At 42.2% G+C, this 144,179-nt stretch overlaps 2 protein-coding genes across 4 annotated transcripts; one reads left to right on the plus strand and one right to left on the minus strand.

Annotated features, from left to right (window-relative positions):
* Positions 1–1,817: 1,817 nt before the first annotated feature.
* Positions 1,818–56,720, plus strand: STK26 (serine/threonine kinase 26). Of its 3 annotated transcripts, XR_004380938.1 has the most exons (13): positions 1,923–1,957; positions 2,058–2,208; positions 33,402–33,632; positions 41,631–41,687; positions 46,313–46,421; positions 46,505–46,662; positions 47,857–48,042; positions 49,361–49,509; positions 50,560–50,653; positions 51,091–51,153; positions 51,236–51,372; positions 52,508–52,685; positions 56,632–56,720. XR_004380938.1 is itself a non-coding variant. In XM_032843381.1 (12 exons), the coding sequence occupies exons 2-12, from the start codon at positions 2,167–2,169 to the stop codon at positions 52,530–52,532; spliced, it is 1,251 nt and encodes a 416-aa protein (XP_032699272.1). In that variant the 5' UTR covers positions 1,818–1,957; positions 2,058–2,166; the 3' UTR covers positions 52,533–54,300. The 3 variants fall into 3 exon arrangements, 2 of the variants coding, with proteins under 2 accessions (XP_032699272.1, XP_032699271.1); XM_032843381.1 differs by lacking the exon at positions 56,632–56,720 and having other exon boundaries at positions 1,818–1,957; positions 52,508–54,300; XM_032843380.1 differs by lacking the exon at positions 56,632–56,720 and having other exon boundaries at positions 51,236–51,343; positions 52,508–54,300.
* Positions 56,441–103,362, minus strand: FRMD7 (FERM domain containing 7). Its single transcript, XM_032843379.1, has 12 exons — positions 103,197–103,362; positions 78,497–78,601; positions 77,652–77,694; positions 75,069–75,147; positions 72,483–72,580; positions 64,887–65,001; positions 64,549–64,696; positions 61,901–61,996; positions 60,363–60,526; positions 58,921–58,989; positions 58,734–58,809; positions 56,441–57,664 (listed from the first exon to the last, which is right to left on the minus strand). The coding sequence occupies exons 1-12, from the start codon at positions 103,251–103,253 to the stop codon at positions 56,582–56,584; spliced, it is 2,133 nt and encodes a 710-aa protein (XP_032699270.1). The 5' UTR covers positions 103,254–103,362; the 3' UTR covers positions 56,441–56,581.
* Between the last annotated feature and the right edge of the window lie 40,817 nt (positions 103,363–144,179).

A 144,179-nucleotide genomic window follows, 5' to 3' on the forward strand; every position in this document is an offset into this window, starting at 1 on the left:
GAAAATGGAGAGTGGATTGGGGCCTATCATCAGGTTAGAAGTTGTGAGGGCCTGGACATGGGGAACTAGGAGTAAGGAGAATTCAATTATATCCTTTATCATCTGAATGGATAATGAAATGTGATGGCTCTACATGCAATGGAATATTATTCAACCTTGAAAAGGAAGGAAATCCTGCCATTTGTGACAATATGGATGGACTTCGAGGGCATTATGCTAAGGGAAAGAAGTCAGAGAGAGAGAGAGAGAGAGAGCCTAAATACTGAATGATCTAAAAAATACCAAACGTATAAAGAGTAGACTGGTGGTTGGCAGGGGCAGGTGAGAGGGGACATAAGTGAAGGTGGTCAAAGGGTACAAACTTCCAGTTAGAAGATGAGTAAGTTCTTGGGATGTCATGTACAGCATGGTGGCTATAGTTTACAACAATCTATTGTATCCTTGACAGTTGCTAAGAAAGTAAATCTTAAAAGTTAGAGGGACTTGTGTTTGGATTCTCAGCTCTACCACTTCTTAACTGTGTGATATTTGGATCAAATTATTTAACCCACCGAGGTCTTTTCATCACCTGTAAAATGGTGGGGGAGGCAATATGACCTCAGAGGGCCCTTGTAACCATTCAATCCGGTAACGCATATCTAACACTTGGCAGTCCAGGCACAAAGAAAATGACACCTACTAATAATAATTATATTGATAACAATAAGATGCTATCTTTTGAGAAAGATTCAAAAGCACCAAAACCACAACAACAACAACAAAACAAAAGAAACTTTTAGCGAGTGTCTACTAGAGCCCCAACACTGTGTTGGGTATAGACCTATAACAACCCGCAATGTAAGGAACTTCATCCTTGTCTTAAATCGGCACTTGGATATGACATTTTAAAATTTAATTAACCCCTGTTGGTCCGCAAAGGTTCCTTCATGATGAGATTTCTGTAATTGTTACTATTATCATTGCTACTGTTATTATCATTAGGGTAGTCTCAAAAGGACTCCTCTCCCTGCTGGAGTGGAATTTAAGAGCAAGCAGAGGCAAGGAATTGCTGAAACCACGGCCGCGTATATGTCGAGTTCAGTAAGGCGCACTGCTAATGATCCAGTCTCGTTTTCCATGCCTCTATCATCCTCATTAATTTCCTGTTGATGTACTATCTGTTTTCCAATTTCCCCCTCTCTCTCTGTTCCACGTGCAAACTTGAGAAGAGAAGCCCCAGGCTGGCCGCCTTCCACGAACTGACAGCCCAAGAGGCACGGGTAGCCTCAGGTTCAAGTCACCTGAAGCATGTCTAGGGGCGGGGAACCCAGAACGCGAGCGAGCGGCTACGAATCCGTCCAGAGGCGCCGCCCCACCCGGAGGGGTGGGGGGCAGGGACCCGACTGCGGGAATGAGTCGGGGTCCACCGACTCGGTGGTTTTCCGTGCCTCCACCCTCGACTAGATCGGGGAACCTAGAAGGACTTCCAACACTCCCCAACTTTCAACTCGTCTCCGAAGCTGCGTGTGCCCCAGCTTCGAACGCTTGCCTGCAACGTGGCCGCGTCTGGGACGCCCTCCTACCCCCAGGGTCACCCAGACTCCTCCATTCCCTTCCCAGGCCGAGCCGGGTGCCGAGTCCCCCAGCCCCCGGCTTCTCCTCTCCGTGTGCGCGGGGGGAGCCCGCCCCTCCGCCGGCGAGCCCAGCCACAGCCCTGCACCGCGAGGAGCCCCGGCCCTCCTGACACCGCCCGGCCGCAGGGCGGGGGCAGGGCCAACAGCGGAACCGCCCCCAACCGCCTCCCGGCCCGGCGGGCGGGCGGCTTGCTGGGGCTCCTCCACCTCCTCTTCCTAAAGCGGCGAGGCGCAGACGGGCGGCATCACTCGAGCCCAGGTCCCGGCCACCGCCACAAGCTGCGCCCCGCGTTCGGGAGGAGGAGCGGAGGCGGCGGCAACAGCGGCGGGCGGGCGCCAGAAAGGTAGACTGAGTCCCGGGCAGCCGCACCGCCAACCGCCCACCCCCCAGCCCGGGGCTAGGCGCCACCAGCCCCGTCACCCCACTTCTGTGTGTCCTTCCAGGCCCCGGTCGAAAAGCCTGGGAGGGCCGCCGAGCTACCCCCGGAGGAGGAGCCAGTCCGAGCCCCAGGCGCCGCCGCCGCAGGAGCAGTGCGGAGCAGCCGTCGCCTTCATGGCCCACTCACCGGTGGCGGTCCAAGTTCCCGGGATGCAGGTGAGGAAGCCCAGGCCGCCGCTGCCGACCACGTGACTGCCCCGGAGCCCAGTGCGCGGTCCCCGGCCACCGGAGGCGGCCCCGGGACTCTCCTGAAGGCAGGGCCGAGCGCAGGGGCCAGGTGACCCTGGAGTAGGGCTCGAAGCGTTTCCCGGCGTTTCGGCTAGCTGGTGCACTGCGCGGGGAGGGCGGGGAAGGACCAGGCGCGCGGCGAGGTGCGGGGGGAGGGGGCGGGGGAGCATAAAAATAGGCCAGATCCAGACACCTGCGCCTGCAGAGCTTGGTCCGGCTGGGGAGTGGAGGTGGGAGGTCTTAACCTGGGAGAGATGGAGGTGTTTCGGAATTTGTGGGTTAAAACGCAAGTCGTGCCCCCCCCGCACATACACAAGTTGGGGCGGAGCAAGACAAGGGGGTGTCGGTGGCGGCGGCATTGAATTGGGCTCTTCCTGTGTTCGTAGAGTGAAGAGCGAGGTGGCTTCTTTTCCCCTTTTGCTGTTGCTTCTTAAGGGCGAAGTTCTGTCTTGCTCCCCCCACCTGGCCTAGCCCATAGTGTGGCGTGAGAAATGCAGGGTCCTGTGTCAGAGTGGCCAAGGTGATGACTCCCCAGCGCCCCCCCCCCGCCTTTCCTACAAGAGACTGTTGCATGTGGTTAAAGGAAGCTTTTTGTCCTGGACAAGGGACTAATGATTGGGACCCATCTCCTTACTCCAGATTTACCCAGACCCCTCCCCTCCGTTATGTTTTTATTTTTATTCAAGAAGAAATAAGCGATGTGTCCCTACACTTTTTACGCGGTTAGGTTTTTAAATTGGTTCATTTCAAGCTATCTACTAAATGTTACTCAGATCTACTAACTTTTAAGCATTCACTTTTTTTCCCTTTGCTAAAAATCTAAACAACCCATTTGTGAACAGATCAGAGACTAGAAACCCTAAAGCCTCAGTCCCTCATTACCTTTTAAAAATGTGAAAGCAGACTTTTTCAAGTTCAGAAAACACGCTTAGAAAAAAAAAACCAAAAAAGAAAAAAAAGAAAACACGCTTAGAGTAGTAAATAGACACCTTATGTTTCTAGTAAAAATCAAGCGCTGTGGATTGGGGACTCAATTTACTAATCGATGCATGGAATTCATCTTTTTTTTTTTTTTAGCAATAGGTCATATTTTATGCATGGTCACAAAAAAGTAATTTTAAAAATACTTAATCACAAAAGGACCATTTCTGTGGGACATACATCAATCCTAGGACTCCCGTGTGTACTAAGCACCAGGCCTTTTAGCTGAGTATAGAGCATGTCTGTGTTGAGTCCCAGGAAGTCGGTGTGTATTTAATAAAGAGAGAGAGAGGGAGGGAGGAAGAAAAAGGGAAATGAGAAATATTGGGGCTTTTTAAAAGGTTAATCCATTCAGGCTTTACAGAATGCTTCAAACTTTTTTCTGAGGCCACCCCCCCTCCCTGCCTCGCTCATTCCCTTATCCACCCTGCCCCACACCCCATTCATTCAGTCTGACATTGGTTGTAGCCAGAGATTAGTCGTTTGCAATACTAACTCCCAATTTTGCCCCATCTGATGTGGAAGAAGTGTGAAAAACTTCTCACCCTGCTCTGCTTTCCTTTATGTGGAGAGTAGAGCGGTACAGATGGAAAGTTTGTCTCTGGGGGTCTCCATGCTTGTCTCCATTGTGTGCGCCTGCGTCAGCACAGAGAGTGCCTCGCGTTCATCGAGTTTGTGATTCTGGGGAACTCTGTGTGCTAAGGAGAAAATGGTTTCTGGTCCTTACTTGATTTGTGTTTATTTGATTTATATGGTTCAGGACCTGCGTGCTGTTCAGTATTTCTTAATGTTCCCTGCTTTGTTTAATTATCGGAGTTCCCTATCTCTTGAACTTCAAAATCTTAATTAAGGTAGTTTAGAATGTGAATCACATCTTTTAATTTACAAGTTCTGCTGTTCACTGTATGCCTTCTCAGGGTTGTGGTTACTTTGTCCCACATTATTTGGGGAGGGCAGTCATCTCCATATTAGCAAAGGAGAGAGGGATATTTGTCACTTTCTCCATTGTAATGAAATGGTAAATTCTTAGCCGCTTATTTCTTCTACTTTATTTGTAGATGTAGTTCTTAAGCATTTGAGCAACACAAAAGTTTTCCACTGTTAAAACTGTACGGTACCCTAAAAATAAATTTGATGGCATTCAGTGTGACTCTTGAGCCTAGACTACTTTGACTATTCTTTTGTTCCCAAATACTGCAGATGAGATGCAGAAATACATCGTGAGCTTGTAAAATTCTTCTGGACTTTGGTTCAAGACTTAGGAGCAACTTTTAAACCCTTAGAGTAGTAAGAAAACTTGAGTAAGCCATGTGTTCTTGAAATTAATGTATAGTATTTCCACAAGTCAGGGTGAAGTGGTTGACCGGCCTACAACTTTTTAACAGTTTATTTTAGAGAATTATGAAGATTGATGGAAAAAATGATTTTTCCAGAAATAAAAACAAAATTACTTTATCCGCAGTGTTTTTCTCCCCCTGAGGAGAGACATGAAGTAGAAGCCGAGCTACCTGTTCTATCACTTAAGACTTCCAGCATTCCTGACTTTCGAACAAAGAAATTTCTGTTGCCACTAGTTTAAAATAGAAAAGAAACTTGGAGTGACGAAAGAAAATCCAGGATTTGGTCCAGTTCAAACTCTTCCTTATGAATTAGTTATTCAAACTCATATTGTTGATGTTTCTTAATATTGTGGGAATGAACATTTTTGCCCTATTACACCAAAGGTTGAGGGTATGAATTTGTTTTGTACTTAATTTGTGCTTGCTTTGTTAGTGTATACCTAAAGGAATTTTCCATACCAGGAGCTAAACTCTTGAAAAATATTTAAAGCACAACTTTAAAAAAAATAATAAACCAATAAACCTGTTTCTTTCCACTCAAATATTTACTCTTAAATGATTTAAAACATATTTTTCTTTGAAGTTTTCAGTTATAAGTTACACTTAAGTTTAAGATATTTTCCCTTAGAACCTGCATTAGTATTTATTAGGCAAGTATTCTAAATTGGTTGTTAAATCTTCCATAAAATGTAGGTGGGAGAATAAAGTTAAATGTTGACTTGGAGTACTCAGTGGTATTATGTTATGCTTTATGTTAGGTCTCTTGTGAAAGCTTTTTAAAGTTTCTATTAAAGAATTTTAAAAGTAGCCTTCATCTATCCTTAAGTATGATAAAGGTGGTATGGTTTTGGTTTTGGTTTTGGGGTTTTTTGCTTTGTTTTTAAGTCCTCTCCACACCCAGCGTGGAGCCCAGTGTAGGGCTTGAAGTCAATGACCCTGAGATCAACAGTCAGATTCTTAACTGCCTGAGCTACCCAGGCACCCCTAGGTGAGACAGTTTTTAAGTGGTTATTAATTGAGATGTGAAATGGAAATGAAGTTTAAGAATTAATGAACACTTTATTAAAGACTTTTATCAAAGAGATGGAAAACACTGTCTTGCATTGCTGAACTTCATTATTGGGTTCTGGGAAGGACACAGAATTATACTACATGATCTCTAGCCCTTGAAGGTCCTACGATGTTGAGGAGTTAAATCTAGTACATGAAATATAAAATAATAAAAATTATTCTAGAATAGAACTTACTGACTGGAGGAGTTGAAGGCTTACAGAAGGTAAACTAACCGCTAAGGATTATTGGGGTCCATATTGGGGAGGGTGTTTCCAGGCAGGAATGTACCCTGAGCAAAGGCATGTAGACAGGGAAAAGCGCACCCCCCACAAGTGCGCATGCACACAGAATCTTTGAGAGCAAGATAAAATCATTTGGATTATGATGAATTCCTCTAGAATAATAAGAGTTGAGATTGGAAAACATGATTGGGTCTAGGTCATGGTGGTTCTTGAATGCTAAGGAAGGACTCTGGCCTTTAGACTGGCTGTGAAACTTGTCTAAGTAAAGGAGGCTCAGTAAACAGTTATATAGAGAAAGAGAAATCCCAAGATGGGGTGAACTGATGACATGGAGCTTTGAAGGTCTTGAGGCAGTTGGATCTGCTGAGGCTGTTTCAGGGGGATGATCATAACCTGTACAGAGGCAGTGGACCTTGCATTGACTGATCATGCTTTCCATATGCCCAGTACTATGAAGAAAAAAAATAGGATTTTTAGACTTAATAATTAGCTAATTACAGAAGGAGGCATCAAAGGTGTTGTGGTGTTGAATATGGGAAGCTGGGAGTTACAGTACATATATGAAAGAAATTGGAAAATCAAGAGGAAGAGCCAGGTCTGGTAGGAAGTTAATGATTTCTGTTCTACAGTTGGGAAGCTTGAGGTAACAATGAGATGATGAAGTGGAAAATGTGGAACAGTAGTCTATTACCTTGATTGTGGTGATGGTTTCACAGGTGTATATGTATGTCCAAACTCATCAAATTGTATGCATGAAGTATGTACAATTTTTTTGTACCACAATATACCTTAATAAGGCTGTTTTTAAAAAAATGTCCCAGGGCACCTGGGTGGCTCAATTGGTTAAGCAGTCGACTCTTGATTTCTGCTCAGGTCATGATCTTGGGGTTCTGGGACTGAACCCCACATCTGGCTCCACACTCAGCGGGGAGTCTGCTTGAAACGTTCTCTCCTCTCCCTATGCCCCTTCCCCCAATAAAATAAATAATTTTTTTTAAATGTCCAAAAAATATTTGAAGATACAGATCTGGAGCTTTAGTCATTCATCAGGCATTTACTGAGCATTTATTATATGCCAGTCTCTTTACTTGAAACTGAAGAGGAGCCACCAAGAAGGGAGAAGTTGCTAAGGCCAGAGAGAGTATGTGGTGGTTGTGGGCCCTCACGAGACAGGAAGCGTAAGTGGGGGACTAGCTTGTAAGAAAAGGAGGGGTGACTTCAAGATGCATGGGAGGAAAAAAAAAAAAAGATGCATGGGAGGATGAGAAAATGTGTCAGCACCAAGAAGGGGTTAACTGGGGGCAGTCCTTTAACCAACTCTGATCTTGGAGAAAGTTGGAGAGGAATTCAGCTTGGTGCCACAGTCTAGTATATGTAGTTCTTACTTCCCTCATACCTTCCGAAGGTGTAATTTGAGCTTTGCAGTTTGAGGTGGAAAGAGTTTTGAAAGCATTGGCTTGGATTGATAAAGCCATACCATTGTCCTTATTGATGAGTGGTTGATACAGAAAAGTTGAATGTGCTAATGATACTGGCTAAGACCAACTGGAACAGAATAATCAGAAACAACTATTAGCTGGGAGAGTTGGAGGTGGATGAAAGGTGTGGAGTTAGAGGGCCAGGGGCTAGAGGGAGAGTACCAGGAATGGGGATGGTAGGATACGTGTCTTGAACACTAATGAGGGTCTGGAAATGGCACTTGAGGACAGAGGTCCATCATGTACGTCCCTTGCTTGAGTGGTAGAAAATAAGAGAACATAATTTAACTGGTACTTAGGAACCTATGGACATCATGGTACTGTGTTTTTTATTCTGCCTTTTATTTATTCAGTGACCTTGAGCAAATCATCTCCAAAATGGGGAATAATAAAAGCTGCATTTCCTTTGCTTCAATGAGCTGTTATTAGGATGAATTAACTGTCATCTGTGGGGTATATTTTGAGGCCCTTTATAAAAGGTGTTATGATGTATATGGGCTGTTCATCCTGCAAAACAATGCTAGACTAATCACATGAAAACACTCTCATTATCTTATCTCTCTCCTACTTGATAACCCACATTTTTCTGTTGAAATCCTGTCTTCCTCTTCTCTTCCCCCCACGACCAGTACCATACCCAAAGTCTTCTGCTCAGCTTTCCAGACTTTTCTGTTATCTGGCTCTGATCTACGGATGCAAACTTTGCATTATCACTATTTCCCCAGCAAGAAATCCCTTTTGTTCCACCATGCCACTTACCTTTTAGCAATTACTGGCTGACCAGATGCTACCTGATTCTCAAGGTCCGCAAACTTACTATCTACGTGAACTTTGCCTGAGTGGTCCAGGCTACAGAAATCTCTGGTATTTCCAGGCACCCATTGTATCTCTTGTCAGTAGTATGCAGTCCAGTCCTTGCTTCATACACTGCCTTAGATTTTCTCTAACATACTTGTCTTCCAAACGGGGTTATAAATTTCTTGAATTTTACTTTTTCATACTTTATTTATATTATACTTTACTATATTTATATTTTACTTTTATTTATGCCACTAGGCATGAATTGTATGTAAAATTGTTGGCTAATGAGTCCCATATAGACTAAACTTTTCTAACTTTTTTTCCATTCTTTGAGTATATTGTGTAATGCTTGAATTCTTAACAGATCATGGAGGCTGATTTATGTGTATACGATGTAGACTTTTTGTACTTACTAAAATGATTTTAATACATTATATGTAACATGTCTGACAACCTATACTTCTAACTAATCAGCTGTCCACACAAGGAAATTCTCATTTCTCTTTCCAGGGTCTTTGAGTGAAAAAGGAAACTCGTTGCTTTTCTTGTAACTCGGGCTGATTGCAGACAAATTTGTGTCTTTATGAGAAATTAACCATTTGTCTCCTCTCTATTCCTCTCCCCACCCCACATCCTCAAAAGGCAAACAAATAAATAAAAGCAATTGTTTTGCTTCTCTGTCCCAGCTGTCACATTAGAAAGAATCTAATAAATTACATATTAAGGTATTTTTGATTAATGGCTCAGTGAATGACCTCTCCTGTGGATGTTCTCATTTTACAGGGAATAATGTCTAAAAAATAAAAAAAGGAAATCCAATAGTAGCACCTTAGATAGCTTGATGGTTGTTTTTGACTGAACCGTGTCTTCTGAATGAGTGATGGTTTTATTCATCTTATTTGTTGCTAGAAAATGGAATTAGGAGAACAAATTTAACAGCGGCAAACTGCTTTTCATTTCTTGTCATTAAGACCCAAACAATTTTCACCACAGGTACATGTAAAGAAATGTCTCTGGAAGAAAGCCATGAAGTAATTTCGCTTTTAAGAGAACAAAAATCAATAAAATAGGCACTACTAAAATTTGGACTCCCATCTTACATATGTTTCTCATTTTGTCATCTGCCATTTTAGACTACAGTGTTACATGGTCATCTTTGAATTAATGCTTGTGAAATCAAACATTTAAAAAAATATATTGACTAATCTGGGGCTCCTGGGTGGCTCAGTCAGTTAAGTGTCTGCCTTCAGCTCCAGATCATTATCTTGGGGTCCTGGGATCGAGCACCGTGTCAGGCTCCCTGCTCATTGGGGTGTCTGCTGCTCCCTCTCCCTCTGCTTCTCCTTGTACTCTGTCTCTCTCTCAAATAAATAAATAAAATCTTTTAAAAATATATATTGACTAATTCCTCTCAGTAGTCCTGTGAGGTAGGAAGAGCTATCCACTCGGAAAATGCCTTTACATTTGGATTTTAAAGCAAAACACATTGCTAGCCAGCTCTACCCATCATCCTCTTTGATGTCACTCCCCCAGATCCCATGTAATTCAGGCGGTTTACTTGACATGCCCATTCAGAGAAGCCAGGAAACCTAGTGCAGCCTGATCCCGTCCTTCTCCTCTATTCCTGCCTCTGTCTCCGCACCACCTGTCACCAGCATTTACCTAACTGGGGATGGAGCTACACACCCCCCTCAGCCTGTTCTGGACTTGTTCCAGCATTTCCCTGACTGTACCCTGCTGGCCTTTCTTTTCCTTCATTTATCATACATACCATCATGGATTAAAATGATCCGTGTCCTGAAATATCAGATTAGTCATTGGTATGGCATAGCTTCAGCTCTTCTAGCAAAATGAGAACAGAATTGTGGTTCATACGTCCTGAGATACTAACGCAAGCAAAATTGCAGACAGCTTTAGGTGAAAGAGTTGAAAATACTCTCTTTCTTTAAAGATTTTATTTATTCATTTGAGAGGGAAAGAGATGGAAAGAACACAGGCACGGGGAGAGGTGGAGGGAGAAGGAGAAGCGGACTCCTATCTGAGCTGGGAGCTGAGTGCGCAGGGACTTGATCCCTGGACCTGGAGCTCATGACCCGAGCTGAAGGCAGATGCTCAACCATCTGAGCCACCCAGGCGCCCAGAAATACTCTTTTTTTTTTTTTAAGTGGCTACTTTCTTCCTCTTCGGTCAAGTCACTTCGAAAATGTGCTGCTGAGGAAATGGAAGACATTATATTTTTGTCTTTTTCTCACGAAAAATGTTTACAGAAAAACTTTTCAGTCTTTCTTTGTGATCCTGGTAGCAGATTGTGTGTTCTTTGTGGTGTTTTTCTGCCCTCTCCTCCTTTCACCTGTTTAAAAAGTACGTAGGGAAAAGAAACATGTGTAAAACCCTATCAATTTTAAATGCAAAGGAAAGAGAAAAGTAGTGTTCAAATCAGCCACCATTGGAATTTTCAGTTTGTTCATTACAGAACAATAGGGTGTCTAGCTGAAGAGTAACAGTTGCTTTGAATTACAGAAACAGCTCACCAGTACCAACTTAATGAAGTTTTACTGGATTTGAAATCCATACCACACTAGATATGTTAGGGAATTTCAAAGCATACTAGTGAATTACTCTACCAGGTTTCAATAGTGCCTGGTAACACAATCCTAGGAGTGAATTTTTGGCAGGTGGAGGAAATACTTCAAGGACATCTAGACGCATCCAGATTTTTTTCTTTGAAAATGCATTTTTGAGTTGCTCTGTTAGTGCCCGTTTCATCCCCCTCCCCCCAGCTTTCCATTAAACCTTTGGCTTTGCAACATATCGCTTTACAGTATGTTATATTAAGCTAGGACTTCACTGCTTGATGCAGTGTCGTATAAATAACACAGCAGTGGGTGACGGGAAGGGATAGACAACACAGATCATCAGGTGGGGCATAAGTTGTTCTTATAAATGCAAGAAAATTTGGGGAAGCCAAGCCAGTAGAAACCATAAAGTCATCATTTCTTCCCAGAGCCTCTACCTCCTCGTTGTCACTGCCTACTAGACCTGGGAAAGTTTCTGGACTCCCTGGTCTCAATTTCCTGCTGCCTGCCTTCACTCTGAGCAGAAACACAAAAGAAACCAATCAGCAAAGCATGCACACATGCTACTAAGTGTGGTGACAGAAAAAAGAACTTTGACCTCTTGTGGTTAAGGAGACTACAGTCAGTGTGTCTGGCGGCTTCAGTGTGTCTGGCGGCCTCAGGGAAAGAAGCATTTTTCAAATATATGCTTTTAAAGTGCTACTGACCCCATGGGAAGAACAGTTAGCAAGCTCATTAATTAGGGTCCTGTTTGTTTCTGTAGTTTTAGTTTAAATCCTTTGTTCGCACTTTTTAGCTCTGAGCTTTCCTGTGTGTTAATGGTAACATATTAGATTTTCCCAAGTTGGACACTGGTGATCCAGGTTTAATGTTTTCCTGCCCTCAGTTGTCATGAAACAACTGGGTGTGATTTAAGTTCGAAAATTATCAGCAACAAGGTTTGGAAGGCCTACTTTGCGTAGGACATGGTACTTGAAGCCTATCTTTGAGGTACAGAAAGTATAAAAAAGAATCCCAGACCTGGAGAAGTTTTTGCCGTACCTGGAGAGACTAGACACCTACACGTTTAGAAAGCTGGCAATGTGGAACAGTGGCGATGAATCGCAAATGGGATAGAAACTGATTCAGGAGCATTCCAGGGTAGAGCAGACTAAGGAAGGGAAGGGTCATTTATAGGATGCCATTAAAGGAGAACAGGAGATAACGCAAGGAAAAAGATACAAAGGGAGAACGCACCAGGTTCCCTCCATCACAGATTTGAGGTAGGTGCCGCTGGCATGAACTCTTAGGGCCAAACTGTGATAGGCCTTGAATGCCAGACTGAGACAGTTTTGTTTTGTTTTGTTTTGTTTTAAACTCAGTCTACAACAAGAACGTTTTCAGCAAGAAAGTGAAGTGATGAAAGCGGTGGTTATTTCCTTTGTTCTTTGTTTTTGGAAAGTTGCGTTAAGCTTCCAACCCAACAGGATGGTTTGGAGAGGGGGAAGGCTGGATATAATCAGCAGATGTTGAAATAGGCCAGGCTTTCGTTAGCAAGGGTTTGATTTAGGGCAGTGATGGTCCCACTTGAGCATGCAGCAGAACCACCTGGAGGGTTCGCTAGACTGCCGGGCCCCATGGCCAGAATTTCTGATTCTGTAGGTCTGCACTGGGGCCTGTGTGTTTGCATATCTAACGCATTCCTCGTTGCTCCGTTTATCTGGCGACCACTCTGAGCACCACTCAAGACGAACAGACCTTGATGAGTAATTTGGTATGGAAAGGACAGAAACATGATGGGAGGAGCTGAAAGCAACTTTGTGTTGGAAGTGCTACAACTTGGCACAATCTCAGTGTCACCCATCGCTTCTGTTTTCCTTGATCTAGGTAGATTTGAAAACTCAGTCAGTACTCTTATCTTCAAATGCAAATACGTTTATCAAGAACATGAAACCTATTTATGCTTGTAGTTGTGAAAATGCAACTTGTCTGAAGTGAAATAAAATGCCAGTTTCCCAAATGCTAGCAAATGGCGATATTTCCCCCCCAAAGATTTATATTCTTAAGAATATTGATGCAGGGGCGCCTGGGTGGCTCAGTGGGTTAAAAGCCTCTGCCTTTGGCTCAGGTCATGGTCCCAGGGTCCTGGGATGGAGCCCCCCATCAGGCTCTCTGCTCAGCGGGGAGCCTGCTTCCTCCTCTCGCTCTCTGCCTGCCTCTCTGCCTACTTGTGATCTCTCTCTCTGTCAAATGAATAAATAAAATCTTAAAAAAAAGAATATTGATGCATCATATCAATTTTTATTGTTCAGAATCCCCCCCTTTTTTTTCCCGCCCTGCTATTGCCCCCTCCCCTCCCCAAAAATACTCTGCTGGATGTAATAACTCTGAGCGGTTATTATGTCAAAAAAGGCCCATTCGTGGTCCTGACAGTCCAAAGCCAACTTGTGCTTACATATGTAAATTCCTGGGGTGGGGAGAGGAAGTTACTTCTGAATCCTTAAGGAAATACCAATTCCTAAATGGCCTTTCTGGGTCCAGCTATTGCTCTCTAAATTGTTCTCTGTACCTGTCAGATTAATATATTCCCATTTGCCAACAGGTACCATGTGGAGAAGCTCAGAGCTTAGTTTAAACAAAGGATTAGGAATGAAAATAAAAGAAGCAAATAGGGCCTGCTTAATGAGTTTGCCAACACCAAACAATGTGAGCAAACTTGATTGAGCACCTCATTCCGTGGCCTTGGATCTAAATCACTTTTCAATTTCTAAAATGAACACAAAACAAACAGAAACAAAATTATCCTTCAGAATCAAAGATTTGCCCCCAATGCCCATGTTCAAAAGCATGTACAGAAGACGTATTACCTCTGAACACATTTAAAGCCATGATTATCATGAAGATCAATTCCTTGGGTCCCTAGGTAACTTGCTCCCCCTTGAGGGAATTCAGTTTCTTTGGGTGTAAAAATTCCGGTCCTTTTATCTTATACTTCTTACCTCTTATGTGCTAACTGTCTCTTTTCCAGGATACTTAGTTATTCTTGTGACCCACTTTTTTCATGGTTCTGGGTAATAGATTAACTTTTTGTTGAAGAAAATTGATAGGGGTTATATATATGCACTCACAATTTGTATTGTGCACAAAGTGTATTCTTCAAGAAGATGAGGCTCAGTGTTTGCCATGGAATTTTTAATTTTTAATTAATTAACTTTTAATTTTTAATCAAAAAATTTTTTAATTTTTTATCAATTCTAGACATAACTGTTTTAGAAGGTAGAAAAGTGGGGTACCCGGGTGGCTCAGTTGGTTAAGCATCTGACTTCAGACTCAGGTCACAATCTCAGGGCCCTGGAATGGAGCCCCGCCTCAGACTCCCCACTCAGCAGGGAATCTGCTTGTCCTTCTCCCTCTGCCCCTTGTCTGCCCCACTCTTCCATGTAAATAAATAAAATCTTTTTAGAGGGTATGTGCTATGGTGAGTGCTGTGAAGTGTGTAAGTCTGATGATTCACAGATCTGTACCCCTGAGGTTAATAATACATTATATGTTAATTTAAAAAAAGGAAAAATAAGGCAATAAATTTTAAAACGTAAAAAGTAGAAAAGTGCATTGTTGAAATAAAAAATGAATAAATTTTAGGATGGTCACTAAAGTCAAAAAGCAGGAAATTACTATTTAGCAGTATCATTTAAGAGGGTCTGTGTATAGGGCACCTGGCTGGCTCGTTGGTAGAATGTGCGACTCTTGATCTGAGGGTTGTGAGTTTGAGCCCCATGTTGGGTATAGAGATTACTTAAAAACAATTTCTTTAAAGAATTAAAAAATTTCTGTGTAGGGGCGCCTGGGTAGCTCATTGGGTTAAAGCCTCTGCCTTCGGCTCCGGTCAAGATCTCAGGGTCCTGGGATTGAGCCCCGCATCGGACTCTCTGCTCAGCAGGGAGCCTGCTTCCTCTCTCTCTCTCTCTCTGCCTCTCTGACTACTTGTGATCTCTATCTGTCAAATAAATAAATAAAATCTTAAAAAAAATTGTTTAAAAAAAAAGTTCTGTGTATAAGGGGAATTTAGGGGGCGCCTGGGTGGCTCAGTGGGTTAAAGCCTCTGCCTTCAGCTCAGGTCATGATCCCAGAGTCCTGGGATCTAGCCCCTATCGGGCTCTCTGCTCAGCAGGAAGCCTGCTTTCTCCTCTCTTATCTGCCTGCATCTCTGCCTACTTGTGATCTCTGTCAAATAAATAAATAAAATATTAAAAAAAAATAAGGGGAATTCAGTACATGTAAAAATTATGTGCTCGGTAACATGATATCCGTGGATTTGCTAAATATTTTTATTAGATAGAAAATATGTAGAATTCTTTACCATCTTTCAAAATATTTACTCTAAATACGTATGTATATGTGTGCCTTTGTCTAAATATGTAACAGGGTTATCGGGATGCAACACATGCTACATTTTTATCATGGCTAGTTCCTTCTGCTTTTACTGCTTAAACTATTATTATTCCTGAAGAAATTGGGCTCACAGCAGTCTGTTCCATATAGGATACAGATCATGGGAAGTGACTTCTAATGAAATCCAATACCAGTGTTAAGCTGTTTTAGTGAATTAGGATTGAGTTGAGCATTACAAAGGATTATATTTATCAAGATTCTCAGTTCTCTGCTTAATTTCTCCCATAGAATAGTTTTACAGAGCTTCACTGCATCAAAGGAATTGCTTAGGATAAATAAATACCAATCGGTTTACCTGTGAGTAAAATCAGAGTCATGTGGGTAGTATGCAAATGACTTCTGGTTAACAGAAACTTGTGATCATTGTGTTAAGCTCTTATTTTGAAGCTAAAATTGCTGTAAGTACTTTACACTATAGATTCTGAGGTGATAGGGAACGGAGGAGATGGGACATTAGATTCTGTTTCAGGGACCAATAAAATCTTGTACCCAGAGAGCTGCTTTTTTTAAAAAAAAAAAAACTATTTATCTCTTCATGAAAAATGTGGCTGTCACTGAGAGATCTTTTTTCCTCTGTCACAGCTTTCCAAAGGGCACATAAAATGAAAACGTGGGATTTAACTAGTTAAATAATGAATCAGTTTTGAGGATTTAGCATAAGTGACACTCCATGGTTGTCCTTTTGGACTGTGATTTCTGGTAATGGCAAGTGGAAAAAAAAAAACAAAACTATTAACCGCTGTTGCTATGGCTCTATCTGCTGAGTTTCAGGCATCGTTTTGGAGGCTGCAGTGCAAACTCTGCTTGAGGAAGGTAGAATTTCATAATACCAGAGGCTTCCTGCTGCCTCACGAGCAGACAGAAAATGTAGGTGAGGGGAAAGGTGTGGACTCTGGAAGAAGAGAAAGACAGTATTTCCAAGGAAGGGGAAAAAAGTAGCCTCTCACTTTAAAGATTTTGAATTTTCTCTCTGTTTTTGAGAATGGGAAATTTCTCTACTTTCTGCAGAGAGGAGAAAAAGCTAACAGAAAAGGAAATTGGGGAGGTAATAGTCATTCATTTCTTTCTTGTTGCTTATGACTTCTGTGATAAAAGTTACATTTACATAATTGATTTGCTGTGGCAAGGGACCATATGTAAAGAGTCTTTTGGGTGGGGAGAAACCTTGTGAAAGATCTGGGGGGGAAGAGCTGACATCGTAGGGATGGGGAGTTCAGCTGCTTTTCTGTTTAAGATGTGCAATTTTGGTGGCATGTGTACTGGGCCAATAAATTGTTTCTAGACACTTGGAGTCGTTTTGCGTGGCCTTTTACTTTTTTCCTTCTGTAGGCAAAATGAATACCTTTCATTAACAAGGAAAAGCGCTAGATTATCACTGGGTGATATTTGGCTCATTTTGGACTGTTATTTGGGTGGGGCGGGGAGCAAGGCTAAAGAGAAGGAAGCTTTCTTTCAAATGACTGGGTTTAATATTATTGTTACTTTTCCAGTAGGTGCTGGCCTTAAAAGTCTCCTTCAGGGAGGGAATGATTAAAACAGTTCTTTGGAGCATTGCAAGGCTGAGTGGCATCTCAGATTTACTTTAAAATAAGTTTGCTTAATGACTTTTTAGCACTACATGGTTTATGTCTTGGCTAAGAGAAGAGTTCTAAGTGGTATGTAGTCCAGTTGGTTTTTTTCTAAGAACACTTACTGGTACTGAATACCATGTGTTTCTATTGTTGGCTTTTAACTTCTCAGAAGTTTAAAAGGTATAAATGTTCTCATACCTAAAAACCCAATGAAAATTGTTTTCTGCTCAGGGATTACAACCTCCCCCCACCCCAGGTTCCCTGGTTCACCCACATGCCAAGGTGCTTTGGGAGAGTCCCATCCATGTAACTAGGAGCGTTTTCATTTCTCTTGTGTGTCTTTTTTGAGCGCAGTGTGTCACACAGCAATGGTATAAGTACGATCCTGATTGAAAGATGAAGCACAGTTTTAGACGATTTTTGAAAAACTCCTCTAACTGGAAAGATGATCTGTATATTGTGAAAGAATATTTTTATTTAATATGGGCAGGTGGTTCCAGAGCTTGAGAATTTAATGATTTTTTTTTTCCTGGTAAGACACTAAGTCATTTCCTCCTAGGTACTAGAATGAGGAATGTAGTGTATTCTGTTCCTCTGTACTATGAAACCATGCCTGCATGGCTGTCCTTGAATGTAAAGTGAGATCTGAAACTGTGAATGTGGGGGATTCTGCTCGGGAGGCTGGACTAGGTTATTGTTTACAAAGATAAAGCATGTGTGACTGTGTATATATGGAAGGGATCAGGTACCTGTTCCAAACACATTTTGAATTAGATGTAATTAATTGTCTACTGAGGCAATTAATGTATAATTACTTTGCTTCTGTGTGTAATTATAGTGAGGCTGTAGTGTTTGGCTTATGCTTTGGACAAAAGTTTCTAGAAACACTTGGATTTTAACTTCCCTGCGTTAAATATTTTTGAATGCCTGTGTCTTTTGAAAATAATAGCGATCATCTTCTTCCAGTAGTGTTTTTGGACCTTTGTTAATCCAGTGCAGCCTTTCTCAACCAGGGTTGTCATCTGAACCACAAAGCCGAGAAAAGGATTTAAGTTAATGTTTTCTCAAGCTAAGACCATTCTAGATGTATTAGAGCAGAGTTTATGTATTACATACATCCAGTGGATTCCTTAAAGCAGCTGTCGGAGAACTGTAGCCAAGGGCCAAGCCCCACCTCCAACCTGTTTGTGTGTAGCTTCCAACCTAAAAAATATTTTTTCATGTTTTTAAAGAGTCATTGAACGAGAAGAGGCATATGTGACAGGGGCCACAAAATGTACCTCGCCCACAAAGCTTGAGACATTTACTGTTTGGCCCTTTACAGAATAGTACGCTGACCGCTGTCTTGGGTTATGGGACCACACTGAAATTGCTGATCTAAATAAAGGAAACATTTTATAGCATTTGCTGGGAGATTAAGGATACAGTAAGATCATAGGAAAGTTGATCTTTATGAAAGTAACTGACTTATGTATTGGTCCCATTACTGTGATGCTAAATAGATAGACATTTTTGTTTGTTTTCTAGGCAGAAATTTTTGTGGTTGAATTATATGGAAAGTTGTATTGGTAATGATAATACAAATTATATGTACGTGTGTATGTATACAGATAGATTTTAATATTGTTCTTAGTTTCTAAAGCAAGAAAATAAAAGTGGGAGGATTTCGTATAGGAATATCGTAGAAGGCACTGATTGCTTTCCTCACTATTTTAAATTAAAGGGTGGTATCTGTTAGAGAAAAATGAATAGAGTGCTGAGTGTCAGACATAATCACGTTTGTTTCCTCCTTGAACTGAATGAGTGCCTTCACCCTACAATTAACGTCTCAGGTTTGTCAGCAGTAAGGAGAATAGTACTTAATCAAAAATGCATTAAAATTATTAGATCATAGCATATGAAATAATCAGGCTCTACCAAATGCCGCTTAACTACTTGATTTAGTGGGGAAGGTGCTATCGGCCATAAAACATATATTGGTAAATCACAGAATTATCAAGGGAGAAAAAGACTAGCAGGCATTACTTGTAATTTGCTGCTGATTTCTTTTATCTCCATATTCAGTTAATCATGAAGATCTATGAGGGCTTCCCCCCTCCCCCCGGAAAGTGTCAGACATCATCTCTTCTTTTATCATGGCACTCTAGCCTTTGTCACAAAGTAGGCTCAGGGCTAGGTGCAGACATGAGGGAGCTACCTGGAACATAGACTTGATTTTTCCACTTGTCTGCTGACAGCTTTCAGTGACTCCGTCCTAGCCTGTCCAGAAATTCCTAGGAATGATGTGTCAAGCCAACCTGCTGGGATGGTCAGGAAAGGCATCACTGGGTAGCTGAGCTGGCTTTAAGACTGGGTGGGAAGAAGGGAAAGGAAGGGAAAGAAATTCGCCAAGGCAAGAAAGGACAAAGGGATTTCTAAGGTTGTGTTTTTCAGAACGTTTTATGGGTCCTTTCGGGGTGGGCAGTGAGGATTTGTTTGGTGAGTGGTACTTTCTCTCTGGTTAGGGCTGTAAAATGATAGGGTACAAGTCAGCTCAAGTTGTAGATCACAGATCTTTTTGGGTAGCACACTGTTCAAAGCATTTTAATTACCTTGAATTGCTCATCAAGCTTATTTTGGCTGTGGCAGTTCAAGAACTAATTAAGGAACTTTGTCATTTGTCTCCATCTTGAGGTTATATGTTTGTTTATTGTCCCTCCCCACCCTGCCCCCAGCTGGAAATCATTCGTTATAAAATCAAAAAACCTAAATATTTTATAAGGGTTCCTCCCAGTTCTCAAATAAAATGACACTTTAACATTCCTAAAGAGACCATATAGCATTTTTTTTTTGGAGGAAAAACGTTCAGATTTTGTACATGTGTTGAAATTTGGTACTGGATATTGATTCTCCTTCTTGGAGAATCGCAGTGTTGATTGGTAAATGAACAAAGGCTGTAGATTTTAACTAATAAAATATCCCAAACACAGCTGTGTCAAGAACATGTAAATAGCCTTATGTTTATAATGGTATTCGTTAAAAATTAAAAGATTCAACTCATGTTCGTAGTATCTCATTATGTCAGTAGCATGTCCCGCCTCTCTTCGAATATTGAATTTGTTAAATGTTTTGCTTTGGTAACATGAACAGGTGTCAGCAGTGTCAGCACAAATCAGTGGGGGGTTCAAACTGGTAAATCTGTACCTTTAGGAATAGGGATTAGTATATTCACGCAGGCTTTTGACAGTGTGGAGTGTAGGGTAGGATGGAGATGGGTTGAGAAATTTCAGTTTCGGAAGAGTTGGTAAACTTCAAGAGGAGATTAATTTACAACAAAAAGCAGAAGAGGTCTCCAAGCTGGAATTCTTTGGAGAAATGGAAATACTGTGATAATCAGGGCCTTTTTTTTCTTTTTGCAAATGAACTGGTATTCCCTATGCAACGGGGAAGAAGGAGTAATGGTAATAAAAGCCCCTGTTTTGTTATTGTAACAGATTTCTTCCCATAAGCTAATTTCTCATATTTGTTGGGTGCACCACAGTGCTGAGCTCAGAGCTAACTTTTATGTTCATTTGTAGTAGCTCTTCTTGCCTTAGGTTTTCAGGTACAACTATGACCCACAAAGACACCCCACTTTACTTGATTCCTGAATGTATTGTTTATGAATGCACTGCTTCAAATTCTTTAAGGATGTAGATAGGACATAAAAATAACAAAGCATTATTCTTGTAGCCCTGCTCCCGTACACACACATAAACAGATGCTCTGATGATATTTTTCACTTTGAGGAACTACAGAGTAGATTATTGAAAATATTACAGACCATTCTTTTAGAGTATTCTAGAATCTCTTCTCTCGTCTTTGTATTTGCCAGGCTTAAAATTCTTTCCTGTTGACACCCATCATGCCATCCGTATCATTTTCTTGGGATCATAGAATGTTAAAACCAGTAGGACCTAAGAGGTAATTTTCCTTAGTCCTAAGATTCCATTGGGTAACTCCTTGCAAATACAATTTGATTAAATCCCGTTCAAAGTATAGATTTGATTAAAGAGAAAAATGTTGGAGGGAAATGATACTGCAGCCACTTTCTCATTAAGAATGAAAAGGTAGGTCTATGTAAAATTCCACTTTTTCAATCAGTGTTAATTTTCTAAAAGAACTCGTGGTGTTAATAATTTAGTACTGTGCTTACAAGCTTCAAACCTATTGATTTTAATTGGAGTTCCCCATCTAGAAGGAAGATAGGCAGCGAACAAATCAATTTTGTTTTAATCTGATGCATTTTAATAAGTGTGCTAAAGATTCACAGTAACATTATCTGCAATAGCTCGATATTTGCTATAAGGTGTCTCTGCTTTAGATTCTATCCAAAGATGTGTATTTCTGAAAGTACTTGAATGGCATCCTTTTATTTCACCTCCAGGATGGATAGCATAAAATGAGGCTCTCAGCGTCCATCATGTTAAAAGTGCCCTGTGTGTGGGTTTGATTAAATAATGGCCTGAATAAATTAGGATACCTGTTTTATCATTTCTGTATTAGCAGAATCTTTGTCTTCCTTTCACTGTATGGCCTCATGCCCCTTTCCAAATGAATATTTTATAGTAAGAGCTTTTTATCAATCCCAGGCCATATTTATGTAACATCCTGTTTAGTAAGTAATAATCCCTTTATTTTAACATTCATGCTTAAGGTTAAACCTGATCCCTGATGGAACTGTGTATTTCTATATGTGTTTAGCCCAGGTAAATTAAAAGAAATATACAGCAGAATGATATACCGACTGCCACTCTTCGAGACCTTTAATCTTTGCCTTGGAGTATGAAATTGTCATATGGCTCTTGTTAATAGTAATTGCGGATGTGCTTCAGAATCGTATTTGCATAGATTAGTGATATGCATCCTTGTGGGTATGGCTACTACCTACTCTCCTTTGGGTATGGCTCCATATTAATTAAGAAATGCTATTTTGCAACCTAAAGAGCTCTCCAAGTAGAAAAAATAAACTCTCAAAGTTGTCACTTTGGAAAGTTTCTTTTATGTTAATCACATGCAACAATAGGGATTGACTTAGAGAATTTCATACCTATTTTAACATCCTTCAAGTGTACCGAATGCACTCTCCCTTGCATCAAAAGTCTGAAATCAAACTACAGATGAAAGGATGGCTTCATGCCAAAGATGGCAGGTAAGTTGTAAACACCTTGCAAATAACCAAGGACTACAGCGAGTATGCAAGGCGCTGCCCTGGGTGCTGTGAGGGTACCTGGTGCTTACTGAGACAGAACCGCATCCTTAGCTTATTCATTTGAAAAAAAAAATGATCATGGGAGTGAAAGAGAACGCAGAGATAATAAAATGTGTGCTGAGTCTGAGGCTCCAGCAAAGAGCTATGGGAGGGCAGTGGATGAAGCAGTTGATTGTTAGGTGATCAGGTTACCCTGGGGAGTTGGGAAGGTGTTTTGTATGTTTGTTTGTTTTTAAGAGTTGTGGTATTTCCAGAAATGGGGGGAGAGCAAGGGTAGTATTGTTGGCAGAGAAGATGGCATGACTCAAAAGCTCAATAATAAGAAAGCAAGGGGCGCCTGGGTGGCTCAGTGGGTTAAAGCGTCTGCCTTCGGCTCAGGTCATGGTCCCAGGGTCCTGGGATCGAGCCCTGCATCAGGCTCTCTGCTCAGCGGGAAGCCTGCTTCCCTTCCTCTCTGCCTACTTGTGATCTCTGTCTGTCAAATAAATAAATAAAAATCTTAAATAATAAGAAAGTAAAATTGTGCTCCAATGGAGCATTGCCTTCAGATTTTTATGTCCAAGCTACTACTCACTGAAGCATTGTGTTTGATATATGAGAAGCTATCCCTGACGTTTTCCCCTTGGGCACTTAGTTTTGTTGGGTGTTCTAGTTCTGTATCTGGGCAAGTACAATTATGTTACTTTTCTGAATATTACTTTGGGAACAAATTTACAATGAAAGGAGAAGGCGACGAATATAACCTTAGGTCGTCCTGTGTTCGCTGAACTTCTGGCTCCCCTGACTTCCTTAGAGCAGTCACTCATACGCAATGGGACCTGGTCAGCGTGAGGGGCGAGAGGGCAGTCTGGACAGTAACTCCCCCTGTTGCACTTCGTCCACCCTCGGCTTCTGAGCCTGCTTCGTTACAGTATCAGAGAGTTGGGACTCGAATGCAGTCTGCGAGTGAGATTCTGAATTGCTGGCTGCAGCAATGGGGTAGCGTAAACGTCCCATTTGAGCCTTCGTACACCACTACAGAATTGCCAGTTCACCCCCTGCCTTCGTGATCGCTTCAAAACTAGAGTTGGCAATTGCCAGTGATACAAGGAGGGGAACAAAGCGACTTGGCTTTAACACCTCACAAATTCGCAGTGTCAAAACAGGAAGCGATTTAGAGATCACCGAGCCCACCTCTTTCCCTCATTGTACAGATGGCGAAGCCAACGTCTAATCGCTGAGTTCTCGTGATTTCCAGGATAAGCAAAATGAGGGCAGTTTTGCCTGACCTCTCTGCTTTCTTTACCTCTGCAATACTTGGAAGAAACCAGACCTCCTTTTTCCTCTGGATAACTGTAAGGTCAGAGAGAAATGAGCTAAATGATGCAATGGCATTTTGCATCCAGCATTTATTGTGATGATAGCCTTAGACTTTTTGGTTTATTGAGAAAAGAATGTGATTGTTTGCAGGATGTCTCCTTCCCCTTACCCGTGGTTATGATTAAAGGCTTAAGGGAACTGCAAATCCCAGAAAGTTAGTCAAAAAGACAAAATTAGTTATTTCCTTCCATCTGAGTGGCCTTAGACCCAAAGATGATTTACCTGGCTGAACAGAATAATCTGATATTTCTACTTTCAGTTAAGATGGCAGGAATTTCAAGATCTATCTAGGAAATAGAGCTAATAAAAGCACCTCCGGCTAGGAGTCTGTTTCTTACGGATTTCGAAGAGGGGAGAGGCTACAGTGAAATTTCTTCCCATGCTTTTCTGCATTGAATTTTTTTTCTTTAGAAAAAACGTGGTACGTGGGAAAGTGACAGTGGAATCAAAGAGATGTTTTATTCTTCTTTACCCGATTGTAAATTGAACTGTCTTACCGACATGTGTAAAGAACTTCATTCTTCACATCCCAGAATGTGTCCCGCTTACTCCTTTGTTCTTTCCCTCTGCTCTGAGCTTAAGTACAAAGAAGAAAGCACGTTAGGAGGGCAGAGGAAGCTCTTCCCTTATCCTCTCTTGAGTAGGAGGAATTCAGATAGAGTATTTTCAATTATTCTTTTGTTCTTAGAGGTGAAGTAGACTCAAAATTAATAAGGAGAAACTCCTCAAACTGCTGTGTTATTCATGCCGCCGTGTCAAAACCTTTTGTAATAATTTCAACGAATTTATCCTTTGCTACAATATTTTCCAAGTATTTTTGCTAATGAGGTACATTTAAAAATAGGAATAATAAAATAAAGGAAGGATGAAAAAGTACTTATAAACTTAATTTTATTTCTGCCTTATGAACACATTTTTCTTCTTGTTGTGCACAAAATTGCTGGAAGTTTAAATTGTTGCTTAAGAGTACAAAATAATACCGTATGAGACCTTCGACTTCTTGCTTTTTGCCAGTAAGACCAGGGCTGCCTCAGCTGTCTCAAAACTTCCTTTTAAGTGGTAAGAAAAGAAGGAGACGCCACTGTGAGTTGATAAAATGCCGTGTGATGACCACAAGGAAGACCAGGGTTGTCGTAACAACCTTTTTTTTTTTTTTTAACTACAGTTCATTTATTTTATCGCGTATACGTAAAACTGGGCAGTTTGACATGTGCAGTATGTTGCAAAAGCAAATCATAATGACCTTTGAGAGAGAGAAAAAAAATGTGAGTGTGGCATAAAAATAGGCAAACTAGGAACATTTTCTGTATGCACTTAGATAAATATTTTGAGCTCTCAGACATGGAAATAAAAATTCAGACGACTGACCACCTCGAGCCCAACTCTCCATGTTTAATTCGAAACACATACAGACATACCAGTTATTACCTTGGTTCTTATTCTGTCACATACAAAATACAGTGAAGCTAAATATTTTACTCCAGAAATCTAAATCACAGAGGTCTCTTAAGAATTCCATCAACTTTGTTATCAGATACTTGTAATATGAACCTGAGGTTGTACAAAGGAAGAAAACACTCTGCTAACATCACATCCTTCTAAAGTCTAGAAAAAATTATGAGTTTCTTTTATTCTCATTATTAAATTAATCTGAGTGTTCACATGGTCATGTGAACAGTCTCTGCCCTGTATAAAACCTAGCACAAAATAGTATTTTTATTCTTGGACCATTTCATCAACCTCGGGGTCTTCTTAAAGGAACAGAACTGAAAGCCTTAGTGTTAAGGGTTATGAAAGTGTTAGGGTTACAGTAAATCACTGATAAAGCTGGAATTGGAGCTCTTGGTTTCCGGACATTGGATCCTGTGGGACTCATGGTATGGAACACCATCATTACCTTGCCTCCCACACTCCAGAGGCTAGCCCATTCCAGATTAGTTACTGACATGGGAAAAAATGGGCCAAATATAGTACCCTTGCCTGAAAGTCAAGATTACATACAGGTTACTTCTCTGTGGAATTGTAGTATAAAATATTCGGTAATCATGCATATCTGCAGGGATCAGTCAGTTGCAGAGTAATTCCAAAATTGTAAGAAATCGTATCATTTGGAGGAGAGGAAAATTCTACCTTTTTTTTTTTTTTTTTTTTTTCAAAATCTTCTAGGTTTAAAAGCTTTCAGACTTTTTAAATGTAGGGATATTCCTAAGTAGACATTCAACAGTTACGTGCTCTGTGTGTGATGGAAAATAATTTTGGTTTTATAGCAGAAGAGTATAATTTAAGTTACAAATTGGTCCAAGCTGTAGTGAAGGAACTTACACTTAGGAGTCAGGGGACCTGGGTTCAAGTTGGGGCTTTGCCATTAGTTATGTACCTTACATCCTTGAACAGTTTCTAACCTCCATAAGCTACAGAGTTTTTTCCCCTGTAAGAATAGATTTTGGGTCAGATGTTTGCTAAGTTCCTGTTCATCTCAAAGATCCCGTCATTCTTTTAGTTTCAGGATTTGTGTTTCCCTTCTTAACCTTTCCCTACCTGTGCCATCATTTTGACTTAAGTGGCCTTAAATTTCATAGCTTCCATTTGGTGGCATTAGCCTGGGACACAATGGGCATACAGTAAATGCTTGTTACTAATGTTGGTGATAAGGAGTTGGTGTGCATGACCTACACACTTCCTTCCAGCTGTGAAAGCCTGTGACTGTTCTAGTTCTATCAAGGGAGAAGTCAGTTGTGCCTGGATAATATATAGCACTTTAAAAAGATAGGTAGTGTCCTGTGGTCTTGAACACAAGCAGTGCTAAGAGATGTGTGGCTGTTGATTTTAAATCTTTATATACTTTTTTTCTCGCAGTATCTTGATTAGGAAGCACTCAGTATAACTTTTGAGGCAATATTGATAGGGTAGTTGACAAATCTTAACATAGGCAGGCATCATAGAACTAATAGCATTTGAGGCTCATGGAGCCCCTAGAAAATGATTTCTATGCATTCTACTTGTTAGATGACAAGTAATAGTGTAGACATGGAAGTATTCCCTCTCTAGCTTGGGAGAACTAACCTGAGCAATTTCAATAGGTAGACTCGAGTCTTTAGTATATTGTTAGGCTACAGTTTTTAGTTACCCTCTGTGACTGTCCAGGCATCCTGAGTTCACTGCAGGTCACTCCTGGTGTTACACTTGAGACTTTGAAGAGGGTAAGAGGTCTTCTTTTCTAAGTGGATATCATTAGCACATTCTTTGCTCATTATTTCCTGTATACCCGTCTTCATCCGTGAGTCCTGGTAGGCCTCTACACAGTCTTTGTAAAGTGCAGAAAGTATCATATAACCAAGAGCATCCATAGTATGGCTTTTATTAAGGTAGGGAGCCAAGTGCAAAACCTATGTCGAGGTCAGCTTTGCTCAGCTGGGTTCTTAGTTCTTGAAGGCTCTTTCACTTGAGCTCTACCCTTCCTGGTCAGATTCTCCGAGAAATCTACCTTCTCTTCCCTAAATCTGTTAGTTTTTACTCTCAGCTGCAGACTGGAGGTTTTACTTTGACTACCTCAGATTCAAAGAAACCAGATTTGGTACCTTTGGGTTTTTTACCACACCTTTGGGTTTTTTTTGTTTTTTTTGTTTTTTTTGTTTTTTACTGCACCTTTGGCTTTCCAGGTGTCCATTCTGTTAAAACCTCAAGGTTAATTCTAATTCTGTCCACAGTTTTCTTGTTTCTCCAGATTCAGTTATTCTCAATGCCCCTGGTGGGGTTCAGGATATGCTACCCCAAAATACAGCACCTTGGCATATTGACTATTTTAAGCTGAAGGAGTTTGAGGAAATAGAAGCAGGAAGGTTACTCTGACTGACCCTCCTTCCATTCCTCCCTGCCCCTCTCCCCTGAAGTGGGTCTTAAGACCCTTACGTGGGGGTGTTCTCATAGTACTTGGAAGAAAGGCGCTTCCTTTTCTCCAAGACAAAGGGATGCCAAGAAGAATCTGAGCAAACAAGCCTTGCTATGTTTCCCCCAGTTTGCTACACTTAGTTCATGCTCTTTGCCCTTTTCCACATTTTTTTGCTCTTTTGTCAAACCTAGCATTAAAACACACCAGTTTAGGGGCGCCTGGGTGCCTCATTCCGTTCAGCATCCAACTCTAGGTTTTGGCTCAGGTCATAATCTTAGGGTCATGGGATCGAGCCCCGTGTTGGGCTCCGCATTCAGCTTGGGGTCTGGTTGTCCCTCTCCCCTCTGCTCCTCTCCTGCTCATGCCCTCTTGCTCTCTCTTTCTCTCTCTCCCAAATAAATAAATTATTTAGTCTTTTTAAAAAGACCCACCAGTTTAACCATTTCTTTGAGTCTTCATTTCCTTAGGGAGGATCCAGTATCTTGTAAAACTTATATTAAATCAGTGTATATGCTTTTCTTCTGTGAATCCATCTTTGTGAGTTTAATTTTCAGACCCATCCAGGGACCTTAAGAGGGTCAAGGAAATAGTTTTCCTTCCCTCCACCCCCCTCCACAATGTGTACCCATTTTCTACTAGCTAAACTTTTACTCTTTGCCAGAGTTGACTATTAACTCAAAACGGTCATCAATTAGATCTGAACCTGTTACGTATCCTATTATTACATAGACCATACTGTGTGTGTTTTTTTTGTAAAGTGTTCGAAGATATATACACCAAGAGTATGGGAGATTGCACTCTGGGCTCTCCTGCCTCAGTTTTGTGGCACTTCCCGGGGCCTTGGCCTCCAGGTAGTAAAGGAATAAACTGAAGTAATTACCAAAAAAAAAAAAAAAAAAACCCCAAAAAAAGTACGGGATACATTTTGTGTGTTTTGGTAAATATTACTTTTCTGGTCTTATTTGAGGTTAGACATTAATTTTAGAGACGTGTCCTTAGAAGTATTACAGACTAAATTTTTAAAATACAGCTATGTATATATAAATACCAAAGTCCCTTTGGTTTACTTTTAATCTCTAAGTTGTCCACTTTTAGTGTGCACAGTTAGAAGAGAGCCAGAGTTTGCCTGGGAAAAATAGGGGTGATGAGTTCCCTATAATCAAGGATAGAAATTTCAGATGTCTGCTCGGTAGTTCCCAATGCCGATGTCAAGTCTGGTGCCAGAATGACTGCATAGGAAGCAGTTCGGAGTACTTTAAAACAAGAACTTATTGCTGGGCTCTAAGTTCAGAGATCCCAAATCAGTACTTTGGGAATGAGGCCTAGGTATCTGCATTTTAAAAGTTAACTGCCAGCTCTACTGTGTAGCCAGGACTGGAGAGCCCTTAGAGAACCCTTAAGAATCTTTCCAGCCCTCTGATTCTGCGATTAAAGTGTGCAAGAAGCCTTCTTCCATCTGCCCCTGACTTTCCACGGTTACGACGCCCCTTTTGGACATGCTGTCTTTATCTGCCCCTGACTTTCCACGGTTAAGATGTCCCTTTTGGACATACTAAGAGTATTTCCATACTAAAAGCTTGTTGCTGCCCTTAGTTACTGTTTTAGTAGTAATGACAACTTCTAAGACTTAAATATGTAACACTGTACTTAGAGCCGAAGAGTTCAGATCCAAGCACGGTTCACTGAAAATCCTGAGGAGGACCTGTGAGGTTCCCATGTGCCCAGACCGGTTTCTGTGGGGCCATATACGAATTGTCTACCATTAGTTGTAAAAACCATGTGGAGTTAACGTAGCCGGTCCTCCTGTTCGCTGCTACTGACCTGAGAGCTCCGTCCTGTGCCATGGCTTTGAGAAGGCAATGCAAATACGGATCTAGTAGTAAACTGGGATTTTGCAGTAGAGGTAGGAAGATTAGGAGATTTTAATATTCTTTGGAAATTCTTAATATTCTCTAATATTTTAATATTCTTAAAATTTTATTGGGATGCAGAGGGAGCCGACTTGGTTTTCTTAGATACTCTGAAGAAGAATGTGAACAAGTGGGCAAGTCCATTTCTTCATATAGGTTTTTTCCCTACTGCATTGCTTGAGATGCTTACCATGTATTTGCTCGATTTTGCCCTTGCACCAAAACAAAACAAAAACAAAAAACACACCCAGGAAGAATACCTGTCCTAATAAAGATTTGGTATACTTTGGCTTAAGAAGCTAGTGAGATAGAAGAGGAAAAGGTGGGAACTTTGGTATTATCTATCCAAGATTCAGGACTTGATAAGCAGGGCGGGGACCTCTATCCTTCTGAAGTCAAAGAGGTGAGGTTCTACTTGGGAAAAGTTGTTTTCATGATCTCCCCCACTCTAGATATTGGGGTTCTACGTGACAAGTTTTCATCCCAAAATAAAGGAGTAGAAAGTGCAAGCTTTGTGTAAAAGCTTTCTCTTTTCCTTTCTCCAGTTTGGTATTCCTTGATTTAAAATCAGAAACTATCCCTGAGTGAGGATTCACTTCAGAGCTTGTTTAAAATGCAAAATGTGACTTGATGTTTAAATCTTTGTTTACATACTTTCTGGAACCCATTTTATTATAGAACAGCTGTGTTCTCCCAGGGGTTGATTGTTTCAGTGAAATCCTTTTAAAACTTGAATTAAGGAGATTAGGATTTAATCTTTGTTGCTTACAACAACAAAGAATCTTGTTACAAAGTAAACGAATACACTTCCTAGTCCAGAATGTGTTATCAGAGAGTGCATACTATGTAGTTTTTAATCAGTGGTATGCTTACAACTTCCAAATTTGTTTTGTGATTATATCAGAAAAATGGAAAGATTTGTTCCTTTTATTTTTCCAAATCCACTGTATTTAGCAACTTACAGAGAGGTGAATCTGTCACCGACCTTGGCGAGTATTTTTGCCACAAGATACTGGAAAGACAAGAACCATCACCAAAAGTATGAAGAGGTAACTGGTGGTTTTGCTACTATGTGATATTAATCACAGCAAAGTATAGTGTCTTGCTAAGGGAACACCAAGGAAATCAGTAATGATGGTACTAAAGTGTTAGAGAAGGTATATAATAAAATATAAGTAGTAAAGACACATTTGCAGCCTACTGGAAATCTAAATTATTTTTTAAAAGATTTTATTTATTTATTTGACAGACAGAGATCACAAGCAGGCAGAGAGAGGAGGAAGCAGACTCTATGCTGAGCAGAGAACCCGATGCGGGGCTCAATCCCAGAGTCTGGGATCATGACCTGAGCCGAAGGCAGAGGCTTTAACCCACCGAGCGACCCAGGCGCCCCCTAAATTATTTTTAAAAGCCCGTATGGGAAGCTCAACGTACATTGGTTCTGTGTGGGTACTGGAGATGGGCGGGGATAACAAGTAGCTCGCAGTATCAAAGCAACTACTGCATGATGGTGCCAAGGCTACAAGCAACTTGATGAGAGACAAAAATAAACTTTGATGATCTTGTTGTCTAGTAACAGAAAATCTAAGGGACCATGCTAACTCTATAATTGTCTCCTGAAATTGTTGATCCGGTGAAATTGTAGTAAATGAACAGATAATGTCAGTCCAATTGACAGATCGGATATACAGCTTACCACACCTAGATAGAATCCTTCTATGTTTTGAAGCATTTAAGTACAAATTAATAATGTGCCTTTTAGGGGAGGTTTGGAAATCCTGTGTTTCTTCTTGATCAGCAGTACGTATTCAGCTATAGGAGTTTTAAGGAAGGGTATAAATATTGTGAGTCTTAAGTTCACCTGTATGAGTTTTAGGTAAGGATATAAATACCGTCTCGTGAGAGGAAAGTTTGAATTCTGAATTGTGTAAGACACGGGATATTTCTGAATCAGGAAGGAACAGTGAATTTTTGAATATCCAAAGCATTGGTTAACCTAAAAACCTATGCTTCATTCCAGATTTCATTGTAGCAAAATGTTGACTTATTCTGGATTTCTGCTGCAAGATGATTTGTGGGAGCTCAGCGAGTTACCATTTCCAAGTGAGCACTTAGCACTTCAGCCATTGATGACAGTGTCATACAGATAGGATCCCAAGCTAAGAAAAAAAAGACTCCTAGATTCTTGAGTCTTTTGCATTCCATGATTACATGGTGGTTCAGGAGTACAGGTGGGGTGACTAGGATGTCAGAGCTGGAAAGAAGAGAGTGAAACGGTAATGTTCTGCTGGCAGAATGTTAGAATTTTAAGCAATTCACGTACTTCCCGCTCAAGTTAGCCGTTGTGTCACCATCACTACCCTTGCATTAATGTACAAACTCTGTCTAGTCAGCTGCTTTATTCTAAAAAGTACCTGCCCCCCCTTTTTTTGAGTATATAATTCACATACAATGGTATAGTAGTTTCAGGCTTACAACATAATGATTCATTCATCACTTAGTGCTCACCACAGTAAATGTAGTCGCCATCTGTCACCAAACACTGTAGTATTGTTGACTCTCTTCCCTATGCTGGATTTTTCATCTCTGTGACTTAACTTCTTTTATAACTGGAACTTTGTACTTCTTAATCCCATTTATCTCTTTCCCCTGCTCCCCCAAACCCCTTCTTCCCTGGCAACCATCCCGTTTGTTCTCTGTATTTACAAGTCGGTTTTTTGTTTTGTTTTATTTAGGTTCCACATATAAAGGAAATCATACGGTGTTTGTCTTTCTCTGTCTGGCTTATATCACCTAGCAGTATACCCTCTAGTTTCATCCTTGTCATCACAAATGGCAAGATCTGGCTGTTTCTTTATGGCTGAGTAATATTCTATCGTATATAACATCTTCTTTGTCTGTTCATCTATCAGTGAACACTTGGGCTGCTTCCGTATTTTGGCAATTGTAAGTAATTCTGCAATAAACAGAGGGATGCATATATCTGTTAGAATTACTGTTTTCATTTTCTTTGGTAATTAACCAGTAGTGGAATTACTAAATCATATGATACTTCTATTTTTTTTTAACTTTTTGAGGAACCTCCATACTGTTTTCCACAGTAGCTACACCAATTTACATTCCCACCAACAGTGCACAAGAGTTCCTTTTTCTCCACATCCTCGCCAACACTTGTTATTTTTGGGGTCAGCCATTTTGACAGGTGTGAGTTGATACCTCATCGCAGTTGTGATTTGCATTTCCCTGATGATGAGTGATGTTGAGCATGTTTTCACAGGTCTGTTGGCCATCGGGATGCCTTTAGAAAAATGTCCCGCATCGGGCTCTCTGCTCAGTGGGGAGCCTGCTTCCTCCTCTCTCTCTGCCTGCCTTTCTGCCTGTTTGTGATCTCTCTGTCAAATAAATAAATTAATTAAATCTTTGGGGGGAAAAAAAAGAAAAATGTCTATTCAGGGGTCACCTGGGTAGCTCAGTGGGTTAAGCATATCAGACTCTTGATTTCAGCTCAGGTCAACATCTCAGGGTCCTGGGATCAGAGCCGACATTGGGCCCCCGAGCTCAGTGGGGAGTCTGCTTGAAATTCTCTACCTCTCCCTCTCTCCTCCTACCTGCTTGCATGTGTGTGTATCCATGGGCACTCTCTCTCTCTCATGAATAAATCTTAGAAAAAGGTCTACTCAGGTCCATTGCCCATTTTCAATCAGATTATTTGTTCTTTTTTGGTGTTGGCTTGTATACGTTTTTTAATGCTAATTTCGGTATTAACCGCTTATCTTAGGCATATCACTGACAGATCTCTTCTCCTGTTAATAGGTTCCCTTGTCCCTTGGTTGATGGTTTCTTTCCACGTGGGAAAGCTTTTTTATGTTGCAGTCCCAATAGTTTATTTTTGTTTCTATTTCCCTTGCCTAAGGACGTGTATTTAGAAAAAAATGTTGCTAAGGCCATTGTCAAAGTAAAAAGCACCTGGCCCTTTGCAGACAGCAGAGACAGCATTTGTTACAAGGGACTGTTTGTGGTAACAGGATCAGCTAAGCCCAGTTAGCCTGGGTGACCCTGTAGAATATGGACTAGCTGGCTGTTTGGGATTGTAATTGCTCTAACAAAGCACATGCAGAGAGTCAGGGGAGTTTGTATGCTTTTAAAAATGTGTTATTGTCTTATGTGATTTATTTTCCTTTCATATAAAAAAAACGTGATGCGAAACATTTGTGTTCTTTTCTTTCTTTCTCTCCCCGCCCCCCCCCCCCCCACCCTTAGAATAACATAGCTGATCCAGAGGAACTCTTCACAAAATTAGAACGCATTGGGAAAGGCTCCTTTGGAGAAGTTTTCAAAGGAATTGATAACCGTACCCAGCAAGTGGTTGCTATTAAAATCATAGACCTCGAGGAAGCCGAAGATGAAATTGAAGACATTCAGCAAGAAATAACTGTTTTGAGTCAGTGTGACAGCTCATATGTAACCAAATACTACGGATCATATTTAAAGGTAATGTGTGTGTTGTATTATTTAAGTCATAAGGTATTTTCATTAGAAGTTTTTCTTTCTTTTTTTAATTCTGTTTTTTGAAAGGCAATGTCTTAAATTAGGATTTGGCAGTCTTTGGCCTCCAGGCAGAATCCAGCTCCATTTATAGTGCCAAATAGACTGTTTTTAGATTTAGCAGCTGTATCCTGAATGCATCCCAGCACTCGGCTGCACCGTTACTCCACACCTGAACTCCGGGTTGACGGGGGAGCAGAAATGCAGCTGGTCCTTGAGACATATCCTTTGTCAGGAAAGAGCTTTCCCCCTGGGCTTTCACACATAATTCTCAGTGGTCCAGTCTGTCTCAACCTAGAATTGATGGAATATGTAAGTATGTCACTTACTCCGTTGAGCTATGGTGGTTATATACACATCTTTCTCTCCCTCTGGATTATGAGCTCCTTGATGGCAGGGAATTTAGCTCAACGAGGCTTGGTTTTTATATCATTTAGCACAGGACATGGCACATCTTAAGTCAATGATAAATATCTGTTGAAGTAGAGTCAAATGGAATACTATCTGTTCTCCCTCCCTCCCTCAACAGAAGTTGGGATTTTAGTTTCCGGATCATGGAATTAGCAGACACCTGAGGTCACAGCAGGTGGAATTGTGATTGCATAACACAATACTCTGGTTAGTAAAACCCAAGAATTCTTGGGTTCCAGAGTTAGAGGTCAGGATCTGGGGGCGCCTGGGTGGCTCAGTCGGTTAAGCATCTGCCTTCGGCTTGGGTCATGATCCCACAGTCCTGGGATCGAGTACCATGTCAGGCTCCCTGCTCAGTAGGGAGTCTGCTTCTCCCTCTCCCTCTGCTACGCCCCCTGCTTGTCTTCTCTCTCTCTGTCTCAAATAAATAAATAAAATCTAAAAAAAAAAAAGGTCAGGATCTGTGTCTATTGAAATGTGAAGAATAAATAGAAAAATCTAGCTTTGGGTAGAGATACAATTACTTTAAAATTAAAAATTTGTATCCCCATATTGTAATTTTTCAGAGGAAGGCAGTATTAGTTAGTTCTTTGCTTTTCAGGGTTTACGGGGCAAGGCGGAGGAGTCTGGTTGGTTGGTTGGTTGGTTTTTTGTTCACCTATCTCTGGGTCAAAAAGGGTGTATTTATAATTCATCAGGCTACTGACCTGAATAAGAATTAATGCTATCTTTTTATATTCTGCTGAATGAATAAACCCTAGAATAATCTAGCTATATTAGTTATTACTTATTTAGAAATCAAAAATTTCACTGCCTTTTTACGAAGCCAGTTTGTTCTAGTATTACATGAATTAGATGAATGTGGAATGCATGCATAGTAGAATAAATCCTTAAACAGGCTGTCACTGTGTGTCATACACGGCATTAGGTGCTGGAGATAGAAAAATGAAGAACCTGGGTGGCTCAGTCGGTTGAGCCTTGGGCTCCTGGTTTCAATCTATCAAGCCCTGCGTCTGGCTCCACGCCCAGCAGGAGTCTGCTTGCTGATTGTCTCTCCACCCCTTCCTTCCCTCCTTCTCATAGATAAAAAATCTTTTTAAAAAATGAATAACTCAACCCTGCCTTTAAAGAGTACCTGATCCCACGTTGCACTAACAGGGTGCAGATTTTGTGATTAAGTATGTACAACATACAGACAGCACAAATAAGCATGTAGTCATTTTTCTCATTTGTAGGGGAGGGTGGTGGCGGTTCCAAGAGGAGATGGTACCATTCAACTCATTTCTCAGTGTTAGCCATTACTCTCTCTAATTGTATACACAATTATTTGATTCTTTGTGGCATATTTTGCTTGTGAATTCTTAACCTACAAAACTTACTTAGCAGGTCAGATTCTTTTTAAGGAATCCTGAAAGGTCACTCAGTCTCAATATATTCAGGTCTCCCTCCTGATTCCCATAGCACACTTGGTTTGAGGCAGCCTCAGGAATCTGTTGTTGTTGTGTGTTCTTTACAGATTCTGGTTTACTCTTTCTGGATTGAATCCTGGTGATTCCAGATCTACTCTAGAGCATGTCTGGTTTACTCTTTCTGGATTGGATTCTGGTAATTCCAGACCTACTCTAGAGCAGACCTAAACATTTGCTATTCTTAGGCACTTGTAATAACAGATAAGCTCCCTTTGGTGACTGACTTAAAATATTAAATAAGCCCTATTCCAAATGGGTTATTCTATATTATATTGAAAATGGGTACCAACGTGGCATTGACTGTTTTCATTGGTTGTTTATAGCCTTTGTTGAATCAGACTCAGTACTCTTGTGGAAAATGAATTATAGCTCTGTTTGTATTATTTATTCCTAAAACTTTAAAAAGTTCTTAAAAAATTCCCTTCACAGTGTACATGTACCAGTCACCCAATAACTACTTAATATTTAAAGAAACAAAACAGATTGTCATGCCCAAATCTTGATTATAGAATGTTCTCAGACTAGTGAATGAATCAGGGCCATTATCCATGATGTCTTCTTAAAGGATTAAACTGAATAATTTTTATCCCCTTTATCATCATTAATTAAAGTCTACAATATGAAAGACTACTTTGAAAAAATGTGTCACTTCTTGATAGAATTGTAGAAATCCACAGCCGGCTGATACTGATTATTTGTATCCTGAATTTATTCACATTAGAGTAAATAAATGCATGTGTATTGTCTCTCTCTGTATGTGCATATATACATACAGAAATAGCCTATGATTTTATAACCTTGTAATATTTATTTAAATGACCAACTTAAATTGACCGACTTCTTTATTTTCCATTTATTTTAAAACCTAGTGAGAGTCTGTAGGCCTGCTTTTCTTTAAACTAAAATCACTTCAGATGGAACAGAGTTCTGTTTAATCCAGTCAATATAACTCAAGGCTACATCCTCTAAGTACCATCAGGGGCCTGCATTATCAATCGACTTAGGGTTTATTGTGGCGCATCCTTCCATTTCAGAAGACATGGGGGATTTTGTGAGTCAGGTTAATTGAGTACAGTAGGATAAGGGTTTTTCTCAAGTTGTCTTTACACAGGATATTATACATAACCAAGACCTCACTGTAAGCTGGAGGAAAAGTTACTGCATTTGAGAGAAAATTATATGCTCTCTGAAACTGTATGCAGTTGTAGTGATTTCCTTGAAACATGCAGAAATGTACAAGGTATTCATTTTGCCTGAGCTCACTGTATAACTTCATTTTTAAAAACAAGAGTAAAAACCAGACAAACATCAGTATGACCACAGTATTTTCCTTTAATTTTAGTTCACTGCAGATTTTCTTGAGAGACAAAGTTGGTCTTTATGAAGAGTGCTAAAATAAGCAAACCCTTCCTTTCTGATCTCATAATATTGGAAAAATCTTTTATAATCTTTAAATATTTTTCTAGTTCGATGTAAATCTTAAAACGAAGCTCACTCAGGCATTGAATAGAATTTGAATCATGCCTTTATTTGCTGCTGAAAATCGCCTTCAGATTTCTGTTTGTGTTAAGGAAATATGCCCCCCACACCACCACCTTGATACCAAAAAAAAAAAAATGATAGAAGTAAAATATTCCAGAACAGAGTCCAGTTTTGTGGCCTTCTCACTATTTTTCCTAAGACTTGTGTGTGTGTTTATTCCCAGCCTATGGTGAATGTTTCTGGAATGTTCCTTAGTTAAAAATTGTGTTTTGGAGTTTTCTTATAAAACTTGAAGGAAATTGAAGAGGGAAAAATGTTCTCCTTCTTACAATGTTTTTTTTTGCTCAAAACAAATACAGCTTTAAACTTGAGATAACACAGCTCTAAGGAGCCCCATATTAGATTCAGTTTAGCAGACATTTGCTTTTCACATGCCCTACTATGTATATTCCTTTCAATCTGTATATTTGTCACGGTCCATCTCATCCACTCTGTTGTGACAGCTTCTTTCTTTTTTTAAGATTGATTGATTGATTTGGAAGGGGGCAGGGGCAGAGGGAGAGAATCTCTTGCAGACTCCATGCTGAGTGCAAGCCCCACGTGGGACTCAGTCCCACAACCCTGAGTTCATGACCTGAGCTGAAATCATGAGTTGGATGCCTGACCCACTGAGCCACCCAGGCGCCCCTAGGGTGACAACTTCTGAATTCATGTCTCTGGTTCCAGCCTCTCTCCTTAACCCCAGATAGATACATCTCACTTGCTTCATATTACCCACTTATCTGTGGGTACATGAAGTACAGTAACCCTGACAAGGAGGAGTAGCATTTGAACAAGAACTTGAGCATAATTTTGGTGAGGGTGGAGCATAGAGAAGGTCTTCCAGTTTGGAAAAAAAGAACTCAAGGGTGGTAAGGCATGTGGCCAGATGATCTCTCCTGTCCCTTGTGGTTCTATAAAATTTTATGTGCTGTGTCTTCTTTATTATGGTAAAATATACATCATAAAATTCACCATTTTGACCATTTTAAGTGTACATTTCTGTGGCAGGAAATACATTCATGTTGTGCAGCCATCACCACCATCCATCTCCAGAACTTTTTCGTTTTCTTCAACTGAAACTCTGTACCCATTAAACTGTAATTGCCCATTGTCTCCTCTCAACAGTCCTTGGTAACTCCCATTCTACTTTCTGTCCCTATGAATTTGACGACTCTGGGTTCCTTATATAAGTGGAATCAGACAACATTTGTCCTTTGATAACTGGCTGACTTTAGTTGTCCATGTTGGATTATGTGGTCAATGTCATGATTGGCTAGGAGATTCATAGACCAGCCCATTTAATTCAGCATGTATTTAATACATAGTACAATAAGCATCTCTCAAATACATATAATGGGTATTCAAAAAATTTTTTTCTATGAACAAATGAATCCCAAATTTCACAGTAGCCTTTCTCCCTGCTTTGGCCAAATGTCTGTTTAGCAGCAAACGGTGGGGTTCGGTGACCTTCTTGTGGGGTGGCAGAGATAACTTGTTAACACTAGGCTCCAAGTTCTCCCCAGTAAATAGTACGACTCTGGAGTCCTTACACTTTAGGCATTCTGAATTTTGGAACGGAGAGCCATTTCCTAACCCCTGACCACCCATGTTGATGCAGGACTTTAAACTTACTCCTCCAACCCGTTGTGAAACTGTGTGGGTCACTTTATAAGTGGAGAAGTGGAGTTTTTCCTTCAGGGACTTCCTCTGCTTCAATGTGCCGGATGTACGGGCATGGTTTACAGTCCCTGGCTCTTTTGGAATTTTCAGCTGGTATGTAGATATCATCTCAGCCTTTTAAATTATTTAAAAGCAAGCCAAACATACTTATTTGCATTCTCCAACACAAACATCTTTTCACAGAAATCAAAGGTAGAAGTTGTAGTCCTCCAAAAGAACACAAACATAGAGTCTAGGCCTTTGTTTGGTTTGCAATTGGTGTTTTCCCTGAGGCCTGCTGTGGACAAGGAACCTGTCAGAAAAGGCTCTGTGGACGAAGCTTCCTTGAGCAGAGAAGAGCTCCACGAGCCTCACTTCAGTCCCCACACCTGCAGAGCAATTTTCTGAAGGGCCAGACCTGTGGCCATCTTCTAGTGAGGCTTGTCTCCAGAAGTGGCAATCAGAAGGAAGCAGGCAGAAAATTCTGTCTGGCAGCTCCGGTTCCTTCCCTGCTGTTTCCAGAGAGTCCTGGTCCCACCCAGTGGCTTGCTTGCGAGAAGGAAGCCGCCTTTTTTCAGATCTGGAAGTTGCTTACTCGCAACTTTAATAACATTTTGAGCTCTCTGTGAATATGCTTTAGTGGAGGACAGACGGTAAGTTTCTGTTTTGAGTCAGTACCCACCCCCCCCAAAAAGGACACACATTGTTTCAGACTCAGAAAACAGATGCTTTCATTCATGAAGAACTGTGTTTAATAAGACCTTTTCGTTTGCCTTGTAAGTATCAGGTGAATGGGAAGCATTCTGAGCTCATGAGGTAGAATGCAGGGCTGATTAGAAACAAACTGGCAAAAGAAAAAATTCTCAGGCTCTGCGGCCTTGTGAGAACCATTTCTTTCTTCTCTCCAAAATCAACTATAAAGACACATGAGGTTGACAATTTTCAGGTTCTGAGGGCCTGATTCTAGACATAAAAACAAGTTACCTGAAGCACTCCTAGAGCTCTTTCCCCTTCCCCACTGTTAAGAGAACATATTTCCTCTCTTTCCTACCCTAGACACCGCCACCAGCAAAGACTCTTGGTTCCTTCTTACTTCAGGTTGTGATAGGGGAGTGGCTGGTGGCTGTCAAGGGGTGGGGGGGGTACATTGTTGCCGCCCACCCCCGCCCCTTGCCGTGCATCCTACATGGTGTCCGCATCCAGAAAGAAAGGAGGAATCCTTGCATATTAATTTAACTGGAGCCCTTCTTCCCTGGGCCCCAATACTAAGCCTCTTCCCAGTCCCTTCACTGTAGTGTCACCCATCATTATATTAATGGGGTCCATTCTTTTGCCATGCTAAAGCCCCAGCCTCGTGCGGATGTGTAGACATTTTGATTGGAGCTCCTGAGTACTTCCTGGGGAGTTTAGAGTTTGATGGCTCCTGGCAGTAGCTCGAGAATCTTTATGCCACAGCTGAGGTTGTAAGGGTAAAAAATGTTGGGCATCCCAAGTTGAAGCACAACACTGAATGTGTTTTTCCCCTGGAAACATTATGAGGGTGTAAACAGTCATTACTCTGGCATTCTTTCTGCTACACTGTGGAGACCTTCGTGTTCAACTCTGTTTTGTGGGGGACTACCCTAGGAAACTCGACATTATTTTTTATGGGAAAAGTGCTTGCTTTTCAAATTTGAAACACCTTACTTAGAATGGACTTTTAGAACACCAGCCATTCACAACTTGGCCCCTTGCCAGTATAGTAAAATCAACCATTCCACTTATAGTCAAATCTGGGGTCCCACAAAAATGGAGAGAATAACACTCATGAAATGATTTGGGGAGAGAAGTGTCCCTCGTATTTCAGGCTATCGCTGAAAGAAAAGGTTTAATGGTTGATTCCAATTTTTATCTGACAGAGCTGAGTCGTGCCTGTGTGCACATGTGTGTGCACCTGATTGAAATTTACATACTTCAGGTAACTTGCCCCATTCCTTCTGTACAACTTAGAATGAAGTTAATTCTGGAATAATCAAGTAATCCTATGCTTTTCAAGCTACACACTCCCTTTCTCTTAGCCATGTACCTCGGCAGTAGGAGTTGGAGGCCAGGAGGGACAATATCCTTTCTAGGTTCCACGTGTGTCCCAAAAATGCCCATTAATCATGGCTGATAGAAGTGGTACAGTACATGAGAACAAAAGCCAAAAACTGTAATAAGGCCAAGCTAACCAGTGTACTCAAACTCTAAAATCACATGGGAGGTACCCAGAAGCTCCATTTAAAACTTATACAAGTCTCCATACACCTCCTTGTTCCTTAATGTGACTATCTTTTCCTTTCAAAATCATCCAAAATAATAATTTAAGGCTATGGTTTCTTTATTCTGGGTTTTATAAAAATTGCTAATAGTTCAACAGTTAAAAAAATAATAATTTCTCTGTCGAATAAATAAAATCTTTAAAAAAAAAGGGGGGGGTGCCTGGGTGGCTCAGTGGGTTAAGCCTCTGCCTTTGGCTCAGGTCATGATTCCAGGGTCCTGGGATGGAGCCCCACATCAGGCTCTCTGCTCAGCAGGGAGCCTGCTTCCTCCTCTCTCTCTGCCTGCCTCTCTGTCTGCTTGTGAGCTCTGTCAAATAAATAAAGTTTTTTTTAAATTTTTTAAAAATAATAATTTGTTCTTCATTTAGCCGTATCACAGGCTGAAAAGGTTGAGAGGAAGGTCAAGACTCAGAACTTTACTTTTATTTGTAATGTTCTATGGAAAAATCTATGCTGGGCTTCAAACAACTAATTTTAAACTTGTGTTTTAAGACCAGTACATTAGTATGTCAGATTTAACATTTTATGCTAGTTATTTGGCTCAGGTTTACAATGATTAAATTGTTTCATGGATTTTACAGGGTTCAAAATTATGGATAATAATGGAATACCTGGGTGGTGGTTCAGCACTGGATCTTGTAAGTATTTTTAAATAATTACACATTTACATATCTATACTTTAACTTTTTTCTTTTAACTGGCATAAGTAGTGGCTTTTGGGTGAGCTGAATGGTTGCTCTGGTAATATGTTCAAGTTAAGCTCTTACTTCGGGACCCCTGCCCTTACGTAGATTGAGCTAGATTGCAGGATTGAGCCTATTGCTGATATTCTTAGCATGTGAATGAAGCATGAATATCTTCATGACATAAAGCTCTGCAAATGAGCAGTGTATGTGGCCATTGCTATCAGTTTAGAGTTTTACTTCGCAAGGATTTCCCTGAAAAGACAGAGTGTTCTTGGATTTTTAAAAATGTGATTAAACTGGTTCTTGGGTTCTCACCAAAGAGGCCTATGGACCCAGTTCCCTACAGAATTCTCTCTGCCCCTCTATAGGCCATTTGGAAATGTGATGGTATTTTTGGTTGTCATAATGACTTGGAAGTGCTAGGGCCATTTTAGGGGGCAAAGATCAGGGTGCTGAAATCCTCCGACGGGCAGTAGAAGTTTCACCCAATGAAGCTGTGATCACACACATAATCCCTTTGAGAAACACAGGTGGTTTTCCCTAAACTGGTGTGATTCTGTCATTGCTATCTCCCCCTTTTAAACCTTTATTAATATGACATTGTATTTAAAATTCAGTATGCATTACTAAAGGCAACTTTGTGTAGTCAGATGACCACTGAGCTGGCCTATAGGAGTTTGATCTTATGGGGCTGTCTTCATAACTAAATCTGTGCCTGTGAACCAGACACATAAATTCCTTAGACTTGGATATCCTATAAAACAAAGAAGTTGTTTTTAAGTTCCCTTCTGTCTTTAATATTATATGACTTATATTTTCTTAACATGCTTGTGCTTTTGAAATTATAGAGTGTGCTGTTTCTAAAAATAAAGTGTTTTGATGATTAAGATCATCAAGTAATATTTTAACTCTTATTTTCAAGTGGAGATGAGTTTTCCCAACTGTGAGTGATTAAGTATTTCTAAAAGGGTTTAATCCTCCCTGCCAGTGACTCCAAAGTTTCAAATAATCCTATGAACAGAAATGGCTGTAAGAGATTTTCTGTCCTTTAAACAGAACCAAATTTAAAGCATTCTAAAGAAATGGTAATTAAACTTGATGGAGAATCTCATCTCCTTCTAGGAATTCATCTCATTTTAATCAGTTGCTGAGTCAGGTAATCCCTCCTTGTGTCTAATCTAATTCTTACACCCTAAAGCTTGAGTTCTTTTTTCTTTCTCTCCTCTCTAGTGATAGAACACAACTGGTGTTTCTTTATATAATAATCCTTCATGCTTATGGAGTTAGATCTCATTCTTCTCTTGAAGTTAAATGACCCCATTTCCATTTGTCTTGTCACAGTTTTATTCCACAATAGTGTTTTCATTAGCTCTACAAGAAGCCTGCCAGTTGCTCCACGATCCTCCTCCTTCTACTTTTCACATAGTTAAGAGCCCTTTCCAAATTGATCACAGTTACCTTATCTGGTCCCCCAAGGTGCTCACCATATCCCTTCCCTATTCTGTAAAAAATCAAGAGACCTGGGTCCTCGTCCTCATTGTACCATTGACTAGCTGGCTAATACTGGACAAGCCATCATTGAACCTCTATGCCTTGATTTCCTCAAATACTCAAAGAAGAAATTCAATTAATAATTGCTCGAGGTTTGTTTCTCAATTTCAAGAACACTGTGATTGAATGATAAAGTTCATGTAACTGGCCTTTGTAAGGAGGGCGCATGATGAGAAAATGTGCTGTACAAACGAATGCTAGCATTTGGGGAATGGAAGAAAGGATTAGGTGGGAGGGAGGGCACTGCTATTAGGGACAAGAGGAAATAAGAGAGATGCTGGGCAGAGAGTATTTCTCACTTTAAGCTGGTGCCCAACTAAAGGAGCATGATTACGACTTGTAGCTGACATCAACATTTTAGAGTGTATACCTCAAGATTCTCTCCCATTGAAAAAAAACTGAGTTGTGTATGAACAGACTTTGTGCCTGTTGTAGGTTATTTTATGGAATCGATCGTACCTGACTTCTTTCCAAGACGAATTGTGGTGGCTTACAACAAAAACTCATACGATAAGGCTAATAGAATAAAACAGGAGCACCAAAGAAAAAAGTTGGAAACAATATGCCAGCCTTAAGAGAAGACATAATACAATGTACTGCCTTAGGACTGGCTGATTAGGACCGGCTGGAAGTCTAAAGGAGTGGGGAGAGCCCCAGGCCCACAAGTATATAGTCTGTGGAAGAGCAGATGTCCCTCTCTTGCACGCTCTCAGCGGACAATAGAGGCAAATTACCCAAGGCCAGTATGCGGCCCGGAAGGCATGGGTATTAGCTGTGAGAGACATTGTCACCGTCTTCAGTCATTGAGGAGAAGTTCAATTATGCACTCCAAGGCCAGTGAACCAAGATTTCATCATTATCTCTCCCAAGGTCATACGGCCAAAAGAAAAAAAAAAAGTCTCTGTTGCATAGACTTTACCTTCGGTTTCTTTCCCGACTCCCTTTTTTTTTTCTTCTTTTCTCATTGTTGTCAACATGGCTAAGGAAACATTTTAACCACAAGCCTTGAAATAGTTTTATGTCTGATAATGAACCAGAAAAACCCAGCTGCAGCACCCCATTCCCATTTCCCTGCCATGGAGTCTCCCCCTTTCAGCCTCCCCCAGTAGCCCGTTCGAGAGTCTATGTTTCCTGTATTTTTTTTTTATAAACATATATTTATTTTTTCCCCAGGGGTACAGGTCTGTGAATCTCCAGGTTTACACACTTCACAGCACTCACCATAGCACATACCCTCCCCAATGTCCATAACCCCACCCCCCCTCTCCCAACTGTTTCCTGTATTTTAAACCGGTCCTAAATATACCCAATAAGGTAGTGGGTCTGTAGGACCCCTTTTTTGTTTGGTTTTTTTTTTATGGAAATATATATTTTTTAATTTCTTACTTAATACACTGGCTTATCCAGGCCACTTTTGGAAGTCCTTCAGAATGACAAGTAATATCCCTTACAGATCTTGCCTGATTTCTTTCACTGAGGGTATACCTCTTCTGCCCCCATCAACATGTTAACAATCAGTGATACTAACTACGAATCCTTAGTATGACCTTGGTCTCTCACTTCCTTGATAGTCCCTCAGAATTTCATCGCTAGCGATCAGTAAAATGCCATTTTCACCTTTGAGAACAACTTTAATCACTCCTATTTAAATAGAAACTTCTGGGGTGGAAGTTGATAGATTTATAAGTAAATAGATAATGTTACCTAGGAAAGGCACCTACTGAACTGTGGACATCCCCGGAGTATACTGTATATCCAGACCACGGTTCCTATTCAGTGGTGAGACTGAAGTACAGAGTCTATTTTAAGCTGTTAAATTTCAACATGAAAGTGCCCTTTATTCAGAATAAATATGGTATTCATGAAAGATGAAATACACAAGGTGCCAAAGAGCTGTGAATCCCTCCCAGTGTGAGGCAGAGTGGGCGATGTTTGATTTTCACCACCTCTTCCCTCCTTCCAGCAAACAGAACTCTACCTCAGCTCTGACTTTAGATTCCCACCCTTTCCTGTAATAATATTGTACAGTCCACTGTTTGTGCTTTATGAGGTACCAGAACTTTAAAATAACCATTTATTTTAAAGAGAGATTTTCAGATATTCCATTACAAGTTCTCCTGAAACCTAATCATTGCTTTCCTTGTATTCCAGTTGGAACTATTGGCTTTGGTACAGGGATGGGGAAAGAAAGGCAAATGTGTTACATTTATTTGAAAAACCGTATCCCTTCACAATTTGATCTTTTTTTTTATAGTGAAAGTCTGAATAGATTAATTATCATATTCCTGGCTAACTTTTAAATTTCAGTCTCAAAAATTCTCTCTGCTTTCCAAAGTGATTGAGATCCACAAAAGTTAAGAACTGTACTCTGGGCCAACCTAACCTCAAAATCAGTTCAGTGTAAATAGTTAATCATTTAAATAGCCAACACCAAAATTTAAGTAGCTGATTTCTTTTTTTGTAGCCTAAAAAGAAAAGAAACCTAGTTCTGTCATTGTTTAAGCATATTTCTTAAATCTTGGAGGTAAATATTTAGGAACCCTGGGACTTGGAGCTCGTACAGAGGTCACACTGCTTATATTATCTTTCAAGATTAAATCTAATCATTTAAAAACCTTTTCAGGGGGTGCCTGGGTGGCTCAGTGGGTTAAGCCTCTGCCTTCAGCTCAGGTCATGATCTCAGGGTCCTGGGATCGAGCCCTGCATTGGGCTCTCTGCTCAGCAGGGAGCCTGCTTCCCCGCCTCTCTCTGCCTGCCTCTCTGCCTACTTGTGATCTCTCTCTCTCTCTCTCTCTCTGTCAAGTAAATAAATAAAATCTTGGGGAAAAAAATAAAAACGCTTTCCCTTCGACTTGACTTATTTACTCTCTTCCCTCACCTTTTAAATTATTTCCCCATTTGTTTCAGTGTTGGCTTAAGAAGAATTGCTTCGTATATCTAAGTGATTCCCTGATTTCACAGATAATACCAAGTTTGAACTAGATTGTTCAGTTGTGTGTAAAAGTGTGTGTGTTTTCCCTCCTCAGCTTCGAGCTGGTCCATTTGATGAGTTCCAGATCGCTACCATGCTAAAGGAAATTTTGAAAGGTCTGGACTATCTGCATTCAGAAAAGAAAATTCACCGAGACATAAAAGGTACACAGAAATCTTATATGACCCTGAGAAACATAGCTATATTCTAAGGAAGCTGAGGGGTTTTTGTTTCTTTTTCCCCCCAGCTGCCAACGTCTTGCTGTCAGAACAAGGAGATGTTAAACTGGCTGACTTTGGAGTTGCCGGCCAGCTGACAGATACACAAATCAAAAGAAATACCTTTGTGGGAACACCATTTTGGATGGCTCCTGAAGTTATTCAACAGTCAGCTTATGACTCAAAAGTAAAGTGTTACCTGTATAAAACTGTTTTGTTTTTAATAATAGCTTTTATATCACATGTTATTCTATGTAAAAAAAAAAGCTGCCCTAATTTTTCTTCTTTTAAAAGTATTTCAAAAGCTAGTGTTTTATCAAGTCTTCTGCTAAATCATAAGTTCCTGTATTTGGACTCTATTCCTTCCCTTCAGTAGCCTTCCATCCCACTTAGAATAAAATCCAAGGTCCTTACTATCACATGCATAGTGGTCTATGATCTGGCCCTTGTCTGCTTCTCCCGCCTCATCTCCTTTCACTCTCCTCTATATTCTGTCTCCTTCAACCACAGGGGCCTCACTGCTATTCCTGACATATCAAGTACCACTCCGGCCTCAGGACCTTTGCACTCACCCTTCCCTCTCTCTGGAATAACCTTTCTTCCAATCAGGTCTCTGCTTAAACCTTACCTCACAGTAGGGGCACCTGAGTGGCACAGTCAGTTGGGTTTCCAGCTCTTGGTTTTGGCTCAAGTCATGATCTCTGGGTTGGGGGATCAGCCCCATGTTGGGCTTGGCACTTAGCATGGAGTGTGCTTGAGATACTCTTCCTTTCCCTCTGACCCTCCCTTCTAAAATAAATAAATAAATCTTTTTAAAAAATTACTTCACAGAGTAGTCTTCCCTAGCCATCCTGTGTAAAATTTCCAGCCCCTTGACCCCATCATTCATTATTCCCTTACCCTAATTTTACTCTCCTTCACAGAACCTAGCACCATCTGACATCATACTATTTATTTACTCCTCGGTCTCTTCTGTTGGAACACAAGCCCCTTGAGAGCAGGGATTTTTTTGTCTGCTTTATTCACCACCTGAATTCTCAGTGCTTAGAATGTGGTATCTGGCAAACCATAAGGAAATTTGGTCATTTTTTAAAAAATAAATTAATTCAATTAATAAAAATTTATTACATTTACATTATATTTCTTGAGACACCTTGGTTTTTGTTTGTTTGTTTGTTTAAGATTGATTGATTGATTTCCTCTCTGTCCCCAATGTGGGGCTCGAATTCACGAGCCCAAGACCCAAGAGTCACACTCTTCCAACTGACCCAGCCACGTGCCCCTCTTAAGACACTTAAAGTCTTGTGACCCATAGGCTATTTCATGGCAGTCTGTTGGAATGGAAAGTCAAGCTAATTTTTTTTTTTCTCTCTTATATCAGGCTGACATTTGGTCACTGGGAATCACTGCTATTGAGCTAGCCAAAGGAGAGCCACCTAACTCTGACATGCATCCGATGAGAGTTCTGTTCCTTATTCCAAAAAACAATCCTCCAACTCTCGTTGGAGACTTTACTAAGTCCTTTAAGGAGTTTATTGATGCTTGCCTGAACAAAGATCCGTCATTTGTGAGTATATATTGCTATTACTACTGTTTGGTTTTGATTATTAAATCTGCATAAGCAAATGGGGTTTTTCTGCAGTAAGGAATACAGTGACTGTGAAAATTGCCTAAGATCCTTCTAGGAATCTGATTCTTCCTTCTCTCTTGCTAGTTCTGTTCTTCCTTTTCTCCTTCCCCTGTGTCTTTTGCTCTTTCTCTTGGTCCCTAGCTCCTTTATTCTGTTTCAAAGGGAAAGAAATTTGAGAAATAAAGTTCCTGTTATAGGAAGTCATTATTAAAGTACACATGTAACTATCCACAGTGATTTTTACTCAACTGTGTTTTCATTTTTCTTGAAAAGTGATGTGTGCATTTCACTTTTTAAAGAATTTAATGTTGAGAAATTCCAGCATATGAAGTCATATGCTTTTACTGAAGTCTAGCGAACTCTACTCATTTACCTGGCAGAATTGATCACAGTCACTTTACTGTTTCTAAAATAAAGCTGCCTGGTGACTTCTAGAAGCTAGAACTGTACAAGAACTAAGTTCTTGATGTAACTGTTTTTATTTTTTTTAAGATTTTATTTATTTATTGGACAGACAGAGATCACAAGTAGGCAGAGAGGCAGGCAGAGAGAGAGGAGGAAGCAGGCTCCCCGCGGAGCAGAGAGCCCAATGCGGGGCTCGATCCCGGGACCCTGGGATCATGACCTGAGCCGAAGGCAGAGGCTTAACCCGCTGAGCCACCCAGGCTCCCCGATGTAACTGTTTTTAAATTGAGAATGAATATTCTGATATTAACAAAGCCCTAGGGGAGAAATAGCCCCTACAGCCCCTGGTGCTTGCATTTAGATGCTCTGTGAATTAACAGGTGATGGAGAAAGGATTAATCTGGGGATCATATGTGTGTAGTTGATGATAAAATTACAGCCTTGCTAGTTGTCATCCATTTTTTCAACTTACAGTAAATATAATAAGAGTATTTGAAAGCACTATTTGGAAACGTTTTTCAATTTTTAACTTCTCTTCAAAATCCTGCCATGTGTTTCTCTGCTTTTGAGAGATTCCTGCCTGCCAGTTTGCTGGTAGGTAGGCTACCGCTTTGCCCACTGGGCTTGAACAAATAGGTACCAAGGTAGTAAATTTAATTTGGTTGCCTTGAACCACTTCAAAAAGTAGAATTAGCTGTTTATTGCCCTATAGCATTTTAGTTGTCCTCATGTTTGTAGATCTACTTTCCAGGTGTACATTTTCTGCTTAATAATTGAAATAATTTTTTACCACCCCTTGTAATCATAAAGAGCCTGGAAGTATTCATGCATCCTTATTATTTTTCCCTAGCGTCCTACAGCAAAAGAACTTCTGAAACACAAATTCATTGTAAAAAATTCAAAGAAGACTTCTTACCTGACTGAACTGATAGATCGATTTAAGAGATGGAAGGCAGAAGGCCACAGTGATGATGAATCTGATTCCGAGGGCTCTGATTCGTATGTACAAATCATTTAATTTTTTATGTAGGTAGCTCATTCTATTATTGCCTGTCTTTTAACTAGTATCCACTGTGCTTTCTCTAGCATAAAATACAAACCTTATTTTAGAGTTTTACTCTAGAAACTGGAAATCTTTCAAAATCACAGTCTGTGGAGTACAATGAATTTGGAAACTTTATTTCTTAGAAGTGAATTGCTCTTGTTTTAAATGGTCTCAGTCTAACCCCTAGTGGATACTTGAGTATATTGCAAAATTTTGGGAAAAAATCGATCAAAAGTGTTACATTAGTTTGCCTCAAGTGATAAGGTGCTATGTCTTCTCATACTTAGCGGGGGGGAACCTGCAGAATCCTTCTGGAGAGCTGACCTCTGGGCCTTTCCCACCCCTTGGCCACATACTAAACTGTGATCAGACTGATACATTTAAATATTCATCTATATATGATTTCTACCCCCCTAAGAAAGTTCCACTGTTTTTCTAACTGCAGCATTGACATTGACATCTGAGATTCTAAGTCCATACTTAATGTAGAGCAGGGAAGTCTGTAGGTCACACCAGAATTTACTCTTCCACTGGCTGAATTGGCACAAAGGCAACACGAAATTTCTTCCAATAATATTCTCAGAGTCCTGCATTTATGAGAAATTGCCCTACTTTTGGAAAGAATAAAAAATACCAGGCTGATTCTTGTGCCCCTGTTGGTTTGTTGGCCATGGCTGTCCATGAAAGTGGCCCATGGAACTTTAAAAAAGAAGCAAAAGCCACACTCCAAGAGATCCTGATCTGGTCAGTGGGGAGGGGTGGGTGCAGGCCTTTCTATGTGGTGAGAGGTGTCCACATGCCATTCTGATGCACGCTTAGGATTTGAGGACCACTGCCCTTCTTCAGTAGATAGTCTCCACCCAAAACTGAGAGCAGATGCTTTTAAATACTGTGATTTTTTATATATTGGAACAACTCTTCAGAGTCTGGCTGCATTGATTTGTTATCTTCACCAAGCTGAATAATTTAGGAACTTATATTAGTATTTTGGGCCATCTCTTTAGGGAATCCACCAGCAGAGAAAGTAATACTCATCCCGAATGGAGCTTTACCACCGTGCGAAAGAAGCCTGATCCAAAGAAACTCCAGAATGGGGCAGTATGTGCATGGCGGTGATCACTTTCTCTTGATAGGACTCTTGTGGACTAATGTAGTGAGATTGTGATGGCCAAAAATTACTAGAATTTAATACCACTAAGCGCCCGTTTACCTCACTGTGTCCATAGAATGCTTCATGTGCCGTTAGTTTTGAGCTCATTAAGTAAAGGTCATGGGAGTCATTTAAGTGGCCATCGGTATGTTTTTAAATGCAACCTAGACATGCATAAACCCAGTGGAATCGTGGGTATCTGTTGTAATCCTGGAGGTTAGAGGTCTTCTGGATGATGGATGGGTGGGAAGGAAGCATGGAAACATGCCTTATATTGGGTCTTTTGAGAGAGAGGTTTCCAGTTAGTCCTCACTTGTTAAAGAGTAAGAAAACCATGACTACTTATGTCAATTTCATCTGCATAATCTATATTGTTTGTTCCAAGGAGCAAGATCTCGTGCAAACGCTGAGCTGTTTGTCTATGATAATCACACCTGCGTTTGCTGAAGTAAGTACGGATTCATTAGCTTTGGATATCTATGTTAAGAAGTCTGGCGATTTCAAATGTTATTACTATTGATCTTCCACAGCTTAAACAGCAGGATGAGAATAACGCTAGCAGGAATCAGGCAATTGAAGAACTTGAGAAAAGTATTGCTGTGGCCGAAGCCGCCTGTCCTGGCATCACAGATAAAATGGTGAAGAAATTAATTGAAAAATTTCAAAAGTAAGCTTCAAATGTCATTTAAGAAATTATTTTTACATTTTCTCTGGGATGTTTATGTTACAATATGATTACCTTGATTCAGTCATTTCGGCCATTCTTAATTATTAAGTCCCTTCTTAATAGTCGTATGCTTAAAACTATTTTATTTCTTGCTCATCTTAAACACGAGCTTTTGGAATTGTTTGGGTATTACAAGGTACTTTTCCCCCTGAAAGAAATGGCCTGTTTTGTTTTTTTCTCCTTTGCCCGCTAGTTTGCCCGCTAGTAGGGGTACAGACAAAAGGTCACGGAGCGTATTTTTATTTGGGCCCTTATAAATACCATTTAGGAATGCTTTCATTCTTGCCAGTACCCTCATCACACTACTATTCACGTAGTTTCCAGTGCTGAAGTTCTTACGTTTAGCCCCCGGAAGAAAAGGGAAGGATTGTAAGTAGAGGAAGTCAGTACAGCCTACAAAAGGTTCTTATGATTGACTTTAATTTTCCACACGGTCTCAAATTGTTGGTTTAACTTTGTTCCCATTCAGTAAAGTTCCTACATTTAATTTTTAAGTTCTCTTTTGAAACCAGACTTTTGTTTGCAAGCACAAACATACATACACCTCCTTAGCTCCAACGGAATCAAGCAACCCTAATTCTAGTCTCAGTCCCATTATATATTGCTTCTCAGTGCATCTTTCTACTTGCTTGTATTTGTGATGCCACAGGGATCAAGTTGGAACAAACTATACGGCCTATAAAATCACACATTCTGATAGAGCTTCTATCTGATGAAGCCCATGTGTCCTCATACACTAGAGCTCCTCTTCAAAATCCCTTAGATAAGTCAGTTGGAATTTGTCAAATCAGAAATGAAGGGATTTTGTTTTTAAGTGGGCCCCACACGGAGCCTGAACTCACAACCATGAGATCAAGACCTGAGCTAGGATCAGGAGTCAGACACTTAACCACCTGAGCCACCCAGGTGCTCCACAGAAGAGATTTTTGAACTTCTTTATATTTTAACATCTACCTGATAAGATTCAGTAAAAGAATTTAGTTTGCTGAATCAGTACCTTTATTGCAGAGTTCATACAGATGAGAAATACAAATGTGTATTTGTATATAGGTTTAAGTTTTTCTTCATTTTATAGGTGTTCAGCAGATGAATCCCCCTAAGGAACTTCTTACTGGCTTCTATTTCATACGGACCCAGAGAAACCCACCAAAGCTACTTCAAGGTTAACAGTGCTTAACTCATGAGCTCCATGTGCCTTTTGGATCTTTGCAACATTGAAGATTTGGAAGAAGCTCTTCAACTATTTTGTGATGGTGTTTATCATTTTATATTTTAAAGAGATTATTTTGTAAGGAATAACTTTTAATACTATAGTTTCACCTGTATTCTACTTAATGTTGAGATACAGTTTTGCTTTTAGGTATCATTATTACTTAAGTTACTGGGATGAATACCTTTCATGTTTTGATCTTTAGTTAACTGTACACTCATGAAACGTACAGGTCTTTCAAAGTCATCCTAAATACCGAATGTTTGCAAGTCATAAGCATCAAAACTCTTAAAAAAAACACAAGCATATTTTAAAAAGGACTATTGGTGGGGAGGTAGAAACAAGTCATATTTTCTTAAAACTGAAGTTTTTAATAAGCTCTTGGAAATGAAACCTGAAAAGTATTGACTCCCTCTACCAACTTGGGTTGATTTTCCAGGCAGCTCAGTGATGATCGCATTTGAGAGCCCTGTGTTTGAAGCATGTCTAGGCAACATGTAGCAGCGGAGGTACCTCTTGGTGTGTAGTATTGACCTTCTCTTGCAGAAGAGGCAGTTAACCCTTATTTAACATGGTTGGAAATTTCAAGCAATACTAATTAACCAAGGATGGGTTTTTGGCAATCCTGGAGGAATTTGTCAGGCTTCATTTTTCAAGTCTTTAACTCATATCACATACTATATGCTTGGATTTGGGGAGCTTAAGTAAGAGCTGTTATTCATGTGATTAAGTACCTGATCAACAGGTATGAATATACCTTAGACACCAGCATATTTTCGTCATGGTAGTGAAGTGTCCTAATAACTATTTATACATTTTTGTTCTTCGTAATTATCCAGTACAAAAAGCATCATTTGTTCATTTTTGAAAGGGTATTTAAATAAGCATTTTCTAGTTCATATGAAAATAACCATAGTACAGGATGACCTATGTCCATAGAGAAGTTGTTAGACTGTACAATTAATTTTCAGTTATATTTATGGTACTGTTACATGGGTAATACCTTTTTTCTTTAAAGCCCAGTATATATATTACGCCTGCCTAAGTTCCAAACTGGGGCTATATTTCAGTAGTTGTAGAATTATTGATATTAATTAGTTTTGGTAGTTAACGTTTTGTTGTTTGGATCTGCACAGTTTGGTTTTTGCACCGAAGTCATTTCTAAAAATCTGAATAATTGCCAAATATTAGAAGAAAAGTGTTCTTCAAGTAGAGAATACCGTTTTTACTCAAAGTGGCCATTACCTCTTCTCTTTCTGTAATAATTCAGACACTTGAGTAAGTCATGGTCATGTCATATGCCAAGAAATTTCTTTTCATTGGTGCCGATACTGTAACAATTACTTTAATGCATTGTATTTTGAAGTAATGGTTCAGTTGAAATTTTCACCTTCTATGTGACTGAAGCGCAGTTTCAGTTTGTAATCTATTAGAGGTCTAGAAATAATTTTGCAACTCATATCATGGGTTAAATGAATATTTTTGTAAAAACAAAAGCAGTGAATTTATAAATGGATTATTTGAAACTTTACAACACAGCTGCATCATGGATAGGAATCATATTGCTTATTCATTAGAGTTGTTAGTCCTATAAACTGTGTCTAGGTGAAGCATACTCCAGTGTTGTGGGGGATTTTAAAATAAATATTTAAATTTCATGGTCCTTAGCGTCTGTTTTCTCAAGGTGGGGATATGAGGCGGAATTTTTATTGTTTGAAATTTTGTCTCCTCTGCCTTTTAATTTGTTGTTGGAACTTGAACACCAACATCTCCATTGAAAACTAGAAGGTATTCTTCTCACTGAAGCACTGATGGTAGTTACAGTGCGTATCTGTCCCCCTGTCCTGGCACAATTATTGGTAGAGTCGTCTTTCGCTCAGAAATGCCCTAGGTTGGACAATACATTGTGTGGTCACCCCAACTATAGTTTTACTAGGAAGTCATACACAGATTTGAACCCTATAGTTCTCTGGGGAAAAGAAATTTCACAAAGACTTCCAGAAATTGAGAGCTTCTAGGGAAAAAGTCAAGGATGAACTTAACTGTAGCTCTGAGAATCAATAGGATTGGGGCGCCTGGGCAACTCAGTCGTTAAGCATCTGCATTCGGCTCAGGTCATGGTCCCAGGGTCCTGGGATCAAGCCCCACATTGGGCTCCCTGCTTGGGCGGGAAGCCTGCTCCTCCCTCTCCTACTCCCCCTGCTTGTGTTCCCTTTCTTGCTGTGTCTCTCTTTGTCAAATAAATAAAATCTTTCTTAAAAAAAGAATCTATAGGATTAACATATAGGTGACTAGGCTTCAATATATTCTTATGTTTAAATCACTTTTTTATATTCATGTTACTGGGTAGGAGCAGGGAAGAAAGTGCTAGAGTGTGGGAAAGGGTTAGAGAAAGGTGTATTAAAAGGAATTTTTCTGATACAAGGACTAGGAAAGTAATACCATGATGCAAGCTATATATACATTTATATATTGCTACATATAATATATATTTATATTTCTAAATATTTATTTATATATTACATAAATGTATATTGAGCTTGCATTTTGGCACCTGGGTGGCTCAGTTGGTTAAGTGTCTGCCTTCAGCTCAAGTCATGATCCCAGAATGCTGGGATCAAGCCCCACATCACTGGGCTCCCGGCTCAATGGGGCATCTGCTTTTCCCTCTCCCTCTGCCCTCCCCCCTCCACTCCTGCTCCCTCACTCATTCTCTCCCTCTCAAATAAATAAATAAAATGTTCTAAAAAATAGCTTGCTTATATAATTGCATCGTTTCTTTGAAGTTAGTACCTACCATTATCTTGTAAATATGTTGTACTTAACATTAAAATCAATGAACAAAAGTGCTCAAATGGAATATTGGACCTTCCAGGGGGAATAGTAGGGAAATTTTGAATGGGTCAAGAATAGAATCTTTGTTCATGAACTCAGTCTGGTTTTAGCACTATCCTTTTCCTCATCAACTACCCCAATTCTACAACTTCGCCTTCCCCAACTCTACATTTTCACCTGTCTCCTTCCTTTTTCTTGTTCTCTAACTGTCCCTTCCCTTGATAAGACCAGAACCAGTCATTTCTGAAATTGACTAAAACAAAATGAAGATCATACTTGCAATTTATTTTTTTAGTAAATGGATTTCCATCACTCTTTATTAAAATGCCATTCATCTCATTTCCTTGCCTACATACATGCAGCAAGAGATAACAAAACAAAGTCTTACAGGAGAAAGTAGAGAAACCAACATATAAACTTCTATCTGTCACGACATATAATAGTTAAGAGTAGAGAAGTAGTAAGTCAAACGTCATAATATCTTCATTGGGCATCTATCTGGCTTTAGAAATTAACCAATTCATGAATTTCCAGGGTTTAGAATGCTTCCAAGTCCTAGATGCATCTAATGGGAGGTTCTATGCCACCATCTTGTTCTTGAGGTATAGGATGGCCATGTTCCCCCTTACATATGTTACAAAAATGGAAGTCTTTAACATACAACAGGACCATTTTTATGGGAACCTTTAGTCACAGTATGGCTTAAAAACAAAATGACCAAAACAGTCACAATCTACCAAATCACTAAAGGACATCAGAGGCCAGTGCTATGCCAACCCATACTGTCAACATCCTACAGTGTTGACAGTCACCGATGTCTCTGTGGGGAAATGTATATTGCAGATGAAAAGTAGCCACCTCGCCCCACCACAGTGCTGGTGAGGAGAGGGTGTGTTCTGGAGCCCCTTCAGAGGAAACTGAAGAGGGAAGCTTGAGGAACGAGGCAGCATCTGGGTCTTTCCTGAGCTAGGTGCCCAAACATAGCCAATCCCCTCATTACCAATGAAGGGTAACTAAGAAAATGGTTTGTGCAGAAGGTTCCTTATTTTTTACCTAAGTTGGCAACGTGGAACTGGCCCAGAAACGTTCACTGAGTTCACACTTTCAAGCTAAAAAGTAATTACATGGTTTTAACAAAGTCCTGTCTTCAGCAGTTGGCATATTGAAAGAAACACCTTCATTCTCTTCATCAAGCTGTAGACTACCAGAAGACAAGCGGATTCTGGCCATGGGCGACCTGATTCCTTTGCCATACAAAGAGTAGTAGTCTGGCTTAAGAATTTCTGATTCTGAATCACTGGATTCACTAGCTACGTACCTTTCTGCTGCTCCCTGATCCATTAAAACTGTTGGAAACTCCTGCTCTGCAAACATATATGTAAAAAGGTCAGCTTTTCGACTCAGAGTAGGACAAGGCCCTAAAGGTCTAAATTCGGACCCAAAAGGAAAACGGATCGTTTTCATGTCTGACTGGCTCTGGGATCGCTTGGGGTTTTGGTCTTGAATGCTGTATGCAAACGCATCTTCTAAATTTGGGTCTTCGGCTTCCAGATCTACGTTGATGTTGCTCCTCCCACTAGTCCTCGCCATAGCTTCTTGGAGTTCTTGAAAGTCTTGCTGAAAGCTCTTCATTCTGACATTCCTTGGGCTTCTTTTGGCTGGCTTCATTGCAGTGGGCTCTAGACAGCTGTCTGGTCTTTCTCTTTCCTCTGCCATGACTGGAGACTGTTTGGGCACCTGGGGTGGTCTGTCCACATAAAAAAAGACTTGGGGAGGCATAATATCAACCTTCTGACCAGTACAAGGAATATAGGGCACATCTGTGTAAGTTAGCTGCCTTGCTGGACTCACTTTGCTTGCAAGGCCAGAAGATGTGCTCATGTGCTTGTCAGCAAACTTACAGCTTGGTTGGAAGGAGCTCAGAGGACTCCTTTCCTCAAAGTAGTCTCTGGGATCCGGGTCAGTACTAAAGACAGGGTCTGTATAAATAAAAGGGAAAGAGGAACTGCTTTGGGACTGGTGTAACAGTGTGGGATCCGCCTCTGGTTTGGAACGCTCCAGCTCTGCTGCAAACGTCACCTCCACTGCGGAGTTCCTCCTCCTACCGTCGAGCACAGGCTCCGACGCGTGCCCTCCATTCACATTTCTGTAATACCCACCGCCGTACACTAGTCTCAGATCTTCCACCTTGAGAGAAAGGACACGTTGGTGAAAGAAGAGAAAAGCCATTTGCTTGGGGGTGGGGCAGGGATCTAAACTTGCCTTGAATTTCACGAAGGTATTTTCACAAGGTCATCTCAACTCCATGTTCTAGTCCAAGTTGGTGAAGGTATACAGAAAGGGAAATACCTTGTACCATATCCCAATCCTTGTGCTAAAGAATACCCACGACAGTCTCCTTTCTCACTGCCATCCCACTCCTTGCCTCTTGAGTTCTCCATGTACTTCCGCTGGCATGGTACTTCAGGCAGAATGGTTTAGTAGCTCATTTATAAAAGAGCCAGGGGTTCTGCTTTCGAGTTCTGGCTCTGCCTTGGGACTTCAGGTAGATCTCCTGATCTCCCTGCTCTAGCATCCTCCCTATTCTCTGTAAAATGGTGGGAAGGAGGGCTACAAATGGCACCAGAGGGTCACATAGTTAGATGGCATTATACCTCCGTGAGGCCTTTGAGATAAAAACTGCCTATGATTTGAATGAAGACATGAGAGGTTGTGAGACCTATAATTTTTTCTTTTTAGGGAGAGCAAAAGAAAAATAATTAACATGGTTAATGCTTATAAAACTCAAATGAAGCCATCATCTCACGGTTCCAGGAGAATAGCACTTTGTACTTAAATTAAGTGACAAAATTACACGACAAGAGTACTTTAAAACGTTAACCCAAGACCTTAAAGCTTCCTCTAAGCCTTAAAATTTTTCATTAGGTAAAAAAAAAAAAAAGAGCTTTTAGTTTAAAAAATTCAAAGCCATAGAAATTCACTTGGATCCGCATTTTACATGACATTAGCAATATAAGTTGCAATTTAGAGATGTGCCAGATCCTTTCAGTCCATAAGGTGCACACCAGTGGTAATTTATTAAATGGTCTTCTATTGGCTGGAAAGATTGAGCTAACAGACCTCCTGAGGAGGCTAGCCTACTCAGAGTCACCTTTTCACACACCAGGAGGTTCCTGGCAGAATCAATTCTTAAAAGCATTTGACATGTAGATGCAGTACATTTATCTAAAGAAGAAGGGATTCTCAGAAACCTTACTTGTTTTGACACATCAGAGAGGAGGTCTGGTGAGGACCGGCACTGTCGCTCATGGTACTGAGATGGGTAATGTTTCCTGTAATCCAGAAAAGGAAGGAATTGAAATGGTCTACAGGCACATAGAGAATACATAGAAATCTCTACATTCGGCTTCAAATCAACATGAGGGAGAGAGAAAATCCCGTACCTCTCAAATGGCAAGCTCGTCAACCTCCCTTTCTTTCCATATTCCAAAAGCTGCCGTTGGGTCCTTCCACTGTGATTAAGAATGAGATAGATATTTTATTAACACCACTCATAAGCCAGTAGACTACTAAAACTCCAAAGCTTCAATTACTATTGAAGTCAAGCGTCCCCATGAATGACATATGCCATGAATGGCTGACCATCACAGTAATGATAACTACCCGCTTTTTCAACTATCAGGCCTAGAGCAACCTCAACTACTCAGAACCCAGAAGATTATTAAAAGCTTAGGAACAGGACTATATCACAGTTAAAAATTCTGGCCTTGAAAACAAACCGACTTTCCTATAAAGGCCTTTTCCCTACCTGCAAATTTACATACAATTTCTAATAAAGCTATTTAGCTGCTTTTCCAATTCCTGACAGAAGAAAAACAGCTAACTAAATAGTAAAAGACGTTTGCTCCAGCCAGACATACACCAGCAAAGAAAGCCAGCTGACAGCTGGGAGAAACACAAGAGCCAAAAAAAAATCAGGAAAAATAATAAAATAATAATAAAAATATTATTAAAAATAATAAAACCCAACAAGTCTGAGCCATTTATCACTGAGGTACAGGGACTGACATGCCTCCCCCGCCCTGACCCGGGGGCCATCACTGGACCACAGCTGCCTGCAGAGGATCATAAGTGACGTTTATAATAAATCTGGTCGTTAAGAAAAGGGCAAAATATGCCCAGTACCATCTGTTTAAGAAGGTGGGGATTTGTAAAACACATCTTGGAAAGATTCTATCAAAAAATACCTATGTTTTTGAGATCTCAATTCCATTGTTTGAAAATCCCATTCCTTTGAATGGGAAACATTCAATTAGGAGGGTTTTCTTTCGTTTCGTTTTGTTTTGTTTTGTTTTGTTTTAAATCTTAGCTAAGAGTTTTGAAGGCTTCTTCCAAAGAATTCCTAGCTGGTGCATTCACGTAAAAATCAGATCTTATTTTGACCTTGCTTCCATTCCTCCAAAGTGTCACCTGCACCGAGGAGCCTCTACCACCATATAGCTCGGAGTTTGGCCTCCCTGAGCTCCTCCAAGACTGTCTCCCCACCTCTCTTGCCCAACCATCACCAAACAGATGGTGTTGAGCTTTCCTTCCCATACCTTGCATGTAAGTTGCAATATAAGGAAAACTATAGGTTCATTAAATATATCTTCTCAAACAGCATAAGTTCCCGCCGATCCTTGCCAATATTCTGATCTAGCCCCTAAACTAGGGTGCTTCCCTCCTCTGGCCTCCACCTTAGGAAATATGGACCTCAGGTGTCACACACAGAAGGAGCAGTAAAGGGGATTCTTTATTGCTTCTAGAATTTAATGCCTCCCACTGCCTTCCACACTACTGAAAAGAAGTTGTGTGTCCCATTTGCTTATGTGCAATATTTCATTACCTATAGCGGAAACTGGAACCCTTGCTGCACAGTAGGGTTTTGGGCTTGGATTTGGGCTCTTCAGAAAGTCTGAAGAAAGCATGGTACTCCACACAGGTCTTCCAGAAAGCCTTGCAGGCATCTCGGCTGGCCATGGTGAACTCCAAGGTGTCCTTGCACAACACCTGTGTAAACCAATTTCCATCAAGCCAAACATCCTTCAAGACTATCAAAGAACTTTGATTCCTAATGTTTTCCAAACGATTGGTTCAGGGGCCCATGCAGCTTCTGATTTTCCACTTGGCTCCCTACAGTCTTCACACCTACTAAAACCAAACGATTGGCAACCTTCCGAGGAACAGACATGGCCAATGCTCAAAAACAGAGCCTTCTCTGAGAAGCCAATCTTGCTCTGGAGCCCCCACACCTCAAATGCGTTTTTACCCCCTCTTCTCTGCCAGGAACATTTTTATGAAGTTGTAAATTAGGTTAAAATGAACATCAAAGGACATCGTTTCAAGGTGACAAGAAGTTATAAATGACCAACAGGAAACAGGGGGAGGAGGCGATTTCCTTATAGATGGTAGGCTTTATAGGATGATTACATGTATAGCAGTCTTTCCAACATACCAGCTAGAAACACTTCGCCTTCCCTATGCTGCTTTGTTCTGTGATGCTCTGTGTTGCTCATTAAGCATGTGTTCATCTGCTCCAGGGGAGCTTAGCCTTTCAGACCTAAAGGTTAAGTTTTCCCCATACCCCAACCCACTTTATGACCCCCATTTGGTCATGTGTGCATGCAGCCCTGTTTTCTGCTGATTCCCCCCTTCCCTCATTCCTTTCCAGGTTCCCACATGCAGCCCTGGGACACTCCCTGAGTTTTACACTGGAGACAGTCTCCTGAACTGCTCAAATGAACACTGTTGTGTGAGGCTAAGATCCAGAGAATGAAGGCCATACTACAGCATCTTCTGAAAGTCAAAAAATTAGCTGATACACATTTTCATTTCCTTTAGAGTCACAAAGCATCCTTTCTAGCACCTTTGTCATACCCCGTACAATCCAGCCTTGATCCATAAGAGCTGCTTTTGCCTAATCTATACCCCACCCCACCCCATACCGCATCCTGCTTTGGCAAATAATAGGTGTTCAATTATTTGGCACGTACTCAGTGTTCAGTTGTTTTTGTTTAAGGAAAGGAGACAAAAATATAAAATGGGGCAGATAACAGCAATGAAACATGTCCGTAGTCCTAGATCTGGTCACTTGAATTTGACTTATCAAATCCCTGGGGGAAAAACATGGTTTTTAAGGAGACTTGGCTTTCATTTCCACCACCCCATTTTCCGATATAGTTTATTCATTCTGAACTGCCGATAGGATTTCTTGGTGTTTTGCCTTGAGTAAAAATATGACTAATGCTCCGGTTTATTTATGTAGAGGCAAAAAGGGAGTACCTCACCCCTCAGCTTTCACCACTCACATTTAGACCATTTGCTGAAACAACCAAGAAATCCCAAGTGAACAGAAAGTAAAAGAATTTATTAGAAACTACTTACCAAGATGTTGGCATGAAGTTTGATGAGAAAATGCTTTCTTTTAAAACTCAACTTGCGAATTTTAGCCCAGTTGAAAGTATTGATCTTTGTATTGCCCTGTAATGACATGCATGGCAGATTTCAAGGTGAATGTCAGCACAAGCTGGTTTGGAAGACAATGAGAACCTGGTAGAAAACTCACTTCATGCATGGGACCATCCCACCTCTTGCACAGGATGATCCTGTTGTACTAAGTAGGAGCTGTGGGCAAAGAAGTTATTCCAGGGGGACATAAGACTGTTCTGAAATGCAAGCAAGAAGGGGTTCACATGGGAAAGTTCTCCAGCCAGGATAGGGAGACCACGGGAGGAGGGGATGACTAGAGTCAGTTCTCTAACTGCACCCCCTTCCTATGTTTCCAGATTCAACTGCCACCGCATTTACTCGAAAACGTTCCAGAACTCCTCACTGCGGGCATCATCAAGTCTAAACACGTTTGGCTGGGGTGTCCTGCCTCAGCTGTATTGAACATCCAGCCTTCCATCCCGCTAATCCTAGAAAACACCCTTCCATCCAACTCTGTACCTTCCCTCCCAGAGGGCTCGTCATTCTCCTTACCCAGAATTGCCTTCCCTGTAGTCAAGCTGTCTCGCCAGTCGGCTAGCACCCCCTTCTAAAATATTCTGTATAACTATCCATTTCTAACTGCTCTGAACGCCTTGGGCTCTTCTGGACTGCTCAAACCATTTAGCTCTTTTGGGTGGGTGGTTGGTTGGTTGGCTGGTTGGTCAGTTGCTTGATGTTTGTTTGTTTAAATGGTCCAAAAATCAAAGGTATACAAAAAATATACACATCGAGAAGTCTCGCTCCCACCACCATCATTCCTATATCTGTCCCTCTGTACCCATCTATCCATTCTCTATGGATAACCACATTTATTAGTTTGTTATGTATGCTTGTTGTGCAGCTTCATGTGTGTAGGATAGATTAGCTTTGGATTACTTATTACTGATTACTGATATTGATCACTATTTCTCTGGTCTCTCTAAATTGTGAGAATCTTAATGACCTGAGCCACAGGTCATGCTTAATGTTAGTTTGTTGACCATGCCATCCTTTACCCTTCTCTGGGCCTTTGTCTTTGTGCCCTTTGTCTGGAATCCGCGCCCCGCCCCCAGCCCCTGCCAACCCTATCTCTTTGATCTGGACAACTTCCTCGTGTCTTGTCTTAAATTTTTTTAAGTTTATTTATTTACTTATTTTTAGTCATCTCTCCACCCAACATGAGGCTTGAACTCATGACCCCAAGATCAAGAGTCACAAGCTCTTCCAACTGAACCAGGCAGGTGCCCCCTTAGCTCAAATGTTAAACCCTTTTCACATGCGTTACCTTAGCACCCCATACTTCTTCGAAAACAAATACATGGCATTTGCTTAAAATTACTTGTTTCATTGTCCGTCTTCCCCCTATTAGAATGCAAGGTCCGTGGGGCGCCTGCGTGGCTCAGCCAGCTGAGCATCCGACTCTTGATTTTGGCTCAGGTCACGATCACAGGGTGCTGGGATTGAGCCCCATGTCGGGTTCTGCACTCAGCAGGGAGTCTGCTTGAGGATTCTCTCTTCTGCCCCTCCCCCTGCTTACATTTTCTCTCTCTCTCTCTCTCAAATAAATACAGCAATACATCTTTTAAGAAAAGAAAGACTTTGTCAGCATCCCTCCTGTTTACCTCTGCAGCTCTAGTATCCGGCACTGGCTAGCTATACAGTAACTATACCGACGGAAGGATGAATGAATCAAGGAATAGTTGCCGCCAGACTCTGTAAATATACTCAAGCCCATTGAATTGAAAAATTAAACCAGATGAATTATAGATTATGCAAATTAATCTCAATAAAGCTGGTTTTGAGTTGTTGTTTTTTTTAAAGAATAACACAATACCGAACACATACAAAGTACTCGGTACACAAGTATTCTTAGACTGCATTTGGGGTAGGACAAAATAGACTGGCTACTTTATTCCACACTGTCCACAGAAATGCTCGGGCTGGAAGAGCTCCCGACTAACATGACAGCCTTGCTCCCCTCCCCTTCCCCATTTTCTCCCACGCCATAGGAAACAAGGACTGATGGGGGGCAGTTAGAGTAGAATGGGTCAAATTCCTTCCTGGGGGAACACTTATTCCTGTGACCCCCTGGGTCTTTTGCCCACCTGGTGACTCTCATGCTGCAAAGTTTACAACCCGAAACATGAGAAGGCCAAGATAGTTCTAGCCGAGTCTGCACCTGACCTGTTTGTGACTTTCTTCGGAGCTCTCATTTGGTCTCTTTGTGTTGTTTCTGGTGGATCTGGACAAGGTGGGTGCACTTAGTGTCACAGCCAAAGCTTTTAGGATGCCAAAATCCATATTCATATTTAGGGTCTAAGAGTTCCAAAAGGCCTCTTGACTTTCTCCACCACGCCGGCCTGATCCAATGATCCTCAGAGTCAAATCAGTCCGTCAAAGACCACAAATGGAGGCAAAGCCCAGGCAGGCAAGAATTTGGACACGGGACACTCATAAGCATCCCCTCCCTTTCTGGCTGGTGGTAGGACTGAGGGGCAAGGTCACCCAAGTTTGAGCCAAGATAACCCCCAAAGCCGCAGGACTTGGAAGGAAATGGTTGTTACCCGTAACACCAGTACTCCCATGTGAGCGACAGCCAGGTGGATCTGCGTGCCTTCGCCGTCGCTGGCAGGGTGAGGCCTGATGCCGTACATATCCAGCTTCCTCGCTACATCCAGTAGCAGGATGTCAGATTCCGCAGGGCTCCTGCCACTGCAAAGGGAAAGAATTTATGAGCTTAATAAATGCAGCAAGAATGCCACCTCCTCCCTAAGGGATCCGGGAGGAGCTCAGTGTTTTCTTGAGCCCGGAGCTTCTCTGACTTAAGGACTTGCTTTTAAGAGCCTGACCCCAGCTGTCCCATTCCCTGCTGGTAGAAGCGGGTACTGGTTGAAGGACTCACACGTGCTTCTGATGAAAGTGCACAATCTTGCTCTCTAAACAGTCCTGGTTCGGTAAGTAGCGGGTTTGAGCCAGGTGTTTCTTGTCTGTTTCTTCATGAAAGTCTCCCAGTTCTGCTGCATGACGGAGAAGTGACATTTTTCACATTAGCATTGGGGGGTTTAGCAACGGAGCACTCAGCAGACCCTCCAACCTCCCCAAACAGCCTTTTCTTTGCAGCCAGTGCAGCCCTAGGCCCCCTACTCCGTGCTTTATATGTATTTATGTTTTAGGATAGGGGGGGAATTAACTTTTTTTCTTTTTTTCTTTTTCCTTTTTTTAAAGATTGTATTTACTTATTTACTTATTTACTTATTTATTTGACAGAGAGAGAGAGACAGACAGACAGATAAGCAGGGGTAATGGAAGAGGAAGAAGCAGGCTTCCCTCTGAGCTGGGAGCCCGACGCAGGGCTTGAGTCCCAGGACCCCGGGATCACAACCTGAGCTGAAGGCAGACACTTAACGACTGAGCCACCCAGGTGCCCCATAACTGGGTCTTTTTCAAATCAGAAGCAGTGGGTTGCCATGAAGTCTCAGTATAGTAAATCATAGGCACAGTGTATGTCTTAAAGGCTCCAGGATCACAGATGAATATTTCTTTGGTTCCTTCTTCCACACTCTGTTTCTGGTCTTTTTCTTCTCACCAGTGCCTATTATGGGTTGAACTGGGTGCCCCCACCCCCTGCCCACCAGGGAAGTGGAAGTCCTAAACCCCATAGCTCAGAACGTGACTATATTCAGAGATAGGATTTTAAAGAATAAAGAAAGGATTAAGTTAAAATGAGTCAGTAGGGTGGGCCCTAAGTGAGTTGGACCTGGTGTCCTTAGAAGAAGAGGAAATTTGACCCTGCAGAGAGACACCAGGAGCCCGGTACCTGGAGGAAAGGGCAGGTGAGGATGCGTCCAGACATTTCTGCCGTTTAAGCCACCTGGTTCCTGGTGTTTTATTATAGCAACCCTAGCAAACTCACATGGGTCCCTAATCTCACTCTACCCTGATTGTGCATTATCAGAAAAGGAGACTATGAATGCCAAGTACAAATGCATTACTGTGGGCGAAACGAGCAAAACCCCAGCTATCCAGAATGCCCAGTAAATGAATCATTCTGGAAATCATTCTGGCTTTCCCAAATCACTGGCAGCTTATCCCTGATCATAATTTACTCATCTCTAGATGTCTCTAGCTTATTGTTATAAACACCTGTCACAGCACAATGCCTACAAAGGTGATTGAGGTATACAAGATTATCTGCTCCTATAGTTAATGGCTTCAAAATCTTTCAATTTTTGAATTACTGGGTCTTCCTTATAATTTTTATGCCTTTTCCCTCTCTGTCAGATTGGTATGAATCACTTCTTGGTTACTGACTTCTCCCGAAAAGGTCTCCACACTTGGTCATAATTAGGATTCCTAACCAAGAACATAGATATCCAAAACAATTGGCATTTTATGAATTGTAAGAGTAAATACATTCTCCATGGAATCCTGTGACTAGAATAGATGGATATGGGACACTGATTTTGAGGGATGGAAACTTACTACCTCTTTTTTTTTTCTATTACATTTCTATAAAAGATTTTAATTTATTTATTTGACAGAGAGAAACACACAGCAAGAGAAGGAACACAAGCGGGGGGAGTGGGAGAGGGAGAGGCAGGCTTCCCACTGAGCAGGGAGCCTGATGCAGGGCTCCATCCCAGGACCCTGGGATCATGACCTGAGCCGAAAGCGGACGCTTAACAACTGAGCCACCCAGGCGCCCCTCTATTACATTTTAGACAGATGACATGTTCACCAACATGCTCATGACAGATGAGGTATGTATGTATATAAGTCGCATTATATAAAAATTCTCATAAACAAGTTCTTTTTAAAAAGGCCAAATCAATGGCTTTTTAATTTATTTTTTTTTGCCAAAATTGATAAATGTACAAATCTCACTAAAACACAATCAGGCCCATATGATTTCACTGATTCATTCTATCAAATATTCAAAAAAGATATGAAGACCAATTCTTCACAAACTCTCCCAAAAAATAGAAAAAATACTTACTAATTCATTCTATGAGGGCTGTATTACTCAGATACCCAAACCAGACAAAGTCATCATAAGAAAACTATGGATCAATATACCTCATGAATACAGAGGCAAAGATCCTCAACAAAATCCTAGTAAACATCTGATTCTTGATTTCAGCTCAGGTCATGATTTCAGGGTCATGGGATCAAGCCCAGTATCCAGCTCCATACTGGACACGGAGCCTGTTTAAGATTCTGTCTTTCCCTCTCCCTCTCTCTTCCTTCACCCACCCTCCTGCTCTCTTTCTTTCTCTTGCTCTTTCAAGAAAAATATAATAATAATAAATTTTTAAAAATCCAAGAAATACAGAGTAGAAAGGAACTTCTTCAAACTGATAAATGTTATCTATGAAAAACCTACAGCTAACATCATAATCATACTAAATGGTGAGAAACCGAATGCTTTCTCTTATGACCAGAAATAAGACAAAGACGTCTGTTCTTGCCACTTCTATCCACCATTGTACTGGTGGTTCTAGTCAATCCAATTAATAAGCAAGAGAAAATATCAATAATTTTCACTGAAAAGGAAGAGATAAAACTGTCTTTACTTGTAGTCAACATGGTCATGTGTGTGGAAAATTCTGGGGAATCCACAAAAAAATCCTAGAATATAGGAGTTCATCAAGTTAGCAAAATAGATCAATATACAAAAAGGACTTGCATGTGCATACACTAGCAATGAACAATCCAAAAATGAAACTAAAAAAGTTCCATTTCTGATAGCATCTAAAAAGTAAAGTGCTCAGGAATAAATTTAGTGAAAAGATGTATAAGGCTTGTATGCTGATGATTACAAAACATTTTTAAATTTTTAACAGATTGTATAGATGAAGAGACATTTCGGGTTCATGCATTATAAGACTCAATATAATTAAGGTGGTAATTCTACCAAAATTGATCTATAAATTCAATACAATCCCCACCATATTTTTAAATAGAAATTGATAGATGATATTAATTGATAGATTAATTGATAGAAATTGATAGATAATCTTAACATGGAAACACATAGGATGCAAAATAACCAGAATGATTTTGAAAAAGAAGAACAAAGTTGGAAGATATACACTTCCCTATTTCAAAACTCAATACAAAGCTACAATAAATAAGTGTAATAATGGCATAAGGACATATAGATCAATGGAATATTGTTAGGAATCCAGAAATAAATCCTTATATTAATGGTCAATTGGTTTTTTATAAAGACACCAAGACAATTTAATGGGGGAAATGATAGTCTTTTCAACAAATGGGGGAAAATGGACAACCACACACACACACAAAAAAAGAAGTTGGATCCCTACTTCACAACATACACCATACAAGCAGACCAAAAAAATAAAATAACTCAAAACATCATATAACTAGACCTAAGAGGTAAACCTGCAAAGGCTCTAGAAGAAAACAGAGGAAAATCTTTGTGACCTTAGGTTAGGCAAAGAGTTCTTAGGTACACTAAAAGCACGATCCACTAAAACATATTGAGAAAGGGGAATTCTGGCAAAATTAAAAACTGTTCCACTCCAAAAGCCAGGATTAAGGAACGGAAAGTCAGGCCACCAAGCTGGGGGGAAAATTTTTCAAATTACATATTTCACAAATGATTTTTAATCAGAATATATAAAAATCTGGGGCCCCTGGCTGGCTCAGTTGGAAGAGCATGCAACTCTTGATCTCAGGGTGATGAGTCTGGGCCCCACATAGAGATTATTTACAAAAATAAGTAAATAAACTTAAAAAAGAGTATATAAAAATCTCTCAAAATTCAATAAGAAGACAACAATCCATTTTAAAATGGGCAGAAGATCTGAAAGGCACTTTGCCAACAAAAAGGGACTGTTAATAAACAGATGAGAAGGTGCTCCACATTGTTACTCACTAGGAAAACGCAAAGTATAATTGCAGTGAGATAGCTCTTCATACCCACTAGAATGGCCACAACCAAATAAACACCACACACATACACACACACACACACACACACACACACACACACCAAAACCCAGATAATACCAACTATTGGTGAAGATGTGGGATGTTAGAAATGTGATACGTTTCTGGTTTTACTGTTAGAATTTGGAAAACAGTTTGGTAGTTTCTTACCATTTTTAACATTAATTTACCTTAAGATGAGGCAATTACCCTCCTGGGAATCTATTCAAAAGATATGAGAATGTGCCCAAACAAAGACTTGCACATGAATGTCCATAACATTATTCATATTAGCTAAGCTGGAAACAATCCAAATGTCCACAGCCAAGTACAGAGATGAACAATATGTGGTATGTCCATAAAATGGAATATTACTCAGCAAAAGAAAGGAAGAAAATAGCTGTGATTCATGGTAGAACATGCATGAATTTCAAAAATATTATGCTGAGTGAAAGAAAGCCACATAGATGCAGAAGACCACATATTCTATCATTCTGAGTGAAATGTCTAGAAAGGGCAAATCTATAGAAACAGAAAGTAAATTAGTGGTTACTGGGGCTGAGTGTGGGAACAAGGAGTCACTGCAGATGGGCAGGAAAGGGTCTCTCAGCGTGATGGGAGAGTTCTAAAACTGGACTGTGGCCATGGTTGCACAACTTTGTAAATTTATTAAAAACTGTTTAGTTGTAGCCTTTAAAAGGGTGAATTTTATGATAAGTAAATTATACTTCAATAGAGCTGTTTTTAAAAGTAAATTAGAGGGGGCGCCCAAGTGGCACAGTCAGTTGAGTGTCCAACTTTTGATTTTGGCCTAGGTCATGAACTCAGGGTCCTGAAATCAAGCTCCCCACTGAGTGGGGAGTCTGCTTCTCCTTCTTCCTCTGCCCCTCCCCCCGCTCATGCTCTCCTGCTCTCTAAATTATACACATACACACACACACACACACACACACACACACACCCCTACTGTTTATTAAGCACAAGACCCTGACCCTATGTTGACCCTTGGAAAACACAAGAACACATAAGACTGCTAGTTTTTCACTCCATGCAAGACTATGACAATCTAGGAAGGGACCTATGAAACTCACATGAGTAAACATCAGCAGTACAAGAAGGTAGCAAATGTTATGAGCATATTTACTGTTACCACGCTGGCCCAAAGTACCATCATCTCTCTCTACTGCTACAACCTCTTCTCTGGTCTCCCCACTTCCACCATTCCAGAATAAGGTTTTCATCCTGGCAGCCAACAAGTTCCTGTTAAAACCTAATTCCAATAATCTCATTCCTCTGCTTAACATGCATCAGTGGTTTCCCATCTCACGTAACGTTCTAGGTCTTTAGTAGGTTTCTAAGGCCCTCCATGATTACTTCCCCCCCTGCTCCAGCCAGCCACAAAGCCTGCTTAAATGTTTCTGAACACTCCTGGCACATTTTCACCTCAGGCCCTTTGCACAGGATGTTATCCCTGCCTGGAACAACCTTCCAGCAGATTTCTGTAAAGCTTGCCCTCTCACCTCCTCCAAATCTTTGTTCACCTGTCATGTTCACAGTGAAGCCTACCCTGACTACTTTGTTGAAAAATTGAGTACCCACTCCCTGGATTCCCCATCTTCCTCCCATATGTGATTTTTCCCTGATGTACTTATAACTTTCTAACATACATGCTATATTTCCTCATTTAGGTTGTCTGATTGTCCTCCACTGCCAAAAGGTGAGCTCCATGAGAGCAAGGCTTTGTGTTTGGCCAGCTCACTGCCCAGTTCCCTGTGCCTATAACAGCACCTGCCATGTGGTAGGCACTCTATAGGTTTTTGTTGAATGAATGACAAAGAAGTTACTAAGAGCATTCGTAGAAGGGATGTGTAAGAGAGACTTAGGCAGATGAGGTCAAGCATGTGGAGATTCTGGAGTGCCTAGGATGTAAATATCGGATGAATGACTAAATGAGCAAAAGAATGAGCCACCTGATGATGTTCTGCACACTGCCCTGGCGTCCAGTGACTTGCCCTGGGAGGAGTGGGACTCACTGAAACTTCAGATTTTTCCCTATGGAAAGAACTCGTATTGACAAAGTATTCTCTAGAAAAGCAAAAGTCCTCAGTGCTATGCCTCAGATGGCCACTAGGGAATGCCCAAATCCATTACGCTCAGCTATTAAAATTGAAATTGGGCTCCCCCGCAGCCATGAGAGGCTGTGGGGGAGCCCCAGTCATTAACAGGCTGATAATGAAAAAGGATAAGTCTTCCAACATTGTTTTGTCTATGCGCCTTACCCCGCACCCCACCCCACCAGCCGAGCATTCAAAGCCCATCCATATGACTTGTAGTTCCCTGTTACTTCCCCTAAACAGACCCTGTGCTTGAGCTGTACCTGAGCTGTGTCTCTGCCTATCACTACCTATGGGCTCCTTTAAGGTCCGGCACAAAAGCCACCTCCTCCAGAAGCCTTTCCTGATTACTATTGTTCTCAGGGCCCACTGCATTCCTGATACCCTGGGGCTGTGGTCACCTATCCCAGGCAGGCATCCCTGAGATAAACACTGAATTAGACAATGTCTCTCTCCAAGCACTTCATCCTGGTGCTCCCAGTGAAATCAGAAATCTACCAGCTCTGGCCTGTCAGAATGGTCAGGGACAGAGGTCAACACCGAACTTGTAAAACAAGCCAAAAAATGATGTTATGATCCCGCAAAAGTGGTAAAGAACAGCCTGTTCTTGGAAGGCCTCTCTAGAAAAGGGAGAGAGTCCACTGGCCATAGGAGATGAAACACTGTCTCCAGCTGCCTCGACCCCACTGTTAGGGGTGCAGGAGAAGACTGGCTTGCCCTGCTTCACCCCCTCCCAAGCACCACCCCTCCCCGCGGTTCCCCGGGTCTCCTCCCTGCCTTCATTATTCAGCCTAGTCCAGCTACTTGGCTGCCAGCAAATGGGGGACCCTAGTAGACCCCTGGGGCCTTTTTCCCTTTTAGCCTCTTTTACCTGCTGTACTCTGTGCTTGGTTCCCCAGACTCAGGATAAAGAGCAATGCAGAAATCCCATCAAACATGACGGTGTGCTACAGAAGCACGTACCAGAAATGTATCCCGGGGCAAGCAGAGGGAGTGGAGCTTGCCTGGCAAAATCCATGCCTGGACAGATGAGTCCAACCCAGCTCCTGGACAGCAAGCCCCAGGTGGGGGGGTGGTGAGGGGGGAGGTTACACCATGATGGAAGAAAACCTGCATTTACTTTTAATCTACATAACCACTCTATGAGAAGATCCTCTTGTCACTATTGTAAAGACTAGGAAACTGAGGCACAGACAGGTGAGGGGACTTCACCCAAGCCTACAACAGCTAGAACATAGCAGGGACCGGATCTGGAATCCAAAGCTGAGTGGCTATAATGACCAGCCTCTTTGTACTGGCCCATGCGGATTCCGGACACCTTATGCAGGCTTTCTCTGCTCTCTAAGTCCTAACACAGGATGGGCACAGGGAGGGGTGCTCCGCTCCCTTGCTCGGCTCTCGCCCCGAAGCCGCCGTTTGCTACTTACACTGTAGAATGTGAGATACCATCAACGCAGTACAGTTCTCACTGCACGGAAGCCTTCCTAGAGCCAAATCCTTCTTTATTTGAAGCGTAAAAAGATACCTGAAAAGAAGTTGGGGGAAAAATCTCTTGAGAAAGAAACAGGAACAAGAGAGAATCATTTCCTTTCTCCCCGATCCAAGATGTTTCAAGAAAGAAACGGCGCCCCCAAGACAGTGAGATGCCTTTTTGGGAGGGTGACTAAGGCAGAGGTCTGGTGCAGCATTTGGGCAGGCCTCCCTCGAAGCCGTTAGGAATGACCCCGGCTAAATCCTCCCGCCAGCTTGGGGGAGTTGGCCAATCATCCTCTCGTGGTTCCTGCCACAGAGCAAAGCCACAGACCCAGGCCGAGAGAAAGGGAGACTCAGCAATACAAAGCTGGCTCGGGCCACTCTGTTGAGCAAATGCTATCAAGCCCTATCTATCAAACAACTTGGTTGGTGGGGCAGGATTGATCAGACCCATTTTACAATTATAGAAGGGCAGAGGTTAAGGGATTTTAAGCGAGGTGATTTTGCCCAAAGATCGCAAAACTGCGGCCAGATGTCAGGTCACCCACTGAATTGAGGCCTCCTCCTATCCAAAAGATTGTGTTGCGGAAATCAAGGACGTGAGGCCGGGCTTCACCTGCACCACCTTCTCTGTATCCTCAGAGCCGGGCCCAGCACTTGCCACGGGGCAGGTAGGAAATGCCAGTGTTCTGAATGGAATGAAGTCACACTGCCCTTTCGCCCACCAAAGGCTCGTCAGGGACCCAGCAAGTGCGGGTAGGTATCCAGCATTCATGAGTATCTACTGTGGGCATTTCCCAATATAAGATGAGCCTTTCTAAATAACATTTTTATCTGGACTTTTTAATTTAAATCAATTAAGTCTTGAAGACAACGTGGTAAATCAAAATTAATTGCAGGTGATAGAAAAAACAGGCAAAATTAGTAGGTGATTATTCAATTTATAAATGCACCCATCATTATAATCCTTCAAATTATGAGCTCCCCTAATGGGCTAGAAATGACTCAATTAGAAAATTTATATTTGCAGACCACTCTCAGAAACTCACAGATTGGCCCCAAACAAGGCATCCTTGTGAAGTCAGCCATGGTTAAGTGTCTTCAACGGACCACCGAGGAAAAAATAAAGGAAGTCTAACCTTTGCCATTGCCTGCTTTCAAATATAGATGTGAATGAGAATAATAAGCCTCAATTGCTAAAGGGAAAGAGAATCTCATTTTGCTCCTAGCAAGCAAGAAAGGAAACTTCTTGTCATTTGACACGTTCCTCGCTATTAAGGGGCAGCTGCCTGCTACAAATACCAAATCCTCACTCTGAACAGCTGATGAATCATTTATCATCGCATTGATTTTCTCATTCTTTTTTTTTTTTGGCGGCGGGGGGAGAAAGTTTATCTCCATTAAAATTGGTCATAATTTGAGACTCAAATGGGTTAGCTAGTGCAAACCGATACAGATACCAAGATATCGGGTTATCTGGGAAAGTGGCCTACAAGTCACAAATGTGGGGCGAGGGGGCGAGCCAGTGACAGACTTGTGAAAGGTGACGTATGCAGAGACCCCTAAGAAAACAAGGGCCCCTGTGCAGAAGGGGCGATCTGTGTGGTGGGCGGGGGTGAGGGGAGTGGGTGCTGCGGAAGGCCCGGCCAAGTCGTTCTAGCTCCCAGAACTGTCTCCTCCTCTATAAACCAGGAGGGTTGGGCTAGATGATAACATGCATTCCTTGGAGGGGAAGATTCTAGAGTCTAGCAAGCACATTCAGGTTTGGAAGAGTGTTAGGCTGACAGTGCATTTTTGGAGAAGCAGGGTTACGTTGTAATAATGAAGGGCATTGTATGTAAGTATAAATATACTTTTAAAAAATGTTTTATACTGGTGACTTTTTAACTTTTTTATTTTTATGAGTATAAAATATTTTACCTATCTAAAATTATGAATAATGTATAATTATAAATGGTCATTAAAATTATATAAAACAATGAATAATTTATAATTATTAAAGAATTATAATAAAATTATCAATGATTCATATTATATATGATAAATAATTTATTTAAATCATTTTTTAGACTTTATTTTTTTACTTTTTCAATTTTTTATAAGTACACGTCATCATCACTCTCTACCTATGGGATACACGTGCATGTGCACGCGCGCACACACACCCACGCGGTTTTCAACATCTACGGAAATTAGCTGGTATCACACTTGTGCCATCAAGCTGCCCTCTGACCGGAACACAGATGCACTGAAGGTGAGTGCTCTTATTGTTGTAGCAATTAATGGCAGAACCCCTAAGTGGGCACCCAGGCCGTCTACCCTGCTAGAATGCCACCCTTCCTTCTCCCTGAAGACCCCACTCTTTGCAAGATTAACGCTTTGGTGACCAGCCAGGCCCACCTTCTCTCCAGCTCCTCACGATCTCCCAGAGAGTGAGAGCCAAGCTTTCCAAAGAAGGCTGGAAGCCCGTTCTCTGATAAATGGAGAATGATGATTCTTAAGTAACATCATGCAGCAGACACACAGGGAATTTACTCTACCTTGTAAGCTCTTCTCGAAGATGTCCGGGGTCCACTGGGAAAAATTTCACCATAAATTTGAAAACAACCTCCTTAGGATCTTAAAACACAATATCTCCATAAGTTTTATTTAAATGTCCATCACAAGTTACAGGTTTTTACACACACACACACACACACACACACACACACACACACGCTTCCCCCTGTCCTCTCTGCACCCCCGCCCCATCACTCCCTCCCTCAGACTTTTCTTTTAAATTTCAATCTTCCACTTTTCTAATATGGTGCTATCTCTGGATTGTGTCTTCATGTGGCTAGCAATCGGGAAAGTTCTCCTGCCCCTCTTTCTACCCTCTTTCCCTCTGAGTTTCTTTCTGTAAAGCTGGCGCCTCTTTCGGAGCCCTACTGGGTCCTCTAAGAAGTGGCCCATTTAAAAAGATATATACCACTTGCCACTTGGGCTTCTGCATTCCCGGCTGAGAGAAGAGCTCAGCTTTAGAAGCAGGTGATTATCATCTGGCATCAAGCATCTTATAAGGGCAACTAGAAGTGGACGGACTGCTGCTTCTTTGTTGCTTAAAATCTGCTTTAAGAAAACACATCAACTTGCCTTCACTCCTGCTCGGGTTTGAAAAGAAAAAAAAGAAACTCTTTGCATCAAAAGCAAACACATCCATACACCATTAGCACCATTCGTTCAGCAAATATTTGTCAAGTGCCTATTACAGGTCAGGCATTGTACTAAGCGGGCACAGGCACGGGGGATAGAAAGACAATTAAGCCCTCAGAAGAGGCAGCCTGGCGAACGGCAGACGGCAGACGGTTGAGAGCACTGAGCACCCAGCAAGCACGAGAGGGAGGACAGAGGGCTCCGGTTAGATCGAAATTGGAGATAAACAATCATAACACAAGGACATACTTACACCGAGAAATTCTTTCTTTCTTAATTTGAAATTCCAGTTTAGGTGGACATGTTTTCTTTTCTCCGAGAGCCCTACACCTGAAGTTAGTTTTGCCACAGACAGGAGAGTTAGGAATTCGAAGGGGTCAGTGGCAGAGGGAAAACTAGACCGGCAGGAGCGCTTCGTGGCTCATGCGAACAAGTTCGGACTCCATTCTAAGGGCAATAAGGAGCCACGGAAACCTGTTGAGCCAGAGCGTGATGTGGTCACCTTTGTATTTTCAGTAGTTCCCTTCAGAAGTAGGGTAGGTGACGGATCGGGAGAGTCAGTTAGGAAGCGGTTGGAGTAACGTGACAGATGATTACAATGCGGTGGGAGTAGACAGAACCAACACGGAGAGGGCAGGTGAGCCAGGGGACACCATACGACAGCGTTTCTCAAAAGTGTTCACTGAAACCCCCCTGCATCAGAAACACCTGTGGAATTTAACACGCAGGTTGCTGGCCCCCCCAACCCGGGAAAGGGGCCCGGGAATCTACTCCCCACTGGAATCTCAGAACCGCTGCACTAGGTGATGAAAAAAGGGGCGGGGTTGGGGGGGAGGTTTCGTACATTGCGGGCACTCGAATGTGAACTGAAACAAATGGACAATGTCTGTAACATGATAAAACTAAAACATCTTCAGGCCGAGGGTGAATGGCATTATAAGTAACAAGGTCAGATTGCCTAAAATGGGCCAGTTGGGAATTAAGATTATGTTGCATTAAGGAGCGCCTGGGTGGCTCAGTCAGTGAAGGGTCTGTCTTTGGCTCAGGTCATGATCTTGGGATCCTGGGATCGAGCCCCGTGTCAGTCCTCTTGTCCCTTTCCCTCTGCTTCTCCCCCTGCTCATTCTCTCTCTCTCTCTCAAATAAATAAAATCTATTCTAAAAAGAATATTCTGAATTAAAAGCAATCAAAACCCAGTCAATTCAGGAAACGCTCTTCTTACCGCCCAACCCCAACAGGCTAAACCTACATTGCAAAGGAGAGTCTGTACCAGGAAGAGAGCTATCACCTTAGATAACTACATTATAATATGAACTAGGTGTGGTAGACAGGGAGGGACCTCCCAAGGCCTGTTTGATCAAAGTCCTTCTGTCCCATTGTTTCTGAGTGGCCCAGCAAACATTTGTCTACCAAACATTTACTTTTCCTTTTTTCCTGCGAATTGCTTTCTTTGGCTTTGAAGTCCCAGACCCCTACTCCCTTCTTTGCTCAGGATGTCTGACTGTCTTGTAATTTCCACGTCTGTGTGGCCTCCCCCTATGTATAAGATTAAATTTGAATTTCCCCTGTTTATCTGTCTTGTGTCAATTTGATTCTTAGTCTGGCTAGAAGGACCTTGAAGGACAGAGGAAATTCTTCCTTCCCTGGGAACGTCAAGGATGCTCCAAGATCTGAGTCAATCCCCAGGATGCTGTCATTACCAGCATTCTTCCAATCTCCCCAAAGATCCAGCAGCATGATTTTTTCTTCATCTTGGACAACATTACAGTGATTTTTTAAATTGCTAAATTCACTGGACCTGTGAAGGATTAACATGATGCTTCGAAGCCCTTTTCTCCACTTATATTTGGTGAGGAATAGCATGGTGTCACTGAAAACTTTTCAAGTTGTAACTGGGAATTAGATGCCTTCGGTGATTTCCCATACTTACTTTTCACTTGCTTTGTAATTGGCTTCAGCAGTTCCAACCAGACCTGTGATAAGATTAATGAAAAAAAATTGGTAGAACATGGCATTGAGTACAGCTTTTTTTTTTTTGTAACAAACAGAAGTCAGCACAAAATAATCAAATACCAAACTATTTTGCCCCCTTCTAAAGAAAGTTAGAAACAGCCGTGTCAAAGAGATGGCGTATCTCCACCACACTCAATCAGCCCCCTTGTATTTTTCCAGTGACAGTGAACGTTGTTGATCTATAAAGTCTTTGTTGTTGACATTTGAATCACTGCTCCCCTGCCTAAGTAGGGTGACAAAGGTGTCACATCCATGGCTCATTAGTTACTACAAAGACTAATGAAGGCATTTGGCTCTGCATTTGAATCCTACATCCCCCAAATGCCAGCTTAATCGATCTAATGAGCCTTTCTGGGAAGGTGCCAGATAACAGATATGCCAAGGCAGGACACAGGAGGAAGAACACAGAGAAGGCGGGGAGCTGAGAGAGGGGAGAGAAGAATTCACTGAACCCTCACTGGTGAGTTAGGAGTCTTCATGGTGGAGGCTGAGGTCCAGCCTCTGGGAAATCAGAACAGATAAAGCAGAGGTTCCTGTTCTCAGGGTGACGAAAGAGGAATAGAGGGGAGAAGAGTTTGGGAAACTGAGGTGATTTTAGATAGGCAAGGAGGGAGGAGGGGAAACTTCATTATTAAATCCAGGCATTTTGCAGGGGTTCAAACGCTTTTTCATTTTTTCAATCTGATTTGAGCCCTACATACCTAGCTGCAAACTGCATTTTAGAGGCTACACACAAAAAACCCTGTAATGAAACCAACTTACATTATTTCCAGAATGGCTACAGAATTCTAATCCGAAATACTCCTTTTCAGCGAGATTTAGGTGGCTGCAACTCAGGTTAAACAGCGCCTTCCCGGATGACTTTTGCTAAACAAAACAGAGAGATAATAGCACAGTCTGTGTTCCTAACCTGAGATGTCAGGCCACGTGGAAGAAAGGGTGGGAGACACCCACCTCTCGGCAGACGCCGTTTCCTCTAAGCACCCTTCAGCCATCCTGCACCTCTCTAACCGCGATGTTTTACAGATAAATACATGCATCTACCTGTAGCTTGTTTTAGCCCTCCCGCCCCCCTCCAAAAAGCCCCAGACTCATGACAAACCCGCACTGAACTACGGTGAGATTGGCAGTGTTACCCTTTCAGTGGAATTCTTTAATCAATTCATCCCACGGGCAATTTGAATGATTTCCCCCAAATTGACAGACAGTTTAATCAAGAAGCAAATCTGACCTGCTTAAAAATCCTTCTGTGGCTCCCCTCAGTTTACAGTCTAGGCTCTCCATCGGGAGGCTGGGCCTTCTCTCCCTCCCATGGCCCTGCCCGCCCCTCCAGCCTCTCCTCTTGCCCCTCCCCCTTGCTGGCACTTTCCTTTCTAATAATCGCAGCCCGCTTGCTGTTCCCCACACCTGTCAAGTGGTTTCGCGCCTCATGCTTTTGCTCCTGTCATTCCTTCTCCACAGACCGCCCTTCCCACCTTTCTTTGGTTTGGCTTACTCCTGCTCAGCTTAAAGGCTGTCTTCCCTGGAGAACTTGCCCTGATCCTATCGGTGACAGGTTGAGACAAGGGCAACCTCTGTGCTCCCAAGCACCCTTGCTTGCCTCACACGTGGTACTCTCAACCCAGGATGTCTGTCTTCCCCACTGGACTGAGTCCCTTCAGAGAAGAGACCTTGCTTCATTTCTCCTGTGACTCACCACGTCTAACTCAGAGCCTGGCACCTAGTAGGGACTCTTGAATGTCTGTTGCTTGACGTGAAATTGACCCAGTGACTCATGGGAGCTCCTTGAGCAGACTTCACTTTGCAGCCTTTCCCACCACATCTCCCAGCAATTCATTCCCATAACGCCACACATCATGTTTCCCCCCCTAAAGCCCGCAAACACTGCGAGCACAGAAGAGCCCCTTGCCCAGGTTTCTCTGAGAACAGGAGCTTTGAAGATCTGACTGATCTCCAGCCACCATCAGAGCTGAACCTGAGGGTGGCTGTTGCAAGGAGGACTGTGATGGGCAAATTGGGCCCTGGCGGATGGGTGCAGAGGCACGCCGCTGAAAACCCCTAGTTAAAGCCAAGTCACGCAGTGCCCATGGTGCTGCTCAGGAAGCCGGGCAAAGGGAAATGTAGCTGGAAATCACCGACCCATAGAACTCACGGCAACCTTGAGAGGTCAAAGACTCTGGCCACCCTCCTCCGACCCCCTACCTTCTCCCTCCAGGCAGTGCCATGCTGAGCAGGGGCCCACATCTGGGATTTAATAGCTTCCAGGAAGGTGGCCTACCCCACCCTCTTCCCCCAGTGACCAAATCCTTCCTTCTCCCCTGGACCTCGCTCCGCTTGGTTTCACCGTCCAAAGCTGCACCGACTCAACAGGCACGTGGGTTAACCAGGGTCCTATTTTGAAATGCAAAGAGGCCGCCAGGGGCGACACCTACTGCATCCCCAGCACCTGGACAGAGCCCGGGGTGGGTTGGGGGGGTTGGATTTTTATGTTCGAGGTCACATTGGAGCTGTGGTCCTGGAAAGGGGGGTCAGCCCACACAGAGTTGGGGGTGGAACACAAGGGCGTGAAGGGCCTTGGGGGGCGGTGGAGGAGGGGGCGTCTGGGAGGGAGGAGGGAAGGGGGAGTTTTTGCCTATGTGGCAACCTTGCCTAGGGCAAATGCTGACACAGACCATTCCAGACAGATGAAATCGCTCCTATTTTTAAAGTCGTCCAGACAAGGAGCTGCCACGGGATTTTTATTATGAGAAAAAAAAGAAGAAGAATTTCTAAAGAGAGATACGACAGCAATACTTTTTCCGACACCAAGGAAACATTTCAGTCATGAGGACCAAATTCCGTCACAGACTCCAGTTTCTTTGCAAACAATTTAAGAAACTCAAGATTTTCCTTTCTCCTCCTCATTTTTGGATTCTTTTTTTTCCATCGAAATATTTAATCCTCCCCATCAAGGCTGCCGCATTCCATGTATTTGTATATTTAAAGGTTTCTGCTGTCACAAAGAATATACAGCCCTCTTGTAAGGATGCCAGTCAAGGCTTCCTTTTTGCTCCCTTCCATAAGATTCCCATACCATGTTTATAAGAATAATCTCCTGATTCTTCTGTCCCTGCACATGTTGCCAACTGGCTCTAAAGGCCTTTGGCAATAATGCATTTGGAGGTCAGGTGCTCACGTGGCTGGGGCTCTCCACCCCCACCTCAGGAGAGGCATTTCCCTTCAGCCCTCCATAATGTACTTCGAAATTGGCCAGCCTTGTGGAACGTGTTGCATAATAGGCAAGCTCTTGGTTCTGTCTCAGCGTGCAGACTTTAATATTGTTTAACCATTACAGTCCAATTCTGTGATTTTTACGTTGCGATTATTTTTCTCATAATTACTCTTTACACGCAACTTTTCAAGACTTTTTTTTTCCTTTCTGTACTTTTGATTCTCTTTTCTTTTTTTTTTTTAAAGATTTATTTATTTGACAGAGAAAGATCACAAGCAGGCAGAGAGGCAGGCAGAGAGAGAGGAGGAAGCAGGCACCCCGCTGAGCAGAGAGCCCGATGCGAGACTCGATCCCAGAACCCTGAGATCACAACCTGAGCCGAAGGCAGAGGCTTAACCCACTGAGCCACCCAGGCGCCCCTTGATTCTCTTTTCTATTGCAAGTTCTTGTTTAAGCTGACATTGTCAACATTCTAACCCAGTTCTTTCGTGGATCTAAAGTCTTTACTACCAGTCCTCCCACTCAAGGAATTGGAACTACAATCCTGAATCTTGTTTAACCTTCTCCCCTGATTGTAGTAGAACAGCGTTTGCCTTAAAAATAAAAAAATACACACACACACACACACACACACACACGACACAGAACATACAAAATATGTATTAATTGTATTATTGGTAAAGCTTCTAGTCAACAGTAGACTATTAGTAGTTAAGTTTTGGGGGGAGTCAAAAGTTATGCATGGATTTTCAACAGTGTAAGGGGTCAGCACCCCTAACTCTTGTGTTGTTCAAGTATCATATCTATAGATATAATTATTATTTATATATTTATTTATATATATTATATATATATAATTTAGAACTTTTTAGAACTTCTATCTATAATCTCCAATTTACAAACTGTGTTTTACTCATAACACTGATTTCTGGGGGCTCCAAACTCCTCTTCTCATGGGAACAACAAATATTCAAGGTGGTTTCCCGTATAAAACAATCTACCACAGCCTTTCGGCAGCTAGACCTGTCATATAACAATTTGTTAACTCAAATCCGAATTGTAATCCTGCTCTACCCACTTACTAACTGGATGAATTGGGGAAAATCTTTTAGCTCACAGATTGACCTGCCTTTTCCAGGTGCCTGAAAACAGAGGCCATGTGTTTGAATACCCAGCAGTACATACAATGCCCGGTAAAGAGCGGATGTTCAATAAATATTTGCTGAATAAATGGATGGAGCCAAACGATTAACTTGATTCCTATGCATTAGTAAGACAGCTCTCTCAGGAGGAAGAACAAATTAGTCACTATGTGACCTAGGGCAAATTACTGACTCTTTCTGAGCCTCAGTTTACTCATCTGTAAAATGGAGATAATAGTAGTATTATCCCATAGACTTGCGAGAATTAAACAAGATAATTCACATCAAAGCCTTTAGTACAGTGCCCAGCACATCATACGACTGAAGCAATGCACATATATAGATAAATGCATAGGAGAGTCTGGAAAGATACACAGCAAATGTTAATAGCATTCTCCCTGGAGGGAGGATAGATTAAAGGGGAATTTTAACTTTTTACTTTGTGAATATCTCGATATGTTTTTAACGAGCACTCAATGATGCACTCAGAATGTTGTACAGTCCCTCTTTACTTATTTTTAAGCTTTTATTTTTAAGTAATCTCTACACCCAACATGGGACTTGAACCCACAATCCTGAGATCTAGAGTCCCATGCTCCACTGACTGAGCCAGCCAGATATCCGTACATTCCCCCTTTAAAACACTGACAGGACCCTATGTCATGATAAAAGCCCATGACCAGTAGGCTACTCTAAAGGTTCTACACCCATCAGTTGAGTTCCATGCTCATTAATAATTGTTTTCTTGAAAGCATTTTTTATAATTCTACTTGTTAATGTAATCACACTGCATGGACCCAGAGAATCATTAAATTGTTTTTTAAAAGCAAGCATTGTTTCTATAAAAACTAAGTTCTTCACTTTGCAAAAACTCAATAGAGGGGAATCCCCAAAACTACGCTGTCAAATTAGCTTTAGATATGACAGCAGTAAAATACGGGGGAAGAAAACACTGGAAAGATTCTGTACTCAAAATGCTTTGCAAACATCCACATTCTTTCTCCACATTAAGTAAGCAAATGCTGGAAATCATAGAGGGTGCATTATGGGTGTGGTGTATGGAAGAAAGACAAAAGGAATCAGAAGTCCTTACTCAAAAAAGCTTTGACCCTATAGCAAAAGATTGGCAAATGAATAATGATGTATATGTTTTATGTCAAAATTAGAAGTTTAAGGGGCACCTGGCTGGCTCGATTGGCAGAGTATGAGACTCTTGATCTCAGGGTTGTGGGTTTAAGTCCCCTGTTGCGTGTGGAGATTACTTTAAAAAAAATAAAATCTTTAAAAAAATAGAAGTTTAAGGTGTCTGTGTGTGTGTACTTATGATTTTCTGCTTTAACAAATTTTATTGATTAACTGACCAACAACCACCTTTGACCACATTAGGTAAAGTAGAGTCTAATGTTTTTACATCTTGAATGTGTACTTTAAAAAAATATACACTGTCAGGGGTGCCTGGGTGGCTCAGTGGGTTAGGCCGCTGCCTTCGGCTCAGGTCATGATCTCAGGGTCCTGGGATCGAGTCCCGCATCGGGCTCTCTGCTCAGCTGGGGGCCTGCTTCCCTCTCTCTCTCTCTGCCTGCCTCTCTGTCTACTTGTGATCTCTCTCTGTCAAATAAATAAATAAAATCTTTAAAAAAAAATATACACTGTCATTAAGGTTTCGGAAAAGAATGAACTGGAACCGAATACAGCATATTTTTAACAATAGCATAATCAATTATTTTCACGTTTTCCTTATAGTTGTTACATTATTCAGAAAGATGCAATAGACAACATAAAATTTAAAAGTGTAGTGCCATACAAAAAGTCTCATAGAAGATGCTTTTCCTGTTTCCAGGGCTGATTCCCACATTCAAAATATTTCTCATGTTCCCCACAGGAAATTGTTCTTGAAGTCACAGATGGTTATCACTCATTCTCCTGACTTTATGGTTATGTCTTACTTTTATCCCAAAATATGACTGGATTAGATCTGGCTGCCATCACAAAACACCATGGACTGGATGGCTTAAACAACAAACATTTATTTCTCATTTAGTTTTGAAGGCTAGAAGTTTGAGATCAGAGTACCAGCATGGTAGGGGTTCTGGGAGACCTCTCTTCCTGGCTTGCAGATGGCTGCCTTCTTGCTGTGTCCTCACCTAGCGGAAAGGTAACTCTCCCCCTGCCCCGCCTCGCCCTCTACCGTTCCCCCTCCCCCTCCTCCTCCCCTCCTCTTCCTTCCCCTCCTCCTCCCCTTCCTTTCCCTCCCCATCCTCCTCCTTCTCCTTTGGCCACCAGACCCATTGGATCTGGGCCCCACCCTTATGATCCTATTTAACCTTAATTACTTCCTAAAAGTCGTATCTCGAACAGGACCACAGTAGTCGCGTTGCGGTTAGGGACTCTACAGACAAATTTGGTTGGGACACGATTCTGTCCACAGCATTGACCCAGCTGGATGGCCCACTTTAGGTACCATATCTGCTCTTTATGACTTTGGCTCTTTCTGAACATTAAATCCACTCTCAAATAACGAAGATTTATGAGGCATTTGGGAAAGAATGTGCCTGGTTACAGAAGGCCAAAACAGAGTTCCAAGACTGTGCTGAGTACCTGTAATAAATACGAGGAGGTGGCTAAGAATGTGGGCCCTGGAGTGGCCAGCCCTAGCTCTGCCCTCTACCTGATGGAGAGATGATCTCGGACAGGCTATTTCATCTCTCTGAATTTCAATTTCCTTAATTGTAAAATAGCATTGTCAGAAGCCAAACACAAAAGGCCATATGTTCTATGATTCCATTTATAAGAAATGTCCAGAACAGGCAAATCCATAGAGACTGGGGTGGGGGGGGTGGAATGGGGAATGACTGCTCATTAGTATGGGGTATCTTTTGAGAAGGATGGAAATACTCCGGAATTAGGTAGTTGTGATATTTGCACGACACAGTGAGTCTACTAAAAACCACCGAATCGTACACTTTAAAAGGATGACTCTTATGGCATGTGAATTGCGTCTCAGTTTTTAAAGATTCATAGAGAGCATTTCATGAGAACACTGACATTGAGTGCTTTACACGGTGTCAGGGCCGTAGGAAGAGCTCAAAAAGAAGTGTTAACTGTCAGAGGACCATCGTCCAAACTGGCACACTCTCAAGGGTTGACACGGCTACTAATTGTTATATCATCACAACAGCTGCAAACCAGGACCGTCCTGGACGAAGCCTGGTGGATGGTCACCTAGTTGTTAGCACCTAGATCACCCAAGGGGTCTGGATTTTTTTTTTTTAAGATTTTATTTATTTACTTGGAAGAGAGAACCAGAGAGAAAGAGAGAGAGAGCGTGAGAGGGGAGAGGGTCAGAGGGAGAGGCGGACTCCCCGTTGAGCAGGGAGCCCGATGCGGGACTCACTCCCAGGACCTTGAGATCATGACCTGAGCAGAAGGCAGTCGCTTAGCCAACTGAGCCACCCAGGCGCCCCCCAAGGTGTCTGGTTTGATGAGGGTGGCACTGATCTGAATATTCAAGATCTGGAATATTAAGGACCACCCAAGTAACTGTAGGTGTCATAGAAGCCAGTGCCGGTGGGTCAGACCTTCCTTGGCAAGTAATGAGTTGCCTTTGGGGCCTGTTAACCCTCTGACTCCACAGAACAGACCAGCAAAAAAACACAAAAAAACAAAAAAAAAAACAGGAAGAGAATGCCTTCATCAGTCTTAGTCTTCTCCTTAATAAACCCTCTAAAAGCTAATCCCTCACCTCCCCTTTAGCATGTTTTTCTCCATTCTTTAGTCTCTACCCAATTCTTTTTCTCTATTGTAATCATCCCCCTTCCCCTGGCCCCAGCTCCGGGCTTACTTCTCATGCCCTTGCCTTGGTCCTTCTACATATGTCTTTATTCTTTTGTGACCTTTCTCCCGTCTTGTCAATGCAATACACATTATTGAGCACCTGCTCTGTGCCGGGTACTTTCTGGGGCTCCAGGGATTCTGGGGTGAACTGGACACAGGCATTACCATGAAGGAATACAGAACAGGCTGGCAGGCCAGTAAGGCACTTCAACAGGTAATCGCAATAGCTGGGGCCAAGTGCCCTTGTGGCAGCATGTGAGCAATAATAATAATAAAATAATAAAATAATTAAAATAAATAACAAATAATAAATAATAATAATAATAATAATAAAATAATAAAAGATCACATCCAATGGGCCCCTAACCCAGAAAGATGGGAAAGGGCATAGCGCAATGGATTCCGACTGGAGTGGACACCTAACCCAAGACAGAAAGCAAGAATTGTAGTTAGCCAGGTGAAGAGGAGGATAAGAGAAGGATGTCAGAGGCAGAGCCTAGAAAGCCTGGTGTGAATGAAACTGTTAGCAATGAGGTGTTCCGAAGGGAAAAGCTGAGACACGGGGACCGGAAAATGGGTGGGAGCTTTACCAAGACGGGCCTTTTGTACCAGGGGAGGCCATAAGCTGGAAGGCAAAGCTCGAGGTGGGGATCGCTGAATGACTTTAAGTGGAAATTGACATGGTCAGAGCTGGGTTTCCGGAGCACCGTCTGGTTAGGGCAGAGGCTCCCAAACTGTAAAGTGCATATGAATCACCTGGGGATCTTGTTAAAATACAGAATGCGATTTGATGGGTGGGAGGAGGGGCCTGAGAATCTGCATTTCTCACAATTTCCCAGGTGAGACTGGTCCTTCTGCTGCTCTGTTACCAACACCTTGCAGGATGAGAGTGTAAGGAACAGAGGGAGTGGCGGGCAAAAGAGGCAACAGGTGGAGCCGGGGTGGGGGCTCCTTCCACGGCTTGGGTGAGAGAAGATAGATGGTGGCCTGGACATTGGCAGACAAGGAGGTGAGGTATGAGACACGCGTCCGCGGCCAGCGCAGTGGGGCTGGGGAGGTAAGGGAGAGTGAGAGGCCTGGAGGTCCTGGTGTTCCCTTCACTTGCCCCCCTTTTGCTCTCGGCCAGGGCCAGAGTTTGCATCAACCATGGCTGAGCTTCTGCTGCCTTTTATTCGCCCTTCCGCATCACCCTGCTCATTCCCGACATCTATTTCTTTGCCGGTTGACCCACCGACCACATGTACGACAAGGGGCTACCCCGTGGCAGCTTGCCTCCCTCACTTCCCACCACTCCTTGCCACTGAATTCTTTCCAGACCCACCTATCTGAGAGTGGGGATGCTTGGAACATTCCTCACCAATGTCTGCACATACTTGAGCCCCTCCTTGGACACTCCCTACCCTGTGCGTCAGTCTGGAAAGAAAATCATGGTTTGTCATACCAAAGCTTTCGCCGATGTACACTTATAAAATATCTTCTTGACACTCCGTCTCTCTCTCTCTCTCTTTTAAAAGATTTTACTTCTTTATTTGACAGAGAGAGCACAAGCAGAGGGAGCAGTACACAGAGGTAAAGGGAGAAGCAGGCTCCTCGCTGAGCAGGGAGCCTAATGCGAAGCTCGATCCCAGGACCCTGGCATCATGACCAGAGCCAAAGGCAAATGCTTAACCCACTGAGCCACCCAGGTGACCTTGACATTGTTTCTGATGTTCTCACTAATTCCTTCTAAAGTCTCCCACTTGGAAATTTTTTTCTGGTCTTTTATGGTGCACCTGAGAGCTTTCTTATGTATTATCCCATTTACAACTTACCCCAATCACCCGCTCTGGAACTGGCTGAGAATCAGGTCTGTCCAGGATAGTATAAGCACATTGCCACTTGGCATCTTTACGTAGACGACTGTGAGCTAGTCCCTTCTGGCCAACCTGATGGCTAATTTCCATCTCTCCTTTTCCTCTTTATGTACCGAACTCCGAATGGCATTTCAGAACCCAGAACCACAAAGGCACTCTAGTAAGAGTATCTGATTTGTACTGAGTAGAATAGTCTGGAGATACTTCTGGATTTGGGTACCATTTGGTACAGATCCAGGGATAGAATGTTTTCAATGATGCTGGTTTAATTTCAATGATGGAAAATCTTGTTCTGCCTCTTGGTCTACCCTCCTTCGCCTCAGTCTAGCTCTTTGTTTATAAACAGCAACAGGCATACATCTCATTTACAGAGAGTGTGGGTCCCTCCAGAGGCAAGTCTTTTTGTTTCCCTGTCAAGCACAGGCTACATCCAAAAAATCTCAGAACCCCTTAGGGATTAAACCCTGGGATGGCCCCTTTTAAAAGGCTGTTTCACTTTTCATTAAAAATGAAAATATCCTGGGGTGACTGGGTGGCTCAGTCAGTTAAGCTTCTGCCTTCCACTCGGGTCATGATCTCTGGGTCTGTCTCTCTGTCAAATAAATAAAACCTTTTTTAAAAATGCAAATAACCTGAAGTTGCAAAAAATAATACTAATAATAAAATAAACAAGCCCATGTCTCACACATTTACCCATGGAGTCAGACGCAACCAGTTTTCTAAGAAAGAAATTGAACATGATTTCAGAGTATGCACTGGGTAAACTCCCCAGGAACCTAGGAAATGGAGCTCCTTCAGGGCAAGGCAGAAGAAATGATTGGCTATGCTGTAACCCTTCTGTGGGGGGTTGAACTCCTGGTAGAAAGAAAGAACCACTGAGAGGCTGATTTCCAGGTAGCAGCCATTCATTCTAAAACGGAGTCCTCTCTGCAGGCAGCTGGTGGAGAGCAAGGTGCGGTTAGACACATCAAAGAGCAAAGAATAAGTAGGAAGTCAACCAAGGCCTTTCAGGGGCTCAGCCATAAACCCTGGAGGGAAGCACAGTTTAACTGGGTACTTAAGATTTCCTGGTGGGGCTAAAAGGAGAGAATTCCCCTTGTATTTGCTTGTGCATGTGTGACATTCACACCAAGCTACAACTGGTTTTTATTTTATTTCTGAAAACACAAGGCAGTTCAGAGTACTGCATGTGTGATAGATGGGCGCTTAACGTTGTTTAAGATTAAGTGCTCAGAAAGATTTCCAGCCCACGTGGCTGCCCTGGCAGGGAGCGGTCCGGGAGAATCAAGGAGAACCAAAGTGAGTGGCTGCCTGACTGCTGCCCTCTTTACCGGCCGTATCGATACTGACCAAACCAAGCTCGGGAGAGAACTCTGGAGACAGAGAGCTAGTCTAGTACCTGATACTTTCTGGCAGACACCTTTTTGAAGCTACCAGAAAATGGTTGGTGTCATTGCCTGAAGCCTGACGGAGGCCTGGCAATGTTCTAGACAGGTTGCAACTGATTCACACTCTTTGCTGGATGGTGTCTCATTGCTCAGAGTTAGCTTTCATACTAAAGGAAAAAAAAACAAGAAAAAGAAAACAAGAGTACCACTCTAATAGCAATCTTGCCCCCACTCCTGGGACACTGTTATTACCATGCCTATATTGGAAAGGCTGTTGAAAAGTGACAGGGTAATAATAGCATTCTCAAGACAGTGCTCCCAAGTCTTGTCGAAATTGCTAGCTACTCTGGGTAATTAAAACAATGATAATTGTTTGTTTCCATGTAATGCTTTAGCACTAAACCCGTGTGGTGTGTGTGATGCACAGCCAGATTCCAAATGCTAGCAGGAGTTTTCTTTAAATCTGAATTCGATAAAACATTCTGTATGTATCTAGCAATACAGGACACTCAGGACACAAGAGAGACCATCAGATGTCATGTAGTCTGGCCCCTTCGTTTTCTAAGTGAGGAGATTTGGATCTGGAGCAAGGAAGAGACTCGCCCAAGGGCTTTCAGCAGGTTAAAAGCAAAACTGGGGTTGGGGGCACCTGGGTGACCCAGTTGGTAAAGTGTCTGCCTTCGGCTCAGGTCATGATCTCCAGGTCCTGGGATCGAATCCCACATCCAGCTCCCTGCTCAGTGGGGAGTCTGCTTTTCCCTCTCCCTCTATCCCTCCCCCCGACCATGTGCTCTCTCTTTCTCTCTCAAGTAAATAAATAAAATCTTTAAAAAAAAAATAAAAGCAGAGCCCATTGCATTACACCAGGCTGTCCATGGAGGACAAGAAAGAGATAAACACCCAGAACACCTTCCTTTGATCCACTCTTCCCTTTCATGGTCACTCTTTTTTCCTAACCTCATCTTTTCTCACCTTTTGACTGTACGGTTGACTCCTGTTTCTGTGCTGCTTACAACTCCAACGTCTCTCCATTTCTGTCTCTTCCTTCCTAGAATTAGTTTTATTGCCTTTAGAAAGAGTGCTCAGTATGTCGCCCAGCGGGGCTCTGAGCTGGTTGGAAGCCACTCTGTTCTGACAGGTTGTGAATTTCACAGAAACTCTATAAAGAAGCCATTAAAGAATAATGCCTTTTAAAACATCTACTTAATAAGAGGCCATGAAACACAACGTATTAAGGTTACTGTGGAGAAACTGCGCTGTCTGAACAGAGAATCTTTTAAAAATAGATTCAGAAAAGTCTGCCAAACTAAATGGAGTGGGGGAGGCACATGTGAAGTTTGGGGATCCCTAAGAACATAGTAGATCAGTGTATAAAATATATACCAAAATGTTAAAAATCTAGGCGATGGAATTTTATTGGGATTTTACTTTTTTCTTTTTGTTGCCAGAATTTTCTAATCTTTCCATAACGAATGTATGTCTTATCATGTATTAAAGCTGGATGTGAAAATGGAAAAATAATAATGAACTTCTAAGGGCTTCTAGCTGATTAGCAAGACGTGAGGTCATATGAGCTATCACTCAGGCTAATTTCCCTGCCACCGAGTGTCTCATTCCCACACCCTGTCAACACCCCCCACGTTAGCCAGGTGTGCTGGCTTTTTCAACACCTGCGGACTACACCGAGAGACCAGCTCTGCCCTGCAGCAAGAAACCTGTAAGGGGCTCCAGACTCAGACCCAACTTGGCGTCTTGCCAAGCTCCACCCTCAGAGAAGTCATTTAGGACCTGTTCTTTTGTTCCTCTTTCCCTACCTAGACATCTGTCTGAGTTCCTGACCCTCACTCACCTCGTCTTTGACTTAGGCTGCTGCGGTTTGCTGCTGGCTCCCGCCTTGGCAGCTGGCTAGGTTCCACCAGGCTCCGCCCTCCTCTTGCTTGATCCTCACCTTGTCTCGTGCGCACAGGTGAGATTTGCTGAGCCTGTGGCTTAGTGGTATCACCGAACTCCTGGGCCGCGGGCTGCATTCTGCCCCTTTCCTCCTAGTCTACCCTGCGTATAGCCATCCGAGTCCTGAGTGCTGACTCATACATGTGGGCCTTGCGGCGACCTGGGCTCTGCCAACCCAAAGCCTGGTGGTTACATATTCTTCTCAGTCTGACTTAGTCTGGGGCTGCTACCAGGTTTGCAGACCTCTGCCATCCTCCCTCCTCCGGGCTATTTCGATATGGCAGATCTGTTGTCGTTAGGATGTGCAGCCTAACTCAAAGCGGTTGTCTGGGATTCTCTTACTGTACGCAGGGACAAGCACGGCCAAGCCCAGAACAATTTGCATTCATATATATTTTTAACTACTGGACCTCTAAAGTTCTAGCCTTCAAGAAAGAAAGACAAAGCATGGTTTCACTTGCAAAATGTAGAACTGGGGGAAGCTGGGAAGGGAGTAGCGGCAGGAATTGTCACCAGCCATCCTCAGTGGGAAACGGGGGTCCCAAGAGATATTAACCTTTGGGTCTTAAAATTAGTTGCACAATCCCAAATCCCACACTCCCATATCTTGCTCCTTATTTCTTAGGTGCGATTATCTGTGCAGAAGGATCTGGTGAAGCTGACTCATTGATGTTTATAAATCAAAACCAAACATACTCCTCCCTTCTGAATGTTGAACTTGACATCGGCTCGTCCCAGCTGAGGGGGCTCTACCCCACATTCCTACAAATATGGAATCAAACAGGCATGTTGGTGACATCTCCAAACAGACTTGGAGAGCTTATGCAGGCTATCAGGAGAAGACACGACCTCTCCTTTGCTGAACTTTGGGGAAGCCTAATCGTAGCATTTCTCATCTCTCATGTCAGTGAGGGTTTCCCGTGACCACATGGTTTTATCTGGGTGCAGGTTTAGTCCAGGGAAATTTTGTTCCTGTAGTATATGAAAGGTTTGTGCCACATCCCCCCTGACTTAAGACTTGACTTCCTAGAAGGTTTTCTTACCTGACATTTTATCAGTGAACTCATCAGAGCAGGGATTAGCTGCGCTGCAGCTGAGAACAAGAAGAGAATTCGTTCTTTCATTGCTTCAGCGGATAGTTATTGAGCATCTACTATGTTTCCAGGCCCGTGCTGACCATATACTACAGACAGTCCCTGACTTCACCAGATTAAGACAACTAACGGTGCCCTTTTGGAGGCATACCCCCCACAACACTGAGCCCCAAAGAACGACCTATCCTTATTGCCTCATGCAATTCTCAGACACCCTAAACCTTGTCTCTCTAACCCTGTCCATTTGTGAGAACCGTTTCCATTGTCCATCTGTCCCATGAAAGCCCCTGACAGCTATGTCAGGTCCTGCTTACCCCAAATCAGTTTCCCCTGAAGCTGCTGAGCTGGTTTTCTGCATCACCACTCTGAGCACACACACAAATCCTAACCGCTGAGGCATCAATACCAAGATAACACCAACACAGTGACTCTTGAAAGACAAGCTGTAAAGACAGGATATGGTGGTCAACTGAATGAGTTCTTAACCCAGAGGTCCCGTGCAAATTCTGTTTCAACCACTCATATACTTCTCTGCCCAGATTGCTCATCTGTCAAATGGGGATATTAATAGCACCTACTTCACTGAGGATTTCAATGAGCTAATATGTGTAAAATACTGATACTAGTGCCTAGTACATAATAAATGTTCTTGTGATGTGTATTAGCTTTTATGATTACTTTTTAGATTGGAAAGGAGTTGAGTGGTAACTGTGGACTACTGGCAAAGGGTTGATAGTTTGAGGCAGGTGTGGGTGTGAGCAGATTGGAACATATTACCCAGCCATTTTGAGAGGAGTCCCCTAATTTGATTGCTTATGAGGGAAATGGACCTCATACAGCACCATTATTATAGAAATGAAGTTTCTTTCATTGTTTTCTTTTTAAGTGGGATTCGCGCTGGGCCCAATGTGGGACTTGAATTCACCATCCTGAGATCAAGACCCGAGCTGGGATCAAGAGTCGGATACTTAACTGACTGAGCCCCCCAGGCACCCCCTTTTCATTGTTTTTGAGGGTTCTTCTCCCCCCATCATTCAGAATCAAAATATGCTCATTAAAAAATCAGGGTAAAAAAGAAGCAGAAAAGCAAGAGGAAGAAATAAAGTATTTATAATCTCATCCATCAAAAGACAGACAGTATTAGGACCTTAGGGTAAAGCTTTCCAGATAATTCCCAATTCACGTGATAGAATAACACTTTCTGGTTACTAGATTTTTAAAATGTTAGCATTATATTATAAATATCATCATTAGTAGGGGCGCCTGGCTGCCTCGCTTGGTAGAGCATGCAACTCTTGATTTTGTGTTGTAAATTCGAGCCCCACGTTGGGTGTAGAGATTATTTAAAAATAAAATCTTATATAAAAAAACTGAATACCATCCTTAGTTACTGTATAGGAAACCACCTACATGATGGACACATACATCGTTTCCTCCTGTTAGCTATTGCAAACACTATGAAGATGTACCTCCATCTTGGCACACAACCTTAATCATTCCTTAGGAGACGTTTATCCAGCAGTCCAGTTCCTCGGCTTATTTAGGTTGCCTTGTTGGCTGTTTGTCTTATTTTTGTCTGAGACTTTCTTTTTTTAAATTAATTATTTTTATTAATATATAATATATTATTAGCCCCAGGGGTACAAGTCTGTGAATCATCAGGCTTACACATTTCACAGCACTCACCATAGCACATACCCTCCCCAATGTCCATAACCCCACCACCCTCTCCCTACCCCCTCTCCCCCCAGCAACCCTCAGTTTGTTTTGTGAGATTAAGAGTCTCTTACGGTTTGTCTCCCTCCCGATCCCACCTTGTCTGGGACTTTCAATGAAATACTAGAGAGTTTAACTTCTGTGTCAAATTTTAATTAAATACCGAAATACAAATACAAATCGTGAAAAAGATCATGGCGGCGTCGCCCTTGCTGGGTAAAGCAGGGAAAGCACTTTGAGAACCCAGACTTGCTGCTGGGCCTGGGAAGTCTGGAGGCAGCAGGCTGTAGGGGAAGGAGGGGGGCTCTGCAGTCAACACAAGTACTTACTTGCAGTTGTATGAACTGGGGCTCGTTTTTAACCTTGTTGAACCTTAGTTTCTTCATTTGAAACATCCCTTTGTATGACTTGGCCCATGCTTTTCTCTCCTAACTCGTCTCTGCCTCTCATGGCTCTCAGAGAACCCTCTGCCCTCCGCTGCAGGATCCGGTCAGACTGAGCTCCTTCCCCGGGCCTTTCCCTGTGTTTCTCCCTTTGTCTGGACCAACCTTCAACTCTAGTCCAACTCCCTCTCCGTCGCACAGTAATTAGAACTAATCATGATGGCTTAAGACAGAGATCATCTCCGTCAAGGAAACCTTTCTGACCAACCCCTCAACAAGCACACTTTGGTTTGGGTTAGTTGCCCCTCTTCTTTTGTGCCATTCAAACACTATCCTTGTTGCTGTCATTTGCACATGTCACACTGTAGTGTGGGTACCTGTTCACATTTCTGGCTCTTCCACGAGTCTTTGAGGTCAGGCACTATTTCTTACTTTTGTCTGCATCCTCGGTAGCCAACACGGTGCAAGGACGCAGGGAAGGCTCCTAAGAACTTGTCAACTGACTGATGAATGAACAAAGTCGTGTAATCATACCTATTTACCACACTTATTAACTCACAATTGAATGGCATAATGTAAGTGGAAATTCCTGGAACACAGGTCAGGAAATGGTATCTCAGAGCACTAAAGGCAATTGACAGTAACTTTGTGATGGATCTCTTGCAATCACTTAAAACGTCCTGGTGTAAAATTCCGGAGAACCTTTGTCTTTGTTCAAGTCTGTTGAAAGGTGAATTTCATAATCATAGAGCGAATCTCAGAGGACAAAGGACCTTTTGTTTAAGACAGCTAAGCCTGGCAATTAGTGGTGAGGCGCCGTGCCTAACTGCTTCCAGGGCCTGGGGTCAGCTCACCCAGACAGACCTCCCCTCTCTGGCCCCACACCTTGGACCCCGAAGAGAAGGAGGAAGTGGGTAAAGGGGAAGAGAGGGAATAGAGAAAAGGGGGCTGGAATAAGATCCTGTGGGGGTAAATAATTGCAGCTTTTGCAGAGCAGCTGTGTTTAGAACAGACAAGTTCTACATCAGAGAGTTCCACAGCCCCCGGAGAAGTGCCCCCCTGAACGCCTGTCACCTTCCATTCTTCCTGAGCTTGGCAGATCTTCCCCGTGCTGCCTCGCCTAGACACTTGATTGGCCAATCCCCCAGGACCTCCCCAGACGCAAATGATCGGCTAAGGGTGGATCTCTCCCACGGTAGAACTGGTCTAACCGAATGTTCTTCCAGTTCTGACAGTCTGGGACAAAAGTGTTTCGTCTCCCGAAGGCCAGCGCTGCTCTCAGCAGCTGGGATGGCTGGCCCCGGGTCCTTTGAGGGAATTTCTGGCTCAGTCACGCCACCTCCCAGGTGGTTCTGCTCCTCAGGCCGTCCCCTTTTAATCCCCAGGTGGCACTGAGCTCTCTGAAGAATTGCTATGGGTGCAATTGACAACAGCCTTGGCTTAAAGCGCCACTGAGGGCTGAGCTCTTCTTCGTGTAATAGGTTCGGATTCGTGACGGGCCGATGATGCAATTGCGCGGTCAAGGGCATTTGAAAGAGAGAGAGAAAATCCTACAGAATTCAGGGGAATCTTGCCCTTTAGCGTTGCACTCGGAGAAGCCCCTGGAGGGCTTTAGCTGCGGGGCGGGAAGCTTAGGCTTGTCCTCCCCGTGATGGGGGAGGGGGTGGTGCACACGGTGGGCCGGGCTGTGCACCCGGATGAGAGGTGAAGGAGTGGCAAAGCCCCAACTCACTGAAACTCTTTGCAGAGATTCCCACGAGTGCGGACTTGAACGAGCACCCAACCACCACCCACCAGCTCCAGAAACAGTTCCCAGTTCCCACCCCCAGTGCCTCCAGCGCTCTGGAGTTCAGGTTCCCTCCTCCTCTCAGATGCAGGGATGGGGGGAGAGGGGCCCTGCAGCAAGCAGCGGGGGTGGGAGGCTTGAGTCCAGGCCTCTCCTCTGAGATGGAGCATCTAGAGGGCAGGTTGACAGCCAGGTGACGGCAGAAGGCCCGGGGCCCCTAAAGGAGTGGGCGGGGCAGCACCTAAACCCCTCTTGGCCTGCTGCTCAGCCTGGCCCGGGGCCAGACAAAGCACAAGCACTTTCTTTCTTTTTCAGTTCAATTTATTCTCTGAATCAACAAACCTTAGGCTATGAGGGGCAAAGCAAACTCAGTAGTTTAAACAAAGGCATTCATCAGGCAGCTGGGGCCCCCTGTAATGACAAATAAATCCCTGGCAAAGAAATGGCCTCCATTGGCTAGGCTGGGATGCTATGAAGATTGCAGGATAGTTTTTCTGACGTGGTTTGGATGCTCCTCGGAGTTCTTTGCACAGGCATGGGGTGGTATGAGTTGAGATGGGCAGTCTGTCATCTGTCACTGATGGATCGCCTAGCCTGGGCCAGGCTGCTCCGAACTAGAGGGTACATCACGAGGTTCTGGAAAACCAGGAAGCTTCACGACACCTACAGCGACCCCACTTGAGCTGTAAACCACACCTACAGCGACCCCCACCCCTGACTTGAGCCCTAAACCATACCTAGAGTGACCCCACTTGAGCCGTAAACCTACCACCTAAAGAGTGACCAGCCAAGGTTTTCAAGCTACACAGACTGGGGCTTGAACCCTGGCTCACCCATGAACTTAAATAGCACAGTGACCTTGTCTAAGTTGACCTCTCTGTACCCCACTTTACATGCTTGTAAATTGGAGATTTTTATTATTTTTATAATAATAGTCCAGGCCTCATCCTCATTCCAGACCTTCCTCCTGCTTGGACATAAATATCAGTACCTGTGTTCACCATCTAAATTTGGAGCCAGGTTCCATAAGGCATTGGTGTGGCAAACACTTTTATAGCACTTACTGGTGTTGTTCTAAGTGTTTCATGTGTATTAATTCATCCAACCTTTGTAGCAATCCTATGGAGTGGCTAACTAATATTATCCTCATTTTACAGATGAGAAAACCCACTACAACAGAGAGGTATGTAACTATCCCAGACAGTGCTACTTCTTCGATTTGTGTAAAAATTACACGCGATAGTCCAAGCAAAACATACGTACAACATATCTGTGGATATATTAGATCTGTGGTTATTAGCCAGGGGTACTGTTATCATGATTAACTACCTTAGCATTACTACGAGTAGTTACCACAGACTAATTTAAAATGTAGGTAAACACAAAGGGTTTGGCCATTTCCATCTGCTTCCTTAAAGGAAGCCTAACATTATTTTAGGTAACTCTAGACAGTTCTTATGGACCCTCCCAGGATTAATGTTTCCAGGGGGAAGAGCAAATCCCCTCCCCCACCAGGGGCTGCTGACTAAGCAAAGGGCAAACTGCTGGAAAGGCAGGATAAATTAACCCCAGGAAGTCCCAGAGGAAGGCAGACCTGGGGAAAGAGCTATTTGCCTGGAGGTGGGCTGTAAAATCAGGGCTGATCCCTGTTGATTTGCCAATGTAGAAGTCCAGAGGTCTGCAAGCAAGGGCAGGGTGGGGGTGCAGAATTAACATGCTTTGACTCTGTACTTTGGGTCAGGAATCTGGTCATTTCATTTATCTTCACAGCGACTTCATGAGGTAGGTGCTATGATCATCCCAATTTTAGTGATAAGGGCACAGGCTCAGAGAGCTAAGGGGACTCACCCCGAGATCATGAGGTTCCTCTGCTTAAGGCTGCCAGGGCTGGGACCAGAACTCTTTCTTTCCATAACTCCATCAATAAATCCAAACAGAACTCATTATTGCCCACCCTAAACATGCTCCTTTCATTCTGCTCTCCATCTTGGTGAATGGGGGCCCCGTCCAACCGGTGGCCTGAGGCAGGAATTTGAAGGTCATCTCCTGAATCCGGACCAGCATCAGTTGCTTCTAGAAATTCTACGTCATTAGCATCTCTGTATCCCTCCTTCCAGTCGCCACCATTCCCTATCAGGCTCGAATACTGTGATAGTGGGCAGTACGGGTTAGCACAGAGGCTGACTAACATTGGCACCACTGAACTTGAAACTATCGTCCAGACTCTCCCTGGCACCTCCAGCATGTAAAGAGTGAGCACAGTCAGGGGGAAGGGCAGAGGGAGAGGGAGACGCAGGCTCCCCGCCGATCGGGCAGCCCAATGTGGGTCTTGATCCCAGGATCCTCAGGTCATGACCTGAGCTGAAGGCCGCTGCTTAACCGACGGAGCCACCCGGGGACCCCAGTCCAAGTTTTCAGAGTTGACAGAACTCAGTTTCAGATAAGCCAAGTGACTTGCCCAAGGCCACACAGCTTGTAAAGGGCAGAGTCTAATTTACCCTGTTTTGTGAGATTCCAAATGCACATTATATAATTTCTATGACTTCGCACAACAGCTCAGGAAGTTAAGGGGTTAAGTAACTGGACCAAGATTACACACTAAAACCACGCAGTTCTTGTAGCCCTAAATCCAGGTACATTCTATTTACACTGGCGCAATTCCATCTCACTGGGAGTTTGCAAAGCTTTGCCTTAGGAAGGGGTGGCATATCTATTGACATATAACATCTAACTGTTGACAGAGGTACAAAAGATCCCTCATCATTATAAATTGAAAAACCACCTCCTGGACAAACAACCAAAGGTAAATACCACTACCAAAAAAAAAAAGAAAAATTCCGGGACAGTTCTTTGCTTTCTTATTTAGCTTGAATAGTGCTCGGTCCTGGCACGGCCTCCCCTCTGCCTCTTCCAGAGAATGAGGCCCAGTGGCCTTTTGAGGGGTTCCCAAGGGATTGAGGTAAGCTGACTCATTACCTTCTCTCCCTGGGTAAGCCACAAGGTACCCACTGCAGTGGTCAATGCTGTCACTTAGCAATCGGGTAAAATGTAAGATCTGAGAGGTTTCAAACCTCTTCTTTGGACTTTGGGTTCTAGAAACCATTGAAACAAAGTGTGCTTTTGGAAATTCACTAACAACAGCTTTTCTTCCCCTCCGCCATGCTTCTACCAAGGTAGAACTGTGTCAGGTTCAGGGAGTGGGGTGGGGGGAGGTGGGGGAGATATCAGACAGAAATTTGTTGGATATGGTGATGGGATTATTGCCTTGAAACTCACAGTCTAACCCAGAGATAAGCAAACATTAGGCTTAAAGAAAGGTCAGCCTCCAAGGACACAGCTGCACCTGGCACCTGTGGGCTTTGGGATGATTCCACCTGGAGCTGGACACCTGACCTCCTCTACTTTTTCTGAGAGCTCAGAAGGCCTCAGCTTTGGTCTCATCCTCCCTTTTTCTCTCAAGAAGAGTCCTGGTCCTCATGTTGAAGAGGCAAAACTGAATTTACACTAAAATTTGAAATTATTTTTAGAAAGTAATGACCTTGTTTCATTTCTCCTCCTACCTGTCCACTCCCATCATCATTCTGTAGATAGAGTCCTTCTCTGTCATTTAAGGATCAGTGCAACACTAGGGATGGTGTCGATATTTGAAAATGATCAATTTTATCAAATAAATATGACACCTTGAAAAGTACAATGAGGTTTCTTTTCACTAAACACATTTTTCCTCATTGCATTACAGTTTAGTAGGCACATGCCAGCAATTCTGAACTCCTGTATCTACCCTGCATCGCCCCAAATACTCTTGGAAATGCATAAAGGAAAAGTTTGACTAATATTTTCAGAGAGTTCAGCTATAAAATCAACACATAGAGCCTCAGAGTATAGATATGCAAAGAAACTTGGAAGAGTCAGGCCGTCTCAGGGGCCAGAACAGAGACTAAATGAATGAATGGGTGACTGGAAGGTCTCAGTGACAGGGCCTTGGAGGAAATGGCTGTCCTATCAGCTCATCAGGTATTAGCGTCCCGGGTCCCATTCCTTTAAATCAGACTCTTCTGACACTTGGCAACAGATGTAACTGAGGGGAGGGTCCTAGCGTCCCCGGTCCCACTGTCAATGGTGCCACTGGCATCCCGATTGTAAATATCAAGATAATGTTGTGGGGGCGGCGGGTAAAAAACAGAGGGTTCTGGATGTCAGTTAGTCTCACCCAGGAGACATTATTCTACCTGAGCATGCATCCTTGTTGTATTTCTATCACATGCTACTTTCTGTAAAATCAACACCAATGCCCAAGACACCATTATTTTCCCCCGTGCAGCCAATTCTTTTCTTAAATTCTATCTTAAGGAACAATTCTCCCCGGGACTGATCCACGCCTCTTGAGACTTCAACTTTGCTACCAAAAGCCCTTCTTCGTGGCTTTCTGTCACTGTAAATGGTTCTCTTTCCTGTGGGTCCAAGCATTTCTTCACCTGTTTTAGATATTAGTACTAATGGGGACACCTGGGGGGCTCAGACTTCAAGCTTCGGGCTCTCGATTTCACTTCAGGTCATGATTGGGGGGGCGGTCTGTGCTCAGTAAGGAGTCTGCGTCTCTCTCCTTTCTCTCTCTCTCCCTCTGCCCCTGCTCCCACTCACACTTCCACTCTCTCTTTCAAATTAATACATAAAATCTTTAAAAAAATGATATTAGTACTAATGGAAGAGGATGTTTAGGTTGGTTTTTTTTCCCCTTTTCCCACTTGAGGTCTTCCAAGTATGGTGCTGGGGTGCATTTTAAGGAATTATGAATAGGATTGAGGGACTTTTTGAAAGATTTTATTTTTAAGTAATCTCTTCATCTAATGTGGGGCTCGAACTCATAACCCCGAGATCAGGAGTTGCATGCTCCGCTGACAGCCAACCAGGTGCCGCTGAGGGAACTTTTTAAGCTTCCGAGTCAATGAAAAAAATTCACACCAGGGTCTTCCTGGCCTCTAGAAACCACTCTCTCTCATAACTCCTCAAATATGGGTAAGGAAGGAAGGATCTACTCATTGGTTTACAATTGTCATGAAAGGCTCACTGTAGGTATTACCTTTGAGGGCAACAGAAAATAGTGTGCATGAGCAGTAATACAGGACTAGAAGGCTAATGACAGATGAGTCTTCCGGATACAACTGTGTATGAACTAGTGGAGAAGACTTCTGCATTGGAAGTCCCCACTCTGCATTTATCTGCGGTGGAATCTAGCAAAAGTCACTTCAGCTCCCGAGGCTTTACCTGTTAATTTGAAAAATGGGCGAAGATGAACTTTTCCCCTACCCTCCCTCACAGGGTGGAATGTAGAGTCAAAGGAACTAATGGATGCAAGATTGCTTTATCTATTTTAAAGTGTTAGCCACTCGTGACTCGATGCTGTTGCTGTCATCACCACCATCATCTTTAGCATCATTACTGCCCCCTCCTCATCAGTATCCCATCATTAAGGAGAAAAGATGGTGTTGGACGAATGGATGCTAAGTTAAGGTTCCACGCCCCTCGGGATGAAGCTGCCCGTGGGATTGCCATCAGTGCTCTTGCCACTCTGGGTGACACCACGATTGCTACTTACAGAGGAGCCTTCCCGGGGCAGAAGGGATCGGATGCTGTGACACCCGAATTGCTGGGTATCAAATCCCTCCCATTATCTTCCCAAGAACACAATGTGCCGCAGCTGGAAAGAGACAGACCGACTCGAAGCAAAATCAGGCTGGCTTCCAGTTGCTGTTACTGGTTCCCGTTCCCCAGAAGGTGAATTTTATAAAGCTCTGGTGCTCTGTCCCCCGCCCTCCCCCCCGCTCCCATTTAACTGGATCTGAATTTAAGCTACACATTCAGAAAGCTCTTCTGTCATTTTTGGTCAAAGATTTCTCTTTGAGTCGCTTGAAATCTCTATTAAAAACTTAGCCTAAAGCAATGTCTTTTGAATTCCCAGCTCACTCATTCAGGTCCGGGAGCACGGCGAGCCTACACCACCAGCCTGCAAATGGATAAACTACTCAAAAGATATTTTCCACCCTTTAAATAGAGGTCCAAGAAAGACTAGAAAATGCCTCATCCCTCTAATGGAAGCTATGTGCTACAAAAACAAATCATTCAGGTCCGTGGACCTAGAAATGCCTTTTGCAAATAGAAGTGAAAGGAAGAGACGGCCATGAAGTCATCACCCACGAAGCACATGATTCAAATAAAAATGAAATACTCATTTGAAAAATGGGTTACCCCCACACCCAACAGCCGTTGTTAGTTTGTGTATAAAAGAAAACAAGCGGCGTTTTGTACGAATTTCAAAGAACATGAACTGCTTGTTCCTTGTTAGTAGCTAATATAAATATGAGAGCAAAATAGCATCTTTTGTTCCAATAAAATCACAGAACATTTCAAAATGCTCCTACATAAATCCTTACATCAAAATGTACGTATCTTAAGATTCTGGAAGACAAGCCCCAAATGATGTGCTTAATACATTTGTTCTTCCTTGAAGAGATGAGGTATAATTGTACGCAATCATCTCGTAGCTAGGAATTATATTAAGAACCCTGAACTATAAGTACTAAATCAAACTAAATAGTCTCTTATCCTATTTTTCTCTTCATACTTGTCATTACTTCCTGAAGTTCTCATTATGACTGCATAATTCTACCCCCCTGCCGAACCCCCCAGGTTTCCTTCAGAAAAGAAGGGTAGCCTTCCCCTTCTCCTTTCCCTCACAACCATACTTTTCTCCCCACAAATGTTCCTGGGGTGAGACTCACAAATTATTTCAGTGAACACTAATACCGTTCAGGGTAAGACGAATAAGTTATTGCTGCTTTGTCTTTTTACAAATATTTAGCATTTCTTCCAAACTTGCTGTTGTTGTCCCTTGAGGAAGGAGAACCTGTTCTAGAAGAAAGGTTAATGGGAAAACACAAGCTACACTGTGATATTAAACACAGATTTCTTTTTCCAAAGCTAAAAACCACAGTCCCCCTCCATTTGGTCCTAAAGAAGACACAACATCGCCGGCTAATGGGCTGTCCACAAATGACCACTATTGAATGAATAATAAAGGAATAATAGCAATGTGATTTCCACTTACATCAACCACAAAAATCTTCTGGGAATCATCCAAAAACTGTACTTTTAAATGTAGCATTCTCAGCGAGGCCGTTGGGCTGCAAGCAGGCTTGGAGTGCTGTGGGAGCTGTGACAGGAAGAGGGGCTTTCTCCAGCTGGATGCCGTGCGCTTGGGGGCCCCCACCCCCACCCAGCCCCCCCCATCCCAGCAGGGCGTTTGTGCTGCACTGGTGATCGATAGCATCTGGGCAATCTCGTCTATTTGGTCAACGTCAAATCCAACTGGACTCTCTCTAGCCCTCTGAAACTAGTTCCTTTCTTCAAAGGAAAAGAAAAAGAGAGAAAGCATTCGCAACCCTTGGGGATTTTCTTTATTTCACAAGAGCACGGTCTGAAATCCTGAGGTGAAGTTTGAATAAACTGAGAACAGCTCTTCTCCAAAGTCAAGGGATAAGGTACTCACCTTAGTCTCATAGGGTACTAGAAAGCTCATAGCCAAACTAGGAAGCTTTATGTAGAATGATTTTAATTGTTTTGAATTTACATGATCTAGAAACAAAAACTATGTGAAAGGGAATATACCGAAAAGCTTCGTTTTCCCCTCTGCCCCCCGTGTTCTGGGGGCTCCCCACGCACCCCTATCAGTAACCAATTTTATTAGGGTTTTTTTGCTGTTAGTTATTTAGCCTTCAGTGTTTCTTTAAGCAAATACTGTACAAGCACATCCGAACGTATTTCTCCTATGTAGGTAGCATGCTATTACAATGCTTCGTGCCTTCCTTTTCTTCGTATGTTGCTTTAGCCGTGCACGGAGAGAGCTTCCTCATTTCTATTGACAGCTCTGTGATTTTGCACCGCGGAGGTAAAACACAGTTAATTCAAATAGTTTCTCATCGGTGGCCGTGGGTTGTTTTCAACCTTTGGCTATTATAAACAAGGTTGAAACGAGTATCCTCATCCGTATGTCATCTTACATGTGCGCAGCTACAGCGGTAGTATAACTCACCGGAAGTAAGATGGCTGGCCAAGAGTTACATGTTGGTAATTTTGACAGTGATTTCAAAGTTTTCCTCCATAAACTTGTTATGGGTTGAATTGCATCCCCCTAAATTCATGTGTTGAAGTCCTAACCCCCAGTTTCTCGGAGTGTGGCTGTATTTGGAGGTAGGGTCTATAAAGAAATAATGGAACTGAAATAATGCCATTAGGTTGGGCCCTAATCCAATCGGACTGGTGTCCTTCTAAATAGAGAAGATGAAGACACAGACACGTACAAGGGAAAGATCATGTAAGACATGGGGAAGAGAAGATGGCCGCCTACAAGCCAAGGAGACTGGCCTCAGAAGGAACCAACCCTGCTGGCCCCTCAATCTCAAACTTCAAGCCTCCAGGAACGGTGAGAAAGTAAATTCCTGTTGTTGACGCCACCTACCTCATCTCTGATGGGAGACTTATCAAACTAGCACAAGGGTTGTAGCAGGGCACAGTCCTACCAACAGTGTATGACAGGGCTTCTTTTTTCCAGGCTCACCGACAGAGTGTGGTGTCAAACTTTGGGGTTTCTGCCAAGTTGATAAGTGAGAAAAGGAATCTCAGTCCAGTTCTTTTTTGTTTTGTTTTGTTTTCTAAATACTATACATGCCCAGGGTAGAGCCCAACATGGGGCTTGAACTCATGACCCTGAGATCGAGACCTAAGCTGAGATCATGAGTTGGACACTCAACTGACTGAGCTACCCAGGAGCCCCTCTCAGTGACGTTTGAAGTCTGAATTTTAATTTTTCATTTTATGAGAGAAGTTGAGCATCTTTTCAGGTGCTTAAGGGCTGTTTAGATTTCTTTTTGTGTGAACTCTCTGTTCACACAGTTCCATAGCCCCTCTTTAAAATATTGGCTATTGTCCTTTTCTCTTCAATCTCTAGGAACTATTTTAACACTAGCCCTTTGCCCATGATGTGAGTTACCAATATTGTCCCCTATTTGTCCTTTGTCTTTCAACTTTGCTTATGGTGTAGGTGTGTTGTTTGCCATGGCAAGTTTTTTATTTTTGTGTTATGAAATTTGTCTATCATTTTCTAAATGGCCTCTAGTTTTTGAGTTATAGTTAGAAAGGTCTTCTTCACTCCAAGGTTTTCTTTTAGTACTTTTATGGTTTTGTTTTATCTTGATATATGATGTGACTTATGGATCAACTTTCACCTTTTTTCTGAATGGATACCTAATTGTCCTGAGGTCATTGATTGGAAAGTTTGTTTCCAACCCTTTGATTTGAAAAGCTACTTTTATCATACATTTTTTAGAGATTTATTTACTTATTTGAGAGAGAGAGAGAGAGAGAGCACAGGGGAAGGGGCAGAGGGAGAGGGAGGGACAATTTGGAGCAGACTCTGTGCTGAGTGCAGAACCCAATATGGGGCTCAACCTCCAGCCCCTAAGATCAGGACCTGAGCCGAAACCGAGAGTCAGATGCTTAACTGACTGCACTCCCCAGGCGCCCCATGCCTTTATCATGCACTAAATTTCCATATGCATTTGGGTCTGTTTAGAGATTTTTATTCTCTTCTGCTCATGCACCAATTCCACACTGTTTTAATGTTTTTCACATTGTTTTAATTTTTGAGGCTCTAGAGTGTGTTTTGTTTTTTATTTTATTTTTTAAATTTTTTAAATTAATTAATTGATTTTTGGGTAATCTCTATACGAACTTGGGGCTCAAACTCCGGACCCTAAGACCAAAAGTCACGCACTCTACCAACTGAGCCAGCCAAGTGCCCTTCTGGAGTACGTTTTGATATCTAGCTAGGCTGTTCCACACCACATTGATCTTCATTTACAGAGTTTTCCTGGCTTTTCTTGTTTTACTCATTTTTTCTATACAAGCTTGTTAAAAATTTGTTAAAATGATAAATTTACTTGTGGAAAGTTGGTATGTCTCAGATGGCAGGTCTTCTCATTCATGGGGTGTGTATGTCAATTTGCTCAGTTGTACTTTAATGTTCTTCTGTTCTGGAATGTTGTAAATAAACATTTTTCAAATATGCACAAAACCAAAGAGTTTAGTACAGTAAATTCCCATACACTCATCATCCAGATTAAATAGTGTTATGAGATGAATTGTATTCTTCCATAATTCATACATTGAAGCTCTAACCCCTGGTTCCTCAGAATGTTACTGTATTTGAAGATAGGCCCTTTAAAGGGATAGTGAAGTTAGAAAGGGGCCTTTAGGGTGGGTCCTAAACCAATCATACTGGTGTCCTTATAAGAAAAGGAAGTTTGTACCCACATGTACCAGAGATGTGTGTTCATAGAAGAAAGCCTATGCAAGGATGTAGTGAGAGGGGAGCCATCTTCAAGCCAAAAAGAGAGGCCCCAGAAGAAACCAAACTTGTTGACACATTGCTCTTGGATTTCTAACCCCCAGAAGTATAAGAAATAAATTTCTGTTGTTTATGCCACCCAGGTTGTGGTATATTTTTTATCCCTGCCCTAGAAAACGAATATAAATAGTATCAAGATTTTGCCATTTTTTTCTCTCTGTCTACCTCCCAGGAATTATTATTATTGTTAATATATTTTTAAAGATTTCATTTTTAAGTAATCTCTATACCCACCCTGGGGCTTGAACTCACAACCTTGAGACCAAGAGTCACATGCTCTACCCCCTGAGCCAACCAGGCTTCTCTCCTAGGAATTATTTTAAAGCAAATGCCAGACATCACGTCATTTCACTCCTTTCATATGCTTACTATTCATCTCTTAAAAATAGGGGCATCTTCTCATATAACCCCAAGACCATGATCACAACTAAGAAAATGTTCTTGTTGTTATATTGTACCCAGGCCATATTCAAATTTCCCCAACTGTTTCAAATTTTTTTTAAACAATTGGTTGGTTTGAATCAGGATCTAAACAAGTTCCATATGTTGCATTTAATTGTTACATCTATTAATTTTCTTTTAATCTATAGCAGTACTCTTGCTCTCATTCAATGCCTTTGATTAAAGAAACTTGGCCAATTGCCCTATGGAATATTCCACGTTCTGGATCTGTTTGCTTCACTATGTTGTCATTTTACTTGTTATCCTACTTATATTCCTTATAAATGGAAGGTAGCTATAAGTGCTTGATGAGATTCCCATCCAAACTTTTCTGGTAAGGAAACTTCATAGTTGATACTGTGTACTTTGTATTTCATTACATCAAGAGGCATATGTCTGGTCGTTTTCAGTGAGACCAGGATTGATTAATGGGTTTAACTAATGAACATCAAAGTGTTCAAAAGCATTCCTCACATAGGTTTTGTGCATTTCTTATACATTTACTCCTAAGTATTTATACCTTGTGGTTGCTTTTTAAAATGGGTATCTTCTCTTCTGTTCCATCTTCTAACTGGAAGCTGTTGGCACATATGAAGGGTATTTTTATATATTAATTTTCTATCTTGTTAACATATTGAACTTTTTTTGTTTTTTTCTACTGTGTTATATTAGTCACCATAAAATACATCATTCGTTTTTGATGAATGTTTGTAGTCATTTTTCATTTGATTCTTGAGTTTTCAGATATCAGACAATTAGGGGTGCCTGGATGGCTCAGTTGGTTAAGCAGCTGCCTTCAGCTCAGGTCATGATCTCAGGGTCCTGGGATCAAGCCTCACACTGGGATCTCTACTCAGTGGGGACCCTGCTTCTCCCTCTCCCTCTGCTGTTCCCCCTGCTTATGCTCTCTTTGTCCAATAAATAAATAAAAGCTTTTTTAAATAATACAATAAAATTCAAGTTTAACTGAATTCTAAACTTTTAAACTGTTCAGTGAGGAGTCTGCTTCTCCCTCTCCCTCTGCCTGCTCCTCCCCCTGCCTCTACTCTCTCTGGCAAATAAATAAAATCTTTTTAAAAAAGATATCAGACAATTATATTGTATGTGAACGGAAATGGTTTCTCTCTTCCTCTCCAATTCTTACAACATTAATTTTTTTCTTTTCTCTAATTGGATTGGCTAATAGCTCCAATGAAATGTGAAATCATAGTGGCAATAGTGAACATTCTTTTCTTTCTCCTGACTTCAGTGGGAGTGCTCCCAGGGTTTCCACATTAGGTAAAACACTGATTTTTGAAGGAGACATTTAAAAAAGTGCATTTCAACCTGATTGGGCAAGATGCCCCAAAACACCAGCATTTGTCTATATTGAACTAACTTATTCTATGTCACTAAATAAATAGGTCGGTAAAATTAGACCAATGAAATGCCATCATCTGATGGACAAGAGTATATACCTTTGCTACTATTTTGACAGCTCTCAGTGCCGTCTCCACAACAGCTCCAAGTGGGGAGGCAGCTGCAAGGCTGGTGGAAAAAACAGTAGCTTTGGTGACCAAAGAATCTATTTTAAATCTTACCAGCGAAGTGACCCGAGGCAGGTCACTTCAGCTCCCTGTACCTCAATTTTCTAACCTATAAAATAAGGTGACAGTTCTAATCCATAGGGTTGTGAGAAAGTGCCTGGTACACAGTTGGCACTGAACAAATGTTTGCCAAGCTGGTGAGTATTAAGGAAATAAATATGAATAAATCACTCTTTGCTGAAGTTTCAAATGGTAAATGAAGAAGGAGTTCTCTCTTTTCCTCTCTTTTTCCACCTAGACTTGATTCCTTCAGTTATTGCTGGCAACGCATTATTAATAGACTGTGATCCAAAACAGGAAACTGTCCTAAAGGAAATTTTCAGATTCTACTTTAAAGTTGAAATCCAAAGTTGAGCTCACCCTTGGAAAAATTAGCCTGGCCGGTCTGTCTTCACTTAGTTCCCCCACACATAGGGAGGTGGAGAGGGAGAGCTGGGCAAGGGGCCAGAATAAGAGGGAATGGAGACTGGGGAATGGACTCCAGGGTTTGTGAGCTAGGATGGAAATCAAAGACTATACCATGTAGCTTTTACCATTATCTTGTTGAAATAAAGAGAATGAACCAAAACCAAAAATAAAAAGCACCATACAACTGCTTTCTCCTAAGACCCAAACAATGATCTGTGGCATGACTTAAGGGATAGAAGTTAAGAATTCTGACCAAAGGGGCGCCTGGGTGGCTCAGTGGGTTAAGGCCTCTGTTTTCAGCTCAGGTCATGATCCTAGTCTTGGGATCGAACCCCCACATCTGGCTCTAGCCCGGCGGGGAGCCTGCTTCCCCTCCTCTCTCTCTGCCTGCCTCTCCGCCTATTTGCGATCTCTTTCTGTCAAATAAATAAATAAAATCTTTAAAAAAAAAAGAATTCTGACCAAAATTATGGCCCCAGTTCCTGTCATTTCATCATCAGTGCCTTATTTTTCTGGGGCTGTTATTCTTTTTCAGGAGCCCCTTATTTTTCCCCGGGTTTATTGAGATATAATTGACATCTACCATTGTGTAAATTTAAGGTGTACAACGTGATGACTTGATACACTTACATATTGCAAAATGATTACCTTAGCAGCGCTAGTTAACACCATTACCTCACTGAATAACCATTTCTTTTTTGTAATGAGGACATTTAAGATCCACTGTCTTAGTAACTTTGAAGTTACAATAAAGTATTGTTAGCTATAATCACCATGTACATTGGATTTCCAGAACTTATTCATTTTCTAATTGAAAGTTTGTACCCTTTGACCAACATCTCTCCACTCCACATGCCTCCCAGCCCCTTGCAGCTACCACCATTTTTTTCTGCTTCTGTGAATTTGGCTCTTTTAGATTATATACATAAGCAATATTATACAATATTAGTCATACTCTGTCTGGCTTATTTCACTTAGCATAATGTCCTCAATGTCCATCCAAGTTGTCTCAAATGGGAGGATTTCCTTCTTTCCCATGGCTGAATAATATTCCATCATATATATATATATATATATATATATATATATATGCACAAACACATCTACCTTACCTATCCATCTGTAGATGGGTACAGCCAGAACGTAGCTATTTTGAATAATGCTGCAGTGAATATGGGGGTTGCAAAGTCTCTTTGAGATCTTGATTTCATTTCCTTTGATATATACCCGGAAATGGAATTGCTAGAACATATGGTAGGTCTACTTTTCATTTTTTGAGAAACCACCATACTGTTTTCTATAGTGCCTGTACTAATTTTCATTTCCACAAGTAGTGCACCAGGATTCCCTTTTTTCCCACATTTCTGCCGACACTTGTTATACCTTGTCCTTTCGATAATAGCCATTCTAATAGGTCTGACATAATATCTCACTGTGGTTTTGATGTGCATTTCCCTGATGACTAGTGATAGTAAGCATATTTTTATGTACCTGTTGACGATTCATAAATCTTATTTGGAAATATTCCTATTCATTTCCTTTGCCCATTTTTTAATTGAATTGGTGTGTGTGTGTGTGTGTGTGTGTGTGTGTGTATGTGTGTAGGAGGGGTTTTGCTATTGAGTTGTATGAATTCCTTATATAGTTTGTATATTAACGCCTTATCAGATATATGATTTGTAAATATTTCCTTCCATTCTATCAGTTTTCTGCTTGTTTTGTTAATTGTTTCTTTTACTCTGCATAAACTTTTTAGTTTGATGTAGTTTCACTTATTTATTTTTGTTTTGTTTTTGTGCTTTTGGTGTCATATGCAAAAAATCATTACTAAGATCGATGTCAAGTAGCTTTTTCCCTATGTTTTCTCCTAGAAGTTTTATGGCTTCAGTCTCATCTTTAAGTCCATTTATTTTTATTTTTTAAAAAATTTTATTTATCTTAGAGAGAGAGAGAGAGAGCACAAGTCGGGAGAGGGGCAGAGGGAGAGGGTGAGAGAGAATCCCAAACAGACTCCCTGCTGAGCATGGAGCCCAATGTGAGGCTGGATCCCAGGACCCCAAGATCATGACCTGAGCAGAAATCAAGAGTCAGGTGCTCAACCTCATGAGGCACCTGGGTGCACTTTATTCCTGAATCCATTTGAAGTTAATTTTTTTTAAAATGTATGTATGTATGTATGTGTTTATTTATTTATTTTTTCAGTTTTAAACAATATTTTTATTATATTTTTAATTTTTAATTAAGGTTAAAGTAGCCAACATATAATCTTTTTAAAAATTTTTTAAAATTTTTTATAAACATATAATATATTTTTATCCCCAGGGGTACAGGTCTGTGAATCGCTGGGTTTACACACTTCACAGCACTCACCATAGCACATAACTTCCCCAATGTCCATAACCCCACCCCCCTTCTCCCAACCCCCCTCCCCCCAGCAACCCTCAGTTTGTTTTGTGAGATTAAGAGTCACTTATGATTTGTCTCCCTCCTAATCCCATTTGTTTCATTTATTCTTCTCCTACCCCCTTAACCCCCCATGTTGCATCTCCACTTCCTCATATCAGGGAGATCATATGAGAGTTGTCTTTCTCCGATTGACTTATTTCGCTAAGCATGATACCCTCTAGTTCCATCCACGTCGTCACAAATGGCAAGATTCCATTTCTTTTGATGACTGCATAGTATTCCATTGTGTATGTATACCACATCTTCTTTATCCATTCATCTGTTGATGGACATCTAGGTTCTTTCCATAGTTTGGCTATTATAGACATTGCTGCTATAAACATTTGGGTGCATGTGCCCCTTCAGATCACTATGTTTGTATCTTTAGGGTAAATACCCAGTGGTGCAATTGCTGGATCATAGGGTAGTTCTATTTTCAACATTTTGAGGAACTTCCATGCTGTTTTCCAGAGTGGTTGCACCAGCTTGCATTCCCACCAACAGTGTAGGAGGGTTCCCCTTTCTCCGCATCCTCGCCAGCATCTGTCATTTCCTGACTTGTTTAATTTTAGCCATTCTGACTGGTGTGAGGTGATTATCTCATTGTGGTTTTAGTGAAAAGAAAGGCCATCTGTACCCCAATGTTTATAACAGCAATGGCCACGGTCGCCAAACTGTGGAAAGAACCAAGATGCCCTTCAGCGGACGAATGGATAAGGAAGATGTGGTCCATATACACTATGGAGTATTATGCCTCAATCAGAAAGGATGAATACCCAACTTTTGTAGCAACATGGACGGGACTGGAAGAGATTATGCTGAGTGAAATAAGTCAAGCAAAGAGAGTCAATTATCATATGGTTTCACTTATTTGTGGAGCATAACAAATAGCATGGAGGACAAAGGGAGTTAGAGAGGAGAAGGGAGTTGGGGGAAATTGGAAGGGGAGGTGAACCATGAGAGACTATGGACTCTGAAGAACAATCTGAGGGGTTTGAAGCGGTGGGGGGTGGGAGGTTGGGGGATCCAGGTGGTGGGTATTGGAGAGGGCACGGATTTCATGGAGCACTGGGTGTGGTGCAAAAACAAGGAATACTGTTATGCTGAAAAAAAAAAAAAAAACAAACCACAATGAGATATCACCTCACATCAGTCAGAATGGCTAACATTTGAAGTTAATTTTTATAAGTGGTATAAGATTAAGGTAAATTTCATTCTTGTGCATGTGATTATGCAATTTTCCCAACACCACCAATGAAGGTATTCTTTCCCTATTGAGTATTCTTAACTCCCTTGTCAAATATTAGTTGACTGTACAGGCTAGGGATTATTTCTGGTCTTTTGATTCTGCTTTAATGGTTTATGCATCTGTTTTTATGCCAGTATCACACCTCTTTGATAACTGTAACTTTGTAGTATAATTAAAGTCAAGAAATGGGATGCCTCTTGCTTTGTGTTATTTAGGGTCATTTGTGGTTCCGTATAAATTTTAAGATTTTTTTTTCTTTCTGGGAAAAATGCCACTGGAATTTTGATAGGGATTGCATGGAATCTATAGATGGATTTGGAGAGCATGGATATTTTAACAACACTAATTCTTCTAATCCATGAACATGTAGTGTGTTTCCATTAATTTGTGTCCTCTTCCATTTCTTTATTCAATGTCTTATAGTTTAAAGTTTACAGAGCATTCACCACCTTAGTTAAATTTATTCTTAAGTATTTTATTATTTTAGGTGCTATTGTGACTGTGACTGTTTTCCTCATTTTTTTAGATATTTTATTGTTAGTGTATCGAAATGCAACTTTTTTGAATGTTGAGTTCATATTTTACAATTTTACTGAATTTGTTGATCAGTTTGAATAGTTTCTGGAGTCTTTAGGAGTTCTCTGTGTAAGATCATATCATCTGTGAACAGTGACAATTTTACTTTTTCCATTCTGATTTGGACACTTTATTCCTTTTTCTTGCCTGATTGCTCTGGCTGGGACTTCCAGTATGATGTTGACTAGGAATATGAGAGTGGACCACTTTTCTTGTTCTTTTTTTTAAAAGAATTTATTTAATTATTTGACACAGAGAGAGAGAGACAGACAGTGAGAGAGGGAACACAAGCAGGGGGAATGGGAGAGGGAGAAACAGGTTTCCTGCTGAGCAGGGAGCCCTATCCCCTGAGCTGAAGGCAGATACTTAATGAGCAAGCCACCCAGGTGCCCCCACTTGTCTTGTTCTTGATCTTAGAAGAAAAGTTTTCAAACATTGAGTATGAAACTAGCTGTGGGATTGTCATATATGGCCTTTAATATATTGTTATGGTCCTTCTAAACCCAAGTTGTTGAAAGTTTCTATCATGAAAGGGTGATCTGTTTTGTCAAATGTTTTTCTGTCTCTATTGAGATGATCAGATAATTATTATCTTTCATTCTATTAATATGGTGTATAACATCTACTGATTTGTATATGTTGAGTCAACCTTGCACCCCAGGGATCAATTCCACTTGTGCATGGCATATGATCCTTTTATTGTGCTGTTGAACTCATTTTGCTAACACTTTACTGAGATTTTTTTGCACCTATATTTATCAGGGATATTAGCTTGTAATTTTTTGTGGTGGTTATCTGGCTTTGGTATCAGGGTAATGCTAGCTTTGTGAAATGAGTTTGGGAGTGTTCTCTCCTCTTCCATTTTTTTTTTAAGATTCATTTATTAGAGAGAGAGAGAGAGAAAAAACACAAGCTGGGGGAGGGGCAGAGGGAGAAGAAGAAGAGAAATCCTTAAGCAGATTCCCTACTGTGCATGAAGCCAGACATGGGGCTCGATTCCAGACCATGAGATCATGATCTGAGCCAAAATCAAGAGCCGAATGCTCAACAGACTCAGCCACCCAGACACCCCTCACCACTTCAGTTTTTTAGAAATGTTTAGAAGGATTGGCTTTAGCTTTTCTTTAATAGTTTGGTAAAATTTCCTGGGAAACCATCTGGTCTTTGGTTTTTGGGGGAGATTTTCTTTCTTCTTTCTTTCTTCCTTCCTTTCTTTCTTTCTTTCTTTTTTTAAAGATTTTATTTATTCATTTGACAGAGAGAGAGAGAGATCACAAGTGGGCAGAGAAACAGGCAGAGAGAGGGAGAAGAAGCAGGCTCCCTGCTAAGCAGAGAGCCTGATGTAGGGCTCAATCCCACGACCCAGAGATCATGACCTGAGCCAAAGGCAGAGGCTTAACCCTCTGGGCCACCCAGGCACCCCTGTTGGGGAGATTTTTGGTTACAGATTGAATCTTGTTACTTGTTATTGGTCTGATCAGATTTTCTATTTCTTCATAATTTTGTCTTGGGATTTTGTTTCTAGAAATTATCCATTTCTTCAAGTTTATCCTATTGCTGTATAACTGTTCCTAGTAATCTCCTATGATCCTTCATATTTCTGTGTAATGTCTCCACTTTTATTTCTGATTCTAGTTTTTTTAGTCCTCTCTCTTTCGTTATTTAGTCTCACTAAGGTTTGTCAATTTTATTTATATATTTTTTTAAAAGAACTTTTAGGGGCACCTGGATGGCTCAATCAGTTAAGCCTCTCCCTTCAGCTCAGTTCATGATCCCAGGGTCCTGGGATTGAGTCCCACATTGAGCTTTCTGCTCAGCTGGGGAGTCTGCTTCTCCTTTCCCTCTGCCTGCCCTCTGTCTGCCACTTTGCCTACTTGTGCTCTCTATCAAGTAAATAAATAAAGTCCTTAAAAAATAAATAAAAATAAAAAATAAAAAGGAGCTTTTAGTCGCATTGATCTTTTTTATTGTTTTTCTGGTCTCTGTTTCATTTATTTCTTTTTTTAAAATTTTATTTATTAATTTGACAGAGAGAGATTGAGATCACAAGTAGGCAGAGAGGCAGGCAGAGAGAGAGGGGGAAGCAGGCTCCCTGCTGAGCAGAAAGCTCAATGTGGGGCTCGGTCCCAGGACCCTGAGATCATGACTTGAGCCAAAGGCAGAGGCTTAAACCACTGGGCCACCCAGGCACCCCTGTTTCACTTATTTCTGCTATAGTCTTTATTTCCTTCATTCTACTACATTTGGGCTTCGTTTGTTCTTTTTCTAGTTCCTTGAGGTATAAAGTTAAGTTGTTTGAGATCTTTCTTTTTTCTTAATGTAGGTATTTATTGCTAGGAACTCTCTCTTAGAAGGGTTTTTGTAACATCCCATAAATTTTGGTATACGATGTTTCTATTTTTGTTTGTTTCAAAATATTTTTTCTTTTGATTTCTTCTTTGACCCATTGATTGTTCAGGAGTGTGTTGAATTTCTGCATATTTGTGGGCTTCCCAGTTTTCCTCCTGTTACTGATTTTTGGTTTCTTAGCATTGTGGTTGGAAAAGATACCAGGTATGATTTCAGTCTCCTTAAATTTTCTAAGACTCGTTTTGTGACCTGTGATATGATTGATCCTGGAGAATATTCCACATAAACTTGAGAAGAATATACTGGTGCTGTTGAATCAACTGTCCTGTGTATGTCTTTTAGGTCTATTTGGTTTAGAGTATAGTATATGTCCAGCATTTCCTTATTGGTTTTCTATCTGGGTAATCTATATACTGTTGAGAGTGGCATTTTGAAATTCTCCACTATTGTTGCATTGTCTATTTCTCCCTTCAGATCAGTTAGTATTTGCTTAATATATTTGCATGCTCTGAGATTGAGTGCATATATACTTATAATTGTTACATACTCTTCATGAACTGACCCTTTTATCACCATATAGTGACCTTCTTTGTCTCTTGTTATAGTTTTTTTTTTTTTTTTTTGCTTGAAGTCTATTTTATCTGCTGCAAGGACAGCCATCCCTGCTCTCTTTTGATTTCCATTTTCATGGACTACCTTTTTCCATCCCTTCACTTTGAGCCTACGTGTGTCCTTATAGTTGAAGTGAGTCTCTTGTAGGCAACATATTCTTGGGTCTTGTTTTTAACCCCTTCAGCCACTGTATGACTTTTGAATGGAGAATTTAATCCATTTACATTTAGAGTAATTGTTGATGGGTAAGAACTTACTAATGCCTTCTTACTGTTTTCTGGCTGTTTTGTATTTCCTTTGTTCAAGAGTTCCTTATAAAAGTGCCAGTAGTCTTTGATGTTAATCACTTTATTACAGTGGATTTAATAGAAAGTCAGAGCTGAAAGGAACTTTCTTAGGTGTATTGATTTATCATTTCCTGTATCTCTCATGAAAATAGTTTTTATGTACATACAAAAATAAATGCTCATTTTTTTCAAAGTTAAGCAACATAAACAAAGAAGGAATTAGAGTCACCTGAATTTAATTAAACCTGAGATAATCACCATTAACATCTTAGTAAACCATCTTTTGAAAAAATTATAGTAGCAGTTCTAGTACTATCATTTGCCTGCTGGGTGATGGTTGATATTCTCTGAACCTGTTTCCTCACCTATAAAATGGAATAACACACACTGGGTAGCAAACATTGACAGTGTGTCAGTGCTTTGCACCGAACCCCCAGATATCTTTTACTACTTTTGTGTACCCATCTTCCTAGCTTCTGTGCATTTTGCTCTTAAAGGTCAGCACTTGAAGCTCTTTTTAAGAGGGTGGCCCTTTGGTGACTAGTGCCACTTTCCCTAAAAGAGCAGAAAATGAGAAAAGCCTAGGAGTTTACATCCCCCCAGGGCAGCTCTTAGCCCGTGGCTAGTGCATAAATATAAAAGTCCACCTCCCATGGGTAATTTACATGCCAGAGCTCGTGAGGGTAAAGCTAAGGCTGGGACTTAGTCCAAAATTGCACCATTTTTGGCTTCTTCTGTATCCCACTTTCCTTATTCTTTCTAGTTCTTATAGGAGAAATTGCTTAATAAACTACATGCATGCATGAAAAACTTCATCTCCTTATCTTCTTGTGGCAAATCCTAATCTAAAACACTCCAGTTACTTACCTCATATGTTGTTGTCAAAATAATTCAAGAAAGTGAAAGTGACTATTCTTGCTAGGTTATGGGTGCTCCCATGACCATCCTTTCTGTTTTCCTCTTCAGGGATGAATTCTATGTAGGACTGACTCTCAGGATCCATGCAGAACTACCTCTCTAGAAGTGAATCTTTGCCTCTGCTTTGAGTTGAAGAAATGACCACTTTTTCTAATGCATTCTTTCTTCCCAGGCATTTTATTAATTTAGCTATTTTGAAAGATTTATTTATTTATTTGAGGGGAGGGCAGGGACAGAAGGAGATGGTGAGAGAGAGAATCTCAAGAAGACTCCCTCTATCCCACAACCCTGAGATGACCTGAGCTGAAACCAAAGTCAGATGCTCAATGAGCCATTCAGGTGCCCCTCTTTCCAAACATTTTAATCCCATGAATACTAAAAGTTTTAACTTACACATATTGAGCTCTTCCCATATTCAGAAGATCTGAATATGTTATCACATTTTATGCTCAGAACAGCCTCTGAAATAGGAATTCTTATTATTATTTCCATTTTACAGATAAGAAAATGGAGGTTTGGAAAAATTAAGTGTCAGCAAATACCAATACTGGGATGTTAACTCGGGTCATACATTCATGACTTCAGTGCCCAACTCTTAATCGCTACACATATTGTCTCTCACTTTTCACATACCTTTCACTCAGCCAACTCAGGAATCCTGGTTTTTGTCCCCAGAATCTCATCACAGAAAATATGCCTCCATTAGATCTTGACACTCTCCCCTGATCAAGTCTCTGAATTTCTGTAGTATCCATCCTTGATCTTTGCTTTGAGACTTCTGTGTAAACAATTTATCTTTAAATGATTGTTCTGAGACTTCGGGGAAAATGAGCTTTTGTTGAATGTTCACTATGAGTTAGATATTTCGCTAATCAGCTAATCACCTCATTTAATCTCCACACAAAGCTATCATGAGGGTACTATTTTTATCAGATAAGGAATAAAGATTGTTTTGCAAATGAAAAAAAAATGAGGATCAGGAAGGTCTTACCCAAGGATCACCTAAGCAATAATTGGCAAGCCTGGAATTTAGAGCCAGTTGACTCCAATCTTTGAATTTGTTATTTTTCCATCAGGCTGCCTGTTAACTTTATTTTTTTAAAGATGTTATTTATTTATTTATTTGAGAGAGAGAGTACAAGCAGGTAGAGTGGCAGATAGAGGGAGAGGGAGAAGCAGGCTTCCCACCAAGCAAGGAGCACAATGTGGGACTCAGTCCCAGGCTCCCAGGATCACTACCTGAACTGAAAGCAGATGCTCAACTGACTGAGCCACCCAGGCATCCAGCTTTATTTGTCCTATTCTTAAATATAACTTATTGGCTCCAGAGCTGAATGTGTTGCCTCAGTTCTTACTGATGCACTATCATTGAAGAGGGTGGCATGCTTTGGGGGCACATACTCGTGTTTCACCAGGAGCTCAGTCTGAATTTTGCAAGTTGTGTCATTTGCCCATAGGTTTTTGAGAAGGGTGGACAGAAGTGATGAGGCCAAAGTCATGCTGTCTGGGGTCTTTCTGCTCCCTGCACAATCAACTCCCAACACACCTAACTATCCTAGGAGAGGAATGGCAAGAGGGATGACAGGGCAGGTGGGTGACAAAGGAGGACATGTTTCTTATTCCAGATGGAAGGTCTTATTGTCACACCAACATGTCACTCAATTTCTTTTAGGGTATTAAATAAGAGGCACTAAGATTTTTTCGGCTGCCTACTATGTGTGAGCCTTCTTCACATGCTATTCACCCATTATTCATTCAAAAATATCTGTTGGTAAAGGGCTAGTATCCAAAATCTACAAAGAACTTATCAAACTCAACACCCAAAGAACAAATAAGCCAATCAAGATATGGGCAGAAGACATGAACAGACACTTCTGCAAAGAAGACTTCCAAATGGACAACAGACACATGAAAAAGTTCTCCACATCACTCGGCATCAGGGAAATACAAATCAAAACCACAGTGAGATACCACCTCACACCAGTCAGAATGGCTAAAATTAACAAGTCAGGAAATGACAGATGCTGGCGAGGATGGAGAGAAAAGGAAAGCCTCCTACACTGTTGGTGGGAATGCAAGCTGGTGCAGCCACTCTGGAAAACAGCATGGAGGTTCCTCAAAAAGTTGAAAATAGAACTACCCTATGACCCAACAATCACACTACTGGGTTTATTTACCCTAAAGATACAAACGTAGTGATCCGAAGGGGCACATGCACCCCAATGTTTATAGCAGCAATGTCCACAATAGCCAAACTATGGAAAGAACCTAGATGTCCATCAACAGATGAATGGATAAAGAAGATGTGGTATATATCTACAATGGAATACTATGCAGCCATCAAAAGAGGTGAAATCTTGCCATTTGCAATGATGTGGATGGAACTAGAGGGTATTATGCTAAGTGAAATAAGTCAATCAGAGATAGACAATTATTGTATGATCTCACTGATATGAGGAATTTGAGAAACAAGACAGAGGATCACAGGGGAAGGGAGGGAAAAATGAAGCAAGATGAAACCAGAGAGGGAGACAAACTATAAGAGACTTAACCGCAGGAAACAAAATGAGAGTTGCTGGGGGTGGGTGGGATGGATGGGGTGGCTGGGTGATGGACACTGGAGAGGGTATGTGCTACAGTGAGTGCTGTGAATTGTGTAAGACTGATGAATCACAGACCTGTACCCCTGAAACAGATAATACATTATGTGTTAATTTAAAAAAGTATTTGTTGAGCCCCATTAATATGAGTCACCGTTGTAGACACTGGAAATGTATCAGTGAACAAACCAGGCAAAATATCTGCTGCTCTAGTGGAAACCAGACAGAATCTTGCTTTTTCTTCCCTCACTCCAGTCCCAGCTTCAAACCCTGTGTCTTTGTTTTTCTTTATTTAATATATTGGGGTTCCGGGTGAGAAGTCATTTGAAAAAGGGATCTTGCTGCCTAGATTAAAAAAAAAAAAAGTTTGAGAAAGACCACTCTAAACAAATCAGATAATTAAAGCTAAATTAGAGCCATAATTTAAATATAATTCTTTAGATCTTTAGAAACTCCCTTTTGTTGGAAAGAAAATGGATGCTCTTTTCAGCGAACATCATCCCAGGTATGAATCAGTTCTGGGTAAAGGCTTTTGTCTTAGCGAGGAAAAGATTTGAGCTCTTTTATTGTCAAAACTGCAACAAAACCCCAAATAAATTACAATATCGTATTTTAAAATTACCCAGTGAGGGTTAATTACAGCAACATGGTGCTGTCATTTAATTTTCACTGCCACTGAATAAAGTAGCTGCTATGATTACCACATTTAGCAGATGAGGAAACTAAAGCTCGGCGAGACTGAGTTACTTGCTGCTCGGAAACTTCGGTGACGGTTTGGGTGGGGACGTGTGTCTGTGCTTCATCGACACAACCCATACGTGGAAGAGCTGGGATTTGAATCTGAGTGTGTTTAACTGCAAAGTCGAGGCATGTTTCACTCGAGTAGGTCCTTTCCTTTAAGCCCGAATGTGCCTGTGTTTCTGCTCCTTGCACTGGTACTGATGAAAGACAGTGTTTGAGAGACTGCGCCAAAGCTTTGGCTGAGAAAGGAAGAGTGGAGTGAATGCCACAGTATGGGTCTTGGGTGGGCTTTTCTGGGGGTGATTTGACCCAAGGTCCCTAGGATTGACCATGCCAGGGAGCGCCTATATTTGAAGGAAGGCAGTCTTGTCTCCGGTCAGATTCCCGGGATTGAATTTCAATCAGCTATGAAGGAGAGGACGACCATTAATTAGTTCCTTTCCACTCCTTGAAAGTCTCCTGTGATCCCTGCAAAGACAATCCAGGTTCATGGAGGCATAATGAAGCCCCTGAAGGGAAGGGACACGGGGGCATATTGTGTTGCTGAGAAAAGCCAAGAAAGCAGTATTCATCCCACCGACTGTGTGCCAAGGGTTTAGCTCAGAAGCACGAAGCCTGGGATATTCTTCCTTATTTGCCCCTCAGCTCCGGCTTCCTCAAATACCAGTCCCAGAGTCAGCGGACCGCTGAAATATTCAGCAAGTAATGGATGCCCTCCATTGGCAGAACACAGCCAGGCCTTTGAGAGCAGATACAGTGAGATCCAGCAGATGGTGATGTTTCCAAACAAGGTGATGTGAAGCGTGACTCGGAGCAGCCTGGGAGGTCTGAAGTGTTTACCGATGCCGAACTACAGAAAGCCTTCACATGCTGCTCAGAAGTCAAAGGGCATCTCTGAAAACCAGGAAGATGATGGGTCTATGCAGAGGGGAAAAAACAGCTTGGGGAGGGCTGCTTGCGGCCAGAAATCAATCATTTCTCCTCTAGACAAGGAGCCCTTTAGCCTACTGGGGACCTAGCCTGCGCCCCCGCCCCCGGAGGGCCCCTGGTACTTTCTGTCCTGGAGGACAAGCTACAGGACTAAAAATTAGAGCTGATGTCAGACATTTCGGCAAGAAAGCAAGTCCTAACGTCTGTCCTAAGATCAGCCCAGATGAGGCCCCATGTCCCACATGATCTATATCAGTGGTTGGCAAACTTTCAGGAAGGGCAGGCCACAGCTTTATTTAGCCCCTCTAATTTAAGGTTGTGCATGCCAGGAATACATTTGAGCATTTGAGGTCTCTTGACTCAAGCCTTCACATATGTACAGTAAATACGATTTCTTAAGGGTTCAAGGGCTTTCTTCTAAAATTCAGCGGCAAGGGCCATTTGGCCACTTTTGTGCGCTTTCCTGCCTTGACTTTTCCTTGCAGATCGCCTTCTTGGATCCTTTCATCTACCCTGACAAAACGGAGCCCGTAGCTGTCACCTTCCCCCTGGCCTCTCCCTCTGGCAGGGAGTAGAGGATTTGTCTCCAGAGGTCAAGTCACTGGTACTCATTTCCCTGGCCCCCGAGGCCCTTCTCTCAATACTGGAGCACACGCAGTCCTTCCCTGTAGCCTCAATTCTTGCTAGGAATGTGGTGCAGCAGGCTGAGTGCTCCCAGCCTCCTAGAGACCACCACAGCACCGTGGGTTCGCTCACCCTCTGCCTCTTTCTCTTGGTCCTCTTCCCAGGCCAATTTACTCATTCTCCCTGCCACGGCTTAAATGTCACTGCTGTAGCAGAGATGACTGGCCTGATGACCCGGACTAGAACAGATGTCCCTCCTAAACATGCTCATAAGCCCCTTTAGAGCACTAATCACAACTTTCAATTAAAAATTATTTAAGGGGCGCCTGGGTGGCTCAGTCGTTAAGTGGCTGCCTTCGGCTCAGGTCATGATCCCAGGGTCTCGGGATCAAGCCCCACATCGAGCTCCCTGCTCAGTGGGGAGACTGCTTCTCCCTCTGCCTGCTGCTCCCCCTGCTTGTATTCTCTGTCTCACTGTCTCTAGCTCTCTGTCAACTAAATAAAAATCTTTTAAAAATTATTTAAATACGGCATAATGTCTATCTTCTGTACTAGACTGTGCAGCCCACGAGGACAGGGAAGTGTCTGTTTTGTTCACCACTATATCCCTAGCAGGTAATAAAGTTAGTAATCATAATATTCACTAATAACAAGCGCTGTGTGTGCTGTGTGTATATTAATTCAATTAATCTTCGCAACAATCCTATAAGGTGTGCACTATTATTACTACTGTTTGATAGGCGAGGACATTGAAGCGTGTGGAGGGAGTAGCTTGCCTAAGGTCAGGTGGCTGGGATGTTATAGACCTGGGATTTGAACTCAAATAATACAGCTTCAGAGTTCACGTTGTTAACTGTTAAGTCTATCCCTGAGACTAATATGTGAACAGAAATGAGTGAAATGAAAAGACCCGTCCCGACCATATTCCCCAGTTATGATCAAAAGCACTCTTCTTCATGGACCTCGGAAACAGCCTTTTGTAGGTAGAACTGGAAGCCATATGGAAGTAAGCACGTATTTGCTAGCAATCTCTGCTCAGAGGGGTCCATCCAAGTAGAATTGTCCTCTGCCAGGCCAGCCAGAGAATCCTTTGGGTTTAACTCGCTTTTTATCACACATTAAAAAGTACATTTCTGAAAGTCCAACAGAGATTTAGGAAGACCTTGTCTTTAAGACAAGGCAGAGAAAGGCAGAATAATACCATATTATTGGGATTTGGTTTATTATGAGCAATAGAAAAATCCCCAGATAACAGAAGTTCATTTCTCTTTCATGTCCAATAAATCCCAAGGTCATCAGCACAGAAAGGGGGCATGGTGTTTAATGATGACAGGGGCTGTGGACAGAGGTGTCCATCAGGGAGCAAGAAACAAAAGACTGGCATTAAGTTCAGAGGTCTGGGCTAGTTATACCAAAAGGAAAGTCATCATCATAGAGATGGTAACCAAAACCCCAGGAGTTGGAGCCCAAGTTCTTTCTTGCTGCTCTGCCACACGTAGCTTCCATTTTGAGTTATCTTACAGTCTAAGATGACAGAGCTCCAGCCACTATTTTCTGTTCTGACCAGTAGGGAAGAGAAAGGAAGAAGAGCGCACGCCTTTTAACCTTTTACCTCTAAGGACACTTCCTGGAAGTTGTGTGTGTCACTTTTGCTTGTATCCCATTGACCAGATGGGCCAAATCTGTCTGCAAGGGGAGCTAGGAAATGCATTCTTTATTTCAAGTGGTCCTGTTCCCAGCTTAAAATTGCAGTTTCACTGTTAAGGAATAAGAGGAGACCAGCTATTGTGTAACAAGTAGTGGTCTCAGCCATAGATACAAGAGATGCTATACAAACAAAGACCCAAGGAGTCTAAAGGAGCAAAGGTCATATATGGTTAAGGGATCAAGGAAAAACTTGATGGACAAGTCAATGACTGAAATGGGTTTGAAGCATGGGAAGAATTTCGTTGGGGTAGATGTGTTGTCAGAAGCACATTTTTTAAATTTATTTGACAGATGGAGATCACAAGCAGGCAGAGAGGCAGGCAGAGAGAGAGGAGGAAGCAGGCTCCCCGCTGAGCAGAGAGCCCGATGCGGGGCTCGATTACAGGACCCTGGGACCATGACCTGAGCCGAAGGCAGAGGCTTTAACCCACTGAGCCACCCAGGCGCCCCCAGAAGCACATTTTGAATAGTGAGAAGAATAAAAGCGAAAGCATGGAGATTGGAATGAGCAGAATGAGTTGTCTTGTTTGCCACTTAAGGTCCAAGCTGGGGAGCAGTGGAAGGTGAGTCTGTCATGGAAAGATGGAATCATCTGGGGGAATGCTTTGAAAGTTGGGGCAAAGAGTCTGTAATTTGCTGGTCAAAGGGGAGTAACTAAACACTTTTGTGCAGAGCAGTGATGTATTCTGAATGCTACCACAGCAATAGTGTTGCAACTCTTGAGCAGAGGCGGGATGGGATCTGAAGAATATAACATCAAAAATATGTAATTTGGAATAGAAGAAACAGAAACACAGTGAAGCTACTATAATATTCAAAGCAAAAGGTAACGTGAGCCTGAATCAAGCAGGTATTGTGGGGGTGCAAAGAAGGAGACACATATGAGGCACAATGGAGAGAAGGAATCTGTGAAATTTACTGTTGACTGTGGGATGGAAGATGAGTGAAAGATAATCCTGAGATTTCAAATCTAAATGGCTGGAAGGAAATAGAACCATTCATCAATTAGAGCAAAGAAAAGAAGAAGAGGTCAGGGTAGGGCAGAGAGGGGAGATGGTGAGGTCAGTTTGAGGCATGTTGAGCCTGAAGCACCTTTGGGATACCTAGATGAAGACGTGTATCAGGAAGTAAGCTATAAGCATCTACAGCCCAAGACAGAGGGCTGGAGTACAGATAGAGATGTGAAAGTCTTCGTTAAAGAAGCATAACAGAAGCCTTTGAAAGCACAAGATATGAGAATTTGAATGTAAAGGGGGAAGAAGATAGACCAATATCATGAGGTTTCCAAAATAAGAGACAGTTTCAAGGAGGAGAAGGAATATCAATAATGTCAGCTGCTATAGACAGTTCAGAGGATGAAGACTGAGAAAGGAATGCCAGGGGCAACTAGCTTAAATCACCCTGGACAGTCTTGGGTGCTGAGGCGCTATGAGAAGTGATGGGGAAATGCGGCTGAGGAGGCCACACAAGGCAAGGAAGAAGGGGAATGACCCGGATTGCAAGGTACCAAGTGTGGGTGAATGGTCAGGAGGTTGGGGTGCAGGCTGTAGACCACGCATTAAGACTGTGATGTGTGAGTGAATATGGGCATCAGATACGCTCACTTTTAAGAAATGCATAGGATGTCAGAGCTGGAAGCACTCTTAGAAATTTTATCTAATCCTCAACTGAATAGTATTAAGAACAAATCTACGTCCACGGAGGAAAACCTTCTGCCGTGGGCTTTTACTAACCAAGGGATCAGTCTTCCCTGGACCCCATAGGAAACCATGTGAAGAGGACTTGCAAAAACACTCCTCAATCCCATTTAACAATATAGAGAATATTTCCTAGATTCAAAATCTCACACTAGGGAACGAATTGTAGTCTTCTTGATGGAGATACAATAACCCCTGTGGGGGTACCTGTAGAGATAAACGTTCCAGTTACTAATTTGGGACCAGAAAACATTATCCCAAGGCAGACAGAATTTTTGGAGACCTCATGGCCTTGAAAACTGGAAAGTGGACTCAGCTCACTTACCACAACTTACCAAAAGTTTCACTCTCATTAGTCCTTGGATATCAGTGAGGTAGTCGAGGACAGAAACCTCTATGGGTTTCCAGAAGACACTTCCATCTAGTTCATGAACATAGGACCTAGAGAGGAGACAAGAGCTTCGTTCTTTACACATGTTTCTTTTTGAGAAATCGCAAAAGAAAGAATCGGATCTCAAGGTCCCAGCAGACCTTAATAAAAGACCACACATGCTCTTACAGGCTGAAAATAAAGGCCACACACAAGGAAAGAGCAATGTAATTTCTTTTTAATTCAGAAGTTTTTCGCTCACCTGATTTTTTTTTTTACCATTTAGAAGAGGAAACATACAATCTCTATCCAATAAATTAAAAAACAACAAAAAACATACCTTAGGTGACCCCAAACAGAAGCTCTGTACCCATTAAACAATAACTTCTCATTGCCCTTTCACCTCAGCCCTGGGGACCTTTAATCTACTCTTTATCTCTGTAAATTTGCCCATACTAGATATGTTCTATCAATGGCACCACAAAATATGTGGCCTTTTGTATCTGGGTGATTTAATTTAACACCATGTTTTCAAGGTTCAGATGAGGGGAAGAAAGTGAAATTTGGAATGTGAGTAGGAGGTCACAGAGTGAGAGAAAGGACACGTAAGACCCTAAGGGAGATGGAAGGAGAGAGACAGAGACAGATTTTACAAAACAGAGATAGAAAAAGAGGGAATGGGAGGGAATTCCATCTTGGAGTTGTGGAAGGACATCGGTCTATGGAGAGGGTGGCTAAAGATAAATGCTAGTCCTAGACGTAGCAAAGATGTATCAGAGTCATCACTTGACCTCTAAAAGACAAACAGACTCTACAAAATTTCAGGAACCATCCTTTTCCCACTGGGAATGGACTTCTGCATTTATTTTCAAACTACAGGTTTATTTTTTTAAATTTTCTTCCTACTTTTTAAAATTAATTCTTTTAATTAACATATAATGTATTATTTGCCCCAGGGGTACAGGTCTGTGAATCGTCAGGCTTACACATTTCACAGCAGTGACCATATCACATACCCTCCCCAATGTTCATAACCCCACCACCCTTTCATACCCTCCCAGCAACCTTCAGTTTGTTTTGTGAGATTAAGAGTCTCTTATGGTTTGTCTCCCTCCTGATCCCATCCTGTTTCATTTTTTTCCTTCCTTATCCTCCAAACACCCGACTCTGCCTCTCAAATTCCTCATATCAGGGAGATCATATGATAATTGTCTTTCTCTGATTGACTTATTTTGCTCAGCATAATACCCTCTAGTTCCATCCACATCATTGCAAACGGCAAGATTTCACCTCTTTTGATGGCTGCATAGTATTCCATTGTAGATATATACCACATCTTCTTTATCCATTCATCTGTTGATGGACATCTAGGTTCTTTCCATAGTTTGGCTATTGTGGACATTGCTGCTATAAACATTGGCGTGCATGTGCCCCTTCAGATCACTACGTTTGTATCTTTAGGGTAAATAAACCCAGTAGTGTGATTGTTGGGTCATAGGGTAGCTCTATTTTCAACTTTTTGAGGAACCTCCATGCTGTTTTCCAGAGTGGCTGCACCAGCTTGCATTCCCACCAACAGTGTAGGAGGGTTTCCTTTTCTCTCCATCCTCGCCAGCATCTGTCGTTTCCTGACTTGTTAATTTTAGCCATTCTGACTGGTGTGAGGTGGTATCTCACTGTGGTTTTGATTTGTATTTCCCTGATGCCAAGTGATGTGGAGCACTTTTTTGTGTGTCTGTTGTCCATTTGGAAGTCTTCTTTGCAGAAGTGTCTGTTCATGTCTTCTGCCTGTTTCTTGATTGGCTTATTTGTTCTTTGGGTGTTGAGTTTAATAAGTTCTAAATAGATTTTGGATACTAACCCTTTATCCGATATGTCATTTGTGAATATCTTCTCCCATTCTGTCAGTTGTCTTTTGGTTTTGTTGACTGTTTATTTTCAAACTACAAGTTTATTTTTGAAATACATTTTTACTTACCCACAGAATTCTGAATGTTTTCCATATTTATGTAAGAATGACTAGAAATCTCCTTTAGAATCTTAGAGGTGTGCATTTTCTAGGTTAGTCTCAAATTATGTATTCCTGGAAATTTTATTTCCTAAAACAACAATGAGATACCGTGACACACCTATTAGAATGGCTAAAATCCAAAACAGAGATATCACCAAATGCTGATGAGGGTGTGGAGCAACAGGAACCCTCATTCGTTGCTGATGGGAAAACAAAATGCTATGAGCCACTTTGGAAGCAATTCTGTAACTTCTTACAAACTAAACATACTTTTACCATCCTGCCCAGCAATAGGACTCCTTGGTATTTACCCCTAAGATGAAAAGTTACATCCATACAAAAACCTACACATAAATGTTTACAGTAGCTTTATTTATATATAACTGTCCAAACTTGGAATTAAGCAAGATATCCTTTGATGGGTGAATGGATAAACAAACTGTGACACATCCAAACATGAGAATATGATTCATCATGAATAAGAAACGAGTTATCAAGCTTCAAAAAGACAATTGCACTACTGGGTGTTTACCCCAAAGATACAGATGTAGTGAAAAGAACGGCCACATGTACCCCAATGCTCATAGCAGCAATGTCCACAGTAGCCTAACTGTGGAAAGAGCTGAGATGCCCTTCAACAGACAAATGGATAAAGAAGATGTGGTCCATGGGGCGCCTGGGTGGCTCAGTGGGTTAAAGCCTCTGCCTTCCGCTCAGGTCATGATCCCAGGGTCCTGGGATTGAGCCCCGCATTGGGCTCTCTGCTCATAGGGGAGCCTGCTTCCTCCTCTCTCTCTCTCTGCCTGCCTCTCCGCGTACTAGTGGTTTCTCTCTCACCTACTTGTGATCCCTCTCTCTCTGTGTCAAATAAATAAATAAATTCTTGAAAAGGAGATGTGGTCCATATGTACAATGGAGCCATCAGAAAGGATCAATACCCAATTGATGCATATTTGCATTAACACAGATGGGGCTGGAGGAGATTATGCTGAAAGAAATTAGCCAAGCATAGAAAGTCAATTATCATATGGTTTCAGTTATTTGTGGAACATTAGGAATAACACGGAGGACATGAGGAGATGGAGAAGAGAAGTGATTTGGGGGAAACTGGAGGGGGAGATGAACCATGAGAGACTGTAGACTCTGAGAAACAAACTGAAGGTTTTGGAGGGAGGGGGGTGGGGGGATGGGTGAGCCAGGTGATGGGTATTAAGGAGGGCACGTATTGCATGGAGCACTGGGTGTTATACACAAACAATGAGTCTTGGAACACTACATAAAAAACTAATGATGTACTGTATGTGACTAACATAATACATAATACAAAAAATTCAAAAAGACATGTATTTAAGGTATCTTAAACACATATTGCTAAGTGAAAGAAGCCAACCTGAAAAAGCTACATAGTGTATGATTCTAACTATGTGAAATTCTCGAAACGGAAAAACTGTAGAGACAGTAAAAGTATCTTTGGTTCCCAGGGGTTCTGGGGGAGAGAGGAATGAGTAGGTGGAGCACAGGGAATCTTTAGGGCAGTGAAATTATTCCATATGATACCATAATGGTGGACGTATGACATCATCCATTTGCTAAAACCCATAGAATTGTACAACACATCGTGACCCCTAACGTAAACCGCAGACTTTGGTTAATAACTTATTGCTATCGGGTCATCATTTGTAACAAATGCGCCGCAACTAATGTAAGTTACTAATAATAGGAAAACTAGGGGCACCTGGATGGCTCAGTCAGTTAAGTGTCTGCCTTGGGCTCTGGCGATCTTGGGGTCCTGGGATTGAGCCCCTTGTCAGGCTCCCTGCTTAGCAGGGAGTCTGCTTCTCCCTCTCCCTCTGCCTCTCTCCCCCACTCATGCTCCCTCTCTCACTTGTGCTCTCTCTCTCACATCAATAAATAAAATTTAAAAAAAATAAAGATAATAGGGATAACTGTAGCAGAGAGTGGTGGTGGTGGTGGACAGAGTAGAGTATATGGGAACACTCTGTACTTTCTGCCCAATTTTTCTGTAAACCTCAAACTGCTCTAAAAACAAAGTCTGTTAATGAAAAAAGATAGGCAAATACAAAGGTCATTCACCCACCCCAAAAGTTTATTTCTCCTTTACATATTTTGTGGTTGTTGCTATTTATTATCTCTGCAGGGATACTACCTCCTCCAAAAGTGGATTCGACTGTGAGAAACTACCCAAAACAAAGACACAAATTTTAATTTCCAGTTCAGACGTCAGAAATTAAGCGGTATCTTCACTCTCTCCAAGAGGAAAAACCATCTAAAATCCTTGGAATGGCACCCAGACTTCCAGCTCTCTTCACAGCTTATCAATTCTTCTATCAGGTGGTCAGAGGTTTGAGTCTGAGGGGATCTTCATAGCAACCCCTCTTGTGAGGGCTTATTCTCTTGTCCCTGGAGCAGTGGCATTCTTTCACACTGGCTGTCTTTGTTTCTGAGGGCTGTCCTGACAAATCACCACAAACTGGGTGGCTGAAAACAGCAGAAATTGATTCTCTCTTAGTTCTGGAGGCTAGCGGGCTGAGATCAATGTGTCAGCGTGGCCACACTCCCCCGAGACTCTGGGTACAATCCGCCTTTGACTCTGCCCAGCTTCCGGCGTGGCCACCAAGCCTCGCCGTTCCTTGAGTTAAAGCTGCAGCATCGGCTCTGCCTCTGTCATCACGTGGCACTCTCTTGTCCTCTTAAAAGGACACTAATCATAGTGGATGAAGGGCCTACCCTACTTCGCTATGACCTCATCCTAACTTGATTACCCGATCAACAACCCTATTTCCAAATAGGGTCACATTCTGAGATACCGGGGGTTAGGACATCAACCTATCCTTACCGGAAACAGTTTAACTCGTAATGCTAACGCAGTGGTGAGGTCAAGTTGTGAACAGGTTTTGGCCTTTGGCCTGAAGCAAGGCCTTCTCAGAAATGACACCTTCTGCTTAGAATAGCCTTGGGACTCTAGATAGACTGAAAGTTCAACTCTTATTATGCTGTCCAGTCATGCTTCTTCAGACATCAGGCTGAACACTCATTCAGAGTTTCCAGCTAAGCCAGGAGCTCTGAAGGGGCTCTTCTTCTCCCCCTCACTGGGCAGGACTGTGTGCCTCCTTGAAGCCATTGAAACTGCCAGCTCACACCACATAGGGGTCACCATCTAAAAACAGGCCTCCAACCCGCTAAATTATTCACAGCCTTAGTTCAAACTTCCTCCCCTGGCCATTCTTTGCCTCTTCTTTCTGATTCTTTCAGCTTCTGATCACATGGTTCCTCTCACTGATGACGGTCACATTTGTCCTTTGGACCTGCAGCTCAGCACCATTTCTCTGGCTTTGACCAATATTAACCACCCTGGGCTCCAATTTGAACTTACCATAGACTATACTGTCACCATGCATTGTGGGCCAGTACTCTCCAATGTCCATCCATATGCAGGCACTGTCATCCACAGGCAGTGCTCCACTTGGACCATACCACCTTGTGAACCAAAACCAAACACCAAGGCATGACCTCTACGGTTCTGGGCCATCCCCTGTGTTGTCATGAAAAAAAAAAAATCGACTTTTTTTGACCTAGGCGGGACTAACCTTTTCCCACTGGGAACACATTTCTACACTCATTGTTAAACCTGAAAGTATACTTTTGAAATAAAGACGTATTTACCCATGGAATTCTGAAGGTTTTTCACAGTTATGAAAAAATGTCTTAGGAGGTAGTAATGTCTTTCAAAAGTGGTCTTCTGCCCTCATGCCTGTCCTGGGACAATGCAGGAAAGATCCCCAGTAGCCTCCAAATGGCTGCATTCAACTGATTTTTTTTTAACCCCCTCACTCCTCCTGAGTGCACAGTGCCTTTTGACATTACTGACCACTCTCCATTTCTCAAGAATCTGCTCTCCTGACTTAAGAGATCTGACCTCTGTTGTTTTCTCCAACTTCGAGGATCGCTCCTTCCCAGTTCCCTTTGCTCTCCCCTCTGCCTCGGAACAGGCACGCTCCTTGGCTTTGACCTAGAGCTACACCCTCTGTGGGTGATCCCACTTCCTAGCTTGGCTGCAGCATTATGTTAATGACTACCAAACCTCTATCTCCTGCCTCAGCTTCTTTCCTAAGCTTCAGACCTGTGTTTCCAGTTACTCATCGGACACCCTGTTAGGATCATCTACGGGCACCGCCAAACCAACGTGTCCAAACAAACCTCACTTACTGCCTGGACTGCCCACCTCCGGGAAGGGAGGAGCATCGGCCTAGGTTCGGCCCCTTTTCCCACCCCTCACAGCCGATCTACAGGTTCTCCTTCTCTTAACTGGTCCTTTCTCTTTGGACTCCGTCCTTCACCCAGTTTCAGCCTTTAATATACTTTGGACTATTTTAATGGCCTCTCGTGTGGCTCGTCTCTCACCCCGAACCATTCTGTACCTGACATTCAGAGTGAAAATGTCACAGCATGAACCTCTGCAGCTGCTCTTCTTTACTTCCAGGATAAAGTCCAGTTTCCTCAGTGAGGCCCTCATGAGGCGGCCTTTTGCCCTATGAACCTCATCTTTTGGTTTCTATACCTCCCCCCCAAAGCTTCAGTCACATCAAGCTACTTATAGAGTCCCAATATGTATTATTTTCTATGCCTTTACTTAAACTTCTCTCTCCTTCTGGAAGGCTCCCCCTTCTCCATCCCTCACTACTTAGTAAAGGCGCAGGGCCAGACCCAAGGACAGAAGAGGGGATACGGAAGGTGACCTTTGTGAGGTGAGGGCTGAGCCCCGAGGGAAGTTCCAGCAGACACTTTGTTGGGCAATTGCTCCCTTTGCCTCTGGGCCCTGGAGCAACATAACGCCGGGCCCCTGGAGCCCTGCCAGAGGCTGCAGGGCAAAGACAGCTTCTGTGGTGGACTCTTCCGGATGTGTGTCAGTTCCGGGTGAGGCTTTAAGGCTGCCAACTTCGCAGGCTGGATCTCTTGTTGGCAGACTGACAGTTTCTCTATGCCCTAGGGGCCAGCATTGTGAAGGTTTCTGCCAGGGCCTTCCAGTTTTCCACAGTTCCACGCACAGCAAGGCCTACCTTTGTCTTAGGGCCTGACTCAAGAGCAGATGGGCGAATTGGACTGCTACCCCTTTGGCTCCTGGGCTGCTTTGTGCCTTGCTCACAGTATCTAATCTGCAAGGGGCTTCTTTCTCTAAATAACTTACAAGATGGCCCCCGTTTCTCTCCTCTCTCTCTCTCTCTCTTTCAGCATTTATTCAACCAACCAATATTTTTTGTCTGAATCTACACACCAGGCACTCCACTAAATACCAAGAACACAGCAATGTACAGCACACACACACACACACACACACACACACACAATAACTGCCTTTGAGCTTACAGTCAGTGTGGGAGACTGACATTAAGTACAAAGACATACAGAGATTTCCTTACTACCAGTTGCGAAGGAAGGAGTACGCTGAAGGGAGAGTACAAGTTCCATGAAGGAACAGGACCTTTGTCAGCCTGCTTTGCTGTGAAGAAATGAAATGCCTCAAATGATACAAAGCAATTGCTTTTCTCTTGAAGTTTTAAGTTTTTATCCTCTGTTTGTATGAGATTTGGATACATAAAAGTTATTAATGCCCTATTATGTTGGTTCCAATCATTTTCCAAGTTCCTAAAATCTAGTTAAATCTAAAAACCTGAAACATTTGATCATTACAGGCCAGTTATGTAGATGTCCTTCATTTGAGTTTATGTTATGTTTCCTCATGATTAGCCTCTGATTATGCATTTTGGGCACAGTTATCATAGAAGGGGACACATGATTTCAATGTGTTCTCTTAGTGGTCATGTTCACTTTGATCACTTGGTTAGGGTGGTTTCTGCCAGTGCTCCCCACTGTGAAGTTCTTCCTTTTCCCTTTATATTACTATCCTGTGCCCCCCCCTTCGCTCCCTGCACGGACTCCAGCACCCCACACCAGGAATGGATGGCCTCCTCAAGCCATTAGGGCTCCAACACTCCATGCCCAGTCTTCCCTGCACGCAGATGCCTGCCCTTACCCTGCTCTGGCTCTGACACTGAGTTTTCCCCCTTCACGGAGGTCCTTGCCACCCACTTGCTTCCCACATCCTACAGCAGGTGCCCACCTCACCGATGGCCACCCTCCGTTTGGGGCCGGACATCTCATGCCGGGTCTTTCCCCTGCCTGGACATCCTGCTCACACAGCTTAGGCCGACCCCCTGCACCTGCTTGGCGTTTGATTGCCCAAATGCTGGCTCTGCAGGGACACCCTTCTCCCTGTGCTCTGGCTCTGACTTCTTCCTCCAGGCTGTCTCTTCATACACCTTGCTCCAGCCTTTTTACAGGCATGGGGACTGACCTGCTCAGGAAGCGGGGTGGGGGGGGAGGGACGAAAGAGCAGAAGTAGAGTTCTACCCACTTAGGACCTTTTTAGAACCCCTTAGAACCTCAGACACATCTTAGAACCCTTAGAATCTTAGAACCCTTCTTAGGACCCACTCAGAACCCCTACGATACTTTCATTCATTAAAAAAAAGCATTCCTAACCCTGGTGCCAGGCACTGTACTGGACGCTGAAGATACAGGGACAGGTGAGACCGCCACTTCATGGAGCTTTCGTCCTGCATAGTTAGGAAAACAAGCAAGTGAACAGGGGCTAAGTGTTGAGTGCTCTGATGACAGACCTGCAGTCAAAAGAGCATGAAGGGAGGCGGGAAAGGAGGAGAAAGAGTTAGGTGAGGGCCTTTCCAGCTACTCATCCAACATACACTGATGTAGCAATTCCCATGCACAGCCACGGTCCTGGACCCTGGGACGACAGTTATAAGCGACACAGAACTCGGCCTTCACGTAGTTTACATTCTGGTGGGGGAGACAGCTGATGAGCAAACTCAGTAAGCGAAATGTCTAGGACATCATTTGTTTTTAAGCACTATGGAGAAAAATAAAGCAGGGGAGGGGGGAGAGAGCACGAGCGAGGGGCCAGGGACATTAGCAGGTGGGGGGTGGTGGTCACAATTTAAGTAGGGTGAGCAGACGAGGCCTCACTGATAAGATGGCATTTTGTTTCCTTTATTGAAGTAAGTGCAGGAATAAGCCACGCCCGTGTGGGATGCCACATTTCAACCAGGGGGAAGGGCGAGCATCAAAGCCGTGAGGCAGGAGTGAGACAGAACAAGGCTACCATGCCAGAACAGAGAAAGGAGGGGCAGCGGGGAATTAGGGCAGAAGCTCAGAGGGAGCCAGCACACTTAAGGTTGTGTAGGCCCACATAAAGGCTCTATATTTTATTCTATTTTGAAGAGAAGAGAAAGCCATTGGAGAGTTTGGAGAAGAGTGGCAAGGTCTGCTTATGTTTGAGAAGAACCAGAAGAGCGGCTGTGTGGAAGATCGACCAGAGACATGGAGGGCAAGTGTGGAGGCATGGAGACTGGTTCGAAGTCCACTGCAGGAATCCAGGTGAGAGGCAATGGTAGCCTTCTGCTCTGGTCATAGAGAAAGTAGCTTGGAAAAAGAGCCAGTAGGAGTACTGATAGATCGTATGGGGTTGGGAGAGGTTCAGGTGCTGGATAGGGAGTGAGACGATTCAGAGATCTCTCTAAGTGACTTTGAAATTTAAACAGGAAAGTGATATGTGCTCTGCATTCTAAACCGATCACTCTAGCCATTGGGTGCAAGATGGATCAGGGAAGGTCAACGTTGAATGCTCGCAGGTAGTTGCGGGCTCTTCCAGCAGTCTGTCCAGATGAGCCTGTTCTGGACTAGAAAGATAGCAGGGGAGATGAAGAGAAACAGAAGGGTGTAGAACACATGACAGATGGGCAATTGATGGCATTAGCTGATGGAATGGATGTGAGAGGGGAAGAAAAGAATCAAGAATGATTGCCTTCAGCAACTAGTTGGTGCCAATAACGGAGCCAGGAAAGATCAGATGAGACACAGGTTGGGGTGGAAGGAAATTGAGACTTGTGTTCTAGCAAGGAAGCATGTGGAGTTCTGTTAGCTATCCACGTGGAGACGTTAAGTAGGCAACCGGGCATACCTCTTGGGAGCTCAGACGAGAAAGCTCCAGCTCTGAAATTTCTTATTGGGAGACTCCCCCTGCCCCACTTCCTAATCACACTCTCCCATCCCTTTACCTGTATCAGAATCAGCTTGTTTTTCAATTTTATCAAGATCTCAATTCTCATCCTCCATCTTCATCCCCCAAGTCTGGCAGCCACCTGCTAACTTCCTGATTTTTTCTCTAGTGCAAACTTAATTATCTGCTTTGTCAAATAACCCAGCTGAAATTCGCTCTACTTTGTAATTGCTGTCATATCTGTCTTGCTAATCCTCAGTCTTGGACAAACCCAGTCATGTTTTCTTTATCTGTTCCTATTCCTTTTATGGGTTCATACCCTGGGGTCCAGAGATGGACTTCAAGAATCCTTTGACCTGTATCAAAATCGTCCATATATGTCTATATGTGCATTTATTTGGGCAGACAGCCCATTGTGTTTACATTTCCGAAAGGATTCGGGACCTTAAAAAAGTTTGGGAATTATTGCATTAAATGATATTGGCAAATATTAAAAACAAACAACAGTAACTAACCTTATAATAATAATTCATGTTATGGGAGCTTGGTTGGTCCCTTAATGTCACTTGGTGATGCTTTTTACTCTTCACTCCTGTTAAAAGTTCAGGGGTAGGATAAGTTTGAGGGTAAAAATACTCACAAAATTATATTGGGAGTTGATTCCTTCACTTATAGACACTTCTCAAGGCATATTGGGTATTCATCGAAGCAGGGTAGAACAGAAAGACCCTGGAGTCAGGAGGCCCAAGGGCTAGGTCCATCTCTGCCTAAAAACGAGTAGTGTGGGGGCACCTGGGTGGCCTAGTGGGTTAAGCCTCTGCCTTCAGTTTGGGTCATGATCTCAGGGTCCTGGGATCGAGCCCTACACGGGCTCTCTGCTCAGCAGGGAGTCTGCTTCCCCCTCTCTCTCTGCCTGCCTTTCTGTCTACTTGTGATCTCTATGTCAAATAAATAAATAAAATCTTCAAAAAAAAAAAACCCCAAACAAATGAGTAGTGTGTCTTTTGATAAATCACCTAACCATCTCTAGGCCTCAGTTTCTTTGTCTGTAAATAGATTTCATAATATCTCTCCACATTTTAAGGGTTAAAATGGTAATCAACATATGTAAATGCATTTTGTACACATCTAAACTCCAAACCACATGCTGAAAATGAGAAATGGCTGAATTTTCAAAAGTATGGCATCTCCTCCTTTGAAACAAATTGAGAGGAGGGGTCACCAGGGCAAACGCCTGGAAGCAATATGAAGTGGACAGAGAATTCATAATTAGTCATTGATTCAGTGTGTTTTTCAGTAAACATACGCCTGGAAATATTTTGAAAATCTTCAACTGTAAATCTCCAGGCACTGAGCTGAGCCAAACAGGGAGGGGTTCTCCTTGGGTGGAATGATGAAATCCAGGATGTGTTTTTTTGGTCCCCATCCCCCATTTCCACACCCCCCCCAACACACACACCATCCCCACCCCCGTCCCCTGCTGGCGGTCAGCGAGTACCTCACTCTGCAGAAATCTGGGAATGTGGTACAGCCCAAGGGCAGAAAGGGGCTGAGAGAAGACAAGACAAGCAATCATTCCTGCCAATTTCCCCTCCCCTTGCTTCTTGCCAAAAAGAAGTCTTGTCTCCACCTGGCTCTCTCCCTCCCTGTCGACTTCCTTTCTACCAGGGTGCTTTACAGTTACTTAAGAATTCTTGAAGAGTTTTCGCAGACCCCAGTGAAGGAATTTTTCGTGGTGTCATTCCAGGCTCCCCAACAAGCAGTGGAAGCAGTCTTGTCTCAGCACATAGGAAAGCCAGCCCCATATTTGCCTCCCCGTCTTCCTGCTCTGAAGTTCAGCCTAGGTGACAGAAAAGAGAGCTGCAAGTGTTCAAAGTTCTAGTCCAATCTTTTCTCAGAATCCTGAGTCACTGGGGAGGTTGGCTTAGCTAAAGACTAAAAGTCGAAGCACTGGCTTCTTGTTGAATCCTTGTGGTTAATAATTCTTCAAAAACAGGTAATCCTAAATAGTCCATATATCAACCATCACCGAGATTGTGGTGTCAGATAGTGGTGCTCCATGCAGTGTGTGCGCTGGAAGCTACTGAGGGAGTTGAGTATTGGAATCAGCTAGGACCCAACCCCAGACAGTATTATCAGGGTGAAGGATGGGTGAGGTGGAGGGCATTAATGTATTTTTAAAAACTCCCCAGAGAAAACAGTCTAGCAGTTCCTTAAATGATCAAGTATAGAATTACCATAGGCCCCAGCAATTCCACTCTGAGACACACACCCCAGAGAAGTGAAAACATTTACCCACACAAACGCTTGTACATAAATGGTTTAGAGCGGCATTATTCATAATAGCCAAAAGGTGGAAACAACCACATGTTTATCAGTGAACACAGAGATAAGCAAACTGTAGTGTATTCATACAATGAAATATGATTTGGCCATAAAAAATGAAATGAAGGACAGACACATGCTACAATTTGGATAAACCTTGAAAACATTAGGTTAAATGAAAGGAGCCTGTCACAAAAGGCCAAATATTATATGATTCCTTTCATAGGAAAGACAGAAATAGGAAAATCTATAGAGATAACAGGTAGATTAGTGGTTGCCTAGGGCTGGAGGTGGAGGATGGGGATAACAGGGTGACAGCTCACGGGTATGGGACTTCCTTAAATTTTTTTTTTATTATTGAAGTGTAATTGACATAGAATGTCATATTAGTTTCAGGTGTACACCTTAGGGATCGATAATTCTATACACTGCTCCTCTCACCATGGTAAGGGTAGTCACCGTCAGTCACCATATTGTAACGATGTTTACAATATTATTGACAATATTCCCTATGTTGTACTTTACATCTCTGTGACTTATTTATTTTATAACTGGAAGTTTGTGCCTCTTAATCTCCTTCATCTATGTCACCCATTCTCCTAACCCTCTCCCCTCTGGCAGCCACCAGTATGCTCTCTGTGTTCAAGAATCTGTTTGGTTTTCTGTATATTTGTATGCTTGTTTTGTTTTTTAGATGCCACATATAAGTGAAACCATATAGTACTGGTCTTTACCTGATTTATTTCATTTAGCATAATGCCCTCTAGGTCCATCCATGTTGCTGCAAAAAGCAAGAGCTCATTCTTTTTCGGTGCTGAGTAATATTCATCTCTGTGTATATGTGTGTGTGTGTGTGTGTGTGTGTGTGTGTGTGTGTGCGTGCATGTGCACGCCACACCTTTTTATACACTCATGTATTGATGGACACCTGGGCTGCTTCCGTATCTTGGCTCTTGTAAATAATGCTGCTTATAAGCATAGGGGTGCACATATCTTTTTAAATTAGTGTTTTTGCTTTCTTTGGGTAAATACCCAATAGCGGAATTACCGCATCATGTGGAATTTCTATTTTTAATTTTTTAAGGAACTTCTATACCGTTTTCCATAGTAGTTGCACCAGTTCACATTCTCAGCGCCAGTGCATGAAAGTTCCCTTTTCTTCACCTCCTCGCCAACCCTTGCTATTCCTTGTACGTTGGATACTAGCCATTCTGACTGGTGTGAGGTGATACCTCATAGTTTTGATTTGATTTTCCCCAATGATGAGTGATGTCGAGCATCTTTTTATGAGTCCGTTGCCATCTGGACGTCTTCTTTGGGAAAATGTCTATTCAGGTCCTTGCCCCATTTTTTTTAAATCAATTTTTTTTTCATGTTCTTCATATGTTTTGGATTTTAACCTTTATTACATATATCGTTTGCAAATATCTTTTTCCATTCACTTGATTGTGTTTTTGTTTTGTTAGCGGTTTCCTTTGCTGTGCAGAAGCTTTTTCTTTTGATTTGATCCTAACACTTTCGTTTCCCTTTCCTTGAGGAGGCATGTCCATAAATGGGTTGCTAAGGCCAATGACCCAGGGTTAGGGTTATGTTTTCTTTCACGAGTTTTATGGCTTTAGGTATCATTTGAGGTCCTTCATCCATTTGAGTTTATGTTGTGTGTGTGGTGTAAGACAGTGGTCAGGTTTCGTTCTTCTGCATGCTGCTGTCCAGTTTTCCCAGCACCGTTTATTGAAGAGACTGTGGTTTCTCCATTGTGTGTTCTTGCTTCCTTTGTCATAGGTTAATTGACCGTACAGGTGTGATCTTATTTCTGGGTATGGGATTTATTTTTGAGGTGATGAAAATGTTCTAAAATTGACCGCGGTGATGGTCGCAGGTATCTGTGGATAGATTAAAGTCAGTGCAATGGGTGAATTGTATGTGTGAGTCACGTCTCAGTGAAGCTGTTTATTTATTTATTTTTTAAAGATTTTATTTATTTATTTGACAGACAGAGATCACAAGTAGGCAGAGAGGCAGGGAGAGAGAGAGAAGAGGAAGCAGGCTCCCTGCGGAGCAGACAGCCTGATGTGGGGCTCGATCCCAGGACCCTGGGATCATGACCTGAGCTGAAGGCAGAGGCTTTAACCCACTGAGCCATCCAGGCGACCTGAAGCTGTTTATTTTTTAAAAGATATTATTTATTCATTTTAGAGAGAGAGCGTGTGCAAGCAGCGGGAGGGGCAGATGGCGAGGGAGAGAGAATCCTAAACAAACGCCCCTCTGAGCATGGAGCCTGACACGGGGCTCAAACTCACAAACCTGACATCATGCCCTGAGCCGAAACCAGGAGCAAGACCCTCAACCGACTGAGCCACCCAAGTGCCCCCACAGTTAAGCTCTCTAAAAGAGAGAGTGAGGGGAAAGATACTCCCCAGGTGATTTTAACGTTCTGCTGAGGTTGCGAACCACTGATGTGGTTGAAGGAACACGCACTTGAAGCTAGACAGACTGGAAAAAAACGATCGTGTCATTAGGTGACCCAGCTGTGGCTCTCTCTCAGCCTCATTTTCCTCATCTGGAGAAGGAAGATAGTCATTTCTGTCCCATACGCTTGGCAAGAGGATTTAGTGAGGAAAACAAATGAAGGTATGTGTAGACCCCACCTCTTAGCAAGCCTGTACTCCATTCAAGGAAGCTGTTGCCAGCATTGTTTTTCCTTTCTGCCTCAAGGCTCAGAGGGCCAGCATTAGACACAGCAGCTCTCACGGCGCAGGCTGGGTGAGGGCGACTTGAAGAGTGGAGGAGACCAAGCCAAATGCATTATCTGAATGTAGGCTCAATAAATGTCCCCTGTGCTGGAAATCATTTTTTTGGCCCCATCACAAAGCCCACAGTCTTCCCACGAGTAAGACTGCAGTGTCATTGTTCACTAAGATATGTTTATTTTTTTTCGCCTTTGAAGCTCATAGAAGAAAGACCAAACACAGGCCCACAATGGGATCTACTGGTATTCCCTTGCCTTTCATAACATATTTGCCATCAAATTGTGTCACATCTCCGGCTGGAAGTTGCCTCTCTGAGCGGTCCGCTTGCATCCGTCACCACTGGCCCTTCCCTAGAGTGGGCGTCTAAGGCCTCTTGCATAATGATTGCAAACATCCTCCATAACTACCTCCACCCCTTTGACCTCTGGCTCCTCCAACCACAGCCACAGTGATCTTTGAAACGTGCCCTTCTGATGGAATCTGGTTTGTTTAAAGAACTTTCAGTGGTTTAAAACCTTTCAACAGTTTCCTATCACTCTACAGTCCAACTTCTGTCTAACCCTTCAGCGTTATCTCTTGCTACCTGCTGCCTTTAAATCACCTTTTTAAAAAAAAGATTTTATTTGTTTATTTAGAGAATGAGAGGGTGTACGAAGGAAGGGGCAGACAGAGAAGGGGAGAGAATCCCAAGCAGACTCTGCACTGAGCACAGAGCCCAATGTGGGGCTCAATCCCAGGACCCCGAGATCATGACCTGAGCCAATATCAGGAGCTGGGCGCTTAACCAACTCAGTCACCCAGGCGCCCCGTAAATCTCCTTTACAGTTGTCCGTTTCTCACCAAATCCAGCTTTAACCACTGAGCCACCCAGGCGCCCCAACATTTCGTTATTAAAGCACAAGTATGATTGCTTTGGGACTTAAGTACTTCACTTACATATTCAGTCAACAAGTATATAATCTCATACCTGTTCTGTCCCAGAGAGTGTGCTAAGGATTGGGGCGACAGCAATGAATAAAGCAGACAGAACTCACATTCAAGTGTAGCCTGAAAAGGAGAGAGACCTTTTCTACCAAATCATACCAAACAGCATACATTTAGACAATTACAGGCAGAGTTGCAGCCAGTCTATAATGTATCTTTGTCTGAATTAGAAAATGGCACCTACTCTAGGTAGCCCTAAAACTTACCCTCTCTGAGCAGGTGAATTCGAAAGAGGCATCCACCCCCTTTCCCTGGGACAGATTCAACAACACAGGCATACTGTATGGCAAGGAAACACAGGCTGGATTTTAGACTCCTCCTTGGTGTCTCTGTTAGGCATCTCTTGTACAGTGTGCAACATGTACAACTGTCCACAGTGGCCTTGCTGTAAGGTTCCAATGTGTCAACGGTTGCTCTGGGCTCAAGATAGTGGTACCCAGCACTAATTGTGGGGGTATCTAAGAAAAACTACTACCAGGAGAAATTATTACCCCATGAAAGTAGCAGCTGTCCCCAGTGTGAGTTGTGGAAGCCAATGGAGGCATCTGGTACCCAGTGGATGTGATAGAGTACTTTCCCAGCTCAGTGTTACAGAGCACAAGTGTCATCTCGGTAAAGAAAATATAGTGATTCGTAGATCACACAAGACCACCCAGAGGATAGAAGCTGGAGCAGAAGAATAGGAAAAAGAAAACACAAAAACCACGTGGATACTGACAGTACTTATTCATGAGCACATATGTGATTCTCCCTGGAGACATCTCTAAAAAGTGTACAGTGGTAGGAGCCCTTCAAGGGGCTGAAACAGGAGGCAAGAGCAAGGAGAATGTGTGTGTGTGTGTGTGTGTGTGTGTGTGTGTATGAGTGTGTATGCATTCAGGTGCATGTGTCCACACATGGCCTGGGAGCTCATCTCCACATCTCATAAAAAGCAGAGAGTCAAGATGTGTAACCATAGCTTCCCTGCCTCTCCACGAGGCGGGATGCTTTTCCCTTCAGTAAAAGAAAATCCATTTGTTTAGCTAGGCAGAAAGGGTTTTCTTCAATATTGGTTGGACCATTGAATTTAGGTCCACAAAACTCAAAGTGCTATTGACAGCAACATAAGGGTATCTTTATATCTAGTCTTAGGGCTTTTCTCAGATTTAAAGAGTTCTTTGTATAAGAAGAGTATCAATCATTTAAAGAATTGTTGTATATTTACAGTTTATCCTAATGTGCTGCTTTGTAAAGAACTTTTTTCTGATTATAAAAGATATATGCTAGCCTAAAGAATATATAAATTTCAAAAATTCATAAAGGAAATAAAAATAAGCCATAATTTATATATATTCATATATATCCATTAGTGTTTTGATATACTTCCATATATGTGTGTCTATGTCTACATAGATTCAAACATTTATATATGTTAGAATTATGGTGTTCTATACAATTTGATGGTCTGATTTTATCACTTATTTTTATATCAAGAACATTTCCCCATATCATTATATAGTCTATAAAAATATATTTCTTAATAAATGACTGTGTAGTATTTTATTTTATGGATGTACCATAAAGGTTTTTTGCTATCATAAATAACATTTCAATAAACATCTTTTTTTAAAAGATCTTATTTATTTATTTGAGAGAGAGAGAGCATGGGGGGAGCAGAGGGCGAAGGAGAATCAGGTTCCCTCTTCAAATATACATTTTTGTGTGCCTCTTTGGTTATGTACTATAATGTATTATTGCAAGTGGAATTATTTGGTCAAGCTTATGACTATTTCAAAGATTCTAAATACATATAAATTTAAATACATATAAATTTTAAATGTATTTAAATTTATTTAAATAAATAGCCCTTTGAGATGGATCTAACGTCCACATATAGTCCTACCAGTGTGGTGTGAGTGCTCTTTTCACCACATGGTGTTAA

This window comes from Lontra canadensis, unplaced genomic scaffold (assembly GCF_010015895.1).
Source record: "Lontra canadensis isolate GAN:19392208 unplaced genomic scaffold, GSC_riverotter_1.0 scaffold138, whole genome shotgun sequence".
Taxonomy (NCBI): domain Eukaryota; kingdom Metazoa; phylum Chordata; class Mammalia; order Carnivora; family Mustelidae; genus Lontra; species Lontra canadensis.

Bases quoted from the DNA above. Each gene is read 5' to 3' on its own strand.
- FRMD7 (XM_032843379.1), bottom strand. From the start codon at position 103,253: ATGCTACATTTAAAAGTACAGTTTTTGGATGATTCCCAGAAGATTTTT. The intron at 64,697-64,886 runs GTGAGTCCTTCA...TTCCCTTTGCAG, and splicing joins CACTTTCATCAGAAGCACGT to TGGCAGGAGCCCTGCGGAAT. The intron at 61,997-64,548 runs GTAACAACCATT...ATGTCATTACAG, and splicing joins TGGGAGTACTGGTGTTACGG to GGCAATACAAAGATCAATAC.
- STK26 (XM_032843381.1), top strand. From the start codon at position 2,167: ATGGCCCACTCACCGGTGGCGGTCCAAGTTCCCGGGATGCAG. The intron at 49,510-50,559 runs GTATGTACAAAT...CCATCTCTTTAG, and splicing joins GATTCCGAGGGCTCTGATTC to GGAATCCACCAGCAGAGAAA. The intron at 51,373-52,507 runs GTAAGCTTCAAA...TTCATTTTATAG, and splicing joins TTAATTGAAAAATTTCAAAA to GTGTTCAGCAGATGAATCCC.